This window comes from Ascaphus truei, unplaced genomic scaffold (assembly GCF_040206685.1).
Source record: "Ascaphus truei isolate aAscTru1 unplaced genomic scaffold, aAscTru1.hap1 HAP1_SCAFFOLD_418, whole genome shotgun sequence".
NCBI lineage: Eukaryota > Metazoa > Chordata > Amphibia > Anura > Ascaphidae > Ascaphus > Ascaphus truei.
This window is the reverse complement of record NW_027456749.1, coordinates 187,138-331,316: the sequence shown is the minus strand read 5'-3', so window position 1 is coordinate 331,316 and position 144,179 is coordinate 187,138. Positions and strand designations below refer to the sequence as shown.

General features: G+C 54.6%; 1 protein-coding gene across 3 annotated transcripts; it reads left to right on the top strand.

The window, feature by feature from the left end:
• Window positions 1–32,329: 32,329 nt before the first annotated feature.
• On the top strand, window positions 32,330–121,034 carry LOC142484011 (low density lipoprotein receptor adapter protein 1-like). 3 transcript variants are annotated; one of them, XR_012797530.1, is made up of 10 exons: window positions 32,330–32,510; window positions 57,718–57,860; window positions 64,338–64,450; window positions 64,813–64,927; window positions 78,324–78,396; window positions 83,360–83,389; window positions 107,451–107,584; window positions 109,038–109,075; window positions 119,983–120,174; window positions 120,717–121,034. XR_012797530.1 is itself a non-coding variant. In XM_075583971.1 (10 exons), exons 1-10 carry the CDS (start codon window positions 32,426–32,428, stop codon window positions 120,027–120,029), a joined length of 810 nt encoding a protein of 269 aa, XP_075440086.1. In that variant the 5' UTR covers window positions 32,330–32,425; the 3' UTR covers window positions 120,030–121,034. The 3 variants fall into 3 exon arrangements, 2 of the variants coding, with proteins under 2 accessions (XP_075440086.1, XP_075440087.1); XM_075583971.1 differs by adding an exon at window positions 109,569–109,600 and having other exon boundaries at window positions 119,983–121,034; XM_075583972.1 differs by having other exon boundaries at window positions 119,983–121,034.
• The last annotated feature ends 23,145 nt before the right edge of the window (window positions 121,035–144,179 follow it).

Here is a 144,179-nt window from a genome sequence, read left to right as displayed (position 1 = left end):
CGAGGTCTCATGCCTCAGATCAGTGTCTGCCTGCACCCTCTCCCGAGAACACTCACTGAGCTCCAGCCGCCCGAGGTCTCATGCCCGCCAGATCAGTGTCTGCCCGCACCCTCTCCCGAGAACACTCGCTGAGCTCCAGCCGCCCGAGGTCTCATGCCTCAGATCAGTGTCTGCCCGCACCCTCTCCCGGGAACACTCGCTGAGCTCCGCCCGAGGTCTCATGCCTCAGATCAGTGTCTGCCCGCACCCTCTCCCGGGAACACTCGCTGAGCTCCGCCCGAGGTCTCATGCCCTCCAGATCAGTGTCTGCCCGCACCCTCTCCCGGGAACACTCGCTGAGCTCCGCCCGAGGTCTCATGCCTCAGATCAGTGTCTGTCTGCACCCTCTCCCGAGAACACTCACTGAGCTCCAGCCGCCCGAGGTCTCATGCCCGCCAGATCAGTGTCTGCCCGCACCCTCTCCCGGGAACACTCGCTGAGCTCCGCCCGAGGTCTCATGCCTCAGATCAGTGTCTGCCCGCACCCTCTCCAGGGACCACTCGCTGAGCTCCGGCCGCCCGAGGTCTCATGCCTCAGATCAGTGTCTGCCCGCACCCTCTCCCGGGAACACTCACTGAGCTCCGCCCGAGGTCTCATGCCTCAGATCAGTGTCTGCCCGCACCCTCTCCCGGGAACACTCGCTGAGCTCCGGCCGCCCGAGGTCTCATGCCCGCCAGATCAGTGTCTGCCCGCACCCTCTCCCGGGAACACTCACTGAGCTCCGGCCACCCGAGGTCTCATGCCCGCCAGATCAGTGTCTGCCTGCACCCTCTCCCGGGAACACTCGCTGAGCTCCAGCCGCCCGAGGTCTCATGCCTCAGATCAGTGTCTGCCCGCACCCTCTCCCGGGAACACTCGCTGAGCTCCGGCCGCCCGAGGTCTCATGCCTCAGATCAGTGTCTGCCCGCACCCTCTCCCGGGAACACTCGCTGAGCTCCGGCCGCCCGAGGTCTCATGCCCGCCAGATCAGTGGCTGCCCGCACCCTCTCCCGGGAACACTCACTGAGCTCCGGCCGCCCGAGGTCTCATGCCTCAGATCAGTGTCTGCCCGCACCCTGTCCCGGGAACACTAACTGAGCTCCGCCCGAGGTCTCATGCCTCAGATCAGTGGCTGCCCGCACCCTCTCCCGGGAACACTCGCTGAGCTCCGGCCGCCCGAGGTCTCATGCCTCAGATCAGTGGCTGCCCGCACCCTCTCCCGGGAACACTCGCTGAGCTCCGGCTGCCCGAGGTCTCATGCCCGCCAGATCAGTGTCTGCCCGCACCCTCTCCCGGGACCACTCACTGAGCTCCGCCCGAGGTCTCATGCCTCAGATCAGTGGCTGCCCGCACCCTCTCCCGGGAACACTCGCTGAGCTCCGGCCGCCCGAGGTCTCATGCCTCAGATCAGCGTCTGCCCGCACCCTCTCCCAGGAACACTCACTGAGCTCCGGCCGCCGAGGTCTCATGCCTCAGATCAGCGTCTGCCCGCACCCTCTCCCGGGAACACTCGCTGAGCTCCGCCCGAGGTCTCATGCCCGCCAGATCAGTGTCTGCCCGCACCCTCTCCCGGGAACACTCGCTGAGCTCCGCCCGAGGTCTCATGCCTCAGATCAGTGTCTGCCCGCACCCTCTCCCGGGAACACTCACTGAGCTCCGCCCGAGGTCTCATGCCTCAGATCAGTGTCTGCCCGCACCCTCTCCCGGGAACACTCGCTGAGCTCCGGCCGCCCGAGGTCTCATGCCTCAGATCAGTGTCTGCCCGCACCCTCTCCCGGGAACACTCGCTGAGCTCCGCCCGAGGTCTCATGCCTCAGATCAGTGTCTGCCCGCACCCTCTCCCGGGAACACTCGCTGAGCTCCGCCAGAGGTCTCATGCCTCAGATCAGTTTCTGCCCGCACCCTCTCCCGGGAACACTCGCTGAGCTCCGGCCGCCCGAGGTCTCATGCCCGCCAGATCAGTGTCTGCCTGCACCCTCTCCCGGGACCACTCGCTGAGCTCCGCCCGAGGTCTCATGCCCGCCAGATCAGTGTCTGCCCGCACCCTCTCCCGGGAACACTCGCTGAGCTCCGGCCGCCCGAGGTCTCATGCCTCAGATCAGTGTCTGCCTGCACCCTCTCCCGGGAACACTCGCTGAGCTCCGCCCGAGGTCTCATGCCTCAGATCAGTGTCTGCCCGCACCCTCTCCCGGGAACACTCGCTGAGCTCCGGCCGCCCGAGGTCTCATGCCCGCCAGATCAGTGTCTGCCCGCACCCTCTCCCGAGAACACTCGCTGAGCTCCAGCCGCCCGAGGTCTCATGCCTCAGATCAGTGTCTGCCCGCACCCTCTCCCGGGAACACTCGCTGAGCTCCGCCCGAGGTCTCATGCCTCAGATCAGTGTCTGCCCGCACCCTCTCCCGGGAACACTCGCTGAGCTCCGCCCGAGGTCTCATGCCTCAGATCAGTGTCTGCCCGCACCCTCTCCCGGGAACACTCGCTGAGCTCCGCCCGAGGTCTCATGCCTCAGATCAGTGTCTGCCCGCACCCTCTCCCGGGAACACTCGCTGAGCTCCGGCCGCCCGAGGTCTCATGCCTCAGATCAGTGTCTGCCTGCACCCTCTCCCGAGAACACTCACTGAGCTCCAGCCGCCCGAGGTCTCATGCCTCAGATCAGTGTCTGCCCGCACCCTCTCCCGGGAACACTCGCTGAGCTCCGGCCGCCCGAGGTCTCATGCCCGCCAGATCAGTGTCTGCCTGCACCCTCTCCCGGGAACACTCGCTGAGCTCCAGCCGCCCGAGGTCTCATGCCTCAGATCAGTGTCTGCCCGCACCCTCTCCCGGGAACACTCGCTGAGCTCCGGCCGCCCGAGGTCTCATGCCCGCCAGATCAGTGTCTGCCCGCACCCTCTCCCGGGACCACTCGCTGAGCTCCGCCCGAGGTCTCATGCCTCAGATCAGTGTCTGCCCGCACCCTCTCCCGGGAACACTCGCTGAGCTCCGGCCGCCCGAGGTCTCATGCCCGCCAGATCAGTGGCTGCCCGCACCCTCTCCCGGGAACACTCACTGAGCTCCGGCCGCCCGAGGTCTCATGCCTCAGATCAGTGTCTGCCCGCACCCTGTCCCGGGAACACTCGCTGAGCTCCGGCTGCCCGAGGTCTCATGCCCGCCAGATCAGTGTCTGCCCGCACCCTCTCCCGGGACCACTCACTGAGCTCCGCCCGAGGTCTCATGCCTCAGATCAGTGGCTGCCCGCACCCTCTCCCGGGAACACTCGCTGAGCTCCGGCCGCCCGAGGTCTCATGCCTCAGATCAGCGTCTGCCCGCACCCTCTCCCGGGAACACTCACTGAGCTCCGGCCGCCGAGGTCTCATGCCCGCCAGATCAGCGTCTGCCCGCACCCTGTCCCGGGAACACTCGCTGAGCTCCGCCCGAGGTCTCATGCCCGCCAGATCAGTGTCTGCCCGCACCCTCTCCCGGGAACACTCGCTGAGCTCCGCCCGAGGTCTCATGCCTCAGATCAGTGTCTGCCCGCACCCTCTCCCGGGAACACTCGCTGAGCTCCGCCCGAGGTCTCATGCCTCAGATCAGTGTCTGCCCGCACCCTCTCCCGGGAACACTCGCTGAGCTCCGCCCGAGGTCTCATGCCTCAGATCAGTGTCTGCCCGCACCCTCTCCCGGGAACACTCGCTGAGCTCCGGCCGCCCGAGGTCTCATGCCTCAGATCAGTGTCTGCCCGCACCCTCTCCCGGGAACACTCGCTGAGCTCCGCCCGAGGTCTCATGCCTCAGATCAGTGTCTGCCCGCACCCTCTCCCGGGAACACTCGCTGAGCTCCGGCCGCCCGAGGTCTCATGCCCGCCAGATCAGTGTCTGCCTGCACCCTCTCCCGGGACCACTCGCTGAGCTCCGCCCGAGGTCTCATGCCCGCCAGATCAGTGTCTGCCCGCACCCTCTCCCGGGAACACTCACTGAGCTCCGGCCGCCTGAGGTCACATGCCCGCCAGATCAGTGTCTGCCCGCACCCTCTCCCGGGAACACTCGCTGAGCTCCGCCCGAGGTCTCATGCCTCAGATCAGTGTCTGCCCGCACCCTCTCCCGGGAACACTCGCTGAGCTCCGCCCGAGGTCTCATGCCCGCCAGATCAGTGTCTGCCCGCACCCTGTCCCGGGAACACTCGCTGAGCTCCGGCCACCCGAGGTCTCATGCCCGCCAGATCAGTGTCTGCCCGCACCCTCTCCCGGGAACACTCACTGAGCTCCGGCCGCCCGAGGTCTCATGCCCGCCAGATCAGTGTCTGCCCGCACCCTGTCCCGGGAACACTCACTGAGCTCCGGCCGCCCGAGGTCTCATGCCTCAGATCAGTGTCTGCCCGCACCCTCTCCCGGGAACACTCGCTGAGCTCCGCCCAAGGTCACATGCCCGCCAGATCAGTGTCTGCCCGCACCCTGTCCCGGGAACACTCACTGAGCTCCGGCCGCCCGAGGTCTCATGCCTCAGATCAGTGGCTGCCCGCACCCTCTCCCGGGAACACTCGCTGAGCTCCGGCCGCCCGAGGTCTCATGCCTCAGATCAGCGTCTGCCCGCACCCTCTCCCAGGAACACTCACTGAGCTCCGGCCGCCGAGGTCTCATGCCTCAGATCAGCGTCTGCCCGCACCCTCTCCCGGGAACACTCGCTGAGCTCCGCCCGAGGTCTCATGCCCGCCAGATCAGTGTCTGCCCGCACCCTCTCCCGGGAACACTCGCTGAGCTCCGCCCGAGGTCTCATGCCTCAGATCAGTGTCTGCCCGCACCCTCTCCCGGGAACACTCACTGAGCTCCGCCCGAGGTCTCATGCCTCAGATCAGTGTCTGCCCGCACCCTCTCCCGGGAACACTCGCTGAGCTCCGGCCGCCCGAGGTCTCATGCCTCAGATCAGTGTCTGCCCGCACCCTCTCCCGGGAACACTCGCTGAGCTCCGCCCGAGGTCTCATGCCTCAGATCAGTGTCTGCCCGCACCCTCTCCCGGGAACACTCGCTGAGCTCCGCCAGAGGTCTCATGCCTCAGATCAGTTTCTGCCCGCACCCTCTCCCGGGAACACTCGCTGAGCTCCGGCCGCCCGAGGTCTCATGCCCGCCAGATCAGTGTCTGCCTGCACCCTCTCCCGGGACCACTCGCTGAGCTCCGCCCGAGGTCTCATGCCCGCCAGATCAGTGTCTGCCCGCACCCTCTCCCGGGAACACTCGCTGAGCTCCGGCCGCCCGAGGTCTCATGCCTCAGATCAGTGTCTGCCTGCACCCTCTCCCGGGAACACTCGCTGAGCTCCGCCCGAGGTCTCATGCCTCAGATCAGTGTCTGCCCGCACCCTCTCCCGGGAACACTCGCTGAGCTCCGGCCGCCCGAGGTCTCATGCCCGCCAGATCAGTGTCTGCCCGCACCCTCTCCCGAGAACACTCGCTGAGCTCCAGCCGCCCGAGGTCTCATGCCTCAGATCAGTGTCTGCCCGCACCCTCTCCCGGGAACACTCGCTGAGCTCCGCCCGAGGTCTCATGCCTCAGATCAGTGTCTGCCCGCACCCTCTCCCGGGAACACTCGCTGAGCTCCGCCCGAGGTCTCATGCCTCAGATCAGTGTCTGCCCGCACCCTCTCCCGGGAACACTCGCTGAGCTCCGCCCGAGGTCTCATGCCTCAGATCAGTGTCTGCCCGCACCCTCTCCCGGGAACACTCGCTGAGCTCCGGCCGCCCGAGGTCTCATGCCTCAGATCAGTGTCTGCCTGCACCCTCTCCCGAGAACACTCACTGAGCTCCAGCCGCCCGAGGTCTCATGCCTCAGATCAGTGTCTGCCCGCACCCTCTCCCGGGAACACTCGCTGAGCTCCGGCCGCCCGAGGTCTCATGCCCGCCAGATCAGTGTCTGCCTGCACCCTCTCCCGGGAACACTCGCTGAGCTCCAGCCGCCCGAGGTCTCATGCCTCAGATCAGTGTCTGCCCGCACCCTCTCCCGGGAACACTCGCTGAGCTCCGGCCGCCCGAGGTCTCATGCCCGCCAGATCAGTGTCTGCCCGCACCCTCTCCCGGGACCACTCGCTGAGCTCCGCCCGAGGTCTCATGCCTCAGATCAGTGTCTGCCCGCACCCTCTCCCGGGAACACTCGCTGAGCTCCGGCCGCCCGAGGTCTCATGCCCGCCAGATCAGTGGCTGCCCGCACCCTCTCCCGGGAACACTCACTGAGCTCCGGCCGCCCGAGGTCTCATGCCTCAGATCAGTGTCTGCCCGCACCCTGTCCCGGGAACACTCGCTGAGCTCCGGCTGCCCGAGGTCTCATGCCCGCCAGATCAGTGTCTGCCCGCACCCTCTCCCGGGACCACTCACTGAGCTCCGCCCGAGGTCTCATGCCTCAGATCAGTGGCTGCCCGCACCCTCTCCCGGGAACACTCGCTGAGCTCCGGCCGCCCGAGGTCTCATGCCTCAGATCAGCGTCTGCCCGCACCCTCTCCCGGGAACACTCACTGAGCTCCGGCCGCCGAGGTCTCATGCCCGCCAGATCAGCGTCTGCCCGCACCCTGTCCCGGGAACACTCGCTGAGCTCCGCCCGAGGTCTCATGCCCGCCAGATCAGTGTCTGCCCGCACCCTCTCCCGGGAACACTCGCTGAGCTCCGCCCGAGGTCTCATGCCTCAGATCAGTGTCTGCCCGCACCCTCTCCCGGGAACACTCGCTGAGCTCCGCCCGAGGTCTCATGCCTCAGATCAGTGTCTGCCCGCACCCTCTCCCGGGAACACTCGCTGAGCTCCGCCCGAGGTCTCATGCCTCAGATCAGTGTCTGCCCGCACCCTCTCCCGGGAACACTCGCTGAGCTCCGGCCGCCCGAGGTCTCATGCCTCAGATCAGTGTCTGCCCGCACCCTCTCCCGGGAACACTCGCTGAGCTCCGCCCGAGGTCTCATGCCTCAGATCAGTGTCTGCCCGCACCCTCTCCCGGGAACACTCGCTGAGCTCCGGCCGCCCGAGGTCTCATGCCCGCCAGATCAGTGTCTGCCTGCACCCTCTCCCGGGACCACTCGCTGAGCTCCGCCCGAGGTCTCATGCCCGCCAGATCAGTGTCTGCCCGCACCCTCTCCCGGGAACACTCACTGAGCTCCGGCCGCCTGAGGTCACATGCCCGCCAGATCAGTGTCTGCCCGCACCCTCTCCCGGGAACACTCGCTGAGCTCCGCCCGAGGTCTCATGCCTCAGATCAGTGTCTGCCCGCACCCTCTCCCGGGAACACTCGCTGAGCTCCGCCCGAGGTCTCATGCCCGCCAGATCAGTGTCTGCCCGCACCCTGTCCCGGGAACACTCGCTGAGCTCCGGCCACCCGAGGTCTCATGCCCGCCAGATCAGTGTCTGCCCGCACCCTCTCCCGGGAACACTCACTGAGCTCCGGCCGCCCGAGGTCTCATGCCCGCCAGATCAGTGTCTGCCCGCACCCTGTCCCGGGAACACTCACTGAGCTCCGGCCGCCCGAGGTCTCATGCCTCAGATCAGTGTCTGCCCGCACCCTCTCCCGGGAACACTCGCTGAGCTCCGCCCAAGGTCACATGCCCGCCAGATCAGTGTCTGCCCGCACCCTCTCCCGGGAACACTCACTGAGCTCCGCCCAAGGTCACATGCCCGCCAGATCAGTGTCTGCCCGCACCCTGTCCCGGGAACACTCACTGAGCTCCGGCCGCCCGAGGTCTCATGCCCGCCAGATCAGTGTCTGCCCGCACCCTGTCCCGGGAACACTCGCTGAGCTCCGCCCGAGGTCTCATGCCCGCCAGATCAGTGTCTGCCCGCACCCTCTCCCGGGAACACTCGCTGAGCTCCGCCCGAGGTCTCATGCCTCAGATCAGTGGCTGCCCGCACCCTCTCCCGGGACCACTCACTGAGCTCCGCCCGAGGTCTCATGCCTCAGATCAGTGGCTGCCCGCACCCTCTCCCGGGAACACTCGCTGAGCTCCGGCCGCCCGAGGTCTCATGCCCGCCAGATCAGTGTCTGCCCGCACCCTCTCCCGGGAACACTCGCTGAGCTCCGGCCGAGGTCTCATGCCTCAGATCAGTGGCTGCCCGCACCCTCTCCCGGGAACACTCGCTGAGCTCCGGCCGCCCGAGGTCTCATGCCCGCCAGATCAGTGTCTGCCCGCACCCTCTCCCGGGAACACTCGCTGAGCTCCGCCCGAGGTCTCATGCCCGCCAGATCAGTGTCTGCCCGCACCCTCTCCCGGGAACACTCACTGAGCTCCGCCCGAGGTCTCATGCCCGCCAGATCAGTGTCTGCCCGCACCCTGTCCCGGGAACACTCGCTGAGCTCCGCCCGAGGTCTCATGCCTCAGATCAGTGTCTGCCCGCACCCTCTCCCGGGAACACTCGCTGAGCTCTGGCCGCCCGAGGTCTCATGCCTCAGATCAGTGTCTGCCCGCACCCTCTCCCGGGAACACTCACTGAGCTCCGCCCGAGGTCTCATGCCTCAGATCAGTGTCTGCCCGCACCCTGTCCCGGGACCACTCACTGAGCTCCGGCCGAGGTCTCATGCCTCAGATCAGTGTCTGCCCGCACCCTCTCCCGGGACCACTCACTGAGCTCCGGCCGCCCGAGGTCTCATGCCTCAGATCAGTGTCTGCCCACACCCTCTCCCGGGAACACTCACTGAGCTCCGGCCGCCCGAGGTCTCATGCCTCAGATCAGTGGCTGCCCGCACCCTCTCCCGGGAACACTCACTGAGCTCCGGCCGAGGTCTCATGCCTCAGATCAGTGTCTGCCTGCACCCTCTCCCGGGAACACTCGCTGAGCTGCGGCCGCCCGAGGTCTCATGCCTCAGATCAGTGTCTGCCCGCACCCTCTCCCGGGAACACTCACTGAGCTCCGGCCGAGGTCTCATGCCTCAGATCAGTGTCTGCCCGCACCCTCTCCCGGGAACACTCGCTGAGCTCCGCCCGCCCGAGGTCTCATGCCTCAGATCAGTGTCTGCCCGCACCCTCTCCCGAGAACACTCGCTGAGCTCCGGCCGCCCGAGGTCTCATGCCTCAGATCAGTGTCTGCCCGCACCCTCTCCCGGGAACACTCGCTGAGCTCCGCCCAAGGTCACATGCCCGCCAGATCAGTGTCTGCCCGCACCCTCTCCCGGGAACACTCACTGAGCTCCGCCCAAGGTCACATGCCCGCCAGATCAGTGTCTGCCCGCACCCTGTCCCGGGAACACTCACTGAGCTCCGGCCGCCCGAGGTCTCATGCCCGCCAGATCAGTGTCTGCCCGCACCCTGTCCCGGGAACACTCGCTGAGCTCCGCCCGAGGTCTCATGCCCGCCAGATCAGTGTCTGCCCGCACCCTCTCCCGGGAACACTCGCTGAGCTCCGCCCGAGGTCTCATGCCTCAGATCAGTGGCTGCCCGCACCCTCTCCCGGGACCACTCACTGAGCTCCGCCCGAGGTCTCATGCCTCAGATCAGTGGCTGCCCGCACCCTCTCCCGGGAACACTCGCTGAGCTCCGGCCGCCCGAGGTCTCATGCCCGCCAGATCAGTGTCTGCCCGCACCCTCTCCCGGGAACACTCGCTGAGCTCCGCCCGAGGTCTCATGCCTCAGATCAGTGGCTGCCCGCACCCTCTCCCGGGAACACTCGCTGAGCTCCGGCCGCCCGAGGTCTCATGCCCGCCAGATCAGTGTCTGCCCGCACCCTCTCCCGGGAACACTCGCTGAGCTCCGCCCGAGGTCTCATGCCCGCCAGATCAGTGTCTGCCCGCACCCTCTCCCGGGAACACTCACTGAGCTCCGCCCGAGGTCTCATGCCCGCCAGATCAGTGTCTGCCCGCACCCTGTCCCGGGAACACTCGCTGAGCTCCGCCCGAGGTCTCATGCCTCAGATCAGTGTCTGCCCGCACCCTCTCCCGGGAACACTCGCTGAGCTCTGGCCGCCCGAGGTCTCATGCCTCAGATCAGTGTCTGCCCGCACCCTCTCCCGGGAACACTCACTGAGCTCCGCCCGAGGTCTCATGCCTCAGATCAGTGTCTGCCCGCACCCTGTCCCGGGACCACTCACTGAGCTCCGGCCGAGGTCTCATGCCTCAGATCAGTGTCTGCCCGCACCCTCTCCCGGGAACACTCACTGAGCTCCGGCCGCCCGAGGTCTCATGCCTCAGATCAGTGTCTGCCCACACCCTCTCCCGGGAACACTCACTGAGCTCCGGCCGCCCGAGGTCTCATGCCTCAGATCAGTGGCTGCCCGCACCCTCTCCCGGGAACACTCACTGAGCTCCGGCCGAGGTCTCATGCCTCAGATCAGTGTCTGCCTGCACCCTCTCCCGGGAACACTCGCTGAGCTGCGGCCGCCCGAGGTCTCATGCCTCAGATCAGTGTCTGCCCGCACCCTCTCCCGGGAACACTCACTGAGCTCCGGCCGAGGTCTCATGCCTCAGATCAGTGTCTGCCCGCACCCTCTCCCGGGAACACTCGCTGAGCTCCGCCCGCCCGAGGTCTCATGCCTCAGATCAGTGTCTGCCCGCACCCTCTCCCGAGAACACTCGCTGAGCTCCGGCCGAGGTCTCATGCCTCAGATCAGTGTCTGCCCGCACCCTCTCCCGGGAACACTCACTGAGCTCCGGCCGCCCGAGGTCTCATGCCTCAGATCAGTGTCTGCCCGCACCCTCTCCCGGGAACACTCACTGAGCTCCGGCCGAGGTCTCATGCCTCAGATCAGTGTCTGCCCGCACCCTCTCCCGGGAACACTCGCTGAGCTCCGCCCGCCCGAGGTCTCATGCCTCAGATCAGTGTCTGCCCGCACCCTCTCCCGAGAACACTCACTGAGCTCCGGCCGCCCGAGGTCTCATGCCCGCCAGATCAGTGTCTGCCCGCACCCTCTCCCGGGAACACTCGCTGAGCTCCGGCCGCCCGAGGTCTCATGCCCGCCAGATCAGTGGCTGCCCGCACCCTCTCCCGAGAACACTCGCTGAGCTCCGCCCGAGGTCTCATGCCTCAGATCAGTGTCTGCCCGCACCCTGTCCCGGGAACACTCGCTGAGCTCCGCCCGAGGTCTCATGCCTCAGATCAGTGTCTGCCCGCACCCTCTCCCGGGAACACTCGCTGAGCTCCGGCCGCCCGAGGTCTCATGCCCGCCAGATCAGTGTCTGCCCGCACCCTCTCCCGGGAACACTCGCTGAGCTCCGGCCGCCCGAGGTCTCATGCCTCAGATCAGTGTCTGCCCGCACCCTCTCCCGGGAACACTAACTGAGCTCCGCCCGAGGTCTCATGCCCGCCAGATCAGTGTCTGCCCGCACCCTCTCCCAGGACCACTCACTGAGCTCCGCCCGAGGTCTCATGCCTGCCAGATCAGTGTCTGCCCGCACCCTCTCCCGGGACCACTCACTGAGCTCCGGCCGGCCGAGGTCTCATGCCTCAGATCAGTGTCTGCCCGCACCCTCTCCCGGGAACACTCACTGAGCTCCGGCCGCCCGAGGTCTCATGCCTCAGATCAGTGTCTGCCCGCACCCTCTCCCGGGACCACTCACTGAGCTCCGGCCACCCGAGGTCTCATGCCCGCCAGATCAGTGTCTGCCCGCACCCTCTCCCGGGAACACTCGCTGAGCTCCGCCCGAGGTCTCATGCCTCAGATCAGTGTCTGCCCGCACCCTCTCCCGGGAACACTCGCTGAGCTCCGCCCGAGGTCTCATGCCCGCCAGATCAGTGTCTGCCCGCACCCTCTCCCGGGAACACTCACTGAGCTCCGGCCGCCCGAGGTCTCATGCCCGCCAGATCAGTGTCTGCCCGCACCCTCTCCCGGGAACACTCGCTGAGCTCCGCCCGAGGTCTCATGCCTCAGATCAGTGTCTGCCCGCACCCTCTCCCGGGAACACTCGCTGAGCTCCGCCCGAGGTCTCATGCCTCAGATCAGTGTCTGCCCGCACCCTCTCCCGAGAACACTCACTGAGCTCCGGCCGCCCGAGGTCTCATGCCCGCCAGATCAGTGTCTGCCCGCACCCTGTCCCGGGAACACTCGCTGAGCTCCGGCCGCCCGAGGTCTCATGCCCGCCAGATCAGTGGCTGCCCGCACCCTCTCCCGAGAACACTCACTGAGCTCCGGCCGCCCGAGGTCTCATGCCTCAGATCAGTGTCTGCCCGCACCCTCTCCCGGGAACACTCGCTGAGCTCCGGCCGCCCGAGGTCTCATGCCCTCCAGATCAGTGTCTGCCCGCACCCTCTCCCGGGAACACTCGCTGAGCTCCGCCCGAGGTCTCATGCCTCAGATCAGTGTCTGCCCGCACCCTCTCCCGGGAACACTCACTGAGCTCCGGCCGCCCGAGGTCTCATGCCTCAGATCAGTGTCTGCCCGCACCCTCTCCCGGGACCACTCGCTGAGCTCCGCCCGAGGTCTCATGCCTCAGATCAGTGTCTGCCCGCACCCTCTCCCGGGAACACTCGCTGAGCTCCGCCCGAGGTCTCATGCCTCAGATCAGTGTCTGCCCGCACCCTCTCCCGGGAACACTCGCTGAGCTCCGGCCGCCCGAGGTCTCATGCCCGCCAGATCAGTGTCTGCCCGCACCCTCTCCCGGGAACACTCGCTGAGCTCCGGCCGCCCGAGGTCTCATGCCTCAGATCAGTGTCTGCCCGCATCCTCTCCCGGGAACACTAACTGAGCTCCGCCCGAGGTCTCATGCCCGCCAGATCAGTGTCTGCCCGCACCCTCTCCCAGGACCACTCACTGAGCTCCGCCCGAGGTCTCATGCCTGCCAGATCAGTGTCTGCCCGCACCCTCTCCCGGGACCACTCACTGAGCTCCGGCCGGCCGAGGTCTCATGCCTCAGATCAGTGTCTGCCCGCACCCTCTCCCGGGAACACTCACTGAGCTCCGGCCGCCCGAGGTCTCATGCCTCAGATCAGTGTCTGCCCGCACCCTCTCCCGGGACCACTCACTGAGCTCCGGCCGCCCAAGGTCTCATGCCCGCCAGATCAGTGTCTGCCCGCACCCTCTCCCGGGAACACTCGCTGAGCTCCGCCCGAGGTCTCATGCCTCAGATCAGTGTCTGCCCGCACCCTCTCCCGGGAACACTAACTGAGCTCCGCCCGAGGTCTCATGCCCGCCAGATCAGTGTCTGCCCGCACCCTCTCCCAGGACCACTCACTGAGCTCCGCCCGAGGTCTCATGCCTGCCAGATCAGTGTCTGCCCGCACCCTCTCCCGGGACCACTCACTGAGCTCCGGCCGGCCGAGGTCTCATGCCTCAGATCAGTGTCTGCCCGCACCCTCTCCCGGGAACACTCACTGAGCTCCGGCCGCCCGAGGTCTCATGCCTCAGATCAGTGTCTGCCCGCACCCTCTCCCGGGACCACTCACTGAGCTCCGGCCACCCGAGGTCTCATGCCCGCCAGATCAGTGTCTGCCCGCACCCTCTCCCGGGAACACTCGCTGAGCTCCGCCCGAGGTCTCATGCCTCAGATCAGTGTCTGCCCGCACCCTCTCCCGGGAACACTCGCTGAGCTCCGCCCGAGGTCTCATGCCCGCCAGATCAGTGTCTGCCCGCACCCTCTCCCGGGAACACTCACTGAGCTCCGGCCGCCCGAGGTCTCATGCCCGCCAGATCAGTGTCTGCCCGCACCCTCTCCCGGGAACACTCGCTGAGCTCCGCCCGAGGTCTCATGCCTCAGATCAGTGTCTGCCCGCACCCTCTCCCGGGAACACTCGCTGAGCTCCGCCCGAGGTCTCATGCCTCAGATCAGTGTCTGCCCGCACCCTCTCCCGAGAACACTCACTGAGCTCCGGCCGCCCGAGGTCTCATGCCCGCCAGATCAGTGTCTGCCCGCACCCTGTCCCGGGAACACTCGCTGAGCTCCGGCCGCCCGAGGTCTCATGCCCGCCAGATCAGTGGCTGCCCGCACCCTCTCCCGAGAACACTCACTGAGCTCCGGCCGCCCGAGGTCTCATGCCTCAGATCAGTGTCTGCCCGCACCCTCTCCCGGGAACACTCGCTGAGCTCCGGCCGCCCGAGGTCTCATGCTCTCCAGATCAGTGTCTGCCCGCACCCTCTCCCGGGAACACTCGCTGAGCTCCGCCCGAGGTCTCATGCCTCAGATCAGTGTCTGCCCGCACCCTCTCCCGGGAACACTCGCTGAGCTCCGGCCGCCCGAGGTCTCATGCCCTCCAGATCAGTGTCTGCCCGCACCCTCTCCCGGGAACACTCGCTGAGCTCCGCCCGAGGTCTCATGCCTCAGATCAGTGTCTGCCCGCACCCTCTCCCGGGAACACTCACTGAGCTCCGGCCGCCCGAGGTCTCATGCCTCAGATCAGTGTCTGCCCGCACCCTCTCCCGGGACCACTCGCTGAGCTCCGCCCGAGGTCTCATGCCTCAGATCAGTGTCTGCCCGCACCCTCTCCCGGGAACACTCGCTGAGCTCCGCCCGAGGTCTCATGCCTCAGATCAGTGTCTGCCCGCACCCTCTCCCGGGAACACTCGCTGAGCTCCGGCCGCCCGAGGTCTCATGCCCGCCAGATCAGTGTCTGCCCGCACCCTCTCCCGGGAACACTCGCTGAGCTCCGGCCGCCCGAGGTCTCATGCCTCAGATCAGTGTCTGCCCGCATCCTCTCCCGGGAACACTAACTGAGCTCCGCCCGAGGTCTCATGCCCGCCAGATCAGTGTCTGCCCGCACCCTCTCCCAGGACCACTCACTGAGCTCCGCCCGAGGTCTCATGCCTGCCAGATCAGTGTCTGCCCGCACCCTCTCCCGGGACCACTCACTGAGCTCCGGCCGGCCGAGGTCTCATGCCTCAGATCAGTGTCTGCCCGCACCCTCTCCCGGGAACACTCACTGAGCTCCGGCCGCCCGAGGTCTCATGCCTCAGATCAGTGTCTGCCCGCACCCTCTCCCGGGACCACTCACTGAGCTCCGGCCGCCCGAGGTCTCATGCCCGCCAGATCAGTGTCTGCCCGCACCCTCTCCCGGGAACACTCGCTGAGCTCCGCCCGAGGTCTCATGCCTCAGATCAGTGTCTGCCCGCACCCTCTCCCGGGAACACTAACTGAGCTCCGCCCGAGGTCTCATGCCCGCCAGATCAGTGTCTGCCCGCACCCTCTCCCAGGACCACTCACTGAGCTCCGCCCAAAGTCTCATGCCTGCCAGATCAGTGTCTGCCCGCACCCTCTCCCGGGACCACTCACTGAGCTCCGGCCGGCCGAGGTCTCATGCCTCAGATCAGTGTCTGCCCGCACCCTCTCCCGGGAACACTCACTGAGCTCCGGCCGCCCGAGGTCTCATGCCTCAGATCAGTGTCTGCCCGCACCCTCTCCCGGGACCACTCACTGAGCTCCGGCCACCCGAGGTCTCATGCCCGCCAGATCAGTGTCTGCCCGCACCCTCTCCCGGGAACACTCGCTGAGCTCCGCCCGAGGTCTCATGCCTCAGATCAGTGTCTGCCCGCACCCTCTCCCGGGAACACTCGCTGAGCTCCGCCCGAGGTCTCATGCCCGCCAGATCAGTGTCTGCCCGCACCCTCTCCCGGGAACACTCACTGAGCTCCGGCCGCCCGAGGTCTCATGCCCGCCAGATCAGTGTCTGCCCGCACCCTCTCCCGGGAACACTCGCTGAGCTCCGCCCGAGGTCTCATGCCTCAGATCAGTGTCTGCCCGCACCCTCTCCCGGGAACACTCGCTGAGCTCCGCCCGAGGTCTCATGCCTCAGATCAGTGTCTGCCCGCACCCTCTCCCGAGAACACTCACTGAGCTCCGGCCGCCCGAGGTCTCATGCCCGCCAGATCAGTGTCTGCCCGCACCCTGTCCCGGGAACACTCGCTGAGCTCCGGCCGCCCGAGGTCTCATGCCCGCCAGATCAGTGGCTGCCCGCACCCTCTCCCGAGAACACTCACTGAGCTCCGGCCGCCCGAGGTCTCATGCCTCAGATCAGTGTCTGCCCGCACCCTCTCCCGGGAACACTCGCTGAGCTCCGGCCGCCCGAGGTCTCATGCCCTCCAGATCAGTGTCTGCCCGCACCCTCTCCCGGGAACACTCGCTGAGCTCCGCCCGAGGTCTCATGCCTCAGATCAGTGTCTGCCCGCACCCTCTCCCGGGAACACTCACTGAGCTCCGGCCGCCCGAGGTCTCATGCCTCAGATCAGTGTCTGCCCGCACCCTCTCCCGGGACCACTCGCTGAGCTCCGCCCGAGGTCTCATTCCTCAGATCAGTGTCTGCCCGCACCCTCTCCCGGGAACACTCGCTGAGCTCCGCCCGAGGTCTCATGCCTCAGATCAGTGTCTGCCCGCACCCTCTCCCGGGAACACTCGCTGAGCTCCGGCCGCCCGAGGTCTCATGCCCGCCAGATCAGTGTCTGCCCGCACCCTCTCCCGGGAACACTCGCTGAGCTCCGGCCGCCCGAGGTCTCATGCCTCAGATCAGTGTCTGCCCGCATCCTCTCCCGGGAACACTAACTGAGCTCCGCCCGAGGTCTCATGCCCGCCAGATCAGTGTCTGCCCGCACCCTCTCCCAGGACCACTCACTGAGCTCCGCCCGAGGTCTCATGCCTGCCAGATCAGTGTCTGCCCGCACCCTCTCCCGGGACCACTCACTGAGCTCCGGCCGGCCGAGGTCTCATGCCTCAGATCAGTGTCTGCCCGCACCCTCTCCCGGGAACACTCACTGAGCTCCGGCCGCCCGAGGTCTCATGCCTCAGATCAGTGTCTGCCCGCACCCTCTCCCGGGACCACTCACTGAGCTCCGGCCGCCCGAGGTCTCATGCCCGCCAGATCAGTGTCTGCCCGCACCCTCTCCCGGGAACACTCGCTGAGCTCCGCCCGAGGTCTCATGCCTCAGATCAGTGTCTGCCCGCACCCTCTCCCGGGAACACTCGCTGAGCTCCGCCCGAGGTCTCATGCCCGCCAGATCAGTGTCTGCCCGCACCCTCTCCCGGGAACACTCGCTGAGCTCCGCCCGAGGTCTCATGCCTCAGATCAGTGTCTGCCCGCACCCTCTCCCGAGAACACTCACTGAGCTCCGGCCGCCCGAGGTCTCATGCCCGCCAGATCAGTGTCTGCCCCCACCCTCTCCCGGGACCACTCACTGAGCTCCGGCCGCCCGAGGTCTCATGCCCGCCAGATCAGTGGCTGCCCGCACCCTCTCCCGAGAACACTCACTGAGCTCCGGCCGCCCGAGGTCTCATGCCTCAGATCAGTGTCTGCCCGCACCCTCTCCCGGGAACACTCGCTGAGCTCCGGCCGCCCGAGGTCTCATGCCCTCCAGATCAGTGTCTGCCCGCACCCTCTCCCGGGAACACTCGCTGAGCTCCGCCCGAGGTCTCATGCCTCAGATCAGTGTCTGCCCGCACCCTCTCCCGGGAACACTCACTGAGCTCCGGCCGCCCGAGGTCTCATGCCTCAGATCAGTGTCTGCCCGCACCCTCTCCCGGGACCACTCGCTGAGCTCCGCCCGAGGTCTCATGCCTCAGATCAGTTTCTGCTCGCACCCTCTCCCGGGAACACTCGCTGAGCTCCGCCCGAGGTCTCATGCCTCAGATCAGTGTCTGCCCGCACCCTCTCCCGGGACCACTCACTGAGCTCCGGCCGCCCGAGGTCTCATGCCTCAGATCAGTGTCTGCCCGCACCCTCTCCCGGGAACACTCGCTGAGCTCTGGCCGCCCGAGGTCTCATGCCCGCCAGTTCAGTGTCTGCCCGCACACTCTCCCGGGACCACTCACTGAGCTCTGGCCGCCCGAGGTCTCATGCCCGCCAGTTCAGTGTCTGCCCGCACCCTCTCCCGGGAACACTCACTGAGCTCCGGCCGCCCGAGGTCTCATGCCTCAGATCAGTGTCTGCCCGCACCCTCTCCCGGGACCACTCGCTGAGCTCCGCCCGAGGTCTCATGCCTCAGATCAGTTTCTGCTCGCACCCTCTCCCGGGAACACTCGCTGAGCTCCGCCCGAGGTCTCATGCCTCAGATCAGTGTCTGCCCGCACCCTCTCCCGGGACCACTCACTGAGCTCCGGCCGCCCGAGGTCTCATGCCTCAGATCAGTGTCTGCCCGCACCCTCTCCCGGGAACACTCGCTGAGCTCTGGCCGCCCGAGGTCTCATGCCCGCCAGTTCAGTGTCTGCCCGCACACTCTCCCGGGACCACTCACTGAGCTCTGGCCGCCCGAGGTCTCATGCCCGCCAGTTCAGTGTCTGCCCGCACACTCTCCCGGGAACACTCGCTGAGCTCTGGCCGCCCGAGGTCTCATGCCCGCCAGATCAGTGTCTGCCCGCACCCTCTCCCGGGAACACTCGCTGAGCTCCGGCCGCCCGAGGTCTCATGCCCGCCAGTTCAGTGTCTTCCCGCACCCTCTCCCGGGACCACTCACTAAGCTCCGGCCATTCGCCCTCAGTCAGTTCGTCAGGGGAATGTCTCTTTGGCCGAACCGGACAATAACGGGTCAAGCCGCAAAACCCAGTCCCGTTCTGGTACCTTGTATCTGTGACACTGGCCTTCAAAGTTCCTGAGAAACCCATCAATTTTGTCCGTGCCATCCACGAACTTCCCGAAGCTGTGATGTCCACTTTGGGGGTTGCTTGCTCCCTGTTAACAAGGTGGGACAGCGGGGCTAATGTTTCTTGTGCGGCTGCAAGCAGCCGAACCCTTTCGTCTAGGGCCGCCCCCTCTCCCCATAAGGCAAGGAGTGCGGCGATTCCGGGGCTTATCAGAGCATGGGAATTTGCCTGCCAGCCAATCACCGATTTGCCGGTATTGTGAAGCCGGGAGGGCACCTTTTCTCAGTCTGTAAAGGGGCATGCACCAACCTGGCACCTCTGCCTCTTTGCATACTGAGCCCACCCGCTGTCCAGGCTCCACAGAGTCTGGGCTCTGGCAAATGGCGGCTGGATAGTCCTGTGTTAGCCCAGGATGGGGGGACTCAAGCAGTACCCCTCCTGTTCTAACACCCTGGCATCCCTGAGGCTTTCAAGTCCTGACTTCTCACAGACCCATAGGCACCAAGCTTGGTAGCCATCTGGTCGGCTCGGAATTCATGACTTGGAAATCCCACAGTTCATTTACAGGTTACCAGTGTGACAGTAAGGATAGCTGGCATCACAACACTGGGATGAAGCCCAGCTAGCTACCCCTAAATCTATGTAACTTGGTCACCTTTGTAAGGCTTATTTTTGCCAAATGTATTTAATATTTGGGGGAGAACAGGGAATGTTAATGCACTATGTCTGTAAGAATGTATTTCAAAGTCTGTATTTGTTATTCTGTGTAAATGCAATTCCCAAGTCTAGTTGAGCAAACAATATGAGGTCAAGTGTTTGTGATCTATGTGTAAGCACTGTGATGTGATTTGGAAGTCAGCCCTGTCAAGTGTTAATTGGATTATGTGTACATTTGTTTAGAGGCGACTCTGATTTAATCAGGGATGGGGATGGGTTCTTAGCATGATCTCTGGCTGTTGTGGCACCAACCTAATCCATGCTCTGATTGTCCAGCAGCCCCCTCCCATGCAACGGATAGCCACAGAGGGCTATATAAGGGGTGCTGCTGATCAGAGAATCAGATTTACCTTCAGAGAGCAACTGAGAGCAAGAGAAGCTAACAAAGCCAGAGAAACTCTGGGAAGGAGTGTGGAGATTCCCTCAGAGGACTATCTGAGAGACTGAGAGACATTCTGGGAAGGAGTTTGATCTTTACAGTGACCAGCTGGAAATATCTCAGAGGGCTGCTGTGTGATCAGCCCTCTGAGATCCTGGACGAGAAGTGGACAGGGCAAGTCTTCTTGAAGCGAGGCTAGAGACTACTCCTGAGGCCCCCCATTGGTATTGTATCTTGTTGTGTCTGCTGCCGTGCCAGAATAAACCCCATTTTATTCAACAACTTTGTCCTGTCTGGTGCTGGTGTGTTACGCCGGTGCTGCCCGCAGACCAGACCCATCCCGTGCTGAGGTGGGACGTAGGGATACACGCACCCGCAGCAAAGGGAGCGCGTCCGGAGTGTGGTGTTAATGTTGCCAGGCCAGGTATAGTAAGGAAGACAATACTTGCCGGTACCGGTAGTAGAGGAGGAGTAGTTATTGCCGTTGCCAAGATCAGGGATAGGAGAGTTGCGGATGATCGAAGGTATAAGCCGTGTTACAGGGATGCCAGAAGTCACGAAGTCCAAGTAGAGCCGAAGTCGAGAGCCAGAGGGTGTAGTCGTCCAATCCGCGTCTATACCTGAGGAGTCACTGAGAGAGTAGTCAAATGCTTCCATACAGAGACTATGTCGAGCGACGAGTGATGGGAAGCACAGGCATAATAAAGCTGGGCAGGCCAATGGGAAGAGGGGGCAGGCCTGGAGGACTGCAAGGAGTCTTCCCTGATAGGAGGGAGGTGTTACAGCCCAGCTGAGTGTAATCCTTGATTTGCATGGGACTGTGTGATGCTTGGGGGCGACGCCTCACTGCTGGAGCAGGGGTTAAAAGTGCTCTGTTAGGCGTGTGCTCTGTAAGCTGGGAATGCATGCACATAACGTCTGGGGCTGGCGTGCGTGTAGGTGTGCGTGCAGGAGGGCGTGGGCGCGCCCGGCGCTGAGCAGAGGAATCGCCGAGGGGAGTGATCCCGCGACGGCAGCAGGGGCGAGGAGCCGTGGAGGCTGGTAAGGCAGGATTGTTTTGTGGGTCCAGGGGCTCCCTGCGGAGAGGGGGTGCTCTGTGTGGGAAGCGAGGAGAACGCCGATTCCTGACATGGTGATCCCGGTGGTTTCGGTGTAAAAGTGCTGGTCTCCCGTGACAACCAGTACATATACCTATTAAATATAATCCTTTAATAAAATATACTGTATCCTGTCTTATGTGTAGTAAAATATATAGGTCCCTGTTCTGGTATGAGGGATGGAGTGAGTGTATATAGTACCAACCCTCACTAGCCTAATGCTTTGCACACTCATGAAAAATAACTTTTACACACACGAACCACTCTCAGCTTAATCACTTAGCTGGAGTGCCACCTTAACCCCTATACTAGGTGTAGGGTATCTGGGTATTTATCTGAGTACCACTCTTTATACTAGGGACGCCTCATTATACTGGGGATCCTGTGTATGTGGCAGTGAAAGGGTTAACCAGGTCAATAATAAAGGTCTCATACCTGGCTGGTTACCCCTAAACCTTGTTGGGAATGAAGGGGATAATTGTTGGTCATCACAATGCCCTGTTTCCCCTATACATCCCCTATAATGTCCCTGTTTCCCCTATACATCCCCTATAATGTCCCTGTTTTGCAGCTCAGAAACCAGCTGCAGTCCTATGACTGTGTAAGACTTCGGGGAACACCTCTCCTAAAGAGGGTTCCTCCCTTGCCGCTACACACCCAGCGCTCCCCGGCCCCACAGACTCACCGCCGCGAGCGGGACCCTTCTCCTGCCTCTCTGGTTTCCGCGGTTGCCTGAGGACGCGCGCATGCGCGTGCACACACAGGGACTCCTCTGCCCTCTCGCGGGATGAACTCCCGTCCCCTGCTCAGGCCGTGCGCACCTCCTTCCACCTCACTCCCGCGGTGGTGGATGAAAGCGCGCATGTGCGCGCACGAACCAGGACTGTTACGTCCTCTCACAGGAGTAGTTCACGCCCCCAGCTGAGGCCGCGCGTTCCTCTCCCGTGCGGCGCACACGCCTGATGCGCGTGCACCGCCCACAAGCCTCGCATCCAGCACAGCTGTGGCAATCTTGTCCCCACCAATCCCTATCTTCCCTGGGGCCGCTCCCTCGTCACTCCCCCTCTCCCTATTGGTCCCTCCTCCTATTTATACCTTGCTCAGCCATTCCTTCTTTGGCTGAGCATAGCTTTGTGTGACCTGTGTTACCCACGGTCGTGCCTGCCTCAGTTCCTGTCTCTTTGTCTTTTCTAGTGATCCCTTGTGTACCGTACCGGCTTGGCTGTGGACCCGCTCTGGACTTCGACCCTTGGCCTACCCTGACTTCCTGGACTCCCCGAACCCCTTTACCTCGGCTTGCAGATTCCGACCTACCTCCCGGCTCTGGCCCCCAGGCTCTCGGTACCATCTATCTTCTGGAACCTCCCTTCTCGTCTGGCGAGTATCTTACTCTATCTTATTCTCCCAGACGGTTCCAGACGCCTATTTTCCACTTTTCAGGCGTGTCCCCATAGCTGTGGGTGCAGTTGTTACCCATCTCACCTCAGTTTCGGGGTCCCTCCTTGTCCGTGGTGAGCACAGCGTGACAGAATGTATGTAGAGTGTGCAAACACAAGGGGGAGCTTCTAGCGCTGTGCCAAGCGTTAATTGAATGAGTGCGTCTGTGGTAAGCGGCTCCATTGAAGCTCTGAATCACTTCCTAAACCGCAAAACCCACTGGGGAAGTCTTAACCACAAACTCAAGTGGATAAGTGGTTTGCGGTCTAGTTGAAGTGGCAGAATGCACCAATGTATCCTGCGGTCTCGTTAGCCAGTTAAGGTCAAGTGGTGGAGTGCTTTTGCGGTTTTACCGATTCCGGCAAGCAGTGATACATTGTATGCCATAGCTTAAACCGCAAACCACAAACCACATCACAGAGCCTATACAATTAAATAGCTAACTTTGGTTAGGAAGGAGCTAGCACTCAAATTTTTGGAATACAGATAGTTGAGAATGTAACATTCACATACATGTTGTTTTTATATCACCCACATATACAGAAAGTACATCTAAAAATAAAATGTGTTTCAGGTATTTTAAAATGTAAAGGCAGGAACCCCGGAAATGAATCTATTAACATGTCAATATGTTAAGGATGAATGAGCTGAGGAATTTTTCATCTCCATACTTCAATGGGCACCCCGCTGAGTTGGTGCCCCAGTGTCTAGAGAAGTCCAGAGTTGCAAAGCCTCAGAGACCGTAGGTGTTAGGGCGGCCGGATTATTGCAAAGTACCAGATATCGGAGTGAAGTGTGGGCTATCAACATTTGGTAGCCAAACCCCAGACTTACTGTCGCTAGGTAAGGGGTTGGACATCGAGATGCTAAGCAGCTTAGGTGTCAAGTTAGCACATGCTCTTAGCAAACCAGGAAGCAACTTCTGCCCTTTTTGTGAGCTACTGGCAAGTCTTGGATAGGTGGGAAAAGTTGTTCCCACGGGAGGATTGGCTGGGTATGTTAGAGATAGGACCCTTAACCCTATAAAAATGCCTGCAGTCCAGTCCTAGTTAGATTCATCTGAGATTCACCAAGATCTGTCAGTTACAGCATCAGCGGTTCCGGAGTGTGAGGGGTTAACTACATGGTAACCAAGGATCGTGCCCCTCTTCCAGAATTCGTTTGAGCTAAGGATTCCCGAACGAATCCTATAAGGACCCAACGAAAAGATTTCCTCCAGCGGAGATACAGGGGTGGCAACTTGCACCCCTAGCCAAGGATTGTCGCAAGGCTCAAACCGTTCGCCCACTTGCATGCGTGCAGGGGCGCCCAGGGACTTTGTTTTCAAGTCATTCATTCCGTGGACATTTTATTTCGTTTCCCCATCCCAGTAAGTGTTTATTAATTGTAATTGTGAAGAATTGTGTGTTTTTCTGAAAAGGAAATAAATTACAATTTATTTTGCCCGCCTTGTTGTGCTCAATCCAGAATCCTGGTAGTAATGTGATGATAAGACTTGGTCTCCCATGACATTGTATGATTGCAGGTATACATTAACCCCTTCATGCCCCTTTACCTTGCCTGGAAGATGCTGCAGCAGGAATCCTGGCGGTGAGTCGTAAGAACGTTTCCAGAGTCGGAGTTTGGCGGAGTAATGTGCTTGGCTGCATCAGAGAATCTCACTCAATTTCCGGATCCAATTCTTGGGGTACCCCATAACTCCGGAACCCCGATACATAGCCACATTCTGTAAAGACTTTCTCCAGGAAACCCACCCTGAAACCTACAGCCTAGAAATCGCTGGGTCCCAGCACCCCAGGAAAGGAAAAACACACAAATCTTTAATGTCGCATAATTTGCACACAGTCACAGTAATGCATTTAGGACATCTGGGTCCAAGAGCTGACACTTTAGGACCTTAACACACAGATCAAGGGTAACCAAGTGGGCTGAACCTTTATTAGTGAGCCTGGTTAACCCCTTCACCGTTACAGTGTCTCTAACAACCCCCCCCCTCCCCTCCTTCTGGGTGTCTCCCCCACCCCCCCTCCCCTCCCTCTGGGTGTCATCCCCACCCCCCTCCCCTCCCTCTGGGTGTCTCCCCCACCCCCCTCCCCTCCCTCTGGGTGTCTTCCCCACCCCCTCTCCCCTCCCTATGGGTGTCTCCCCCACCCAACCACCCTCTGGGTGTCTCCCCCACCCTCCCCTCCCTCTGGGTGTCTAGCCAAACCCCCCTCCCCTCCCTCTGGGTGTCTACCCCACCCCCACCCCTCCAGTGGTCTCCCCCCCCACTCCCCCTCTGGGTGTCTCCCCCCCTCCCCTACCTCTGGTGTCTCACCCAACCCCCCCTCCCTCTGGGTGTCTCCCCCACCTCCTCCCTTCCCTCTGGGTGTCTAACCCCACCCCCCTTCCCTCCCTCTAGGTGTCTCCACACCCCCCACCCCTCCCCCTGCGTGTCTCCCCCAACCCTCCCTCTGGGTGTCTCCCCCATCCCCCTCCCTCTGGCTGTCTCCCCCACCCCCCTTCCCTCACTCTGGGTGTCTCCACCACCCCCTTCCCCTCCCTCTGGGTGTCTCCCCCACCTCCCCTCCCTCTGGGTGTCTCCCCCACCTCCCCTCCCTCTGGGTGTCTTCCCCACCCCACCTTTCCCTCTGGGTTTCTCTCCGGCCCCCCTTTCCCCCTGTGTATCTCTCCTCCCCACCCCTTCCCTCTGGGTATCTCTCCCCCCCTCTTCCCTTGGGTTACTCCCCCACCCTCTTCGTTTCTCCCCCCCCCCTCTTCCCTTTGGGTTTCTCCCCATCCCCTCTTCCCTTTGGGTTTCTCCCCATCCCCTCTTCCCTTTGGGTTTCTCCCCCCCTCTTCCCTTTGGGTTTCTCTCCCCCTCTTCCCTTTGGGTTTCTCCCCCCCTCTTCCCTTTGAGTTTCTCCCCCCTCTTCCCTTTGGGTCCCCCCCCCTCTTCCCTTTGGCGTTCTCCCCTCCTCTTCCCTCTGGGTATCTCTCCTCCCTCCTTCCCTATGGGTATCTATCCTCCACCCCTTCCATCTGGGTATCTATCCTCCCCCCCTTCCGTCTGGGTATCTCTTCTCCCCCCTTCCCTGTGGGTATCTCTCCTCCCCCCCTTTCCCTCTGGGTATCTCTCCTCCCCCCCTTCCCTCTGGGTATCTCTCCTCCCCCCTTCCATCTGGGTATCTCTTCTCCCCCCCTTCCTTCTGGATATCTCTTCTCCCCCCCCTTCCCTGTGGGTATCTCTCCTCCCCCCTTCCATCTGGGTATATCTCCCCCCCCTTCCCTCTGGGTATCTTTCCTCCCCCCTTCCCTCTGGGCATCTCCCCCCCCTTCCCTCTGGGTATCTCTCCCCCCCCTTCCCTCTGGGTATCTCTCCTCCCCCCTTCCCTCTGGGTATCTCTCCTCCCCCCCTTCCCCCTGGGTATCTCTCCTCCCCCTTCCCTCTGGGCATCTCTCCCCCCCCCTTCCCTCTGGGTATCTCTCCCCCCCCTTCCCTCTGGGTATCTTTCCTCCCCCCTTCCCTCTGGGTATATCTCTCCCCCCCCTTCCCTCTGGGTATCTCTCCTCCCCCCCTTCCCTCTGGGTATCTCTCCTCCCCCCTTCCCTCTGGGTATCTCTCCTCCCCCCCTTCCCTCTGGGTATCTCTCCTCCCCCCCTTCCCTCTGGGTATCTCTTCTCCCCCCCTTCCCTGTGGGTATCTCTCCTCCCCCCTTCCCCCTGGGTATCTCTCCTCCCCCCCTTCCCTCTGGGTATCTCTCCCCCCCTTCCCTCTGGGTATCTCTCCTCCCCCCCTTCCCTCTGGGTATCTCTCCTCCCCCCCTTCCCTGTGGGTATCTCTCCTCCCCCCTTCCCCCTGGGTATCTCTCCTCCCCCCCTTCCCTGTGGGTATCTCTCCTCCCCCCCTTCCCCCTGGGTAACTCTCCTCCCCCCCTTCCCTCTGGTTATCTCTCCCCCCCCTTCCCTCTGGGTATCTCTTCTCCCCCTTTCCCTGTGGGTATCTCTCCTCCCCCCCTTCCCTCTGGGTATCTCTTCTCCCCCCCTTCCCTGTGGGTATCTTTCCTCCTCCCCTTCCCCCTGGGTATCTCTCCCCCCCCTTCCCTCTGGGTATCTCTCCTCCCCCCTTCCCTCTCGGTATCTCTCCTCCCCCCCTTCCCTCTGGGTATCTCTCCTCACCCCATTCCCTCTGGGTATCTCTCCCCCCCTTTCCTCTGGGTATCTCTCCCCCCCTTCCCTCTGGGTATCTCTCCTCCCCCCCTTCCATCTGGGTATCTCTCCTCCCCCACTTCCCTCTGGGTATCTCTCCCCCCCTTCCCTCTGGGTATCTCTCCTCCCCCCTTCCCTCTCGGTATCTCTCCTCCCCCCATTCCCTCTGGGTATCTCTCCTCAACCCATTCCCTCTGGGTATCTCTCCCCCCCCTTCCCTCTGGGTATCTCACCTCCCCCCCTTCCCTCTGGGTATCTCTCCTCCCCCCCTTCCCTCTGGGTATCTCTCCCCCCCCTTCCCTCTGGGTATCTCTCCTCCCCCTCCTTCCCTCTGGGTATCTCTCCTCCCCCCCTTCCCTCTGGGTATCTCTCCTCTCCCCCCCTTCCCTCTGGGTATCTCTCCTCCCCCCCTTCCCTCTGGGTATCTCTCCTCCCCCCCTTCCCTCTGGGTATCTCTCCCCCCCCTTCCCTCTGGGTATCTCTCCTCCCCCCCTTCCATCTGGGTATCTCTCCCCCCCCCTTCCCTCTGGGCATCTCTCCTCCCCCCCTTCCCTCTGGGTATCTTTCCTCCCCCCCTTCCCCCTGGGTATCTCTCCTCCCCCCTTCCCTCTGGGCATCTCCCCCCCCTTCCCTCTGGGTATCTCTCCCCCCCCTTCCCTCTGGGTATCTCTCCTCCCCCCTTCCCTCTGGGTATCTCTCCTCCCCCCCTTCCCCCTGGGTATCTCTCCTCCCCCTTCCCTCTGGGCATCTCTCCCCCCCCCCTTCCCTCTGGGTATCTCTCCCCCCCTTCCCTCTGGGTATCTCTCCTCCCCTCTTCTCTCTGGGTATCTCTCCTCCCCTCTTCCCTCTGGGTATCTCTCCTCCCCCCTTCCTTCTGGGTATCTCTCCTCCCCCCCTTCCATCTGGGTATTTCTCCTCCCCCCCTTCCCTCTGGGTATCTCTCCTCCCCCCCTTCCCTCTGGGTATCTCTCCCCCCCCCTTCCCTTTGGGTATCTCTCCTCCCCCCTTCCATCTGGGTATCTCTCCTCCCCCTTCCCTCTGGGTATCTCTCCCCCCCTTCCCTCTGGGTATCTCTCCTCCCCCCCCTTCCCTCTGGGTATCTCTCCTCCCCCCCTTCCCTCTGGGTATCTCTCCTCCCCCCCCTTTCCTCTGGGTAACTCTCCTCCCCCCCTTCCCTCTGGGTATCTCTCCTCCCCCCTTCCACCTGGGTATCTCTCCTCCCCCCCTTCCCTCTGGGTATCTCTCCTCCCCCCCTTCCCTCTGGGTATCTCTCCCCCCCTTCGCTCTGGGTATCTTTCCTCCCCCCTTCCCTCTGGGTATATCTCCCCCCCCCCTTCCCTCTGGGTATCTCTCCTCCCCCCCCTTCCCTCTGGGTATCTCTCCTCCCCCCTTCCCTCTGGGTATCTCTCCTCCCCCCCTTCCCTCTGGGTATCTCTCCTCCCCCCCTTCCCTCTGGGTATCTCTTCTCCCCCCCTTCCCTCTGGGTATCTCTCCTCCCCCCTTCCCCCTGGGTATCTCTCCTCCCCCCCTTCCCTCTGGGTATCTCTCCCCCCCTTCCCTCTGGGTATCTCTCCCCCCCTTCCCTCTGGGTATCTCTCCTCCCCCCCTTCCCTGTGGGTATCTCTCCTCCCCCCTTCCCCCTGGGTATCTCTCCTCCCCCCCTTCCCTGTGGGTATCTCTCCTCCCCCCCTTCCCCCTGGGTATCTCTCCTCCCCCCCTTCCCTCTGGGTATCTCTCCCCCCCCTTCCCTCTGGGTATCTCTTCTCCCCCCTTCCCTGTGGGTATCTCTCCTCCCCCCCTTCCATCTGGGTATCTCTTCTCCCCCCCTTCCCTGTGGGTATCTCTCCTCCCCCCCTTCCCTCTGGGTATCTCTTCTCCCCCCCTTCCCTGTGGGTATCTTTCCTCCTCCCCTTCCCCCTGGGTATCTCTCCTCCCCCCTTCCCTCTGGGTATCTCTCCCCCCCCTTCCCTCTGGGTATCTCTCCTCCCCCTTCCCTCTCGGTATCTCTCCTCCCCCCCTTCCCTCTGGGTATCTCTCCTCACCCCATTCCCTCTGGGTATCTCTCCCCCCCTTTCCTCTGGGTATCTCTCCTCCCCCCTTCCCTCTGGGTATCTCTCCCCCCCTTCCCTCTGGGTATCTCTCCTCCCCCCCTTCCATCTGGGTATCTCTCCTCCCCCACTTCCCTCTGGGTATCTCTCCTCCCCCCTTCCCTCTCGGTATCTCTCCTCCCCCCCTTCCCTCTGGGTATCTCTCCTCACCCCATTCCCTCTGGGTATCTCTCCCCCCCCTTCCCTCTGGGTATCTCTCCTCCCCCCCTTCCCTCTGGGTATCTCTCCTCCCCCCCTTCCCTCTGGGTATCTCTCCCCCCCCTTCCCTCTGGGTATCTCTCCTCCCCCTCCTTCCCTCTGGGTATCTCTCCTCCCCCCCTTCCCTCTGGGTATCTCTCCTCTCCCCCCCTTCCCTCTGGGTATCTCTCCTCCCCCCCTTCCCTCTGGGTATCTCTCCTCCCCCCCTTCCCTCTGGGTATCTCTCCCCCCCTTCCCTCTGGGTATCTCTCCTCCCCCCCTTCCATCTGGGTATCTCTCCCCCCCCCCTTCCCTCTGGGCATCTCTCCTCCCCCCTTCCCTCTGGGTATCTTTCCTCCCCCCCTTCCCCCTGGGTATCTCTCCTCCCCCCTTCCCTCTGGGCATCTCCCCCCCCTTCCCTCTGGGTATCTCTCCCCCCCCCTTCCCTCTGGGTATCTCTCCTCCCCCCTTCCCTCTGGGTATCTCTCCTCCCCCCCTTCCCCCTGGGTATCTCTCCTCCCCCTTCCCTCTGGGCATCTCTCCCCCCCCTTCCCTCTGGGTATCTCTCCCCCCCCTTCCCTCTGGGTATCTCTCCTCCCCTCTTCCCTCTGGGTATCTCTCCCTCCCCTCTTCCCTCTGGGTATCTCTCCTCCCCCCTTCCTTCTGGGTATCTCTCCTCCCCCCCTTCCATCTGGGTATCTCTCCTCCCCCCTTCCCTCTGGGTATCTCTCCCCCCCTTCCCTCTGGGTATCTCTCCTCCCCCCCTTCCCTCTGGGTATCTCTCCTCCCCCCCTTCCCTCTGGGTATCTCTCCTCCCCCCCTTTCCTCTGGGTAACTCTCCTCCCCCCCTTCCCTCTGGGTATCTCTCCTCCCCCCTTCCATCTGGGTATCTCTCCTCCCCCCCTTCCCTCTGGGTATCTCTCCTCCCCCCCTTCCCCCTGGGTATCTCTCCCCCCCCTTCCCTCTGGGTATCTCTCCCCCCCTTCCCTCTGGGTATCTCTCCTCCCCTCTTCCCTCTGGGTATCTCTCCTCCCCTCTTCCCTCTGGGTATCTCTCCTCCCCCCCTTCCTTCTGGGTATCTCTCCTCCCCCCCTTCCATCTGGGTATCTCTCCTCCCCCCCTTCCCTCTGGGTATCTCTCCTCCCCCCCTTCCTCTGGGTATCTCTCCCCCCCTTCCCTTTGGGTATCTCTCCTCCCCCCTTCCATCTGGGTATCTCTCCTCCCCCTTCCCTCTGGGCATCTCTCCCCCCCCTTCCCTCTGGGTATCTCTCCTCCCCCCCTTCCCTCTGGGTATCTCTCCTCCCCCCCTTCCCTATGGGTATCTCTCCTCCCCCCCCTTCCCTCTGGGTATCTCTCCTCCCCCCCTTCCCTCTGGGTATCTCTCCTCCCCCCTTCCCTCTGGGTATCTCTCCTCCCCCCCATCCATCTGGGTATCTCTCCTCCCCCCCTTCCCTCTGGGTATCTCTCCTCCCCCTTTCCATCTGGGTATCTCTCCTCCCCCTTCCCTCTGGGTATCTCTCCCCCCCCTTCCCTCTGGGTATCTCTCCTCCCCCCCTTCCCTCTGGGTATCTCTCCCCCCCCCTTCCCTCTGGGTATCTCTCCTCCCCCCCTTCCCTCTGGGTATCTCTCCTCCCCCCCTTCCCTCTGGGTAACTCTCCTCCCCCCCTTCCCTCTGGGTATCTCTCCTCCCCCTTCCCTCTGGGTATCTCTCCCCCCCTTCCCTCTGGGTATCTCTCCTCCCCCCCCTTCCCTCTGGGTATCTCTCCTCCCCCCCTTCCCTCTGGGTATCTCTCCTCCCCCCCCTTTCCTCTGGGTAACTCTCCTCCCCCCCTTCCCTCTGGGTATCTCTCCTCCCCCCCTTCCATCTGGGTATCTCTCCTCCCCCCCTTCCTCTGGGTATCTCTCCTCCCCCCCTTCCCTCTGGGTAACTCTCCTCCCCCCCTTCCCTCTGGGTATCTCTCCTCCCCCTTCCCTCTGGGTATCTCTCCCCCCCTTCCCTCTGGGTATCTCTCCTCCCCCCCTTCCCTCTGGGTATCTCTCCTCCCCCCCTTCCCTCTGGGTATCTCTCCTCCCCCCCCTTTCCTCTGGGTAACTCTCCTCCCCCCCTTCCCTCTGGGTATCTCTCCTCCCCCCTTCCATCTGGGTATCTCTCCTCCCCCCCTTCCCTCTGGGTATCTCTCCTCCCCCCCTTCCCTATGGGTATCTCTCCTCCCCCCCCTTCCCTCTGGGTATCTCTCCTCCCCCCCTTCCCTCTGGGTATCTCTCCTCCCCCCTTCCCTCTGGGTATCTCTCCTCCCCCCCATCCATCTGGGTATCTCTCCTCCCCCCCTTCCCTCTGGGTATCTCTCCTCCCCCTTTCCATCTGGGTATCTCTCCTCCCCCTTTCCCTCTGGGTATCTCCCCCCCCCCCTTCCCTCTGGGTATCTCTCCTCCCCCCCTTCCCTCTGGGTATCTCTCCCCCCCCCCCTTCCCTCTGGGTATCTCTCTTCCCCCCCTTCCCTCTGGGTATCTCTCCTCCCCCCCTTCCCTCTGGGTATCTCTCCTCCCCCCCTTCCCTGTGGGTATCTCTCCTCCCCCCTTCCCCCTGGGTATCTCTCCTCCCCCCTTCCCTGTGGGTATCTCTCCTCCCCCCCTTCCCCCTGGGTATCTCTCCTCCCCCCCTTCCCTCTGGGTATCTCTCCCCCCCCCTTCCCTCTGGGTATCTCTTCTCCCCCCTTCCCTGTGGGTATCTCTCCTCCCCCCCTTCCATCTGGGTATCTCTTCTCCCCCCCTTCCCTGTGGGTATCTCTCCTCCCCCCCTTCCCTCTGGGTATCTCTCCTCCCCCCCATCCCTCTGGATATCTCTCCTCCCCCCCTTCCCACTGGGTATCTCTCCTCCCCCCATACCTCTGGGTATCTCTCCTCCCCCCCATCCCTCTGGGTATCTCTCCTCCCCCCCCTTCCCTCTGGGTATCTTTCCTCCCCCCCTCCATCTGGGTATCTCTCCCCCCCCCTTCCATCTGGGTATCTCTCCTCCCCCACTTCCCTCTGGGTATCTCTCCCCCCCCCCTTCCCTCTGGGCATCTCTCCCCCCCCTTCCCTCTGGGTATCTCTCCTCCCCCCTTCCAGCTGGTTATCTCTCCTCCCCCCTTCCCTCTGGGTATCTCTCCTCCCCCCCTTCCCTCTGGGTATCTTTCCTCCCCCCCCCTCCATCTGGGTATCTCTCCTCCCCCCCCTTTCCTCTGGGTATCTCTCCTCCCCCCTTCCCTCTGGGTATCTCTCGTCCCCCCTTCCATCTGGGTATCTCTCCTCCCCCCCTTCCCTCTGGGTATTTCTACCCCCCCTCCCTCTGAGTATCTCTCCCCCCCCTTCCCTCTGGGTATTTCTACCCCCCCCTCCCTCTGGGTATCTCTCCTCCCCCCCCTTCCCTCTGGGTATCTCTCCAACCCCCCCCCTCCCTCTGGGTATCTCTCCTCCCCCCCCTTCCCTCTGGGTATCTCTCCAACCCCCCCCCTTCCCTCTGGGTATCTCTCCAACCCCCCCCCCCCTTCCCTCTGGGTATCTCTCCAACCCCCCCCCCCCTTCCCTCTGGGTATCTCTCCAACCCTCCCCCCCTTCCCTCGGGGTATCTCTCCTCCCTCCCCCCCTCCCTTTGGGTAACTCTCCTCCCCCCTTCCCTCTGGTATCTCTCCCCCCCCCCCTTCCCTCTGGGTACCTCCCCTCTCTCTCCGGTGTCTGTCTCTCTCTGTCTCTCCTCCCTCTCCCCCTCCCCTCCCCCCCTCTCCCCCTCCCCTCCCCCCTCTCCCTCTCCCTCCTCCCTCTCTGTGTGTGGGTGTCTCTCTCTACCTCTCCCCTCCCTCCCCCATGATCAGCTGGTGACGGCTCCTGTCAGTATCTGTGACCCGGGATATGGACGCCCTGAAATCTGCCGGTAAAGCCATCCTGCGGAGCCCGAGCATCGCCCGGCACAGCCTGCGGGTCACCCGGCACCACAGTGAGTACCCGGAGTAACAATGCTGGGGTGTGTGGGAGTAACAATGCTGGGATGTGAGGCAGGAGGATCAGTGTGTGGGAGTAACAATGCTGGGATGTGAGAGGAGGATCAGTGTGTGGGAGTAACAATGCTGGGGTGTGTGGGAGTAACAATGCTGGGATGTGAGGCAGGAGGATCAGTGTGTGGGAGTAACAATGCTGGGATGTGAGAGGAGGATCAGTGTGTGGGAGTAACAATGCTGGGGTGTGTGGGAGTAACAATGCTGGGATGTGAGGCAGGAGGATCAGTGTGTGGGAGTAACAATGCTGGGATGTGAGGCAGGAGGATCAGTGTGTGGGAGTAACAATGCTGGGATGTGAGAGGAGGATCAGAGTGTGGGAGTAACAATGTTGGGATGTGAGATTAGGATCAGGCTGTGGGAGTAACAATGCTGGGATGTGAGAGGAGGATCAGGGGGTGGGAGTACCAATTCTGGGGTGTGAGACAGGAGGATCAGGGTGTGGGAGTAACAATGCTGAGATGTGGGACAGGAGGATCAGGGTGTGGGAGTACCAATGCTGGGATGTGGGACAGGAGGATCAGGGTGTGGGTGTAACAATGCTGGGATGTGAGACAGGAGGATCAGGGTGTGGGAGTACCAATGCTGGGATGTGGGACAGGAGGATCAGGGTGTGAGAGTACCAATGCTGGGATGTGGGACAGGATGATCAGGGTGTGGGAGTACCAATGCTGGGATGTGGGACAGGAGGATCAGGGTGTGGGAGTACCAATGCTGGTATGTGAGACAGGAGGATCAGGGTGTGGGAGTACCAATGCTGGGATGTGAGGCAGGAGGATCAGGGTGTGGGAGTAACAATGCTGGGATGTGAGACAGGAGGATCAGGGTGTGGGAGTACCAATGCTGGGATGTGGTACAGGAGGATCAGGGTGTGAGAGTACCAATGCTGGGATGTGGGACAGGAGGATCAGGGTGTGAGAGTAACAATGCTGGGGTGTGGGACAGGAGGATCAGGGAGTGAGAGTAACAATGCTGGGAAGTGGGACAGGAGGATCAGGGTGTGATAGTACCAATGCTGGGATGTGGGACAGGAGGATCAGGGTGTGGGAGTACCAATGCTGGGATGTGGGACAGGAGGATCAGGGTGTGGGAGTACCAATGCTGGGATGTGGGACAGGAGGATCAGGGTGTGAGAGTAACAATGCTGGGATGTGGGACAGGAGGATCAGGGTGTGAGAGTAACAATGCTGGGATGTGGGACAGGAGGATCAGGGTGTGAGAGTACCAATGCTGGGATGTTAGACACGAGGATCAGGGTGTGAGAGTACCAATGCTGGGATGTGGGACAGGAGGATCAGGGTGTGAGAGTAACAATGCTGGGATGTGGGACAGGAGGATCAGGGTGTGGGAGTAACAATGCTGGGATGTGGGACAGGAGGATCAGGGTGTGAGAGTACCAATGCTGGGATGTGGGACAGGAGGATCAGGGTGTGGGAGTAACAATGCTGGGGTGTGGGACAGGAGGATCAGGGTGTGAGAGTAACAATGCTGGGATGTGGGACAGGAGGATCAGGGTGTGAGAGTACCAATGCAGGGATGTTAGACACGAGGATCAGGGTGTGAGAGTACCAATGCTGGGATGTGGGACAGGAGGATCAGGGTGTGAGAGTAACAATGCTGGGATGTGGGACAGGAGGATCAGGGTGTGGGAGTAACAATGCTGGGATGTGGGACAGGAGGATCAGGGTGTGAGAGTACCAATGCTGGGATGTGGGACAGGAGGATCAGGGTGTGAGAATAACAATGCTGGGATGTGGGACAGGAGGATCAGGGTGTGGGAGTAACAATGCTGGGATGTGGGACAGGAGGATCAGGGTGTGAGAGTACCAATGCTGGGATGTGGGACAGGAGGATCAGGGTGTGGGAGTACCAATGCTGGGATGTTAGACAGGAGGATCAGGGTGTGAGAGTACCAATGCTGGGATGTGGGACAGGAGGATCAGGGTGTGGGAGTACCAATGCTGGGATGTTGGACAGGAGGATCAGGGTGTGAGAGTAACAATGCTGGGATGTGGGACAGGAGGATCAGGGTGTGGGAGTAACAATGCTGGGATGTGGGACAGGAGGATCAGGGTGTGAGAGTATCAATGCTGGGATGTGGGACAGGAGGATCAGGGTGTGAGAGTACCAATGCTGGGATGTGGGACAGGAGGATCAGGGTGTGGGAGTACCAATGCTGGGATGTGAGACGGGAGGATCAGGGTGTGGGAGTACCAATGCTGGGATGTGATCCTTCACTAATGCGCCACCTTGTCTTCCGTTGTGTGGCGCCTTCTTCACCCACCACATGTGCGCAGCACTCTGATCCGGGCACAGAACGCTGGCATGTCTGCAGATTTGCCTTTAGCCCACAGTCCATTAAGCGTTGTCAGACCAGCTCGCCATTGTGGCGATGCTCCGCGTCAGTGCGCCGGGCGAGCACACCCCGAGTATAAGGTATGCCAGCCAATATGGCCTCTATTTTACGCTGCCAAATTGCGGGTGCTGGGGCAATCCCCAAAACCATTCGGTTAAACTGAAATAGTCCTTTGCGTGTGTGTGATCGAGAGATATTTCCTGGAATCAGGGTGGACCTCCGTTTGCAGGTGTCTGCTTGAGATCGATTTTCGATAATCTTTTCTCCCCCCCGCTCGGGAAGCAAAAACGTCTTCATTTCTTGGAAGGGGAGACGGGTCCACGATCAGTTGGCTGTTCGGTGCCACTTGGAAATCTCCACATACCCCCATGCTTCCTCCCCCTCTCTGTGTGTGATAATACCCCCATGCTTCCTCCCCCTCGCTGTGTGTGATGATACCCCCATGCTTCCTCCTCCTCTCTGTGTGTGATGATACCCCCATGCTTCCTCCTCCTCTCTGTGTGTGATAATACCCCCATGCTTCCTCCTCCTCTCTGTGTGTGATGATACCCCCATGCTTCCTCCTCCTCTCTGTGTGTGATAATACCCCATGCTTCCTCCTCCTCTCTGTGTGATAATACCCCCATGCTTCCTCCTCTCTCTGTGTGTGTGATGATACCCCATGCTTCCTCCTCCTCTCTGTGTGTGTGATAATACCCCCATGCTTCCTCCTCCTCTCTGTGTGTGATGATACCCCCATGCTTCCTCCTCCTCTCTCTGTGTGTGATGATACTCCCATGCTTCCTCCTCCTCTCTGTGTGTGATAATACCCCCATGCTTCCTCCTCCTCTCTGTGTGTGATGATGATACCCCCATGCTTCCTCCTCTCTCTGTGTGTGGGATGATACCCCCATGCTTCCTCCTCCTCTCTGTGTGTGGGATGATACCCCCATGCTTCCTCCTCCTCTCTGTGTGTGATAATACCCCCATGCTTCCTCCTCCTCTCTCTGTGTGTGATGATACTCCCATGCTTCCTCCTCCTCTCTGTGTGTGATAATACCCCCATGCTTCCTCCTCCTCTCTGTGTGTGATGATGATACCCCCATGCTTCCTCCTCTCTCTGTGTGTGGGATGATACCCCCATGCTTCCTGCTCTCTCTGTGTGTGTGATAATACCCCCATGCTTCCTCCTCCTCTCTGTGTGTGTGATAATACCCCCATGCCTCCTCCTCCTCTCTGTGTGTGATGATACCCCCATGCTTCCTCCTCCTCTCTGTGTGTGATAATACCCCCATGCTTCCTCCTTCTCTGTGTGTGATAATACCCCCATGCTTCCTCCTCCTCTCTGTGTGTGTGATAATACCCCCATGCTTCCTCCTCCTCTCTGTGTGTGATAATACCCCCATGCTTCCTCCTCCTCTCTGTGTGTGTGATGATACCCCCATGCTTCCTCCTCTCTGTGTGTGTGATGATACCCCCATGCTTCCTCCTCCTCTCTGTGTGTGTGATACCCCCATGCTTCCTCCTCCTCCTCTCTGTGTGTGATAATACCCCCATGCTTCCTCCTCCTCCTCTCTGTGTGTGATAATACCCCCATGCTTCCTCCTCCTCTCTGTGTGTGATAATACCCCCATGCTTCCTCCTCCTCTCTGTGTGTGATAATACCCCCATGCTTCCTCCTCCTCTCTGTGTGTGTGATGATACCCCCATGCTTCCTCCTCTCTGTGTGTGTGATGATACCCCCATGCTTCCTCCTCTCTGTGTGTGATGATACCCCCATGCTTAATCCTCCTCTCTGTGTGTGTGATGATACCCCCATGCTTCCTCCTCTCTGTGTGTGTGATGATACCCCCATGCTTCCTCCTCTCTGTGTGTGATAATACCCCCATGCTTCCTCCCCCTCTCTGTGTGTGATAATACCCCCATGCTTCCTCCTCTCTCTGTGTGTGATGATACCCCCATGCTTCCTCCTCCTCTCTGTGTGTGTGATAATACCCCCATGCTTCCTCCTCCTCTCTGTGTGTGATGATACCCCCATGCTTCCTCCTCTCTGTGTGTGTGATGATACCCCCATGCTTCCTCCTCTCTGTGTGTGATAATACCCCCATGCTTCCTCCTCTCTGTGTGTGATAATACCCCCATGCTTCCGCTTCCTCCTCGCTGTGTGTGATAATACCCCCATGCTTCCTCCTCTCTGTGTGTGTGATGATACCCCCATGCTTCCTCCTCCTCTCTGTGTGTGATAATACCCCCATGCTTCCTCCTCCTCTCTGTGTGTGTGATGATACCCCCATGCTTCCTCCTCCTCTCTGTGTGTGATAATACCCCCATGCTTCCTCCTCTCTGTGTGTGTGATGATACCCCCATGCTTCCTCCTCCTCTCTGTGTGTGTGATAACACCCCCATGCTTCCTCCTCCTCTCTGTGTGTGATAATACCCCCATGCTTCCTCCTCTCTGTGTGTGTGATGATACCCCCATGCTTCCTCCTCCTCTCTGTGTGTGATGATACCCCCATGCTTCCTCCTCCTCTCTGTGTGTGATGATACCCCCATGCTTCCTCCTCCTCTCTGTGTGTGTGATAATACCCCCATGCTTCCTCCTCCTCTCTGTGTGTGTGATAATACCCCCATGCTTCCTCCTCTCTCTGTGTGTGATAATACCCCCATGCTTCCTCCTCCTCTCTGTGTGTGTGATACCCCCATGCTTCCTCCTCCTCTCTGTGTGTGATAATACCCCCATGCTTCCTCCCCCTCTCTGTGTGTGATAATACCCCCATGCTTCCTCCCTCTCTCTGTGTGATGATACCCCCATGCTTCCTCCTCCTCTCTGTGTGTGATGATACCCCCATGCTTCCTCCCCCTCTCTGTGTGTGATGATACCCCCATGCTTCCTCCTCTCTGTGTGTGATGATACCCCCATGCTTCCTCCTCTCTGTGTGTGTGATGATACCCCCATGCTTCCTCCCCCTCTCTCTGTGTGTGATAATACCCCCATGCTTCCTCCTCCTCTCTCTGTGTGTGATAATACCCCCATGCTTCCTCCTCCTCTCTGTGTGTGATGATACCCCCATGCTTCCTCCTCCTCTCTCTGTGTGTGATAATACCCCCATGCTTCCTCCTCCTCTCTCTGTGTGTGATGATACCCCCATGCTTCCTCCTCTCTGTGTGTGATGATACCCCCATGCTTCCTCCTCCTCTCTGTGTGTGATGATACCCCCATGCTTCCTCCCCCTCTCTGTGTGTGATAATACCCCCATGCTTCCTCCTCCTCTCTGTGTGTGATGATACCCCCATGCTTCCTCCTCCTCTCTGTGTGTGATGATACCCCCATGCTTCCTCCTCTCTGTGTGTGTGTGATAATACCCCCATGCTTCCTCCTCCTCTCTGTGTGTGATGATACCCCCATGCTTCCTCCTCTCTCTGTGTATGTGATGATACCCCCATGCTTCCTCCTCCTCTCTGTGTGTGATTATACCCCCATGCTTCCTCCTCTCTCTGTGTATGTGATGATACCCCCATGCTTCCTCCCCCTCTCTGTATGTGATGATACCCCCATGCTTCCTCCTCCTCTCTGTGTGTGATGATACCCCCATGCTTCCTCCTCTTTGTGTGTGATAATACCCCCATGCTTCCTCCTCCTCTCTGTGTGTGATAATACCCCCATGCTTCCTCCTCCTCTCTGTGTGTGTGATAATACCCCCATGCTTCCTCCTCCTCTCTCTGTGTGTGATAATACCCCCATGCTTCCTCCTCCTCTCTCTGTGTGTGATAATACCCCCATGCTTCCTCCTCCTCTCTGTGTGTGTGATACCCCCATGCTTCCTCCTCCTCTCTGTGTGTGATGATACCCCCATGCTTCCTCCTCCTCTCTGTGTGTGATAATACCCCCATGCGTCCTCCTCTCTGTGTGTGTGATAATACCCCCATGCTTCCTCCTCCTCTCTGTGTGTGATAATACCCCCATGCTTCCTCCCCCTCTCTTTGTGTGATGATACCCCCATGCTTCCTCCTCTCTGTGTGTGTGATAATACCCCCATGCTTCCTCCCCCTCTCTGTGTGTGATGATACCCCCATGCTTCCTCCTCTCTGTGTGTGTGATAATACCCCCATGCTTCATCCTCCTCTCTGTGTGTGTGATAATACCCCCATGCTTCCTCCTCCTCTCTGTGTGTGATAATACCCCCATGCTTCCTCCTCCTCTCTGTGTGTGTAATGATACCCCCATGCTTCCTCCTCCTCTCTGTGTGTGTGATAATACCCCCATGCTTCCTCCTCCTCTCTGTGTGTGATAATACCCCCATGCTTCCTCCCCCTCTCTGTGTGTGATAATACCCCCATGCTTCCTCCCCCTCTCTGTGTGATGATACCCCCATGCTTCCTCCTCCTCTCTGTGTGTGATGATACCCCCATGCTTCCTCCCCCTCTCTGTGTGTGATGATACCCCCATGCTTCCTCCTCTCTGTGTGTGATGATACCCCCATGCTTCCTCCTTTCTGTGTGTGTGATGATACCCCCATGCTTCCTCCCCCTCTCTCTGTGTGTGATAATACCCCCATGCTTCCTCCTCCTCTCTCTGTGTGTGATAATACCCCCATGCTTCCTCCTCCTCTCTGTGTGTGATGATACCCCCATGCTTCCTCCTCCTCTCTCTGTGTGTGATAATACCCCCATGCTTCCTCCTCCTCTCTGTGTGTGTGATAATACCCCCATGCTTCCTCCTCCTCTCTCTGTGTGTGATAATACCCCCATGCTTCCTCCTCCTCTCTCTGTGTGTGATAATACCCCCATGCTTCCTCCTCCTCTCTGTGTGTGTGATACCCCCATGCTTCCTCCTCCTCTCTGTGTGTGATGATACCCCCATGCTTCCTCCTCCTCTCTGTGTGTGATAATACCCCCATGCGTCCTCCTCTCTGTGTGTGTGATAATACCCCCATGCTTCCTCCTCCTCTCTGTGTGTGATAATACCCCCATGCTTCCTCCCCCTCTCTGTGTGTGATGATACCCCCATGCTTCCTCCTCTCTGTGTGTGTGATAATACCCCCATGCTTCCTCCCCCTCTCTGTGTGTGATGATACCCCCATGCTTCCTCCTCCTCTCTGTGTGTGATAATACCCCCATGCTTCCTCCCCCTCTCTGTGTGTGATAATACCCCCATGCTTCCTCCTCTCTGTGTGTGTGATAATACCCCCATGCTTCCTCCCCCTCTCTGTGTGTGATGATACCCCCATGCTTCCTCCTCTCTGTGTGTGTGATAATACCCCCATGCTTCCTCCTCCTCTCTGTGTGTGTGATAATACCCCCATGCTTCCTCCTCCTCTCTGTGTGTGATAATACCCCCATGCTTCCTCCTCCTCTCTGTGTGTGTGATGATACCCCCATGCTTCCTCCTCCTCTCTGTGTGTGTGATAATACCCCCATGCTTCCTCCTCCTCTCTGTGTGTGATAATACCCCCATGCTTCCTCCCCCTCTCTGTGTGTGATAATACCCCCATGCTTCCTCCCCCTCTCTGTGTGATGATACCCCCATGCTTCCTCCTCCTCTCTGTGTGTGATGATACCCCCATGCTTCCTCCCCCTCTCTGTGTGTGATGATACCCCCATGCTTCCTCCTCTCTGTGTGTGATGATACCCCCATGCTTCCTCCTCTCTGTGTGTGATGATACCCCCATGCTTCCTCCTCCTCTCTGTGTGTGATGATACCCCCATGCTTCCTCCCCCTCTCTGTGTGTGATAATACCCCCATGCTTCCTCCTCCTCTCTGTGTGTGATGATACCCCCATGCTTCCTCCTCCTCTCTGTGTGTGATGATACCCCCATGCTTCCTCCTCTCTCTGTGTGTGTGATAATACCCCCATGCTTCCTCCTCCTCTCTGTGTGTTATGATAGCCCCATGCTTCCTCCTCTCTCTGTGTATGTGATGATACCCCCATGCTTCCTCCTCCTCTCTGTGTGTGATGATACCCCCATGCTTCCTCCTCTCTCTGTGTATGTGATGATACCCCCATGCTTCCTCCCCCTCTCTGTATGTGATGATACCCCCATGCTTCCTCCCCCTCTCTGTGTGTGATGATACCCCCATGCTTCCTCCTCCTCTCTGTGTGTGATGATACCCCCATGCTTCCTCCTCTTTGTGTGTGATAATACCCCCATGCTTCCTCCTCCTCTCTGTGTGTGATAATACCCCCATGCTTCCTCCTCCTCTCTGTGTGTGTGATAATACCCCCATGCTTCCTCCTCCTCTCTCTGTGTGTGATAATACCCCCATGCTTCCTCCTCCTCTCTCTGTGTGTGATAATACCCCCATGCTTCCTCCTCCTCTCTGTGTGTGTGATACCCCCATGCTTCCTCCTCCTCTCTGTGTGTGATGATACCCCCATGCTTCCTCCTCCTCTCTGTGTGTGATAATACCCCCATGCGTCCTCCTCTCTGTGTGTGTGATAATACCCCCATGCTTCCTCCTCCTCTCTGTGTGTGATAATACCCCCATGCTTCCTCCCCCTCTCTGTGTGTGATGATACCCCCATGCTTCCTCCTCTCTGTGTGTGTGATAATACCCCCATGCTTCCTCCCCCTCTCTGTGTGTGATGATACCCCCATGCTTCCTCCTCTCTGTGTGTGTGATAATACCCCCATGCTTCCTCCTCCTCTCTGTGTGTGTGATAATACCCCCATGCTTCCTCCTCCTCTCTGTGTGTGATAATACCCCCATGCTTCCTCCTCCTCTCTGTGTGTGTGATGATACCCCCATGCTTCCTCCTCCTCTCTGTGTGTGTGATAATACCCCCATGCTTCCTCCTCCTCTCTGTGTGTGATAATACCCCCATGCTTCCTCCTCCTCTCTGTGTGTGATAATACCCCCATGCTTCCTCCTCTCTGTGTGTGATGATACCCCCATGCTTCCTCCTCCTCTCTGTGTGTGATGATACCCCCATGCTTCCTCCTCCTCTCTGTGTGTGATGATACCCCATGCTTCCTCCTCTCTCTGTGTGTGTGATGATACCCCCATGCTTCCTCCTCTCTGTGTGTGATGATACCCCCATGCTTCCTCCTCTCTCTGTGTATGTGATGATACCCCCATGCTTCCTCCTCCTCTCTGTGTGTGTGATAATACCCCCATGCTTCCTCCCCCTCTCTGTGTGTGATAATACCCCCATGCTTCCTCCTCCTCTCTGTGTGTGTGATAATACCCCCATGCTTCCTCCTCTCTGTGTGTGATAATACCCCCATGCTTCCTCCTCCTCTCTGTGTGTGATAATACCCCCATGCTTCCTCCCCCTCTCTGTGTGTGTGATAATACCCCCATGCTTCCTCCTCCTCTCTGTGTGTGATGATACCCCCATGCTTCCTCCCCCTCTCTGTGTGTGTGATGATACCCCCATGCTTCCTCCTCCTCTCTGTGTGTGATGATACCCCCATGCTTCCTCCTCTCTGTGTGTGATGATACCCCCATGCTTCCTCCTCTCTGTGTGTGATAATACCCCCATGCTTCCTCCTCCTCTCTGTGTGTGATGATACCCCCATGCTTCCTCCTCCTCTCTGTGTGTGTGATGATACCCCATGCTTCCTCCTCCTCTCTGTGTGTGATGATACCCCCATGCTTCCTCCTCCTCTCTGTGTGTGATAATACCCCCATGCTTCCTCCTCCTCTCTGTGTGTGATGATACCCCCATGCTTCCTCCTCTCTCTGTGTGTGTGATACCCCCATGCTTCCTCCTCCTCTCTGTGTGTGTGATAATACCCCCATGCTTCCTCCTCTCTGTGTGTGATAATACCCCCATGCTTCCTCCTCCTCTCTGTGTGTGATGATACCCCCATGCTTCCTCCTCTCTGTGTGTGATAATACCCCCATGCTTCCTCCTCCTCTCTGTGTGTGATGATACCCCCATGCTTCCTCCTCTCGGTGTGTGATGATACCCCCATGCTTCCTCCTCCTCTCTGTGTGTGATGATACCCCCATGCTTCCTCCTCCTCTCTGTGTGTGATGATACCCCCATGCTTCCTCCTCCTCTCTCTGTGTGTGATGATACCCCCATGCTTCCTCCTCCTCTCTGTGTGTGATAATACCCCCATGCTTCCTCCTCTCTGTGTGTGATAATACCCCCATGCTTCCTCCCCCTCTCTGTGTGTGTGATAATACCCCCATGCTTCCTCCTCCTCTCTGTGTGTGATAATACCCCCATGCTTCCTCCTCCTCTCTGTATATGGTGATACCCCCATGCTTCCTCCTCCTCTCTGTGTGTGTGATAATACCCCCATGCTTCCTCCTCCTCTCTCTGTGTGTGTGATAATACCCCCATGCTTCCTCCTCCTCTCTCTGTGTGTGTGATAATACCCCCATGCTTCCTCCTCCTCTCTCTGTGTGTGATAATACCCCCATGCTTCCTCCTCTCTGCGTGTGATGATACCCCCATGCTTCCTCCTCCTCTCTGTGTGTGTGATGATACCCCCATGCTTCCTCCTCCTCTCTGTGTGTGATAATACCCCCATGCTTCCTCCTCTCTGCGTGTGATGATACACCCATGCTTCCTCCTCTCTGTGTGTGTGATGATACCCCCATGCTTCCTCCTCCTCTCTGTGTGTGATGATACCCCCATGCTTCCTCCTCCTCTCTGTGTGTGATGATACCCCCATGCTTCCTCCTCCTCTCTGTGTGTGATAATACCCCCATGCTTCCTCCTCCTCTCTGTGTGTGATGATACCCCCATGCTTCCTCCTCCTCTCTGTGTGTGATGATACCCCCATGCTTCCTCCTCCTCTCTGTGTTTGATGATACCCCCATGCTTCCTCCTCTCTGTGTGTGATGATACCCCCATGCTTCCTCCTCCTCTCTGTGTGTGATGATACCCCCATGCTTCCTTCTCCTCTCTGTGTGTGTGATGATACTCCCATGCTTCCTCCCCCTCTCTGTGTGTGTGATGATACCCCCATGCTTCCTCCCCCTCTCTGTGTGTGATACCCCCATGCTTCCTCCTCCTCTCTGTGTGTGATAATACCCCCATGCTTCCTCCTCCTCTCTGTGTGTGATGATACCCCCATGCTTCCTCCTCCTCTCTGTGTGTGTGATGATACCCCCATGCTTCCTCCTCCTCTCTGTGTGTGATAATACCCCCATGCTTCCTCCTCCTCTCTGTGTGTGTGATAATACCCCCATGCTTCCTCCTCTCTGTGTGTGATAATACCCCCATGCTTCCTCCTCTCTCTGTGTGTGATAATACCCCCATGCTTCCTCCTCCTCTCTGTGTGTGTGATAATACCCCCATGCTTCCTCCTCCTCTCTGTGTGTGATGATACCCCCATGCTTCCTCCTCTCTGTGTGTGATGATACCCCCATGCTTCCTCCCCCTCGCTGTGTGTGATGATACCCCCATGCTTCCTCCTCCTCTCTGTGTGTGATGATACCCCCATGCTTCCTCCTCCTCTCTGTGTGTGTGATAATACCCCCATGCTTCCTCCTCCTCTCTGTGTGTGATGATACCCCCATGCTTCCTCCTCCTCTCTGTGTGTGATACCCCCATGCTTCCTCCTCCTCTCTGTGTGTGATACCCCCATGCTTCCTCCTCCTCTCTGTGTGATAATACCCCCATGCTTCCTCCTCTCTCTGTGTGTGGGATGATACCCCCATGCTTCCTCCCCCTCTCTGTGTGTGATGATACCCCCATGCTTCCGCCTCCTCTGTGTGTGTGTGATAATACCCCCATGCTTCCTCCCCCTCTCTGTGTGTGATGATACCCCCATGCTTCCTCCTCCTCCTCTCTGTGTGTGATGATACCCCCATGCTTCCTCCTCCTCCTCTCTGTGTGTGATGATACCCCCATGCTTCCTCCTCCTCTCTGTTTGTGATGATACCCCCATGCTACCTCCTCTCTCTGTGTGTGATGATACCCCCATGCTTCCTCCTCCTCTCTGTGTGTGATGATACCCCCATGCTTCCTCCTCCTCTCTGTGTGTGGGATGATACCCCCATGCTTCCTCCTCCTCTCTGTGTGTGATAATACCCCATGCTTCCTCCTCTCTGTGTGTGATGATACCCCCATGCTTCCTCCTCCTCTCTGTGTGTGATGATACCCCCATGCTTCCTCCTCTCTGTGTGTGATGATACCCCCATGCTTCATCCTCCTCTCTGTGTGTGATAATACCCCCATGCTTCCTCCTCCTCTCTGTGTGTGATAATACCCCCATGCTTCCTCCTCCTCTCTGTGTGTGTGATAATACCCCCATGCTTCCTCCTCCTCTCTGTGTGTGTGATGATACCCCCATGCTTCCTCCTCCTCTCTGTTTGTGATAATACCCCCATGCTTCCTCCTCCTCTCTGTGTGTGTGATGATACCCCCATGCTTCCTCCTCCTCTCTGTGTGTGATGATACCCCCATGCTTCCTCCTCTCTCTGTGTGTGTGATACCCCCATGCTTCCTCCCCCTCTCTGTGTGTGATGATACCCCCATGCTTCCTCCTCCTCTCTGTGTGTGATGATACCCCCATGCTTCCTCCTCCTCTCTGTGTGTGATGATACCCCCATGCTTCCTCCTCCTCTCTGTGTGTGTGATGATACCCCCATGCTTCCTCCTCTCTGTGTGTGTAATGATACCCCCATGCTTCCTCCTCCTCTCTGTGTGTGATGATACCCCCATGCTTCCTCCTCCTCTCTGTGTGTGTGTGATAATACCCCCATGCTTCCTCCTCCGCTCTGTGTGTGATAATACCCCCATGCTTCCTCCTCCTCTCTGTGTGTGTGATGATACCCTATGCTTCCTCCTCCTCTCTGTGTGTGTGATAATACCCCCATGCTTCCTCCTCCTCTCTGTGTGTGATGATACCCCCATGCTTCCTCCTCCTCTCTGTGTGTGATGATACCCCCCTGCTTCCTCCCCCTCTCTGTGTGTGATAATACCCCCATGCTTCCTCCTCTCTGTGTGTGTGATGATACCCCCATGCTTCCTCCCCCTCTCTGTGTGTGTGATGATACCCCCATGCTTCCTCCTCCTCTCTGTGTGTGATAATACCCCCATGCTTCCTCCTCCTCTCTGTGTGTGATAATACCCCCATGCTTCCTCCTCCTCTCTGTGTGTGATGATACCCCCATGCTTCCTCCTCTCTGTGTGTATGTGATGATACCCCCATGCTTCCTCCTCCTCTCTCTGTGTGTGATAATACCCCCATGCTTCCTCCTCTCTCTGTGTATGTGATGATACCCCCATGCTTCCTCCTCCTCTCTGTGTGTGATGATACCCCCATGCTTCCTCCCCCTCTCTGTGTGTGTGATAATACCCCCATGCTTCCTCCTCCTCTCTGTGTGTGATAATACCCCCATGCTTCCTCCTCCTCTCTGTGTGTGATAATACCCCCATGCTTCCTCCTCCTCTCTGTGTGTGATGATACCCCCATGCTTCCTCCTCTCTCTGTGTATGTGATGATACCCCCATGCTTCCTCCTCTCTCTGTGTGTGATGATACCCCCATGCTTCCTCCTCCGCTCTGTGTGTGATAATACCCCCATGCTTCCTCCTCCTCTCTGTGTGTGATAATACCCCCATGCTTCCTCCTCCTCTCTGTGTGTGATAATACCCCCATGCTTCCTCCTCCTCTCTGTGTGTGATGATACCCCCATGCTTCCTCCTCCTCTCTGTGTGTGATAATACCCCCATGCTTCCTCCTCCTCTCTGTGTGTGATGATACCCCCATGCTTCCTCCTCTCTCTGTGTATGTGATGATACCCCCATGCTTCCTCCTCTCTCTGTGTGTGATGATACCCCCATGCTTCCTCCTCTCTCTGTGTGTGGGATGATACCCCCATGCTTCCTCCTCCTCTCTCTGTGTGTGATAATACCCCCATGCTTCCTCCTCCTCTCTCTGTGTGTGATAATACCCCCATGCTTCCTCCTCCTCTCTGTGTGTGTGATAATACCCCCATGCTTCCTCCTCTCTGTGTGTGTGATAATACCCCCATGCTTCCTCCTCCTCTCTGTGTGTGATAATACCCCCATGCTTCCTCCCCCTCTCTGTGTGTGATAATACCCCCATGCTTCCTCCCCCTCTCTGTGTGTGATGATACCCCCATGCTTCCTCCTCTCTGTGTGTGTGATAATACCCCCATGCTTCCTCCCCCTCTCTGTGTGTGATGATACCCCCATGCTTCCTCCTCTCTGTGTGTGTGATAATACCCCCATGCTTCCTCCCCCTCTCTGTGTCTGATGATACCCCCATGCTTCCTCCTCTCTGTGTGTGTGATAATACCCCCATGCTTCCTCCTCCTCTCTGTGTGTGTGATGATACCCCCATGCTTCCTCCTCTCTCTGTGTGTGATGATACCCCCATGCTTCCTCCCCCTCTCTGTGTGTGATGATACCCCCATGCTTCCTCCTCTCTGTGTGTGTGATAATACCCCCATGCTTCCTCCCCCTCTCTGTGTCTGATGATACCCCCATGGTTCCTCCTCTCTGTGTGTGTGATAATACCCCCAGGCTTCCTCCTCCTCTCTGTGTGTGATGATACCCCCATGCTTCCTCCTCCTCTCTGTGTGTGATGATACCCCCATGCTTCCTCCTCCTCTCTGTGTGTGATGATACCCCCATGCTTCCTCCTCTCTGTGTGTGATGATACCCCCATGCTTCCTCCTCTCTCTGTGTATGTGATGATACCCCCATGCTTCCTCCTCCTCTCTGTGTGTGATGATACCCCCATGCTTCCTCCTCCTCTCTGTGTGTGTGATAATACCCCCATGCCTCCTCCTCCTCTCTGTGTGTGATAATACCCCCATGCTTCCTCCTCCTCCTCTCTGTGTGTGATAATACCCCCATGCTTCCTCCTCCTCTCTGTGTGTGTGTGATACCCCCATGCTTCCTCCTCCTCTCTCTGCGTGTGATGATACCCCCATGCTTCCTCCTCTCTCTGTGTGTGTGATGATACCCCCATGCTTCCTCCTCCTCTCTGTGTGTGTGATAATACCCCCATGCTTCCTCCCCCTCTCTGTGTGTGATAATACCCCCATGCTTCCTCCTCCTCTCTGTGTGTGTGATACCCCCATGCTTCCTCCTCTCTCTGTGTATGTGATGATACCCCCATGCTTCCTCCTCCTCTCTGTGTGTGATGATACCCCCATGCTTCCTCCTCCTCTCTGTGTGTGATGATACCCCCATGCTTCCTCCTCTCTCTGTGTATGTGATGATACCCCCATGCTTCCTCCTCCTCTCTGTGTGTGATGATACCCCCATGCTTCCTCCTCTCTCTGTGTATGTGATGATACCCCCATGCTTCCTCCTCCTCTCTGTGTGTGTGATAATACCCCCATGCTTCCTCCTCTCTCTGTGTGTGATGATACCCCCATGCTTCCTCCCCCTCTCTGTGTGTGATAATACCCCCATGCTTCCTCCCCCTCGCTGTGTGTGATGATACCCCCATGCTTCCTCCTCCTCTCTGTGTGTGATAATACCCCCAGGCTTCCTCCTCCTCTCTGTGTGTGATGATACCCCCATGCTTCCTCCTCCTCTCTGTGTGTGATAATACCCCCATGCTTCCTCCTCCTCTCTGTGTGTGATGATACCCCCATGCTTCCTCCTCCTCTCTGTGTGTGTGATAATACCCCCATGCTTCCTCCTCTCTGCGTGTGATGATACCCCCATGCTTCCTCCTCCTCTCTGTGTGTGTGATACCCCCATGCTTCCTCCTCCTCTCTGTGTGTGTGATAATACCCCCATGCTTCCTCCTCCTCTCTGTGTGTGATGATACCCCCATGCTTCCTCCTCCTCTCTGTGTGTGATAATACCCCCAGGCTTCCTCCTCCTCTCTGTGTGTGATGATACCCCCATGCTTCCTCCTCCTCTCTGTGTGTGATAATACCCCCATGCTTCCTCCTCCTCTCTGTGTGTGATGATACCCCCATGCTTCCTCCTCCTCTCTGTGTGTGATGATACCCCCATGCTTCCTCCCCCTCTCTGTGTGTGATGATACCCCCATGCTTCCTCCTCTCTGTGTGTGTGATGATACCCCCATGCTTCCTCCCCCTCTCTGTGTGTGTGATAATACCCCCATGCTTCCTCCTCCTCTCTGTGTGTGATGATACCCCCATGCTTCCTCCTCTCTCTGTGTATGTGATGATACCCCCATGCTTCCTCCTCCTCTCTGTGTGTGATGATACCCCCATGCTTCCTCCTCTCTCTGTGTATGTGATGATACCCCCATGCTTCCTCCTCCTCTCTGTGTGTGTGATGATACCCCCATGCTTCCTCCTCTCTGTGTGTGATGATACCCCCATGCTTCCTCCTCCTCTCTGTGTGTGATAATACCCCCATGCTTCCTCCTCTCTGTGTGTGATGATACCCCCATGCTTCCTCCTCCTCTCTGTGTGTGATAATACCCCCATGCTTCCTCCTCCTCTCTGTGTGTGATAATACCCCCATGCTTCCTCCTCCTCCTCTCTGTGTGTGATAATACCCCCATGCTTCCTCCTCCTCTCTCTGCGTGTGATGATACCCCCATGCTTCCTCCTCTCTTTGTGTGTGTGATGATACCCCCATGCTTCCTCCTCCTCTCTGTGTGTGTGATAATACCCCCATGCTTCCTCCCCCTTTCTGTGTGTGATAATACCCCCATGCTTCCTCCTCCTCTCTGTGTGTGATGATACCCCCATGCTTCCTCCTCTCTGTGTGTGATAATACCCCCATGCTTCCTCCTCCTCTCTGTGTGTGATAATACCCCCATGCTTCCTCCCCCTCTCTGTGTGTGTGATAATACCCCCATGCTTCCTCCTCCTCTCTGTGTGTGATAATACCCCCATGCTTCCTCCTCCTCTCTGTTTGTGATGATACCCCCATGCTTCCTCCTCCTCTCTGTGTGTGATGATACCCCCATGCTTCCTCCTCCTCTCTGTGTGTGTGATAATACCCCCATGCTTCCTCCTCTCTCTCTGTGTGTGATGATACCCCCATGCTTCCTCCTCCTCTCTGTGTGTGTGATGATACCCCCATGCTTCCTCCTCCTCTCTGTGTGTGATAATACCCCCATGCTTCCTCCTCCTCTCTGTATGTGATGATACCCCCATGCTTCCTCCTCCTCTCTCTGTGTGTGTGATGATACCCCCATGCTTCCTCCTCCTCCTCTCTGTGTGTGATAATACCCCCATGCTTCCTCCTCTCTGCGTGTGATGATACCCCCATGCTTCCTCCTCCTCTCTGTGTGTGATGATACCCCCATGCTTCCTCCTCCTCTCTGTGTGTGTGATAATACCCCCATGCTTCCTCCTCCTCTCTGTGTGTGATGATACCCCCATGCTTCCTCCTCCTCTCTGTGTGTGATGATACCCCCATGCTTCCTCCTCCTCTCTGTGTGTGTGATAATACCCTCATGCTTCCTCCTCCTCTCTGTGTGTGATAATACCCCCATGCTTCCTCCTCCTCTCTGTGTGTGATAATACCCCCATGCTTCCTCCTCTCTCTGTGTGTGATGATACCCCCATGCTTCCTCCCCCTCTCTGTGTGTGATAATACCCCCATGCTTCCTCCCCCTCGCTGTGTGTGATGATACCCCCATGCTTCCTCCTCCTCTCTGTGTGTGATGATACCCCCATGCTTCCTCCTCCTCCTCTCTGTGTGTGATAATACCCCCATGCTTCCTCCTCCTCCTCTCTGTGTGTGATAATACCCCCATGCTTCCTCCTCTCTGCGTGTGATGATACCCCCATGCTTCCTCCTCCTCTCTGTGTGTGATGATACCCCCATGCTTCCTCCTCCTCTCTGTGTGTGTGATAATACCCCCATGCTTCCTCCTCCTCTCTGTGTGTGATGATACCCCCATGCTTCCTCCTCCTCTCTGTGTGTGATGATACCCCCATGCTTCCTCCTCCTCTCTGTGTGTGTGATAATACCCCCATGCTTCCTCCTCCTCTCTGTGTGTGATAATACCCCCATGCTTCCTCCTCCTCTCTGTGTGTGATAATACCCCCATGCTTCCTCCTCTCTCTGTGTGTGATGATACCCCCATGCTTCCTCCCCCTCTCTGTGTGTGATAATACCCCCATGCTTCCTCCCCCTCGCTGTGTGTGATGATACCCCCATGCTTCCTCCTCCTCTCTGTGTGTGATAATACCCCCATGCTTCCTCCTCCTCTCTGTGTGTGATGATACCCCCATGCTTCCTCCTCCTCTCTGTGTGTGATAATACCCCCAGGCTTCCTCCTCCTCTCTGTGTGTGATGATACCCCCATGCTTCCTCCTCCTCTCTGTGTGTGATAATACCCCCATGCTTCCTCCTCCTCTCTGTGTGTGATGATACCCCCATGCTTCCTCCTCCTCTCTGTGTGTGTGATAATACCCCCATGCTTCCTCCTCTCTGCGTGTGATGATACCCCCATGCTTCCTCCTCCTCTCTGTGTGTGATGATACCCCCATGCTTCCTCCTCCTCTCTGTGTGTGATGATACCCCCATGCTTCCTCCCCCTCTCTGTGTGTGATGATACCCCCATGCTTCCTCCTCTCTGTGTGTGTGATGATACCCCCATGCTTCCTCCCCCTCTCTGTGTGTGATGATACCCCCATGCTTCCTCCTCTCTGTGTGTGTGATGATACCCCCATGCTTCCTCCCCCTCTCTGTGTGTGTGATAATACCCCCATGCTTCCTCCTCCTCTCTGTGTGTGTGATAATACCCCCATGCTTCCTCCTCCTCTCTGTGTGTGATGATACCCCCATGCTTCCTCCTCCTCTCTGTGTGTGATGATACCCCCATGCTTCCTCCCCCTCTCTGTGTGTGATAATACCCCCATGCTTCCTCCCCCTCGCTGTGTGTGATGATACCCCCATGCTTCCTCCTCCTCTCTGTGTGTGATAATACCCCCATGCTTCCTCCTCCTCTCTGTGTGTGATGATACCCCCATGCTTCCTCCTCCTCTCTGTGTGTGATAATACCCCCATGCTTCCTCCTCCTCTCTGTGTGTGATGATACCCCCATGCTTCCTCCTCCTCTCTGTGTGTGATAATACCCCCATGCTTCCTCCTCCTCTCTGTGTGTTATGATACCCCCATGCTTCCTCCTCCTCTCTGTGTGTGATGATACCCCCATGCTTCCTCCTCCTCCTCTCTGTGTGTGATAATACCCCCATGCTTCCTCCTCCTCTCTGTGTGTTATAATACCCCCATGCTTCCTCCTCCTCTCTGTGTGTGTGATAATACCCCCATACTTCCTCCTCCTCTCTGTGTGTTATAATACCCCCATGCTTCCTCCTCCTCTCTGTGTGTGATGATACCCCCATGCTTCCTCCTCCTCTCTGTGTGTGTGATAATACCCCCATACTTCCTCCTCCTCTCTGTGTGTTATAATACCCCCATGCTTCCTCCTCCTGTCTGTGTGTGATGATACCCCCATGCTTCCTCCTCCTCCTCTCTGTGTGTGATGATACCCCCATGCTTCCTCCTCCTCTCTGTGTGTGATGATACCCCCATGCTTCCTCCTCCTCTCTGTGTGTGATGATACCCCCATGCTTCCTCCTCCTCTCTGTGTGTGTGATAATACCCCCATGCTTCCTCCTCCTCTCTGTGTGTGTGTGATAATACCCCCATGCTACCTCCTCTGTGTGTGTGATAATACCCCCATGCTTCCTCCTCCTCTCTGTGTGTGATGATACCCCCATGCTTCCTCCTCCTCTCTGTGTTTGTGATAATACCCCCATGCTTCCTCCTCCTCTCTGTGTGTGATAATACCCCCATGCTTCCTCCTCTCTGTGTGTGATAATACCCCCATGCTTCCTCCTCCTCTCTGTGTGTGATGATACCCCCATGCTTCCTCCTCCTCTCTGTGTGTTATAATACCCCCATGCTTCCTCCTCCTCTCTGTGTGTGTGATAATACCCCCATGCTTCCTCCTCCTCTCTGTGTGTGTGATACCCCCATGCTTCTTCCTCCTCTCTGTGTGTGTGATAATACCCCCATGCTTCCTCCTCCTCTCTGTGTGTGTGATAATACCCCCATGCTTCCTCCTCCTCTCTGTGTGTGTGATGATACCCCATGCTTCCTCCTCCTCTCTGTGTGTGATGATACCCCCATGCTTCCTCCTCCTCTCTGTGTGTGATAATACCCCCATGCTTCCTCCTCCTCTCTGTGTGTGATGATACCCCCATGCTTCCTCCTCTCTCTGTGTGTGGTGATACCCCCATGCTTCCTCCTCCTCTCTGTGTGTGATAATACCCCCATGCTTCCTCCTCCTCTCTGTGTGTGTGATAATACCCCCATGCTTCCTCCTCCTCTCTGTGTGTGATAATACCCCCATGCTTCCTCCTCCTCTCTGTGTGTGATAATACCCCCATGCTTCCTCCTCTCTCTGTGTGTGATGATACCCCCATGCTTCCTCCCCCTCTCTGTGTGTGATAATACCCCCATGCTTCCTCCCCCTCGCTGTGTGTGATGATACCCCCATGCTTCCTCCTCCTCTCTGTGTGTGATAATACCCCCATGCTTCCTCCTCCTCTCTGTGTGTGATGATACCCCCATGCTTCCTCCTCCTCTCTGTGTGTGTGATAATACCCCCATGCTTCCTCCTCCTCTCTGTGTGTGATAATACCCCCATGCTTCCTCCTCCTCTCTGTGTGTGATAATACCCCCATGCTTCCTCCTCTCTCTGTGTGTGATGATACCCCCATGCTTCCTCCCCCTCTCTGTGTGTGATAATACCCCCATGCTTCCTCCCCCTCGCTGTGTGTGATGATACCCCCATGCTTCCTCCTCCTCTCTGTGTGTGATAATACCCCCATGCTTCCTCCTCCTCTCTGTGTGTGATGATACCCCCATGCTTCCTCCTCCTCTCTGTGTGTGATAATACCCCCAGGCTTCCTCCTCCTCTCTGTGTGTGATGATACCCCCATGCTTCCTCCTCCTCTCTGTGTGTGATAATACCCCCATGCTTCCTCCTCCTCTCTGTGTGTGATGATACCCCCATGCTTCCTCCTCCTCTCTGTGTGTGTGATAATACCCCCATGCTTCCTCCTCTCTGCGTGTGATGATACCCCCATGCTTCCTCCTCCTCTCTGTGTGTGATGATACCCCCATGCTTCCTCCTCCTCTCTGTGTGTGATGATACCCCCATGCTTCCTCCCCCTCTCTGTGTGTGATGATACCCCCATGCTTCCTCCTCTCTGTGTGTGTGATGATACCCCCATGCTTCCTCCCCCTCTCTGTGTGTGATGATACCCCCATGCTTCCTCCTCTCTGTGTGTGTGATGATACCCCCATGCTTCCTCCCCCTCTCTGTGTGTGTGATAATACCCCCATGCTTCCTCCTCCTCTCTGTGTGTGTGATAATACCCCCATGCTTCCTCCTCCTCTCTGTGTGTGATGATACCCCCATGCTTCCTCCTCCTCTCTGTGTGTGATGATACCCCCATGCTTCCTCCCCCTCTCTGTGTGTGATAATACCCCCATGCTTCCTCCCCCTCGCTGTGTGTGATGATACCCCCATGCTTCCTCCTCCTCTCTGTGTGTGATAATACCCCCATGCTTCCTCCTCCTCTCTGTGTGTGATGATACCCCCATGCTTCCTCCTCCTCTCTGTGTGTGATAATACCCCCATGCTTCCTCCTCCTCTCTGTGTGTGATGATACCCCCATGCTTCCTCCTCCTCTCTGTGTGTGATAATACCCCCATGCTTCCTCCTCCTCTCTGTGTGTTATGATACCCCCATGCTTCCTCCTCCTCTCTGTGTGTGATGATACCCCCATGCTTCCTCCTCCTCCTCTCTGTGTGTGATAATACCCCCATGCTTCCTCCTCCTCTCTGTGTGTTATAATACCCCCATGCTTCCTCCTCCTCTCTGTGTGTGTGATAATACCCCCATACTTCCTCCTCCTCTCTGTGTGTTATAATACCCCCATGCTTCCTCCTCCTCTCTGTGTGTGATGATACCCCCATGCTTCCTCCTCCTCTCTGTGTGTGTGATAATACCCCCATACTTCCTCCTCCTCTCTGTGTGTTATAATACCCCCATGCTTCCTCCTCCTGTCTGTGTGTGATGATACCCCCATGCTTCCTCCTCCTCCTCTCTGTGTGTGATGATACCCCCATGCTTCCTCCTCCTCTCTGTGTGTGATGATACCCCCATGCTTCCTCCTCCTCTCTGTGTGTGATGATACCCCCATGCTTCCTCCTCCTCTCTGTGTGTGTGATAATACCCCCATGCTTCCTCCTCCTCTCTGTGTGTGTGTGATAATACCCCCATGCTACCTCCTCTGTGTGTGTGATAATACCCCCATGCTTCCTCCTCCTCTCTGTGTGTGATGATACCCCCATGCTTCCTCCTCCTCTCTGTGTTTGTGATAATACCCCCATGCTTCCTCCTCCTCTCTGTGTGTGATAATACCCCCATGCTTCCTCCTCTCTGTGTGTGATAATACCCCCATGCTTCCTCCTCCTCTCTGTGTGTGATGATACCCCCATGCTTCCTCCTCCTCTCTGTGTGTTATAATACCCCCATGCTTCCTCCTCCTCTCTGTGTGTGTGATAATACCCCCATGCTTCCTCCTCCTCTCTGTGTGTGTGATACCCCCATGCTTCTTCCTCCTCTCTGTGTGTGTGATAATACCCCCATGCTTCCTCCTCCTCTCTGTGTGTGATGATACCCCCATGCTTCCTCCCCCTCTCTGTGTGTGTGTGATAATACCCCCATGCTTCCTCCTCCTCTCTGTGTGTGTGATAATACCCCCATGCTTCCTCCTCCTCTCTGTGTGTGTGATGATACCCCATGCTTCCTCCTCCTCTCTGTGTGTGATGATACCCCCATGCTTCCTCCTCCTCTCTGTGTGTGATAATACCCCCATGCTTCCTCCTCCTCTCTGTGTGTGATGATACCCCCATGCTTCCTCCTCTCTCTGTGTGTGGTGATACCCCCATGCTTCCTCCTCCTCTCTGTGTGTGATAATACCCCCATGCTTCCTCCTCCTCTCTGTGTGTGATGATACCCCCATGCTTCCTCCTCCTCTCTGTGTGTGATAATAACCCCATGCTTCCTCCTCCTCTCTGTGTGTGATGATACCCCCATGCTTCCTCCTCCTCTCTGTGTGTGATGATACCCCCATGCTTCCTCCTCCTCTCTGTGTGTGATAATAACCCCATGCTTCCTCCTCTCTGTGTGTGATGATACCCCATGCTTCCTCCTCTCTGTGTGTGTGATGATACCCCCATGCTTCCTCCCCCTCTCTGTGTGTGTGTGATAATACCCCCATGCTTCCTCCCCCTCTCTGTGTGTGTGTGATGATACCCCCATGCTTCCTCCTCCTCTCTGTGTGTGTGATGATACCCCATGCTTCCTCCTCCTCTCTGTGTGTGATAATACCCCCATGCTTCCTCCTCCTCTCTGTGTGTGATGATACCCCCATGCTTCCTCCTCCTCTCTGTGTGTGATGATACCCCCATGCTTCCTCCTCTCTGTGTGTGATAATAACCCCATGCTTCCTCCTCTCTGTGTGTGGTGATACCCCCATGCTTCCTCCCCCTCTCTGTGTGTGTGTGATAATACCCCCATGCTTCCTCCCCCTCTCTGTGTGTGTGTGATGATACCCCATGCTTCCTCCTCCTCTCTGTGTGTGATAATACCCCCATGCTTCCTCCTCCTCTCTGTGTGTGTGATGATACCCCATGCTTCCTCCTCCTCTCTGTGTGTGATGATACCCCCATGCTTCCTCCTCCTCTCTGTGTGTGATGATACCCCCATGCTTCCTCCTCTCTGTGTGTGATAATAACCCCATGCTTCCTCCTCTTTGTGTGTGATAATACCCCCATGCTTCCTCCTCCTCTCTGTGTGTGTGATGATACCCCATGCTTCCTCCTCCTCTCTGTGTGTGTGATGATACCCCCATGCTTCCTCCTCCTCTCTGTGTGTGATGATACCCCCATGCTTCCTCCTCCTCTCTGTGTGTGATGATACCCCCATGCTTCCTCCTCTCTCTGTGTGTGTGATGATACCCCCATGCTTCCTCCTCCTCTCTGTGTGTGATGATACCCCCATGCTTCCTCCTCTCTGTGTGTGATGATACCCCCATGCTTCCTCCTCCTCTCTGTGTGTGATAATACCCCCATGCTTCCTCCTCTCTGTGTGTGATGATACCCCCATGCTTCCTCCTCTCTGTGTGTGATGATACCCCCATGCTTCCTCCCCCTCTCTGTGTGTGTGATAATACCCCCATGCTTCCTCCTCTCTCTGTGTGTGATGATACCCCCATGCTTCCTCCTCCTCTCTGTGTGTGATAATACCCCCATGCTTCCTCCTCTCTGTGTGTGATGATACCCCCATGCTTCCTCCCCCTCTCTGTGTGTGTGATGATACCCCCATGCTTCCTCCTCTCTCTGTGTGTGATGATACCCCCATGCTTCCTCCTCCTCTCTGTGTGTGATGATACCCCCATGCTTCCTCCTCCTCTCTGTATGTGATGATACCCCCATGCTTCCTCCTCTCTCTGTGTGTGATGATACCCCCATGCTTCCTCCTCTCTGTGTGTGATGATACCCCCATGCTTCCTCCTCTCTGTGTGTGATGATACCCCCATGCTTCCTCCTCTCTGTGTGTGATGATACCCCCATGCTTCCTCCTCTCTCTGTGTGTGATGATACCCCCATGCTTCCTCCTCCTCTCTGTGTGTGATGATACCCCCATGCTTCCTCCTCCTCTCTGTGTGTGATGATACCCCCATGCTTCCTCCTCTCTCTGTGTGTGATGATACCCCCATGCTTCCTCCTCTCTCTGTGTGTGATAATACCCCCATGCTTCCTCCTCTCTGTGTGTGATAATACCCCCATGCTTCCTCCTCCTCTCTGTGTGTGATGATACCCCCATGCTTTCTTCCCTCAGAGCTCCCAGAGAACTGGACCGACACTAAGGAGACCCTTCTGGAGGGAATGGTCTTTCACCTCAAGTATCTGGGGATGACACTGGTGGAGAAACCTAAGGGAGAGGACATGGCGGCTTCAGCTATACGGCGAATCATCACCATGGTAAACTGCCCTCCGTAACATTGTCTTTACTAATTGGCAGTTCAGCCCAAAATGACCGACTGCCATCTTGTGGCGGGCCTATCTCTGATATTCTTGTGTTAAAGGTTGGATTCTCCTTTTCTTCAGATACCGAGACTGTGTGACCCTATCTGTGTGTGTTTCTATCTCTATCCTACTCCCATTAATTCCCACTGCTGGATGAAGCCTCCCCAGTGATCTCCAAGGTCCTGCGGTTACAGCCTCTCTTCTCCACGTCGCTCCCACACATTCCCTCATCCCGTCCTCTCCAGCCCGTGCCTCCCCACTGCTGGATGAAGCCTCCCCAGTGATCTCCCAGGTCCTGCAGTTACAGCCTCTCTTCTCCATGTCACTCCCACACATTCCCTCATCCCATCCTGCCCAGCCCGTGTCTCCCCACTGCTGGATGAAGTCTCCCCAGTGATCTCCCAGGTCTTGCGGTTACAGCCTCTCTTCTCCACGTGGCTCCCACACATTCCCTCATCTCATCACCTTCAGCCCGTGTCTCCCCACTGCTGGATGAAGCCTCCCCAGTGATCTCCCAGGTCCTGCGGTTACAGCCTCTCTTCTCCACGTCGCTCCCACACATTCCCTCATCCCGTCCTCTCCAGCCCGTGCCTCCCCACTGCTGGATGAAGCCTCCCCAGTGATCTCCCAGGTCCTGCAGTTACAGCCTCTCTTCTCCATGTCACTCCCACACATTCCCTCATCCCATCCTCCCCAGCCCGTGTCTCCCCACTGCTGGATGAAGTCTCCCCAGTGATCTCCCAGGTCTTGCGGTTACAGCCTCTCTTCTCCACGTGGCTCCCACACATTCCCTCATCTCATCACCTTCAGCCCGTGTCTCCCCACTGCTTGATGCAGTCTCCCCAGTGATCTCCCAGGTCCTGCGGTTACAGCCTCTCTTCTCCACATCGCTCCCACACATTCCCTCATCCCATCCTCTCCAGCCCGTGTCTTCCCACTGCTGGATGAAGTCTCCCCAGTGATCTCCCAGGTCCTGCGGTTACAGCCTTTCTTCTCCATGTCGCTCCCACACATTCCCTCATCCCATCCTCTTCAGCCCGTGTCTCCCCACTGCTGGATGAAGCCTCCCCAGTGATCTCCCAGGTCCTGCGGTTACAGCCTCTCTTCTCCACGTTACTCCCACACATTCCCTCATCCCATCCTCTCCAGCCTGAGTCTCCCCACTGCTGGATGAAGTCTCCCCAGTGATCTCCCAGGTCCTGCGGTTACAGCCTCTCTTCTCCACATTGCTCCCACACATTCCCTCATCCCATCCTCTCCAGCCCGTGTCTCCCCACTGCTGGATGAAGCCTCCCCAGTGATATCCCAGGTCCTGCGGTTACAGCCTCTCTTCTCCACGTCGCTCCCACACATTCCCTCATCCCATCCTCTCCAGCCTGTGTCTCTTCACTGCTGGATGCAGACACCCCAGTGATCTCCCAGGTCCTGCGGTTACAGCCTCTCTTCTCCACGTCGCTCCCATGCATTCCCTCATCCCATCCTCTCCAGCCTGTGTCTCCCCACTGCTGGATGAAGTCTCCCCAGTGATCTCCCAGGTCCTGCAGTTACAGCCTCTCTTCTCCACGTCGCTCCCACACATTCCCTCATCCCATCCTCTCCAGCCCATGTCTCCCCACTGCTGGTTGAAGCCTCCCCAGTGATCTCCCAGGTCCTGCGGTTACAGCCTCTCTTCTCCACGTCACTCCCACACATTCCCTCATCTCATCACCTTCAGCCCGTGTCTCCCCACTGCTGGATGAAGCCTCCCCAGTGATCTCCCAGGTCCTGCGGTTACAGTCTCTCTTCTCCACGTCGCTCCCACACATTCCCTCATCCCATCCTCCCCAGCCCGTGTCTCCCCACTGCTGGATGAAGCCTCCCCAGTGATCTCCCAGGTCCTGCGGTTACAGCCTCTCTTCTCCACGTCGCTCCCACACATTCCCTCATCCCATCCTCTCCAGCCCGTGTCTCCCCACTGCTGGATGAAGCCTCCCCAGTGATCTCCCAGGTCCTGCGGTTACAGCCTCTCTTCTCCACGTCGCTCCCACACATTCCCTCATCCCATCCTCTCCAGCCCGTGTCTCCCCACTACTAGATGAAGCCTCCTCAGTGATCTCCCAGGTCCTGCGGTTACAGCCTCTCTTCTCCACGTCGCTCCCACACATTCCCCCATCCCATCCTCTCCAGCCCGTGTCTCCCCACTGCTGGATGAAGCCTCCCCAGTGATCCCCCAGGTCCTGCGGTTACAGCCTCTCTTCTCCACGTCGCTCCCACACATTCCCTCATCCCATTCTCTCCAGCCCGTGTCTCCCCACTGCTTGATGCAGTCTCCCCAGTGATCTCCCAGGTCCTGCGGTTACAGCCTCTCTTCTCCACGTCGCTCCCACACATTCCCTCATCCCATCCTCCCCAGCCCGTGTCTCCCCACTGCTGGATGAAGCCTGCCCAGTGATCCCCCAGGTCCTGCGGTAACAGCCTCTCTTCTCCACGTCGCTCCCACACATTCCCTCATCCCATCCTCTCCAGCCCGTGTCTCCCCACTGCTGGATGAAGCCTCCCCAGTGATCTCCCAGGTCCTGCGGTTACAGCCTCTCTTCTCCACGTCGCTCCCACACATTCCCTCATCCCATCCTCTCCAGCCCGTGTCTCCCCACTGCTGGTCTCCCTCCCCATCTCTTACCCACTCTCCTTCCCCATCTCTCACCCACTCTCCTTCCCCATCTCTCACTCTCCCTCCTCATCTCTCACTCACTCTCCCTTCCCATCTATCACTCACTCTCCCTCCCCATCTCTCACTCACTCTCCCTCCCCATCTGCCACTCACTCTCCCTCCCCATCTCTCACTCACTCTCCCTCCCCATCTCTCACTGAGGCTGCGTCCATAGAGCCCCAGCCCGCGCTCCTCCGCGCTGAGCCTCGCCTGACCGGTCAGCAGCAATCCCATGGACTGGCTGGCGAGCCAGTGTGCGCGATCGGGAGACGGGGGGAGGTGGGCAGTGACGTTGCTGGGCCAATAACCGCGACGCACCGACGTCAATGTCGTGGCACTGATGTCATGGCGCCGTGACGTTGACGCTGCTTTGCTCTGATTGGAGATTTTCAGCCGTCAGCGCGCTGAAAAACAGTTTCGGCTGTCGGTTGCAAATCCCTGCGCCTCAGCACGCCTGCGGACGCTCGCGGGAGCCCCCTCTCAAGACATCCTCATTGAGGATGCCGGGGCTCATCGCGGAGCGTCCGCACGGTGCAGCGCTGCCTGTCCTTCCATGGACGCAGCCTCACTGTGACTGTGAGGGGGTAACCAGGCTCAATAATAAAGGTTAAGGCCACTTGGTTACCCATGATCCATGTTTTGGGGTCCTAGAGTGTCAGCTCTTGGGCCCGGGCATTGTATATGCATTACTGTGACTGTGTGCAAAATATGCGACAATTGCCATTTTTTGTGTTTGACCTTTTCCAGAGGTGCTGGGACCAGGGGGGTGTTCAGGAGGTAAGTTTCAGGGGGGGGTTGCCGGAGAAAGTCTTTACAGATTGTGGCTATGTATCGGGGTTCCCAAGTTATGAGTTACCCCAAAAGTGTATCTGGGAATCAAGTGAGATTCTCGGATACATAGAGGCCCAGCGCTCCGGGCAAACCCGTCCTGAAAACGTTCTTGCGACTCACCCCTAGGACGTCCTGCTTCAGCATAAACCAGGACAAGGTAAAATGAGGCACAGGACTCCCTAGTATAAAGGGACACTGCCCAAGTAATGCCCCGGTACCCTGAATCCAGTATAGGGGTTCAGGGGGTTACTCCAGCTCAGGATAAAGCTGAGAGTTTATTGGTGTAAGGGAAACGTTTGTCCTGTTAGAATAAAACGGTGTAAGTTAGGTTGTTACAGTAAAACAGGGATGTGCTAGTAAGGGTAGAAACAGTTAAGGGTTTCACTCCCTCTCTCACCCCTCTCTCCCCCCTCTCTCCCCCCTCTCTCACTCCTCTCTCCCCCCTCTCTCCCCCCTCTCTCACTGCCTCTCTCCCCCCTCTCTCACTCCCAGTGCAGAGAAGTGTAGGTTACTGGAATCATATCATGTGTGAAATGTATGAATTATGGTAACAATGTTTTCTGCATAAGGGGGAAGAGAAAATCCCCCACGATTTATATGTTTAAATGTATTATGCTTGGTGCCCAGTTAATGCCCAGTCACCCTGAGCCTGGTATAGGGGTTCAGGGGGCACTCCCGCTAGGTGAGAAAAGCTGCGAGGTTAAAGTGTGGGGCAGAGGGGGGGGAGGTAGATTGAATTACCAAAGTGTATTGCAACATGTGCTGGGGCATTGTCCCAAGCGGGAGCCACGCTGCCTCACGCAGACTGCAAAGGCGAGGGGTGCGAGAGCCACGTGTTCAGGGTGGCCAAGCAGTGGCCACATCCCCAGATCAAGAGACCTGATTTACATTTCAAGCAGGTCTAGCCAGGCCGGCCGGAGACCTGTCACCGCGGGTGGGAGGCAGGGGACAGAGGGCAGAAGGGGACAGAGGGCCGAAGGGCCACATGCCACCTGCCCCTGTGGACAGTCCGGGGTTATGAGACTGAGTTGTCTCTGATTGGCTCCTGGGAACCCTCTCATGCTCCTGATAGGAAGGTAGGATTCCGTGGCCGGGCTGTGAGGTTTTACAAACCCTCACCCAGCTGAGATCGGTGTCCGTGGCTGAGATCGGTGTCCGTGGCTCAGTGGGTGGCAGGATTTCCACGTTCTAAGTGATTTTAAGTTTCCAGTTCCCAGCGAGAAAGAGGCAGGACTCTGCTTCAGCACAGCCTGCCTAGAAGCTTTGCAGTTACACGTTATTGGGGGTACACGTCCAGATGTGACGTCCCTACAGCCAGGAAAGATTCGTTTTGTCTCCCAGTTCCCAAAGTCAGTGTGTCTTTCCTCTGTATTGTGTGTAATATTGTGTGTCTTTCCTCTGTATTGTGTGTAATATTGTGTGTCTTTCCTCTGTATTGTGTGTAATATTGTGTGTCTTTCCTCTGTATTGTGTGTAATATTGTGTGTCTTTCCTCTGTATTGTGTGTAATATTGTGTGTCTTTCCTCTGTATTGTGTGTAATATTGTGTGTCTTTCCTCTGTATTGTGTGTAATATTGTGTGTCTTTCCTCTGTATTGTGTGTAATATTGTGTGTCTTTCCTCTGTATTGTGTGTAATATTGTGTGTCTTTCCTCTGTATTGTGTGTAATATTGTGTGTCTTTCCTCTGTATTGTGTGTAATATTGTGTGTCTTTCCTCTGTATTGTGTGTAATATTGTGTGTCTTTCCTCTGTATTGTGTGTAATATTGTGTGTCTTTCCTCTGTATTGTGTGTAATATTGTGTGTCTTTCCTCTGTATTGTGTGTAATATTGTGTGTCTTTCCTCTGTATTGTGTGTAATATTGTGTGTCTTTCCTCTGTATTGTGTGTAATATTGTGTGTCTTTCCTCTGTATTGTGTGTAATATTGTGTGTCTTTCCTCTGTATTGTGTGTAATATTGTGTGTCTTTCCTCTGTATTGTGTGTAATATTGTGTGTCTTTCCTCTGTATTGTGTGTAATATTGTGTGTCTTTCCTCTGTATTGTGTGTAATATTGTGTGTCTTTCCTCTGTATTGTGTGTAATATTGTGTGTCTTTCCTCTGTATTGTGTGTAATATTGTGTGTCTTTCCTCTGTATTGTGTGTAATATTGTGTGTCTTTCCTCTGTATTGTGTGTAATATTGTGTGTCTTTCCTCTGTATTGTGTGTAATATTGTGTGTCTTTCCTCTGTATTGTGTGTAATATTGTGTGTCTTTCCTCTGTATTGTGTGTAATATTGTGTGTCTTTCCTCTGTATTGTGTGTAATATTGTGTGTCTTTCCTCTGTATTGTGTGTAATATTGTGTGTCTTTCCTCTGTATTGTGTGTAATATTGTGTGTCTTTCCTCTGTATTGTGTGTAATATTGTGTGTCTTTCCTCTGTATTGTGTGTAATATTGTGTGTCTTTCCTCTGTATTGTGTGTAATATTGTGTGTCTTTCCTCTGTATTGTGTGTAATATTGTGTGTCTTTCCTCTGTATTGTGTGTAATATTGTGTGTCTTTCCTCTGTATTGTGTGTAATATTGTGTGTCTTTCCTCTGTATTGTGTGTAATATTGTGTGTCTGCCAATTTAAGTGAATAAATTGCAATTTATTTCATCACTCGTTTTGCTCAATGAAATGATCCTGGTAATTAAGGTGTTAAAAGCTTGGTCTCCTGTGACACTCACCCTCCCCATTTCTCTCCCCCCCATCTCTCTCTTCCCCCCCATCTCTCTCTCCCCCCCATCTCTCACTCACCCTCCCCATCTCTCTCTTCCCCCCCATCTCTCACTCACCCTCCCCATCTCTCTCGTCCCCCCCATCTCTCACTCACCCTCCCCATCCCTCCCTCCCTCCCTCACTCTCCCTCTCCCTTCCTCCTGCAGGCCCGTGTGGGAGCGAAGAAGTTTCAGAAGGTGACGCTCACAGTGACCCCCCGCGGGATCTCCCTGCAGGACGCAGCCACAGAGCAGCTCATAGAGAATGTCTCTATATACAGGTACAGGGCCACGTCAGGTTATAGGCTGTCTTCTGTGTACTGTATCCCTCTGCCTCTCTCTCACCACGTCCCTCTCCCTCCCTCTGCCTCTCTCTCCCTCTCCCTCTCTCTCCCTCTCACCACGTCCGTCTCCCTCTCACCACGTCCGTCTCCCTCTCTCCCTCTCTCCCTCTCCCTCTCTCCCTCTCTCCCTCTCTCCCTCTCTCCCTCTCTCCCTCTCTCCCTCTCTCCCTCTCTCCCTCTCTCCCTCTCCCCATCCGTATCTCTCTCTCTCAATCTGTCCCTTGCAGCCCCTCCTCTCTCCCTCTCACCCCGATCGTCTCCCCCTCTCACCCCATTCTCTCTTTCCTTTTAACTTCCAGGATCTCGTACTGCACCACAGACAAAGTCCAGAACAAGGTGTTTGCCTACGTGGCACAGAACCAGTCCAACGAGACCCTGGAGTGTCACGCTTTCCTGTCCCCGAAGAAGAAGATGGTAAGAGGTGACAGTGACATCAGGGACACGCGCCCCTCACCTACAGTGACATCAGGGACACGCGCCCCTCATCTACAGTGACATCAGGGACACGCGCCCCTCACCTACAGTGACATCAGGGACACGCGCCTCTCACCTACAGTGACATCAGGGACACGCGCCCCTCATCTACAGTGACATCAGGGACACAGGCCCCTCCCCTACAGTCACATCAGGGACACAGGCCTCCCCTACAGTGACATCAGGGACACGCGCCTCTCACCTACAGTGACATCAGGGACACGCGCCCCTCACCTACAGTGACATCAGGGACACGCGCCCCTCACCTACAGTCACATCAGGGACACGTGCCCCTCATCTACAGTGACATTAGGGACACAGGCCTCTCACCTACAGTGACATCAGGGACACGGGCCTCTCACCTACAGTCACATCAGGGACACAGGCCCCTCACCTACAGTCACATCAGGGACACAGGCCCCTCACCTACAGTCACATCAGGGACACAGGCCCCTCCCCTACAGTGACATTAGGGACACGCGCCTCTCACCTACAGTGACATTAGGGACACGCGCCTCTCACCTACAGTGACATTAGGGACACGCGCCTCTCACCTACAGTGACATCAGGGACACAGGCCCCTCCCCTACAGTGACATCAGGGACACGCGCCTCTCACCTACAGTCACATCAGGGACACAGGCCCCTCACCTACAGTGACATCAGGGACACGCGCCTCTCACCTACAGTGACATCAGGGACACAGGCCCCTCACCTACAGTGACATCAGGGACACACGCCCCTCACCTACAGTGAGATCAGGGACACGCGCCTCTCCCCTACAGTCACATCAGGGACACGCGCCCCTCACCTACAGTCACATCAGGGACACGCGCCCCTCACCTACAGTGACATCAGGGACACAGGCCCCTCACCTACAGTGACATCAGGGACACGCGCCTCTCACCTACAGTGACATCAGGGACACGCGCCTCTCCCCTACAGTGACATCAGGGACACAGGCCCCTCACCTACAGTGACATCAGGGACACGCGCCCCTCACCTACAGTGAGATCAGGGACACGCGCCTCTCCCCTACAGTGACATCAGGGACACAGGCCCCTCACCTACAGTGACATCAGGGACACGCGCCCCTCACCTACAGTGACATCAGGGACACAGGCCCCTCACCTACAGTGACATCAGGGACACGCGCCCCTCACCTACAGTGATATCAGGGACACGCGCCCCTCACCTACAGTGACATCAGGGACACGCGCCCCTCACCTACAGTGACATCAGGGACACGCGCCCCTCACCTACAGTGACATCAGGGACACGCGCCTCTCACCTACAGTCACATCAGGGACACAGGCCCCTCCCCTACAGTGACATCAGGGACACAGGCCCCTCCCCTACAGTGACATCAGGGACACAGGCCTCCCCTACAGTGACATCAGGGACACAGGCCCCTCACCTACAGTGACATCAGGGACACGCGCTCCTCACCTACAGTGACATCAGGGACACAGGCCCCTCACCTACAGTGACATCAGGGACACGCGCCCCTCACCTACAGTGACATCAGGGACACAGGCCCCTCACCTACAGTGACATCAGGGACACGCGCCTCTCACCTACAGTCACATCAGGGACACAGGCCCCTCCCCTACAGTGACATCAGGGACACAGGCCCCTCCCCTACAGTGACATCAGGGACACGCGCCCCTCCCCTACAGTCACATCAGGGACACGCGCCTCTCACCTACAGTCACATCAGGGACACAGGCCCCTCACCTACAGTCACATCAGGGACACGCGCCTCTCACCTACAGTGACATCAGGGACACGCGCCTCTCCCCTACAGTCACATCAGGGACACGCGCCCCTCACCTACAGTGACATCAGGGACACGCGCCTCTCACCTACAGTGACATCAGGGACACGCGCCTCTCACCTACAGTCACATCAGGGACACGCGCCCCTCACCTACAGTCACATCAGGGACACGCGCCTCTCACCTACAGTCACATCAGGGACACAGGCCCCTCCCCTACAGTCACATCAGGGACACGCGCCCCTCCCCTACAGTGACATCAGGGACACGCGCCTCTCCCCTACAGTCACATCAGGGACACGCGCCTCTCACCTACAGTCACATCAGGGACACAGGTCCCTCACCTACAGTCACATCAGGGACACGCGCCCCTCACCTACAGTCACATCAGGGACACGCGCCTCTCACCTACAGTGACATCAGGGACACGCGCCTCTCCCCTACAGTCACATCAGGGACACGCGCCCCTCACCTACAGTGACATCAGGGACACGCGCCTCTCACCTACAGTGACATCAGGGACACGCGCCTCTCACCTACAGTCACATCAGGGACACGCGCCCCTCACCTACAGTCACATCAGGGACACGCGCCCCTCACCTACAGTCACATCAGGGACACGCGCCTCTCACCTACAGTCACATCAGGGACACGCGCCCCTCATCTACAGTCACATCAGGGACACGCGCCCCTCATCTACAGTCACATCAGGGACACGCGCCTCTCACCTACAGTGACATCAGGGACACGCGCCCCTCACCTACAGTGACATCAGGGACACGCGCCCCTCACCTACAGTCACATCAGGGACACGCGCCCCTCATCTACAGTCACATCAGGGACACGCGCCCCTCATCTACAGTCACATCAGGGACACGCGCCTCTCACCTACAGTGACATCAGGGACACGCGCCCCTCACCTACAGTGACATCAGGGACACGCGCCCCTCACCTACAGTCACATCAGGGACACGCGCCCCTCACCTACAGTTACATCAGGGACACGCGCCCCTCACCTACAGTGACATCAGGGACACAGGCCTCTCACCTACAGTGACATCAGGGACACGCGCCCCTCACCTACAGTGACATCAGGGACACGCGCCCCTCACCTACAGTCACATCAGGGACACGCGCCCCTCACCTACAGTCACATCAGGGACACGCGCCCCTCCCCTACAGTGACATCAGGGACACGCGCCCCTCACCTACAGTGATATCAGGGACACGCGCCCCTCACCTACAGTGACATCAGGGACACGCGCCTCTCACCTACAGTGACATCAGGGACACGCGCCTCTCACCTACAGTGACATCAGGGACACGCGCCCCTCACCTACAGTGACATCAGGGACACGCGCCCCTCACCTACAGTGACATCAGGGACACGCGCCTCTCACCTACAGTGACATCAGGGACACGCGCCTCTCACCTACAGTGATATCAGGGACACGCGCCCCTCACCTACAGTGACATCAGGGACACGCGCCCCTCACCTACAGTCACATCAGGGACACGCGCCCCTCACCTACAGTCACATCAGGGACACGCGCCTCTCATCTACAGTCACATCAGGGACACGCGCCTCTCATCTACAGTCACATCAGGGACACGCGCCCCTCACCTACAGTCACATCAGGGACACGCGCCCCTCACCTACAGTCACGTCAGGGACACGCGCCCCTCACCTACAGTCACATCAGGGACACGCGCCTCTCACCTACAGTGACATCAGGGACACGCGCCCCTCACCTACATTGATATCAGGGACACGCGCCTCTCACCTACAGTCACATCAGGGACACGCGCCCCTCACCTACAGTCACATCAGGGACACGCAACTCTCACCTACAGTCACATCAGGGACACGCGCCTCTCACCTACAGTGACATCAGGGACACGCGCCTCTCACCTACAGTGACGTCAGGGACACGCGCCTCTCACCTACAGTGACGTCAGGGACACGCGCCCCTCACCTACAGTGACATCAGGGACACGCGCCTCTCACCTACAGTGACATCAGGGACACGCGCCCCTCATCTACAGTGACATCAGGGACACAGGCCCCTCCCCTACAGTCACATCAGGGACACAGGCCTCCCCTACAGTGACATCAGGGACACGCGCCTCTCACCTACAGTGACATCAGGGACACGCGCCCCTCACCTACAGTGACATCAGGGACACGCGCCCCTCACCTACAGTCACATCAGGGACACGTGCCCCTCATCTACAGTGACATTAGGGACACAGGCCTCTCACCTACAGTGACATCAGGGACACGGGCCTCTCACCTACAGTCACATCAGGGACACAGGCCCCTCACCTACAGTCACATCAGGGACACAGGCCCCTCCCCTACAGTGACATTAGGGACACGCGCCTCTCACCTACAGTGACATTAGGGACACGCGCCTCTCACCTACAGTGACATTAGGGACACGCACCCCCCTCACCTACAGTGACATCAGGGACACAGGCCCCTCCCCTACAGTGACATCAGGGACACGCGCCTCTCACCTACAGTGATATCAGGGACACGCGCCCCTCACCTACAGTGACATCAGGGACACGCGCCTCTCACCTACAGTGACATCAGGGACACGCGCCTCTCACCTACAGTCACATCAGGGACACAGGCCCCTCACCTACAGTGACATCAGGGACACGCGCCTCTCACCTACAGTGACATCAGGGACACAGGCCCCTCACCTACAGTGACATCAGGGACACGCGCCCCTCACCTACAGTGAGATCAGGGACACGCGCCTCTCCCCTACAGTCACATCAGGGACACGCGCCCCTCACCTACAGTCACATCAGGGACACGCGCCCCTCACCTACAGTGACATCAGGGACACAGGCCCCTCACCTACAGTGACATCAGGGACACGCGCCCCTAACCTACAGTGAGATCAGGGACACGCGCCTCTCCCCTACAGTGACATCAGGGACACAGGCCCCTCACCTACAGTGACATCAGGGACACAGGCCCCTCACCTACAGTCACATCAGGGACACGCGCCCCTCACCTACAGTTACATCAGGGACACGCGCCTCTCACCTACAGTGACATCAGGGACACGCGCCTCTCACCTACAGTCACATCAGGGACACGCGCCTCTCACCTACAGTGACATCAGGGACACGCGCCTCTCACCTACAGTGACATCAGGGACACGCGCCTCTCACCTACAGTCACATCAGGGACACGCGCCCCTCACCTACAGTCACATCAGGGACACGCGCCCCTCACCTACAGTCACATCAGGGACACGCGCCTCTCACCTACAGTGACATCAGGGACACGCGCCCCTCATCTACAGTCACATCAGGGACACGCGCCCCTCACCTACAGTGATATCAGGGACACAGGCCTCTCACCTACAGTCACATCAGGGACACGCGCCTCTCCCCTACAGTCACATCAGGGACACGCGCCCCTCACCTACAGTGATATCAGGGACACAGGCCTCTCACCTACAGTCACATCAGGGACACGCGCCTCTCACCTACAGTGACATCAGGGACACGCGCCTCTCCCCTACAGTCACATCAGGGACACGCGCCCCTCACCTACAGTGACATCAGGGACACAGGCCCCTCACCTACAGTCACATCAGGGACACGCGCCTCTCACCCACAGTGACATCAGGGACACGCGCCCCTCACCTACAGTGACATCAGGGACACGCGCCCCTCACCTACAGTCACATCAGGGACACGCGCCTCTCACCTACAGTGACATCAGGGACACGCGCCCCTCACCTACAGTCACATCAGGGACACGCGCCCCTCACCTACAGTCACATCAGGGACACGCGCCCCTCACCTACAGTGACATCAGGGACACAGGCCTCTCACCTACAGTGACATCAGGGACACGCGCCTCTCACCTACAGTGACATCAGGGACACGCGCCCCTCACCTACAGTGACATCAGGGACACGCGCCCCTCACCTACAGTCACATCAGGGACACGCGCCCCTCACCTACAGTCACATCAGGGACACGCGCCCCTCACCTACAGTCACATCAGGGACACGCGCCCCTCACCTACAGTGACATCAGGGACACAGGCCTCTCACCTACAGTGACATCAGGGACACGCGCCCCTCACCTACAGTGACATCAGGGACACGCGCCCCTCACCTACAGTCACATCAGGGACACGCGCCCCTCACCTACAGTCACATCAGGGACACGCGCCCCTCACCTACAGTGATATCAGGGACACGCGCCCCTCACCTACAGTGACATCAGGGACACGCGCCTCTCACCTACAGTGACATCAGGGACACGCGCCTCTCACCTACAGTGACATCAGGGACACGCGCCCCTCACCTACAGTGACATCAGGGACACGCGCCTCTCACCTACAGTGACATCAGGGACACGCGCCTCTCACCTACAGTGACATCAGGGACACGCGCCCCTCATCTACAGTCACATCAGGGACACGCGCCCCTCACCTACAGTCACATCAGGGACACGCGCCTCTCACCTACAGTCACATCAGGGACACAGGCCCCTCACCTACAGTGACATCAGGGACACGCGCCCCTCACCTACAGTGACATCAGGGACACGCGCCCCTCATCTACAGTCACATCAGGGACACGCGCCTCTCACCTACAGTGACATCAGGGACACGCGCCTCTCACCTACAGTCACATCAGGGACACGCGCCTCTCACCTACAGTGACATCAGGGACACGCGCCTCTCACCTACAGTGACATCAGGGACACGCTCCTCTCACCTACAGTCACATCAGGGACACGCGCCTCTCACCTACAGTGACATCAGGGACACGCGCCTCTCACCTACAGTGACATCAGGGACACGCGCCTCTCACCTACAGTGATATCAGGGACACGCGCCCCTCATCTACAGTCACATCAGGGACACGCGCCCCTCACCTACAGTCACATCAGGGACACGCGCCTCTCACCTACAGTCACATCAGGGACACGGGCCTCTCATCTACAGTCACATCAGGGACACGCGCCTCTCATCTACAGTCACATCAGGGACACGCGCCCCTCACCTACAGTCACATCAGGGACACGCGCCTCTCACCTACAGTCACATCAGGGACACGCGCCCCTCACCTACAGTCACATCAGGGACACGCAACTCTCACCTACAGTCACATCAGGGACACGCGCCTCTCACCTACAGTGACATCAGGGACACGCGCCTCTCACCTACAGTGACATCAGGGACACGCGCCTCTCACCTACAGTGACATCAGGGACACGCGCCCCTCACCTACAGTGACATCAGGGACACGCGCCCCTCACCTACAGTCACATCAGGGACACGCGCCCCTCACCTACAGTGACATCAGGGACACAGGCCTCTCACCTACAGTGACATCAGGGACACGCGCCCCTCACCTACAGTCACATCAGGGACACGCGCCCCTCACCTACAGTGACATCAGGGACACGCGCCCCTCACCTACAGTGACATCAGGGACACGCGCCTCTCACCTACAGTGACATCAGGGACACGCGCCTCTCACCTACAGTGACATCAGGGACACGCGCCTCTCACCTACAGTGACATCAGGGACACAGGCCCCTCCCCTACAGTGACATCAGGGACACAGGCCCCTCCCCTACAATGACATCAGGGACACAGGCCCCTCCCCTACAGTGACATCAGGGACACGCATCTCTCACCTACAGTGACATCAGGGACACGCGCCTCTCACCTACAGTGACATCAGGGACACGCGCCCCTCACCTACAGTGACATCAGGGACACGCGCCCCTCACCTACAGTCACATCAGGGACACGCGCCCCTCACCTACAGTCACATCAGGGACACGCGCCCCTCACCTACAGTCACATCAGGGACACGCGCCCCTCACCTACAGTGACATCAGGGACACAGGCCTCTCACCTACAGTGACATCAGGGACACGCGCCCCTCACCTACAGTGACATCAGGGACACGCGCCCCTCACCTACAGTCACATCAGGGACACGCGCCCCTCACCTACAGTCACATCAGGGACACGCGCCCCTCCCCTACAGTGACATCAGGGACACGCGCCCCTCACCTACAGTGATATCAGGGACACGCGCCCCTCACCTACAGTGACATCAGGGACACGCGCCTCTCACCTACAGTGACATCAGGGACACGCGCCTCTCACCTACAGTGACATCAGGGACACGCGCCCCTCACCTACAGTGACATCAGGGACACGCGCACCTCACCTACAGTGACATCAGGGACACGCGCCTCTCACCTACAGTGACATCAGGGACACGTGCCTCTCACCTACAGTGATATCAGGGACACGCGCCCCTCATCTACAGTCACATCAGGGACACGCGCCCCTCACCTACAGTCACATCAGGGACATGCGCCTCTCACCTACAGTCACATCAGGGACACAGGCCCCTCACCTACAGTGACATCAGGGACACGCGCCCCTCACCTACAGTGACATCAGGGACACGCGCCCCTCATCTACAGTCACATCAGGGACACGCGCCTCTCACCTACAGTGACATCAGGGACACGCGCCTCTCACCTACAGTCACATCAGGGACACGCGCCCCTCACCTACAGTGACATCAGGGACACGCGCCTCTCACCTACAGTCACATCAGGGACACGCGCCTCTCACCTACAGTGACATCAGGGACACGCGCCTCTCACCTACAGTCACATCAGGGACACGCGCCTCTCACCTACAGTGACATCAGGGACACGCGCCTCTCACCTACAGTGACATCAGGGACACGCTCCTCTCACCTACAGTCACATCAGGGACACGCGCCTCTCACCTACAGTGACATCAGGGACACGCGCCTCTCACCTACAGTGACATCAGGGACACGCGCCTCTCACCTACAGTGATATCAGGGACACGCGCCCCTCATCTACAGTCACATCAGGGACACGCGCCCCTCACCTACAGTCACATCAGGGACACGCGCCTCTCACCTACAGTCACATCAGGGACACGCGCCTCTCACCTACAGTGACATCAGGGACACGCGCCTCTCACCTACAGTCACATCAGGGACACGCGCCCCTCATCTACAGTCACATCAGGGACACGCGCCTCTCATCTACAGTGACATCAGGGACACGCGCCTCTCACCTACAGTGACATCAGGGACACGCGCCCCTCATCTACAGTCACATCAGGGACACAGGCCCCTCCCCTACAGTGACATCAGGGACACAGGCCTCTCACCTACAGTGACATCAGGGACACGCGCCCCTCACCTACAGTCACATCAGGGACACGCGCCCCTCATCTACAGTCACATCAGGGACACGCGCCTCTCACCTACAGTCACATCAGGGACACGCGCCCCTCACCTACAGTGACATCAGGGACACGCGCCTCTCACCTACAGTCACATCAGGGACACGCGCCTCTCACCTACAGTCACATCAGGGACACGCGCCCCTCATCTACAGTGACATCAGGGACACGCGCCTCTCACCTACAGTGACATCAGGGACACGCGCCTCTCACCTACAGTCACATCAGGGACACGCGCCCCTCACCTACAGTGATATCAGGGACACGCGCCCCTCACCTACAGTGACATCAGGGACACGCGCCCCTCATCTACAGTCACATCAGGGACACGCGCCTCTCACCTACAGTCACATCAGGGACACGCGCCTCTCATCTACAGTCACATCAGGGACACGCGCCCCTCATCTACAGTCACATCAGGGACACGCGCCTCTCACCTACAGTGACATCAGGGACATGCGCCTCTCACCTACAGTGACATCAGGGACACGCGCCCCTCACCTACAGTCACATCAGGGACACGCGCCCCTCACCTACAGTGACATCAGGGACACAGGCCTCTCACCTACAGTGACATCAGGGACACGCGCCCCTCACCTACAGTCACATCAGGGACACGCGCCCCTCACCTACAGTGACATCAGGGACACGCGCCCCTCACCTACAGTGACATCAGGGACACGCGCCCCTCACCTACAGTGACATCAGGGACACGCGCCTCTCACCTACAGTGACATCAGGGACACGCGCCTCTCACCTACAGTCACATCAGGGACACGCGCCCCTCACCTACAGTGACATCAGGGACACGCGCCTCTCACCTACAGTCACATCAGGGACACGCGCCTCTCACCTACAGTCACATCAGGGACACGCGCCCCTCACCTACAGTCACATCAGGGACACAGGCCCCTCCCCTACAGTCACATCAGGGACACGCGCCTCTCACCTACAGTCACATCAGGGACACGCGCCCCTCACCTACAGTGACATCAGGGACATGCGCCTCTCACCTACAGTGATATCAGGGACACGCGCCCCTCACCTACAGTGACATCAGGGACACGCGCCCCTCATCTACAGTCACATCAGGGACACGCGCCTCTCACCTACAGTCACATCAGGGACACGCGCCTCTCATCTACAGTCACATCAGGGACACGCGCCCCTCATCTACAGTCACATCAGGGACACGCGCCTCTCACCTACAGTGACATCAGGGACATGCGCCTCTCACCTACAGTGACATCAGGGACACGCGCCCCTCACCTACAGTCACATCAGGGACACGCGCCCCTCACCTACAGTGACATCAGGGACACAGGCCTCTCACCTACAGTGACATCAGGGACACGCGCCCCTCACCTACAGTCACATCAGGGACACGCGCCCCTCACCTACAGTGACATCAGGGACACGCGCCCCTCACCTACAGTGACATCAGGGACACGCGCCCCTCACCTACAGTGACATCAGGGACACGCGCCTCTCACCTACAGTGACATCAGGGACACGCGCCTCTCACCTACAGTGACATCAGGGACACGCGCCTCTCACCTACAGTGACATCAGGGACACAGGCCCCTCCCCTACAGTGACATCAGGGACACAGGCCCCTCCCCTACAGTGACATCAGGGACACAGGCCCCTCCCCTACAATGACATCAGGGACACGCACCTCTCACCTACAGTGACATCAGGGACACGCGCCCCTCCCCTACAGTGACATCAGGGACACGCGCCCCTCCCCTACAGTGACATCAGGGACACGCGCCCCTCACCTACAGTGACATCAGGGACACGTGCCCCTCACCTACAGTGACATCAGGGACACGCGCCCCTCACCTACAGTGATATCAGGGACACGCGCCTCTCACCTACAGTGACATCAGGGACACAGGCCCCTCATCTACAGTGACATCAGGGACACGCGCCCCTCCCCTACAGTGACACGCGCCCCTCCCCTATAGTCACATCAGGGACACGCGCCCCTCCCCTACAGTGACATCAGTGACACGCGCCCCTCCCCTACAGTGACATCAGGGACACGCTCCTCCCCTACAGTGACATCAGGGACACGCGCCTCTCACCTACAGTGACATCAGGGACACGCGCCTCTCACCTACAGTGACATCAGGGACACGCTCCTCCCCTACAGTGACATCAGGGACACGCGCCTCTCACCTACAGTGACATCAGGGACACGCGCCCCTCCCCTACAGTGACATCAGGGACACGCGCCCCTCCCACACGGTGACATCAGGGACACGCGCCCCTCACCTACAGTGACATCAGGGACACGCGCCTCTCACCTACAGTGACATCAGGGACACGTGCCCCTCCCTTACAGTGACATCAGGGACACGCGCCCCTCCCTTACAGTGACATCAGGGACACGTGCCCCTCCCCTACAGTCACATCAGGGACACGCGCCCCTCATCTACAGTGACATCAGGGACACACCCCTCCCCTACAGTGACATCAGGGACATGCGTCCCTCACCTACAGTGACATCAGGGACACGCCCCTCCCCTACAGTGACATCAGGGATACGCGCCCCTCCCCTACAGTGACATCAGGGACATGCGTCCCTCACCTACAGTGACATCAGGGACACGCGCCTCTCACCTACAGTGACATCAGGGACACGCCCCTCCCCTACAGTGACATCAGGGACATGCGTCCCTCACCTACAGTGACATCAGGGACACGCGCCCCTCACCTACAGTGACATCAGGGATACGCGCCTCTCACCTACAGTCACATCAGGGACACGCGCCCCTCACCTACAGTGACATCAGGGACACGCGCCTCTCACCTACAGTGACATCAGGGACACGCGCCTCTCACCTACAGTGACATCAGGGACACGCGCCCCTCACCTACAGTGACATCAGGGACACGCGCCCCTCCCACACGGTGACATCAGGGACACGCGCCCCTCCCCTACAGTGACATTCTGCCAGTGTCACCCTGTGGGAGGGTGGGGGGCATATTCTGTCTGTGTCACCCTGTGGTGGGAGGGGCATTCGGTCTGTCACCCTGTGGTGGGAGGGGAATTCTGTCTGTGTCACCCTGTGGCGGGAGGGGCATTCTGTCTGTGTCACCCTGTTGTGGGAGGGGCATTCTGTCTGTGTCACCCTGTTGTGGGAGGGGCATTCTGTCTGTCACCCTGTGGTGGGAGGGGCATTCTGTCTGTCACCCTGTGGTGGGAGGGGCATTCTGTCTGTATCACCCTGTGGTGGGAGGCGCATTGTCTGTGTCACCCTGTGGTGGGAGGGATATTCTGTCTGTCTGTGTCACCCTGTGGGGGGGGGGGGGCATATTCTGTCTGTGTCACCCTGTGGTGGGAGGGGCATTCGGTCTGTCACCCTGTGGTGGGAGGGGCATTCTGTCTGTGTCACCCTGTGGGGGGGGGGGGGCATATTCTGTCTGTGTCACCCTGTGGGGGGGGGGGGCATATTCTGTCTGTGTCACCCTGTGGTGGGAGGGGCATTCTGTCTGTGTCACCCTGTGGTGGGAGGTGCATTCTGTCTGTCACCCTGTGGTGGGAGGGGCATTCTGTCTGTCACCCTGTGGTGGAAGGGGCATTCTGTCTGTCACCCTGTGGTGGGAGGGGCATTCTGTCTGTGTCACCCTGTGGTGGGAGGGGCATTCTGTCTGTGTCACCCTGTGGTGGGAGGGGCATTCTGTCTGTGTCACCCTGTGGTGGGAGGGGTGTTTTCTCTGTGTCACCCTGTGGTGGGAGGGGCATTTGGTCTGTCACCCTGTGGTGGGAGGGGCATTCTGTCTGTCACCCTGTGGTGGGAGGGGCATTCTGTCTGTGTCACCCTGTGGTGGGAGGGGCATTCTGTCTGTGTCACCCTGTGGTGGGAGGGGCATTCTGTCTGTGTCACCCTGTGGTGGGAGGGGCATTCTGTCTGTCACCCTGTGGTGGGAGGGGCGTTCTGTCTGTGTCACCCTGTGGTGGGAGGGGCGTTCTGTCTGTGTCACCCTGTGATGGGAAGGACATTCTGCCTGTCACGCTGTGGTGGGAGGGGCATTCTGTCTGTGTCACCCTGTGGTGGGAGGGGCATTCTGTCTGTGTCACCCTGTGGTTGGAGAGGGGTGTTTTCTCTGTGTCACCCTGTGGTGGGAGGGGCATTCTGTCTGTCACCCTGTGGTGGGAGGGGCATTCTGTCTGTCACCCTGTGGTGGGAGGGGCATTCTCTCTGTGTTAATGAGCTCAGACACAGTATCCCGGACCCCTCCTCTCTCGCAGGCTCAGGCTGTGACTCTCACTGTCGCTCAGGCTTTTAATGTCGCTCTGGACCTCTGGGAATCAGCCAAGGAAGGTAAGAAAGAATAGGGTCACACTGACCGTCACCTACAGGGTCATACTGACCGTCACCTACAGGGACACACTGACCGTCACCTACAGGGACACACTGACCGTCACCTACAGGGAAACACTGACCACCACCTACAGGGACACACTGACCGCCACCTACAGGGACACACTGAACGTCACCTACAGGGACACACTGACCGTCACCTACAGGGTCATACTGACCGTCACCTACAGGGACACACTGACCGTCACCTACAGGGACACACTGACCATCACCTACAGGGACACACTAACCGCCACCTACAGGGACACACTGACCGCCAGCTACAGGGTCACACTGACCGCCAGCTACAGGGACACACTGACCGTCACCTACAGGGACACACTGACCGTCACCTACAGGGTCACACTGACCATCACCTACAGGGACACACTGACCGTCACCTACAGGGACACACTGACCGTCTCCTACAGGGACACACTGACCGTCACCTTTAGGGACACACTGACCGTCACCTACAGGGACACTAGGCACACACTGACCGCCACCTATAGGGACACACTGACCGTCACCTACAGGAACACACTGACTGTCACCTACAGGGACACACTGACCGTCACCTACAGGGACACACTGACCGTCACCTACAGGGACACACTGACCGTCACCTACAGGGACATTAGGGACACACTGACCATCACCTACAGGGACACACTGACCGCCACCTACAGGGACACACTGACCGCCACCTACAGGGACACACTGACCGTCACCTACAGGGACACACTGACCGCCACCTACAGGGACACACTGACCGCCACCTACAGGGACACACTGACCATCACCTACAGGGACACTAGGGACACACTGACTGTCACCTACAGGGACACTAGGGACACACTGACCATCACCTACAGGGACACACTGACCGTCACCTACAGGGACACACTGACCGTCAGCTACAGGGACACGCTGGCCATCACCTACAGGAACACGCTGACCGCCACCTACAGGGACACACTGACCGTCACCTACAGGGACACACTGACCGCCACCTACAGTGACACACTGACTGCCACCTACAGGGACACACTGACCGCCACCTACAGGGACACACTGACCGTCACCTACAGGGACACACTGACCGCCACCTACAGGGACACACTGACCGCCACCTACAGGGACACACTGACCGCCACCTACAGGGACACTAGGGACACACTGACCGTCACCTAGAGTCACACACTGACCGTCACCTACAGGGACATACTGACCGCCACCTACAGGGACACACTGACCGCCAGCTACAGGGACATTAGGGACACACTGACCGTCACCTACAGGGTCACACTGACCGTCACCTACAGGGTCACACTGACCGTCACCTACAGGATTACACTGACCGTCACCTACAGGGACACACTGACCGTCACCTACAGGGACACACTGACCGTCACCTACAGGGTCACACTGACCGTCACCTACAGGGACATTAGGGACACACTGACCGTCACCTACAGGGACACACTGACCGTCACCTACAGGGACACACTGACCGTCACCTACAGGGACACACTGACCGTCACCTACAGGGACACACTGACCGTCACCTACAGGGACACACTGACCGTCACCTACAGGGTCACACTACCGTCACCTACAGGGACACACTGACCGCCACCTACAGGAACACACTGACCGCCACCTACAGGGACATTAGGGACACACTGACCGTCACCTACAGGGTCACACTGACCGTCACCTACAGGGTCACACTGACCGTCACCTACAGGGTCACACTGACCGTCACCTACAGGGACACACTGACCGCCACCTACAGGGACACACTGACCGCCACCTACAGGGACACACTGACCGCCACCTACAGGGACACACTGACCGCCAGCTACAGGGGCACACTGACCGCCACCTACAGGAACACACTGAGCTCCACCTACAGGGACATTAGGGACACACTGACCGTCACCTACAGGGTCACACTGACCGTCACCTACAGGGACACACTGACCGTCACCTACAGGGACACAATGACCGTCACCTACAGGGACACACCGACCGTCACCTACAGGGACACACTGACCGTCACCTACAGGGTCACACTGACCGTCACCTACAGGGACACACTGACCGCCACCTACAGGGACACACTGACCGCCACCTACAGGGACACACTGACCGCCACCTACAGGGACACACTGACCGCCACCTACAGGGACACACTGACCGCTACCTACAGGGACACACTGACCGCCACCTACAGGGACACACTGACCGTCACCTACAGGGACACACTGACCGCCACCTACAGGGATACACTGACCGCCAGCTACAGGGACACACTGACAGTCGCCTACAAGGACACACTGACCGTCACCTACAGGGTCACACTGACCGTCACCTACAGGGACACACTGAGCGCCACATACAGGGACACACTGACCGTCACCTACAGGGACACACTGACCGCCACCTACAGGGACATTAGGGACACACTGACCATCACCTACAGGGACACACTGACCGCCACCTACAGGGACACACTGACCGTCAACTACAGGGACACACTGACCGCCACCTACAGGGACACACTGACCGCCAGCTACAGGGGCACACTGACCGCCACCTACAGGAACACACTGACCGCCACCTACAGGGACATTAGGGACACACTGACCATCACCTACAGGGACACACTGACCGTCACCTACAGGGATACACTGACCGTCACCTACAGGGACACACTGACCGTCACCTACAGGGACACACTGAGCGCCACATACAGGGACACACTGACCGTCACCTACAGGGACACACTGAGCGCCACATACAGGGACACACTGACCGTCACCTACAGGGACACACTGACCGCCACCTACAGGGACATTAGGGACACACTGACCGCCACCTACAGGAACACACTGACCGCCACCTACAGGGACATTAGGGACACACTGACCGTCACCTACAGGGTCACACTGACCGTCACCTACAGGGTCACACTGACCGTCACCTACAGGGTCACACTGACCGTCACCTACAGGGACACACTGACCGCCACCTACAGGGACACACTGACCGCCACCTACAGGGACACACTGACCGCCACCTACAGGGACACACTGACCGCCACCTACAGGGACACACTGACCGCCAGCTACAGGGGCACACTGACCGCCACCTACAGGAACACACTGAGCTCCACCTACAGGGACATTAGGGACACACTGACCGTCACCTACAGGGTCACACTGACCGTCACCTACAGGGACACACTGACCGTCACCTACAGGGACACAATGACCGTCACCTACAGGGACACACCGACCGTCACCTACAGGGACACACTGACCGTCACCTACAGGGTCACACTGACCGTCACCTACAGGGACACACTGACCGCCACCTACAGGGACACACTGACCGCCACCTACAGGGACACACTGACCGCCACCTACAGGGACACACTGACCGCCACCTACAGGGACACACTGACCGCTACCTACAGGGACACACTGACCGCCACCTACAGGGACACACTGACCGTCACCTACAGGGACACACTGACCGCCACCTACAGGGATACACTGACCGCCAGCTACAGGGACACACTGACAGTCGCCTACAAGGACACACTGACCGTCACCTACAGGGTCACACTGACCGTCACCTACAGGGACACACTGAGCGCCACATACAGGGACACACTGACCGTCACCTACAGGGACACACTGACCGCCACCTACAGGGACATTAGGGACACACTGACCATCACCTACAGGGACACACTGACCGCCACCTACAGGGACACACTGACCGTCAACTACAGGGACACACTGACCGCCACCTACAGGGACACACTGACCGCCAGCTACAGGGGCACACTGACCGCCACCTACAGGAACACACTGACCGCCACCTACAGGGACATTAGGGACACACTGACCATCACCTACAGGGACACACTGACCGTCACCTACAGGGATACACTGACCGTCACCTACAGGGACACACTGACCGTCACCTACAGGGACACACTGAGCGCCACATACAGGGACACACTGACCGTCACCTACAGGGACACACTGAGCGCCACATACAGGGACACACTGACCGTCACCTACAGGGACACACTGACCGCCACCTACAGGGACATTAGGGACACACTGACCATCACCTACAGGGACACACTGACCGCCACCTACAGGGACACACTGTCCGTCACCTACAGGGACACACTGACCGTCACCTACAGGGACACACTGACCGTCACCTACAGGGACACACTGACCGTCACCTACAGGGACACACTGACCGCCACCTACAGGGACACACTGACCGTCACCTACAGGGACATTACGGTCACACTGACCATCATCTACAGGGACATTGGTGACACACTGACCGTCACCTACAGGGACATTAGAGACACACTGACCGTCACCTACAGGGACATTAGGGTCACACTGACTGTCACTTACTTGGACATTGGGGGGACACTGACCATTACCTACAGGGTCACACTGACTGTCACGTACAGGGACATTAGGGTCACACTGACCATCACCTACAGGGACATTAGGGACACATTGACCGTCACCTACAGAGACATTGGGGACACACTGACCGTCACCTACAGGGACATTAGTGACACACTGACCGTCACCTACAGGGACATTGGGGACACACTGACCGTCACCTTCAGGGACATTAGTGACACACTGACCGTCACCTACAGGGACATTGGGTCACACTGACCGTCACCTACAGAGACATTAGGGACACACTGACTGTCACCTTCAGGGACATTAGTGACACATTGACCGTCACCTACAGGGACATTGGGGGGACACTGACCATCACCTACAGGGACATTGGGTCACACTGACCATTGCTGTCACACTGACCGTTGCTGTCACTATTTCTCTTCCCTGCCACGCTCCCTCAGGACACGTTACTGGCACTGAGTCCCAAACAGGTAAATATCTTCTTTCTTTTTTATATGTAACAATGACGCCATATTTGTGTGTCCCGGCAGGAAATAATGTGACATGGATACTGTATTTCTCTGCTATTGGACAAACACGTTTATTATTATTATTATTATTATTATTATTATTATTATTATGCGTTGTATTAAAGAGAGATACAAAGAAACTGAATGTTCACTACTACCATACTCAATGCAACACATACATAATTACCTATATAATATAGGGGATGCTCCCTGGAGTCAGTAACTACACTGTAAACAGAGAGAGAGAGTAGTAGGTCCCATCTAGCAGGGCCTGCAAGGACCCCAAACACGGGGCACACAGGTAGGAGTAAAAAGTGTACATTTTATTAAACAAACAGCCTATAATAAAACACTAAAAGCATAGTGACCCGTCTTCTGAAAGCTGGGTGTCACCGCTCACCGTCTCCCACGCCACCTCCTGCTCCAGACCCCAACATTGTGACCGTAGCAGTGTGGCTGCAGTGTGGGGCGGCAGCAGGGTGTGGCGGCAGCAGGGTGTAGAGGCAGCAGGGTGTGGCAGCAGGGTGTGGCAGCAGCAGGGTGTGGCAGCAGCAGGGTGTGGCGGCAGCAGGGTGTGGAGGCAGCAGGGTGGGGCTGCAGCAGGGTGTGGCGGCAGCAGGGTGTGGCGGCAGCAGGGTGTAGAGGCAGCAGGGTGTGGCGGCAGCAGGGTGTAGAGGCAGCAGGGTGTGGCGGCAGCAGGGTGTGGCGGCAGCAGGGTGTGGTGGCAGCAGAGTGTGTGGCAGCAGCAGAGTGTGGCAGCAGCAGGGTGTGGAGGCGGCAGCAGGGTGTGGCGGCAGCAGGGTGTGGAGGCAGCAGGGTGTGGCGGCAGCAGAGGGTGTGGCAGCAGGGTGTGGAGGCAGCAGGGTGTGGAGGCAGCAGGGTGTGGCAGCGGCAGAGTGTGGCGGCGGCAGGGTGTGGAGGCGGCAGGGTGTGGAGGCAGCAGGGTGTGGCGGCAGCAGAGGGTGTGGCAGCAGGGTGTGGAGGCAGCAGGGTGTGGAGGCAGCAGGGTGTGGCGGCAGCAGAGGGTGTGGCAGCAGGGTGTGGAGGCAGCAGGGTGTGGAGGCAGCAGGGTGTGGCGGCAGCAGGGTGTGGAGGCAGCAGGGTGTGGCGGCAGCAGGGTGTGGAGGCAGCAGGGTGTGGCGGCAGCAGGGTGAGGCAGCAGGGTGTGGCGACAGCAGAGTGTGTGGCAGCAGCAGAGTGTGGCGGCAGCAGGGTGTGGCGGCAGCAGGGTGTGGCGGCAGCAGGGTGTGGAGGCAGCAGGGTGTGGAGGCAGCAGGGTGTGGCAGCAGAGTGTGTGGCGGCAGCAGAGTGTGGCGGCAGCAGAGTGTGGCGGCAGCAGGGTGTGGAGGCAGCAGGGTGTGGCAGCAGAGTGTGTGGCAGCAGCAGGGTGTGGAGGCAGCAGGGTGTGGAGGCGGCAGCAGGGTGTGGCGGCAGCAGGGTGTGGAGGCAGCAGGGTGTGGCGGCAGCAGGGTGTGGAGGCAGCAGGGTGTGGCGGCTGAGGGTGTGGCGGCAGCAGGGTGTGGCGGCAGCAGGGTGTGGCGGCAGAGTGTGTGGCAGCAGAGGGTGTGGTGGCAGCAGGGTGTGGCGGCAGCAGGGTGTGGCGGCAGAGTGTGTGGCAGCAGAGTGTGTGGCGGCAGCAGGGTGTGGCGGCAGAGTGTGTGGCAGCAGAGGGTGTAGCGGCAGCAGGGTGTGGCGGCAGCAGGGTGTGGCAGCAGCAGGGTGTGGCGAGGCAGCAGCAGGGTGTGGAGGCAGCAGGGTGTGGCGGCAGCAGGGTGTGGAGGCAGCAGAGTGTGTGAAGGCAGCAGAGTGTGTGAAGGCAGCAGAGGGTGTGGCGGCAGCAGAGTGTGGCGGCAGCAGAGTGTGGTGGCAGCAGGGTGTGGCGGCAGAGTGTGTGGCGGCAGCTGTGTGTGGCGGCAGCAGGGTGTGGCGAGGCGGCAGCAGGGTGTGGCAGCAGCAGGGTGTGGCGGCAGAGTGTGTGGTGGCAGAGTTTGTGGCAGCAGAGTGTGGGGCGGCAGCAGGGTGTGGCGGCAGAGTGTGTGGCGGCAGCAGGGTGTGGCGGCAGCAGGGTGTGGAGGCAGCAGGGTGTGGAGGCAGCAGGGTGTGGAGGCAGCAGTGTGTGGCGGCAGCAGTGTGTGGCGGCAGCAGGGTGTGGCGGCAGCAGGGTGTGGCGGCAGCAGAGTGTGGCGGCAGCAGGGTGTGGCGGCAGCAGAGTGTGGCGGCAGCAGGGTGTGGCGGCAGCAGGGTGTGGAGGCAGCAGGGTGTGGCGGCAGCAGGGTGTGGAGGCAGCAGAGTGTGTGAAGGCAGCAGAGGGTGTGGCGGCAGCAGAGTGTGGCGGCAGCAGAGTGTGGTGGCAGCAGGGTGTGGCGGCAGAGTGTGTGGCGGCAGCTGTGTGTGGCGGCAGCAGGGTGTGGCGAGGCGGCAGCAGGGTGTGGCGGCAGAGTGTGTGGTGGCAGAGTGTGTGGCAGCAGAGTGTGGGGCGGCAGCAGGGTGTGGCGGCAGCAGGGTGTGGCGGCAGCAGGGTGTGGCGGCAGAGTGTGTGGCGGCAGCAGGGTGTGGTGGCAGCAGGGTGTGGAGGCAGCAGGGTGTGGAGGCAGCAGGGTGTGGCGGCAGCAGGGTGTGGCGGCAGCAGGGTGTGGCGGCAGCAGGGTGTGGCGGCAGCAGAGTGTGGCGGCAGCAGGGTGTGGCGGCAGCAGGGTGTGGCGGCAGCAGGGTGTGGCGGCAGCAGAGTGTGGCGGCAGCAGGGTGTGGCGAGGCGGCAGCAGGGTGTGGCGGCAGAGTGTGGGAGCAGCAGGGTGTGGCAGCAGCAGGGTGTGGAGGCAGCAGGGTGTGGCGGCAGAGTGTGTGGCGGCAGAGTGTGTGGCGGCAGAGTGTGTGGCGGCAGCAGGGTGTGGCGGCAGCAGGGTGTGGCGAGGCGGCAGCAGGGTGTGGCGGCAGCAGGGTGTGGCGGCAGCAGGGTGTGGCAGCAGCAGGGTGTGGCGGCAGCAGGGTGTGGCGGCAGCAGGGTGTGGCGAGGCGGCAGCAGGGTGTGGAGGCAGCAGGGTGTGGCAGCAGCAGGGTGTGGAGGCAGCAGGGTGTGGCGGCAGCAGCAGGGTGTGGCGGCAGCAGGGTGTGGCAGCAGCAGAGTGAGGCAGCAGCAGGGTGTGGCGGCAGCAGAGTGTGGCAGCAGCAGAGTGTGGCGGCAGCAGGGTGTGGCGGCAGCAGGGTGTGGCGAGGCGGCAGCAGGGTGTGGTGGCAGCAGGGTGTGGCAGCAGCAGAGTGTGGCAGCAGCAGGGTGTGGCGGCAGAGTGTGTGGCGGCAGAGTGTGTGGCGGCAGCAGGGTGTGGCGGCAGCAGGGTGTGGCGAGGCGGCAGCAGGGTGTGGCAGCAGCAGAGTGTGGCAGCAGCAGGGTGTGGCAGCAGAGGGTGTGGCAGCAGAGGGTGTGGAGGCAGCAGGGTGTGGAGGCAGCAGGGTGTGGCGGCAGAGTGTGTGGCGGCAGCAGGGTGTGGCGGCAGCAGGGTGTGGCGGCAGCAGGGTGTGGCGAGGCGGCAGCAGGGTGTGGCGGCAGCAGGGTGTGGCAGCAGCAGGGTGTGGCGGCAGAGTGTGTGGCAGCAGCAGGGTGTGGCGGCAGAGTGTGTGGCGGCAGAGTGTGTGGCGGCAGCAGGGTGTGGCGGCAGCAGGGTGTGGAGGCAGCAGGGTGTGGCGGCAGCAGGGTGTGGAGGCATCAGGGTGTGGCGGCAGCAGGGTGTGGCGGCAGCAGAGTGTGGCGGCAGCAGGGTGTGGCGGCAGCAGGGTGTGGCGGCAGCAGGGTGTGGCGGCAGAGTGTGTGGCGGCAGAGTGTGTGGCGGCAGCAGGGTGTGGAGGCAGCAGGGTGTGGCAGCAGCAGGGTGTGGCGGCAGCAGGGTGTGGCGGCAGAGTGTGTGGCGGCAGCAGGGTGTGGAGGCAGCAGGGTGTGGCGGCAGCAGGGTGTGGCGGCAGCAGGGTGTGGCGGCAGAGTGTGTGGCGGCAGAGTGTGTGGCGGCAGAGTGTGTGGCGGCAGCAGGGTGTGGCGGCAGCAGGGTGTGGCGAGGCGGCAGCAGAGTGTGGCGAGGCGGCAGCAGGGTGTGGAGGCAGCAGGGTGTGGAGGCAGCAGGGTGTGGCGAGGCGGCAGCAGGGTGTGGAGGCAGCAGGGTGTGGAGGCAGCAGGGTGTGGTGGCAGCAGGGTGTGGAGGCAGCAGGGTGTGGCGGCAGCAGGGTGTGGCGGCAGCAGGGTGTGGAGGCAGCAGGGTGTGGCGGCAGCAGGGTGTGGAGGCAGCAGGGTGTGGCGGCAGCAGAGTGTGGCGGCAGCAGGGTGTGGCAGCAGGGTGTGTGGAGGCAGCAGGGTGTGGAGGCAGCAGAGTGTGGCGGCAGCAGGATGTGGCGGCAGCAGAGTATGTGGCTTCAGGGTGTGGCAGCAGGTAGCAGTCAGTACCGCTGCTTTTACTGTTCAGGGTAGCAGGACTCCCTGGGACTCTGCTGCGGTTACCTCCCCGGCTGGGCTCGGCTTACACCGCTGTGTTTGCTGGTTTAGAGGAGTGATATTTATATCACATTATACGGTATCTTTACTATTGCGGTACCACACATTCGCTTACTTATTTACCTGATACGTTGCAGTGGATGTCGTTGTGTTTGATGGCCTTTAGGGATCATTTATATCCTGTTTAGAGTGCTTATTGCATTGGGTTTTTCTTACCATACCTCCAGTCCTCGGCTATCCGATTGTGGCGATTGAGGGGTAAATCAGGCCATTAATAAAGGCATTATACCCGTCTAAATCGCATTGAGACTGAAGGGGTTAACTGTATGTTTTCCTCTACACCATCTTTCTTGTCCCCATTTTGCAGCTCATTTCCTAGCTGCAGTAATAGGAATGTATATAAACTGTCACTCTTGGTTTTGCGACATGAGGGAGCCTTGAGCGCTAAACCAAGCGCTGATTGAAGACGCGTGGCTGTGTATGGGTGGCCGCGTTGAAAGTATAGGTATCAATTTCTAAGCTCTCGACCGCCCAACCGCAAGGTTAAGTGAGTAAGTGGTTTGCGGTCTAGCTGAAGTGGTTTCTGTCAAAATGCATCCGCCACATTGTTAGCTTCGTAACTTGAAAGAGGAAAAGTCAATTGACGTGAGAATTGGGTTAAACCGCAAACCACATCATAGCCCGTTCAATTAAATAAGCTAACTCGCGATAGGAGTGAGCTAGCACTCTAATTTTTGTAGTGCAGTGAGGAATAAAGAAACCATACATACCCATATAAAATTTATAGTAGTAGCGGTCACGGTGGACCAGTACTTATTAACACTTTTATATTTTTGGGATTCTTAGTGTGAGATGAGTAGGCAGATTATTGGAGATAAGGAAAAAGCAGAGATATTGAAACATTAAACATTCTTTGCCTCTGTGTTTACCAGGGAAGAATAAAGTTCAGTAGTAGCGCCGCAGGAGGAAGCCACAACCTCCATATTAATAAACAATTGGTTAACAGAGGAAGAAGTTCATAAGCGACTTGAAAAAAAATTAAGTAAATAAGGCACCTGGCCCCGATGGCATACATCCAAGAGTTCTCAAGGAGTTAAGCTCAGTAATAGCCAAACCATTATATTTAATATTCAAGGACTCCATTTCCACAGGCTCAGTACCACAAGATTGGCGTAAAGCAGATATGGTGCCTATATTTAAAAAGGGAGCTAGATCACACCCAGGGAATTACAGACCTGTAAGCCTGACTTCAATAGTAGGGAAACTACTTGAAGGTTTAATACGGGATAATATTCAGGAATACCTAATGGAAAACAAAATTATAAGTAATAATCAGCATGGATTTATGAAGGATAGATCATGCCAAACTAACCTTATTTGTTTCTTTGAGGAGGTAAGTAGGAATTTAGACCAGGGTAATGCAGTTGATGTGGTCTACTTAGATTTTGCAAAGGCTTTTGATACAGTTTCAACACAAGAGGTTGGTGTACAAAATAAAGCAAATTGGACTCAGTAATAATATATGCAGCTGGATTGAAAACTGGTTAAAGCAGTGGGGCGCAACCTTTTTTCCCTGCGCCCTCCTGCCGACAGTCTCCTCACTCCCGTGCCCCACCTCACCCCCACTTACCTCCGCTCCGGCGTCATGACGTCACGTTGCCAGAGCAACGTGACGTAACAGGGAGGAAGCCGACGGAGCCAACGTAAGTAAAGGCTTACAGAGGCCCTGCAGGTCCCCCGGCACTTAATTTAAGTGCCTTCGGGAAGCGCGCGGGGTCTCTGTAAACCCTGCGTCCTCCCACAGGCAGTCTCGCGTCCCTCCAGTTTGCGCACCGCTGGGTTAAAGTAGAGACAACAGAGGGTTGTCATAAATGGAACTTTTTCAGGTTGGGCTAAAGTCGTGAGTGGAGTACCTCAGGGATCGGTACTGGGACCCCTGCTTTTTAACTTGTTTATTAATGACCTTGAGGTTGGGATCGAGAGCAAAGTCTCCATCTTTGCTGATGACACTAAATTGTGTAAGGTAATAGAATCAGAGCAGGATGTAATTTCTCTTCAGAAGGACTTGGAGAGACCGGAAACGTGGGCAGGTAAATGGCAGATGAGGTTTAATACAGATAAATGTTGGGTTATGCATTTGGGATGCAAGAATAAAAAGGCGACTTAAAAATTAAAATGGGGATAAATTGGGGGAATCCTTGATGGGGAAGGATTTAGGAGTGCTTGTAGACAGCAGGCTTAGCAATAGTGCCCAATGTCATGCAGTAGCTGCAAAGGCAAACAAGATCTTATCTTGCATCAAACGGGCAAACGTATGGAAGGGAAGTAAACATAATTATGCCCCTTTACAAAGCATTAGTAAGACCACACCTTGAATATGGAGTACAATTTTGGGCACCAATCCTAAGAAAAGACATTATGGAACTAGAGAGAGTGCAGAGAAGAGCCACCAAATCAATAAAGGGGATGGACATTCTAACGTATGAGGAGATAGTAGGTAAAGGTGCAATGTCCTCATTAGCAGTGCATCCAGAGTAAAGGAGGGTTAATGACATGAGATTGGCAGGTTCCTGCAGGAAATGCATATGAGAGCAGCACCTTGGTGAGAGTCACAATAAAGCTCCTATATGTGTGGTGGAAGCAATGAAGGATCCTATTCCGGGAGTGAAAAGTCTGTACATGAAACAGCCCTGTGTAAAGTACTGCGCGTGGACACACACCGAGAGCACAGTACACCAGCGAGGGTACCGGGCGCGTGGACACACACCGAGAGCACAGTACACCAGCGAGGGTACCGGGCGCGTGGACACACACCGAGAGCACAGTACACCAGCGAGGGTACCGGGCGCGTGGACACACACCGAGAGCACAGTACACCAGCCAGGGTACCGGGCGCGTGGACACACACCGAGAGCACAGTACACCAGCGAGGGTACCGGGCGCGTGGACACACCCCGAGAGCACAGTACACCAGCGAGGGCACCGGGCGCGTGGACACACACCCGAGAGCACAGTACACCAGCGAGGGTACCGGGCGCGTGGACACACACCCGAGAGCACAGTACACCAGCTAGGGTACCGGGCGCATGGACACACACCGAGAGCACAGTACACCAGCGAGGGTACCGGGCGCGTGGACACACACCGAGAGCACAGTACACCAGCGAGGGTACCGGGCGCGTGGACACACACCGAGAGCACAGTACACCAGCGAGGGTACCGGGCGCGTGGACACACACCGAGAGCACAGTACACCAGCGAGGGTACCGGGCGCGTGGACACACACCGAGAGCACAGTACACCAGCGAGGGTACCGGAGTGAGTGACATGTTCTGAACGGAGAAATAACCCACATGATGGTGCTGTAGCCACGTCCAGAGCCTCACCGAGGGAGATGGAGACAGCGGTGAAGATCGGTGAAGGGATGCAACAGAGCACGGCCAGGTCACAGCCTCACCGAGGGAGATGGAGACAGCGGTGAAGATCGGTGAAGGGATGCAACGGAGCACGGCCAGGTCACAGCCTCACCGAGGGAGATGGAGACGGCGGTGAAGATCGGTGAAGGGATGCAACGGAGCACGGCCAGGTCACAGCCTCACCGAGGGAGATGGAGACAGCGGTGAAGATCGGTGAAGGGATGCAACGGAGCACGGCCAGGTCACAGCCTCACCGAGGGAGATGGAGACAGCGGTGAAGATCGGTGAAGGGGTGCAACGGAGCACGGCCAGGTCACAGCCTCACCGAGGGAGATGGAGACAGCGGTGAAGATCGGTAAAGGGATGCAACGGAGCACGGCCAGCTCACAGCCTCACCGAGGGAGATGGAGACAGCGGTGAAGATCGGTGAAGGGATGCAACGGAGCACGGCCAGGTCACAGCCTCACCGAGGGAGATGGAGACAGCGGTGAAGATCGGTGAAGGGGTGCAACGGAGCACGGCCAGGTCACAGCCAAAATAGATCAAAGTGGGGGCAGCAATCAAAGATCCGATTAAAATAGATTTATTGAACCAGTAAACACACGATACAGATCAGGTGCAGAAACATCAGCTGCAAATAAGTATACATGGGAAGGTATACAGGGATATACCAAATACGTATACATGGGAAGGTATACAGGGATATACCAAATACGTATACATGGGAAGGTATACAGGGATATACCAAATAAGTATACATGGGAAGGTATACAGGGATATACCAAATAAGTATACATGGGAAGGTATACAGGGATATACCAAATAAGTATACATGGGAAGGTATACAGGGATATACCAAATAAGTATACATGGGAAGGTATACAGGGATATACCAAATACGTATACATGGGAAGGTATACAGGGATATACCAAATACGTATACATGGGAAGGTATACAGGGATATAACAAATAAGTATACATGGGATATACCAAATAAGTGTACATGGGAAGGTATACAGGGATATACCAAATAAGTATACATGGGAAGGTATACAGGGATATACCAAATAAGTATACATGGGAAGGTATACAGGGATATACCAAATAAGTATACATGGGAAGGTATACAGGGATTTACCAAATAAGTATACATGGGAAGGTATACAGGGATATACCAAATACGTATACATGGGAAGGTATACAGGGATATACCAAATACGTATACATGGGAAGGTATACAGGGATATACCAAATACGTATACATGGGAAGGTATACAGGGATATACCAAATAAGTATACATGGGAAGGTATACAGGGATATACCAAATACGTATACATGGGAAGGTATACAGGGATATACCAAATACGTATACATGGGAAGGTATACAAGGATATACCAAATACGTATACATGGGAAGGTATACAGGGATTTACCAAATAAGTATACATGGGAAGGTATACAGGGATATACCAAATAAGTATACATGGGAAGGTATACAGGGATTTACCAAATAAGTATACATGGGAAGGTATACAGGGATATACCAAATAAGTATACATGGGAAGGTATACAGGGATATACCAAATACGTATACATGGGAAGGTATACAGGGATATACCAAATAAGTATACATGGGAAGGTATACAGGGATATACCAAATACGTATACATGGGAAGGTATACAGGGATATACCAAATACGTATACATGGGAAGGTATACAGGGATATACCAAATAAGTATACATGGGAAGGTATACAGGGATATACCAAATAAGTATACATGGGAAGGTATACAGGGATATACCAAATAAGTATACATGGGAAGGTATACAGGGATTTACCAAATAAGTATACATGGGAAGGTATACAGGGATATACCAAATAAGTATACATGGGAAGGTATACATGGGCATACCAAATACGTATACATGGGAAGGTATACAGGGATATACCAAATACGTATACATGGGAAGGTATACAGGGATATACCAAATAAGTATACATGGGAAGGTATACAGGGATATACCAAATAAGTATACATGGGAAGGTATACAGGGATATACCAAATAAGTATACATGGGAAGGTATACAGGGATATACCAAATAAGTATACATGGGAAGGTATACAGGGATATACCAAATACGTATACATGGGAAGGTATACAGGGATATACCAAATACGTATACATGGGAAGGTATACAGGGATATACCAAATAAGTATACATGGGAAGGTATACAGGGATATAACAAATAAGTATACATGGGAAGGTATACAGGGATATACCAAATAAGTATACATGGGAAGGTATACAGGGATATACCAAATAAGTATACATGGGAAGGTATACAGGGATATACCAAATAAGTATACATGGGAAGGTATACAGGGATATACCAAATAAGTATACATGGGAAGGTATACAGGGATTTACCAAATAAGTATACATGGGAAGGTATACAGGGATATACCAAATAAGTATACATGGGAAGGTATACAGGGATTTACCAAATAAGTATACATGGGAAGGTATACAGGGATATACCAAATACGTATACATGGGAAGGTATACAGGGATATACCAAATACGTATACATGGGAAGGTATACAGGGATATACCAAATAAGTATACATGGGCATACCAAATAAGTATACATGGGAAGGTATACAGGGATATACCAAATACGTATACATGGGAAGGTATACAGGGATTTACCAAATAAGTATACATGGGAAGGTATACAGGGATATACCAAATAAGTATACATGGGAAGGTATACAGGGATTTACCAAATAAGTATACATGGGAAGGTATACAGGGATATACCAAATAAGTATACATGGGAAGGTATACAGGGATATACCAAATAAGTATACATGGGAAGGTATACATGGGCATACCAAATAAGTATACATGGGAAGGTATACAGGGATTTACCAAATAAGTATACATGGGAAGGTATACAGGGATATACCAAATACGTATACATGGGAAGGTATACAGGGATATACCAAATAAGTATACATGGGAAGGTATACAGGGATATACCAAATAAGTATACATGGGAAGGTATACAGGGATATACCAAATAAGTATACATGGGAAGGTATACAGGGATTTACCAAATAAGTATACATGGGAAGGTATACAGGGATATACCAAATACGTATACATGGGAAGGTATACAGGGATATACCAAATACGTATACATGGGAAGGTATACAGGGATTTACCAAATAAGTATACATGGGAAGGTATACAGGGATATACCAAATAAGTATACATGGGAAGGTATACAGGGATATACCAAATAAGTATACATGGGAAGGTATACAGGGATTTACCAAATAAGTATACATGGGAAGGTATACAGGGATATACCAAATAAGTATACATGGGAAGGTATACAGGGATATACCAAATAAGTATACATGGGAAGGTATACAGGGATATACCAAATAAGTATACATGGGAAGGTATACAGGGATATACCAAATACGTATACATGGGAAGGTATACAGGGATATACCAAATAAGTATACATGGGAAGGTATACATGGGCATACCAAATACGTATACATGGGAAGGTATACAGGGATATACCAAATACGTATACATGGGAAGGTATACAGGGATATACCAAATACGTATACATGGGAAGGTATACAGGGATATACCAAATACGTATACATGGGAAGGTATACAGGGATATACCAAATACGTATACATGGGAAGGTATACAGGGATATACCAAATAAGTATACATGGGAAGGTATACATGGGCATACCAAATACGTATACATGGGAAGGTATACAGGGATATACCAAATAAGTATACATGGGAAGGTATACAGGGATATACCAAATAAGTATACATGGGAAGGTATACAGGGATATACCAAATAAGTATACATGGGAAGGTATACAGGGATATACCAAATAAGTATACATGGGAAGGTATACAGGGATATACCAAATAAGTATACATGGGAAGGTATACAGGGATATACCAAATAAGTATACATGGGAAGGTATACAGGGATATACCAAATAAGTATACATGGGAAGGTATACAGGGATATACCAAATACGTATACATGGGAAGGTATACAGGGATATACCAAATAAGTATACATGGGAAGGTATACAGGGCATACCAAATACGTATACATGGGAAGGTATACAGGGATATACCAAATACGTATACATGGGAAGGTATACAGGGATATACCAAATAAGTATACATGGGAAGGTATACAGGGATATACCGAATACGTATACATGGGAAGGTATACAGGGATATACCAAATTAGTATACATGGGAAGGTATACAGGGATATACCAAATAAGTATACATGGGAAGGTATACAGGGATATACCAAATAAGTATACATGGGAAGGTATACAGGGATATACCAAATACGTATACATGGGAAGGTATACAGGGATATACCAAATACGTATACATGGGAAGGTATACAGGGATATACCAAATAAGTATACATGGGAAGGTATACAGGGATATACCAAATAAGTATACATGGGAAGGTATACAGGGATATACCAAATAAGTATACATGGGAAGGTATACAGGGATATACCAAATAAGTATACATGGGAAGGTATACAGGGATATACCAAATAAGTATACATGGGAAGGTATACAGGGATATACCAAATACGTATACATGGGAAGGTATACAGGGATTTACCAAATAAGTATACATGGGAAGGTATACAGGGATATACCAAATACGTATACATGGGAAGGTATACAGGGATATACCAAATACGTATACATGGGAAGGTATACAGGGATATACCAAATAAGTATACATGGGAAGGTATACAGGGATATACCAAATAAGTATACATGGGAAGGTATACAGGGATATACCAAATAAGTATACATGGGAAGGTATACAGGGATATACCAAATAAGTATACATGGGAAGGTATACAGGGATATACCAAATAAGTATACATGGGAAGGTATACAGGGATATACCAAATAAGTATACATGGGAAGGTATACAGGGATATACCAAATAAGTATACATGGGAAGGTATACATGGGCATACCAAATACGTATACATGGGAAGGTATACAGGGATATACCAAATAAGTATACATGGGAAGGTATACAGGGATATACCAAATAAGTATACATGGGAAGGTATACAGGGATATACCAAATAAGTATACATGGGAAGGTATACAGGGATATACCAAATAAGTATACATGGGAAGGTATACAGGGATATACCAAATAAGTATACATGGGAAGGTATACAGGGATTTACCAAATAAGTATACATGGGAAGGTATACAGGGATATACCAAATACGTATACATGGGAAGGTATACAGGGATATACCAAATAAGTATACATGGGAAGGTATACAGGGATATACCAAATACGTATACATGGGAAGGTATACAGGGATATACCAAATAAGTATACATGGGAAGGTATACAGGGATATACCAAATAAGTATACATGGGAAGGTATACAGGGATATACCAAATACGTATACATGGGAAGGTATACAGGGATTTACCAAATAAGTATACATGGGAAGGTATACAGGGATATACCAAATAAGTATACATGGGAAGGTATACAGGGATATACCAAATAAGTATACATGGGAAGGTATACAGGGATTTACCAAATAAGTATACATGGGAAGGTATACATGGGCATACCAAATACGTATACATGGGAAGGTATACAGGGATATACCAAATAAGTATACATGGGAAGGTATACAGGGATTTACCAAATAAGTATACATGGGAAGGTATACATGGGCATACCAAATACGTATACATGGGAAGGTATACAGGGATATACCAAATAAGTATACATGGGAAGGTATACATGGGCATACCAAATACGTATACATGGGAAGGTATACAGGGATATACCAAATACGTATACATGGGAAGGTATACAGGGATATACCAAATAAGTATACATGGGAAGGTATACAGGGATATACCAAATACGTATACATGGGAAGGTATACAGGGATTTACCAAATACGTATACATGGGAAGGTATACAGGGATATACCAAATACGTATACATGGGAAGGTATACAGGGATATACCAAATACGTATACATGGGAAGGTATACAGGGATATACCAAATAAGTATACATGGGAAGGTATACAGGGATATACCAAATACGTATACATGGGAAGGTATACAGGGATATACCAAATAAGTATACATGGGAAGGTATACAGGGATATACCAAATAAGTATACATGGGAAGGTATACAGGGATATACCAAATAAGTATACATGGGAAGGTATACAGGGATTTACCAAATAAGTATACATGGGAAGGTATACAGGGATATACCAAATAAGTATACATGGGAAGGTATACAGGGATTTACCAAATAAGTATACATGGGAAGGTATACAGGGATATACCAAATAAGTATACATGGGAAGGTATACAGGGATATACCAAATAAGTATACATGGGAAGGTATACATGGGCATACCAAATAAGTATACATGGGAAGGTATACAGGGATTTACCAAATAAGTATACATGGAAAGGTATACAGGGATATACCAAATAAGTATACATGGGAAGGTATACAGGGATATACCAAATAAGTATACATGGGAAGGTATACATGGGCATACCAAATAAGTATACATGGGAAGGTATACAGGGATTTACCAAATAAGTATACATGGGAAGGTATACAGGGATTTACCAAATAAGTATACATGGGAAGGTATACAGGGATTTACCAAATAAGTATACATGGGAAGGTATACAGGGATATACCAAATACGTATACATGGGAAGGTATACAGGGATATACCAAATACGTATACATGGGAAGGTATACAGGGATATACCAAATAAGTATACATGGGAAGGTATACAGGGATATACCAAATACGTATACATGGGAAGGTATACAGGGATATACCAAATAAGTATACATGGGAAGGTATACAGGGATATACCAAATAAGTATACATGGGAAGGTATACAGGGATTTACCAAATAAGTATACATGGGAAGGTATACAGGGATATACCAAATAAGTATACATGGGAAGGTATACAGGGATTTACCAAATAAGTATACATGGGAAGGTATACAGGGATTTACCAAATAAGTATACATGGGAAGGTATACAGGGATTTACCAAATAAGTATACATGGGAAGGTATACAGGGATATACCAAATAAGTATACATGGGAAGGTATACAGGGATTTACCAAATAAGTATACATGGGAAGGTATACAGGGATTTACCAAATAAGTATACATGGGAAGGTATACAGGGATATACCAAATAAGTGTACATGGGAAGGTATACAGGGATATACCAAATAAGTATACATGGGAAGGTATACAGGGATATACCAAATAAGTATACATGGGAAGGTATACAGGGATATACCAAATACGTATACATGGGAAGGTATACAGGGATATACCAAATACGTATACATGGGAAGGTATACAGGGATTTACCAAATAAGTATACATGGGAAGGTATACATGGGCATACCAAATAAGTATACATGGGAAGGTATACAGGGATTTACCAAATAAGTATACATGGGAAGGTATACAGGGATATACCAAATAAGTATACATGGGAAGGTATACATGGGCATACCAAATAAGTATACATGGGAAGGTATACAGGGATTTACCAAATAAGTATACATGGGAAGGTATACAGGGATTTACCAAATAAGTATACATGGGAAGGTATACAGGGATTTACCAAATAAGTATACATGGGAAGGTATACAGGGATATACCAAATAAGTATACATGGGAAGGTATACAGGGATATACCAAATAAGTATACATGGGAAGGTATACATGGGCATACCAAATAAGTATACATGGGAAGGTATACAGGGATTTACCAAATAAGTATACATGGGAAGGTATACAGGGATTTACCAAATAAGTATACATGGGAAGGTATACATGGACATACCAAATAAGTATACATGGGAAGGTATACAGGGATATACCAAATAAGTATACATGGGAAGGATGTTGATCCAGGGATTAATCCGATTGCCAATTTTTGGAGTCAGGAAGGAATTTATTTTTCCCAGAGACTTTGTTTCGTTCCAAGGACATTTGTTTTCGTCCCCCCATCCCAGTAAGTGTTTTATTGAGTGTATTTTGTGAATATTCTGTGTGTTTGTCTGAAAAGAAATAAATTACAATTTATTTTACTCAATTTGTGTGCTCAGTGCAGAATCCCGGTATTAATTTGTGCATAAGTCTTGGTCTCCCGTGAAACCGATCCCCTCTGCTCTCCGATCCCTCTGCTCTCCGATCCCTCGGCTCTCCGATCCCTCGGCTATCCGATCCCTCGGCTATCCGATCCCTTGGCTATCTTCTTCCATCCCTCGGCTCTTCCATCCCTCGGCTCTTCCATCCCTCGGCTCTTCCATCCCTCGGCTCTCCCATCCCTCGGCTCTTCCATCCCTCGGCTCTTCCATCCCTTGGCTCTTCCATCCCTCGGCTCTCCGATCCCTCGGCTCTTCCATCCCTCGGCTATCCGATCCCTCGGCTCTTCCATCCCTCGGCTCTTCCATCCCTCGGCTCTCCGATCCCTCGGCTCTTCCATCCCTCGGCTCTTCCATCCCTCGGCTCTTCCATCCCTCGGCTCTTCCATCCCTCGGCTCTCCGATCCCTCGGCTCTTCGATCCCTCGGCTCTCCGATCCCTCGGCTCTTCCATCCCTCGGCTCTTCCATCCCTCGGCTATCCGATCCCTCGGCTATCTGATCCCTCGGCTCTTCCATCCCTCGGCTATCTGATCCCTCGGCTCTTCCATCCCTCGGCTATCCGATCCCTCGGCTCTTCCATCCCTCGGCTATCCGATCCCTCGGCTCTTCCATCCCTCGGCTCTTCCATCCCTCGGCTCTTCCATCCCTCGGCTCTCCGATCCCTCGGCTCTTCCATCCCTCGGCTCTTCCATCCCTCGGCTATCCGATCCCTCAGCTCTTCCATCCCTCGGCTCTTCGATCCCTCGGCTCTTCGATCCCTCGGCTCTCCGATCCCTCGGCTCTTCGAACCCTCGGCTATCTGATCCCTCGGCTATCCGATCCCTCGGCTCTCCGACCCCTCGGCTCTTCGATCCCTCGGCTCTTCGAACCCTCGGCTCTTCGATCCCTCGGCTCTTCGATCCCTCGGCTCTTCAAACCCTCGGCTCTTCGATCCCTCGGCTATCCGATCCCTCGGCTCTCCGATCCCTCGGCTATCCGATCCCTCGGCTCTCCGATCCCTCGGCTCTCCGATCCCTCGGCTCTCCGATCCCTCGGCTATCCGATCCCTCGGCCATCCGATCCCTCGGCCCTCCGATCCCTCGGCTCTTCGATCCCTCGGCTCTTCGATCCCTCGGCCCTCCGATCCCTCGGCCATTCGATCCCTCGGCCCTCCGATCCCTCGGCCCTCCGATCCCTTGGCTCTTCGATCCCTCGGCTATCTGATACCTCGGCTCTTCCATCCCTCGGCTCTTCGAACCCTCGCCCCTCCTATCCCTCGGCTCTCCGATCCCTCGGCTCTCCGATCCCTCGGCTCTTCCATCCCTCGGCTCTTCCATCCCTCGGCTCTTCCATCCCTCGGCTATCCGATCCCTCGGCTCTTCCATCCCTCGGCTCTTCCATCCCTCGGCCCTCCGATCCCTCGGCTATCCGATCCCTCGGCTCTTCCATCCCTCGGCTCTTCCATCCCTCGGCCCTCCGATCCCTCGGCTATTCCATCCCTCGGCTCTTCCATCCCTCGGCTCTTCCATCCCTCGGCTCTTCCATCCCTCGGCTCTTCCATCCCTCGGCTCTTCCATCCCTCGGCTATCTGATCCCTCGGCTCTCCGATCCCTCAGCTATCCGATCCCTCGGCTATCTGATCCCTCGGCTCTTCGATCCCTCGGCTCTTCCATCCCTCGGCTCTTCCATCCCTCGGCTCTCCGATCCCTCGGCTATTCGATCCCTCGGCTCTCCGATCCCTCAGCTATCTGATCCCTCGGCTCTTTGATCCCTCGGCTCTCCGATCCCTCAGCTATCTGATCCCTCGGCTATCTGATCCCTCGGCTATCTGATCCCTCGGCTCTTCCATCCCTCGGCTCTTCCATCCCTCGGCTCTTCCATCCCTCGGCTCTCCGATCCCTCGGCTATCTGATCCCTCGGCTCTCCGATCCCTCAGCTATCTGATCCCTCTGCGCTTCGATCCCTCGGCTCTTCGTTGCTAGTCCAGTTACACAAACACAGTGCAAGCGCACAGATGTGTCTTATCCCTCCTCAATTCCCCAACTAAGGGCACAGAATAAATACATTAGTAACCCAGCCAAACAACATACATAACGCAGGACTCCCCTCCCAGGCATATAATGTCTGATAATTAGTGATCACAGGGATTAATAGTCCACAATTGTCAGCAATCTCTGGCACAGAGCGGTATCACTGATATTAAACATATACAGTACAGACATAAAAGTACAAATATCACATACTGAGTCTGACGACTATCACCAGGGTTACCCACAGTAACATGGCCAAACAGCAGGGAGTGTAACAGTGTGTCTGACCTGCCCCCTATATACAGTAAGGTGGTACTACAGCCTGACGTGTGCTAAAGCCCAGAATACACACACAGCCCAGAACACAAACACACACACACACACACAGCCCAGAAACACACACACACACACACACACACACACACACAGCCCAGAACACAAACAACACAGCCCAGAACACACACACACAGCCCAGAACACAAACACACACACACAGCCCAGAAACACACACAGCCCAGAACACAAACACACAAAGCCCAGAACACACACACCACCCAGAACACACACACACACAGCCCAGAAACACAAACACATACACAGCCCAGAAACACACACACACACAGCCCAGAACACAAACACACACAGCCCAGAACACACACACAGCCCAGAACACACACACAGCCCAGAACACACACAGCACCCAAAACATGCCCAGAACACAAACACACACACACAGCCCAGAACACAAACACACACACACACACACACAGCCCAGAACACACACACACACAGCCCAGAACACAAACACACACACAGCCCAGAAACACACACAGCCCAGAACACAAACACACAAAGTCCAGAACACACACAGCACCCAAAACATGCCCAGAACACAAACACACACAGCACCCAGAACACAAACACACAGCCCAGAACACAAATACACACAGCACGCAGAACACAAATACACACAGCACCCAGAACACAAACACACACAGCACCCAGAACACAAACACACACAGTACCCAGAACATGCCCAGAACACAAACACACACAGCACCCAGAACATGCCCAGAACACAAACACACACAGCACCCAAAACATGCCCAGAACACAAACACACACAACACCCAGAACATGACCAGAACACAAACACACACAGCACCCAGAACATGCCCAGAACACAAACACACACAGCACCCAGAACATGCCCAGAACACAAACACACACAGCACCCAGAACATGCCCAGAACACAAACACACACAGCACCCAGAACATGCCCAGAACACAAACACACACAGCACCCAGAATATGCCCAGAACACAAACACACACAGCACCCAGAACATGCCCAGAACACAAACACACACAGCACCCAGAACATGCCCAGAACACAAACACACACAGCACCCAGAACACAAACACACACAGCACCCAGAACACAAACACACACAGCACCCAGAACATGCCCAGAACACAAACACACACAGCACCCAGAACATGCCCAGAACATGCCCAGAACACAAACACACACAGCACCCAGAACACAAACACACACAGCACCCAGAACACAAACACACACAGCACCCAGAACACAAACACACACAGCACCCAGAACATGCCCAGATCACAAACACACACAGCACCCAGAACATGCCCAGAACACAAACACACACAGCACCCAGAACATGCCCAGAACACAAACACACACAGCACCCAGAACATGCCCAGAACATGCCCAGAACACAAACACACACAGCACCCAGAACACAAACACACACAGCACCCAGAACACAAACACACACAGCACCCAGAACACAAACACACACAGCACCCAGAACATGCCCAGATCACAAACACACACAGCACCCAGAACATGCCCAGAACACAAACACACACAGCACCCAGAACATGCCCAGAACACAAACACACACAGCACCCAGAACATGCCCAGAACACAAACACACACAGCACCCAGAACATGCCCAGAACACAAACACACACAGCCGACCACAGTGCCACTGCTTTCACATGTAATAAAAGGTGACAGTGTCACTGCTTCACGTATGGGAATTAAGGGGCCCTTTCGGTGTATATATGTTAGATCTCCTTAACAATTCTATATGTTCCATGGTGTCTGGGAAATAAATCTGAATGGAGAAGTTCCACCTATTCATTCTTTTTCTTTAACCCCCCGATTTAACGCCCGGTTTTACACGGTGGGAACCGGGCGTCGCCCTTAAGTCAAACGGCAGGATTTCCAGTTCCGAGGGCTACTCACTTCCCGCAATACTTACCATTGAAGTTACTGAGGTTAATCTCCCTCAGGGGAAACAAAATGGCTGCTAAACCAATAAGAATTGGCAACATCATCGATAGAGGCTTCCTATTGGACGGCCAAATCCCCTTTAGAAATCAGGCAGTAATACCGGTAACTTCACCACTAAGTATGGCGGGAACCGCAGGGTCCTCAGAGCTGAGAATAGTGCCGTTCAGTTCTGGAGGCCCCAGGTTCATTCCTTTGTGGCCTGTGTTCCCCGGTTTGACCCTTACCTCCGCTGCAGCTCAGGAGAAGGGGTTCCGGCGGGGGCAATCGCGCCGGCCGAGAGCATCGCCGGAGCTCCGTGGAAGCGAGCGCTCAGGGCGCTGCCATATTGGATATGCGCACGCAGGTGCAGTAGCTGCTGGGAGTTGCGGCGGCCATTATACAGTTGCGCATGCGCAAGGAGCATTGCGGCGGCCATTAGAGGTGGTGCACGCGGTGCCAATAGAAAGAGGGTTTTGCGGGGACTACAAATGCCCCATAGTGCCCAGGGCCAGGTACGCCAGGTGACACCAGGGAGCCAATTGCGCGGCAGAGATCTCCTGCAGGAGATGGATACATTTTGGCGCGCTGCGGGTTTTCTGGCAGTTGGAGCTGGCACGCACAATAGGGGAGGTTGTATAGGTGCAGGGGTCTGTGACTCCATAGGGAGGCGTTCCATCCGGCGGAGGACATCGTTGGATCGGCGGATCCCCTACTTCTCTTTGTTAGTGCGCCCGGGTGTGGACACATCCGGCAGGCACCGTTCACCAGACGTGCACCGACATCTGTACATTAAGGCGCTGGTCACGCCTAGAGGGGCGGGCATCTTTTGGGGACACTCAGTGGGTGAGGTGACCAAGGGACTCCTCTGGTGCGGTGGACACGGTGTGGGGGTACACGGTGGTGGGACAGCGCCCTGCGCGGCGAGGTATAGCTGTAAGGTATAGCTGTAACCAGTAGTGTTGCTATTGCACCTATGCTGACTATGGTTATCTGTCACAGAAAAGGTTATTGTTATAATCTGTGGGCTGTTATTATTGGTTCCTGCTCGGGTTATCTCATCCAATTGGGATCCCGTGCAGGTGGAGGCGCTGCCACTCAGTATAGTGGTTACCCCAAGCTCTCAGTAGCGGAGGCTCAGATCCCTGTGAGCTGACAGGTAACGCCAGCAATAGTAACCCCTTCACACTAGAGGGAAAAAGGGCTACATGTGTAAAGTAATAATGAAGGTTTAGGGGGGGTCTGCTTGCAGGTATGTTTGGGGGGGGGGGTCTGCTTGCAGGTATGTTTGGGGGGGTCTGCTTTCAGGTTGGTTGGGGATGAAGTTTTCTGCAGTGGGGAGAGGGTAATTTTTTCAGGGAGAAAGTACAATAACAAACCGTCTTTCAGCTGAAATATCAGAGAATTTCCCTGATTAAATAGGACAAGCTTTTCAATCAGAGCAGAGGGCCTGATAACTTTACATAAAAGAATGGTAGAACTGTTCTTCAATGAGTTCTGAAGGTCTGGAACCCAGGAGACTGGTTCTTACATTGGTTCTGAAGGTCTGGAACCCAGGAGTCTGGTTCTTACATTGGTTCTGAAGGTCTGGAACCCAGGAGACTGGTTCTTACATTGGTTCTGAAGGTCTGGAACCCAGGAGACTGGTTCTTACATTGGTTCTGAAGGTCTGGAACCCAGGAGTCTGGTTCTTACATTGGTTCTGAAGGTCTGGAACCCAGGAGACTGGTTCTTACATTGGTTCTGAAGGTTTGGAACCCAGGAGACTGATTCTTACATTGGTTCTGAAGAAATGCAAAAACAAAAATAAAAACCGGGCGCTTCTCAAACTAGGTGAATATTAAATAATTAAATAATTATACAATATACGTGACAGTGATGTTCAATTAATAATGAATACACAAATTGTGTTTAGTGACCTTCACCAATACAGTATGTGAAAAAATAGAAATATTAATGTGCAATACAACAATAAAAAAGCAGCTCTACACCCTTGAGGCGGACTGTCCAGGTCCAGATGGGTCTTGTGCAGGTTTTCAAATTTGAGCGGAGCGCTGTGTGACTCGTGAATATGAAAAAGAAAATAAATATAATAGTGCAGATGGTACAACAATGATGGTCTGAATATAAATGTTCTCTGTAATAGTTGTACTCACAGATTACAATATCAAAGATAGGCGTATCAGAGACCCTTCTCTCTCTGATGGGAGCCCTTTAATGGATACCCCTCAGAGTGGTGTCTTGATACAGGAAGCTTGTAGTGTAGATAGTCAATTATTCTCCCAGGGGTATGTGAAAGTAAAAGAGAGAGCGCACAATAGAGTAGTATAGTCTAAATTGTATTAGCAGCAATTGATTAATATATGTATAATACACTCACATTTTGAAATACAATAATGTTCGAGGGAGAGGACAGCTGTGGTTGGAGAACGCCGGTTTCTCCAGGAGCGGCGGAAAGATTCCTGAAGAAGCTACAGCGAAACGAGTAGAATCGATCCGCTGCGGGAGGTGATTGAGCTGAGGAGATCATTGGAGACAACTGCTGGCAAACCATCAGGAGACGGACACACTAGGCAGCCTCTTCCGCCCTGTCCCAAGACGACACAGGACGTGACGAGGGTATCCGTGACGTATGCGGAAGGGCTCCGCCGCTCCTGGAGAAACCGGCGTTCTCCAACCACAGCTATCCTCTCCCTCGAACATTATTGTATTTCAAAATGTGAGTGTATTATACATATATTAATCAATTGCTGCTAATACAATTTAGACTATACTACTCTATTGTGCGCTCTCTCTTTTACTTTCACATACCCCTGGGAGAATAATTGACTATCTACACTACAAGCTTCCTGTATCAAGACACCACTCTGAGGGGTATCCATTAAAGGGCTCCCATCAGAGAGAGAAGGGTCTCTGATACGCCTATATTTGATATTGTAATCTGTGAGTACAACTATTACAGAGAACATTTACATTCAGACCATCATTGTTGTACCATCTACACTATTATATTTATTTTCTTTTTCATATTCACGAGTCACACAGCGCTCCGCTCAAATTTGAAAACCATTGGTTCTGAAGGTCTGGAACCCAGGAGACTGGTTCTTACATTGGTTCTGAAGGTCTGGAACCCAGGAGACTGGTTCTTACATTGGTCCTGAAGGTCTGGAACCCAGGAGACTGGTTCTTACATTGGTTCTGAAGGTCTGGAACCCAGGAGACTGGTTCTTACATTGGTTCTGAAGGTCTGGAACCCAGGAGACTGGTTCTTACTGTAAGGGTTCCGGTCCTGGGTTTGGCTGGAAATCGTTTCCGGTTATAATGAGGAATATAAAGAGGCAGCTGGACGGGATGTTTATTGTCCGTCTTGTTTTCTCCGCCCCCGTGAGATGGTCATTATGTCACAGTGTCATTCTCCGATTCTCTTAATCATGTCTCTGCGTTTGTGCCGAACGGCGCGGCTCTAGCCGCTAGAGGATGGTCTGATATGTGAATAATACATTTCAGATTCCATGAGCAGCCGGCTCTGTGCCCCGGGGTCTGATGCACTCTCCTTACACAGCACGGCTGCTCATCATCCGCAGCGAGGAGCATCTCCTGGACACCCCACCGCTGCGTCTCCCTGCACATTGCAGCCTGGGGTATGGAGGAACCAAGAGAAGTCCAAGGGTTGGGTGTAGGATAGGGTGGTATAGGATGGGGCAGTATAGGGTGGTTATGGGAGGTGGGTATAGGATAGGACAGTATAGAGTGGTCATGAGGGGGTGGGTGTAGGATGGGGCAGGATTGAGCTGTTATGGGGAGTGGGTGTAGGATGGGGCAGTATAGGGTTGTTATGGGGAGTGGGTGTAGGATGGGGCAGTATAGGGTGGTTATGAGGTGGTGGGTGTAGGATGGGGCAATATAGGATTGTTATGGGGAGTGGGTGTAGGATGGGGCAGTATAGGGTGGTTATGGGGAGTGAGTGTAGGATGGGGCGGTATAGGGTGGTGATGAGGTGGTGGGTGTAGGATGGGGCAGTATAGGGTGGTGATGAGGTGGTGGGTGTAGGATGGGGCAGTATAGCGTGGTTATGAACGCGTGGGTGTAGGATGGAGCAGTATTGGGTGGTTATAAGGGAGTGGGTGTATAATGGGGCAGTATAGGATTATTATGAGGGGATGGATGGAGCAGTATAGGGTGGTTAAGCGAGGTGGGTATAGGATGGGGTAGTATGGGGTTGTTATGCGGGGGTGGGTGTAGGATGGGGCAGTATGGGGTTGTTATGCGGGGGTGGGTGTAGGATGGGGCAGTAAAGGGTTGTTATGAAGGGATGGGTGGAGGATGGAGCAGTATAGGGTGGTTATGCGGAGGTGGGTGTAGGATGGGGCAGTATCGGGTGGTTATGAGGGGATGGGTGTAGGATGGAGCAGTATAGGGTGGTTATGAGGGGGGTGTATGATGGGGCAGTATAGGGTGGTTATGAGGGGGTGGGTGTAGGATGGAACAGTGTATAGGGTTGTTATATATGGTTATACTATATATAGGGTGCTATGAGGAGATACAGTAGGTGTAGGATGGGGCAGTATAGGGTGGTCATGAGTGGATGGATGTAGGGTGGGGCAGTATAGATTGTGTATGAGGGATGGATGTAGAATGGGGCAGTATAGATTGTGTATGAGGGATGGATGTAGAATGGTACAGTATAGATTATGTATGAGGGATGGATGTAGGATGGGGCAGTATAGATTGTTTATGAGGGATGGGTGTAGGATGGGGCAGTATAGATTGTGTATGAGCGATGGATATAGAATGTGGCAGTATAGATTGTGTATGAGGGATGGGGCAGTATAGATTGTGTATGAGGGATGGTGTAGAATGGGGCAGTATAGATTGTGTATGAGGGGTGGTTATAGGATGGGGCAGTATAGATTAGGTAGGAGGAATGGATGTATGGTGGGGCAGTATAGATTGTGTATGAGGGATGGGTGTAGAATGGGGCAGTATAGGGTGGGTATTAGGGGTGAGGCAGAGAGTCACAGCTTGTATTAGGGGTGTTTATAGATTGTCCTGGGTTGGGTCACATTTCCTCTTCCTCATGATCTCTTTTCCCAGGAGGAGGACGACGATGACCTAGATGAAGCCTTCTCCAGGTTGGTCTCTTCTTCAGTCCTTTGTGATAATGATGCGGCGGCCAGTCCAGATAGTGATATCTGGGGACACGCGGGAATGCGGGAACGCGCGGGGACACTCAGGGGCGCGGGGGCGTGGGGACACACAGGAATGCGGGGACGCGCAGGGGCGCGGGGACACACAGGAATGCGGGGATGCGCAGGGGCGCGGGGACACTCAGGGGCGCGGGGACACGCGGGGGCGCGGGGACACTCAGGGGCACGGGGACACGCGGGGGCGTGGGGACACACAGGAATGCGGGGATGCGCAGGGGCGCGGGGACACTCGGGCGCGGGGACACGCAGGAATGCAGGGACGCGTGGGGGCGTGGGGACACACAGGAATGCGGGGACGCGCAGGGGCGCGGGGACACACAGGGGCGCGGGGTCACGCGGTGCTGTCCCTTTGAAGGGTCTCAGTGGAACTGTGCAGCTGGATGTGGGATAACTCAGGTTTTTCTCCCTCTGTTACAAGCTGCTTTGTGGATGATGCTGCAGACTCGTCAGGTAAAGTCCGTGTCTCTGCTCTCTCCCGCCGGTGTTCCTCTCTTCTCTCTCCCGCCGGTGTTCCTCTCTTCTCTCTCCCGCCGGTGTTCCTCTCTTCTCTCTCCCGCCGGTGTTCCTCTCTGCTCCCTCCCGCCGGTGTTCCTCTCTTCTCTCTCCCGCCGGTGTCCCTCTCTTCTCTCTCCCGCCGGTGTCCCTCTCTTCTCTCTCCCACCGGTGTTCCTCTCTTCTCTCTCCCGCCGGTGTTCCTCTCTTCTCTCTCCCGCCGGTGTTCCTCTCTGCTCCCTCCCGCTGGTGTTCCTCTCTGCTCCCTCCCGCCGGAGTTCCTCTCTTCTCTCTCCCGCCGGTGTTCCTCTCTACTCTCTCCCGCCGGTATTCCTCTCTGCTCCCTCCCGCTGGTGTTCCTCTCTGCTCCCTCCCGCCGGTGTCCCTCTCTTCTCTCTCCCGCCGGTGTTCTCTCTGCTCCCTCACGCTGGTGTTCCTCTCTTCTCTCTCCCGCCGGTGTTCCTCTCTTCTCTCTCCCGCTGGTGTTCCTCTCTTCTCTCTCCCACCGGTGTTCCTCTCTTCTCTCTCCCGCCGGTGTTCCTCTCTTCTCTCTCCCGCTGGTGTTCCTCTCTTCTCTCTCCCACCGGTGTTCCTCTCTGCTCCCTCCCGCCGGTGTTCCTCTCTTCTCTCTCCCGCTGGTGTTCCTCTCTTCTCCCGCTGGTGTTCCTCTCTTCTCTCTCCCGCCGGTGTCCCTCTCTTCTCTCTCCCGCCGGTGTTCCTCTCTTCTCTCTCCCGCCGGTGTTCCTCTCTTCTCTCTCCCGCCGGTGTCCCTCTCTGCTCTCTCCCGCCGGTGTTCCTCTCTTCTCTCTCCCGCCGGTGTTCCTCTCTTCTCTCTCCCGCCGGTGTTCCTCTCCTCTCTCCCGCTGGTGTTCCTCTCTTCTCTCTCCCGCTGGTGTTCCTCTCTTCTCTCTCCCGCCGGTGTTCCTCTCTTCTCTCTCCCACCGGTGTTCCTCTCTTCTCTCCCCAGCCGGTGTTCCTCTCTTCTCTCTCCCGCCGGTGTTCCTCTCTTCTCTCTCCCGCCGGTGTTCCTCTCTTCTCTCTCCCGCTGGTGTTCCTCTCTTCTCTCTCCCGCCGGTGTTCCTCTCTTCTCTCTCCCGCCGGTGTTCCTCTCTTCTCTCTCCCGCTGGTGTTCCTCTCTTCTTCCGCTGGTGTTCCTCTCTTCTCTCTCCCGCCGGTGTCCCTCTCTTCTCTCTCCCGCCGGTGTTCCTCTCTGCTCTCTCCCGCTGGTGTTCCTCTCTTCTCTCTCCCGCCGGTGTTCCTCTTTGCTCCCTCCCGCCGGTGTTCCTCCCTGCTCTCTCCCGCCGGTGTTCCTCTCTTCTCTCTCCCGCCGGTGTTCCTCTCTTCTCTCTCCCACCGGTGTTCCTCTCTGCTCCCTCCCGCTGGTGTTCCTCTCTGCTCCCTCCCGCCGGTGTTCCTCTCTTCTCTCTCCCGCCGGTGTTCCTCTCTACTCTCTCCCGCCGGTGTTCCTCTCTGCTCCCTCCCGCTGGTGTTCCTCTCTGCTCCCTCCCGCCGGTGTCCCTCTCTTCTCTCTCCCGCCGGTGTTCTCTCTGCTCCCTCACGCTGGTGTTCCTCTCTTCTCTCTCCCGCCGGTGTTCCTCTCTTCTCTCTCCCGCCGGTGTTCCTCTCTTCTCTCTCCCGCCGGTGTTCCTCTCTTCTCTCTCCCGCCGGTGTTCCTCTCTTCTCTCTCCCGCCGGTGTTCCTCCCTGCTCCCTCCCGCCGGTGTTCCTCTCTTCTCTCTCCCGCCGGTGTTCCTCCCTGCTTCCTCCCGCCGGTGTTCCTCTCTGCTCTCTCCCGCCGGTGTTCCTCTCTTCTCTCTCCCGCCGGTGTTCCTCTCTTCTCTCTCCCGCCGGTGTTCCTCTCTGCTCCCTCCCGCCGGTGTTCCTCTCTGCTCCCTCCCGCCGGTGTTCCTCTCTTCTCTCTCCCGCTGGTGTTCCTCTCTTCTCCCGCCGGTGTTCCTCTCTTCTCTCTCCCGCCGGTGTCCCTCTCTTCTCTCTCCCGCCGGTGTTCCTCTCTTCTCTCTCCCGCCGGTGTTCCTCTCTTCTCTCTCCCGCCGGTGTCCCTCTCTGCTCTCTCCCGCCAGTGTTCCTCTCTTCTCTCTCCCGCCGGTGTTCCTCTCTTCTCTCTCCCGCCGGTGTTCCTCTCTTCTCTCTCCCGCCGGTGTTCCTCTCTTCTCTCTCCCGCCGGTGTTCCTCTCTTCTCTCTCCCGCTGGTGTTCCTCTCTACTCTCTCCCGCCGGTGTTCCTCTCTTCTCTCTCCCACCGGTGTTCCTCTCTTCTCTCCCCCGCCGGTGTTCCTCTCTTCTCTCTCCCGCCGGTGTTCCTCTCTTCTCTCTCCCGCCGGTGTTCCTCTCTTCTCTCTCCCGCTGGTGTTCCTCTCTTCTCTCTCCCGCCGGTGTTCCTCTCTTCTCTCTCCCGCCGGTGTTCCTCTCTTCTCTCTCCCGCTGGTGTTCCTCTCTTCTTCCGCTGGTGTTCCTCTCTTCTCTCTCCCGCCGGTGTCCCTCTCTTCTCTCTCCCGCCGGTGTTCCTCCCTGCTCTCTCCCGCCGGTGTTCCTCTCTTCTCTCTCCCGCCGGTGTTTCTCTCTTCTCTCTCCCGCCAGTGTCCCTCTCTGCTCCCTCCCGCTGGTGTTCCTCTCTTCTCTCTCCTGCCAGTGTTCCTCTCTTGTCTCTCCCGCCGGTGTTCCTCTCTGCTCTCTCCCGCCGGTGTTCCTCTCTTCTCCATCCCGCCGATGTGCCTCCCTGCTCTCTCCCGCCGGTGTTCCTCTCTGCTCCTTCCCGGCGGTGTTCCTCTCTGCTCCCTCCCGCCGGTGTCCCTCCCTGCTCCCTCCCGCCGGTGTCCCTCCCTGCGGTGTTCCTCTCTGCTCCCTCCCGCCGGTGTTCCTCTCTTCTCTCTCCCGCCTGTGTTCCTCTCTTCTCTCTCCTGCCGGTGTTCCTCTCTGCTCCCTCCTGCCGGTGTTCCTCTCTTCTCTCTCACGCTGGTGTTCCTCTCTTCTCTCTCCCGCCGGTGTTCCTCTCTTCTCTCTCCCGCCGGTGTTCCTCTCTTCTCTCTCCTGCCGGTGTTCCGCTCTTCTCTCTCCCGGTGGTGTTCCTCTCTTCTCTCTCCCGCCGGTGTTCCTCTCTTCTCTCTCCTGCCGGTGTTCCTCTCTTCTCTCTCCTGCCGGTGTTCCTCTCTTCTCTCTCCCGGCGGTGTCCCTCCCTGCTCTCTCCCGCCGGTGTCCCTCTCTGCTCTCTCCCGGCGGTGTCCCTCCCTGCTCTCTCCCGCCGGTGTCCCTCTCTGCTCTCTCCCGCTGGTGTTCCTCTCTTCTCTCTCCCGGCGGTTTCCCTCCCTGCTCTCTCCCACCGGTGTTCCTCTCTGCTCCTTCCTGGCGGTGTCCCTCCCTCCTCTCTCCTGCCGGTGTTCCTCTCTTCTCTCTCCCGCCGGTGTTCCTCTCTTCTCTCTCCCGCTGGTGTTCCTCTCTTCTCTCTCCCGCCGGTGTTCCTCTCTGCTCCCTCCCGCCGCTGTTCCTCCCTGCTCTCTCCCGCCGGTGTTCCTCTCTTCTCTCTCCCGCCGGTGTCCCTCTCTGCTCTCTCCCGCTGGTGTTCCTCTCTTCTCTCTCCCGCCGGTGTTCCTCCCTGCTCCCTCCCGCCGGTGTTCCTCTCTTCTCTCTCCCGGCGGTTTCCCTCCCTGCTCTCTCCCACCGGTGTTCCTCTCTGCTCCTTCCTGGCGGTGTCCCTCCCTCCTCTCTCCTGCCGGTGTTCCTCTCTTCTCTCTCCCGCCGGTGTTCCTCTCTTCTCTCTCCCGCTGGTGTCCCTCCCTGCTCTCTCCCGCTGGTATCCCTCCCTACTCTCTCCCGTTGGTGTTCCTCTCTTCTCTCTCCCGGCGGTGTTCCTCTCTGCTCCCTCCCACCGGTGTTCCTCTCTGCTCCCTCCCACCGGTGTCCCTCCCTGCTCCCTCCCGGCGGTGTTCCTCTCTGCTCCCTCCCGCCGGTGTCCCTCCCTACTCCCTCCCGGCGGTGTTCCTCTCTGCTCCCTCCCGCCGGTGTCCCTCCCTGCTCCCTCCCGCCGGTGTTCCTTTCTGCTCCCTCCCGCCGGTGTTCCTCCCTGCTCCCTCCCGCCGGTGTTCCTCTCTGCTCTCTCCCGCCGGTGTTCCTCTCTTCTCTCTCCCGCCGGTGTTCCTCTCTTCTCTCTCCCGCCGGTGTTCCTCTCTTCTCTCTCCCGCCGGTGTCCCTCTCTGCTCTCTCCCGCCGGTGTTCCTCTCTTCTCTCTCCCGCCGGTGTTCCTCTCTTCTCTCTCCCGCCGGTGTTCCTCTCTTCTCTCTCCCGCCGGTGTTCCTCTCTTCTCTCTCCCGCTGGTGTTCCTCTCTTCTCTCTCCCGCCGGTGTTCCTCTCTTCTCTCTCCCGCCGGTGTTCCTCTCTTCTCTCTCCCGCCGGTGTTCCTCTCTTCTCTCCCCCGCCGGGGTTCCTCTCTTCTCTCTCCCGCCGGTGTTCCTCTCTTCTCTCTCCCGCCGGTGTTCCTCTCTTCTCTCTCCCGCTGGTGTTCCTCTCTTCTCTCTCCCGCCGGTGTTCCTCTCTTCTCTCTCCCGCCGGTGTTCCTCTCTTCTCTCTCCCGCTGGTGTTCCTCTCTTCTCCCGCTGGTGTTCCTCTCTTCTCTCTCCCGCCGGTGTCCCTCTCTTCTCTCTCCCGCCGGTGTTCCTCTCTTCTCTCTCCCGCCGGTGTTCCTCTCTTCTCTCTCCCGCTGTTGTCCCTCTCTGCTCTCTCCCGCTGGTGTTCCTCTCTTCTCTCTCCCGCTGGTGTTCCTCTCTGCTCCCTCCTGCCGGTGTTCCTCCCTGCTCTCTCCCGCCGGTGTTCCTCTCTTCTCTCTCCCACCGGTGTCCCTCTCTGCTCTCTCCCGCTGGTGTTCCTCTCTTCTCTCTCCCGCCGGTGTTCCTCTCTGCTCCTTCCCGCCGGTGTTCCTCCCTGCTCTCTCCCGCCGGTGTTCCTCTCTTCTCTCTCCCGCCGGTGTTCCTCTCTTCTCTCTCCCGCCGGTGTTCCTCCCTGCTCTCTCCCGCCGGTATCCCTCCCTGCTCTCTCCCGCCGGTGTCCCTCTCTGCTCTCTCCCGCTGGTGTTCCTCTCTTCTCTCTCCCGCCGGTGTTCCTCTCTGCTCCCTCCCGCCGGTGTTCCTCCCTGCTCTCTCCCGCCGGTGTTCCTCTCCTCTCTCTCCCGCCGGTGTTCCTCTCTTCTCTCTCCCGCCAGTGTCCCTCTCTGCTCCCTCCCGCTGGTGTTCCTCTCTTCTCTCTCCTGCCGGTGTTCCTCTCTTGTCTCTCCCGCCGGTGTTCCTCTCTGCTCTCTCCCGCCGGTGTTCCTCTCTTTTCCTTCCCGCCGATGTGCCTCCCTGCTCTCTCCCAGCGGTATTCCTCTCTTCTCTCTCCCGCCGGTGTTCCTCTCTTCTCTCTCCCGCTGGTGTTCCTCCCTGCTCTCTCCCGCCGGTGTTCCTCTCTGCTCTCTCCCACCGGTGTTGCTCTCTGCTCCTTCCCGGCGGTGTTCCTCTCTGCTCCCTCCCGCCGGTGTCCCTCCCTGCTCCCTCCCGCCGGTATCCCTCCCTGCGGTGTTCCTTTCTGCTCCCTCCCGCCGGTGTTCCTCTCTTATCTCTCCCGCTGGTGTTCCTCTCTTCTCTCTCCTGCCGGTGTTCCTCTCTGCTCCCTCCTGCCGGTGTTCCTCTCTTCTCTCTCACACTGGTGTTCCTCTCTTCTCTCTCCCGCCGGTGTTCCTCTCTTCTCTCTCCCGCCGGTGTTCCTCTCTTCTCTCTCCTGCCGGTGTTCCGCTCTTCTCTCTCCCGGCGGTGTTCCTCTCTTCTCTCTCCCGCCGGTGTTCCTCTCTTCTCTCTCCTGCCGGTGTTCCTCTCTTCTCTCTCCTGCCTGTGTTCCTCTCTTCTCTCTCCCGCCGGTGTTCCTCTCTTCTCTCTCCCGCCGGTGTTCCTCTCTTCTCTCTCCTGCCGGTGTTCCTCTCTTCTCTCTCCCGCCGGTGTTCCTCTCTTCTCTCTCCCGCCGGTGTTCTTCTCTTCTCTCTCCCGGCGGTGTCCCTCCCTGCTCTCTCCCGCCGGTGTTCCTCTCTTCTCTCTCCCGCCGGTGTTCCTCTCTTCTCTCTCCCGCCGGTGTTCCGCTCTTCTCTCTCCCGCCGGTGTTCCTCTCTTCTCTCTCCCGCCGGTGTTCTTCTCTTCTCTCTCCTGGCGGTGTCCCTCCCTGCTCTCTCCCGCCGGTGTTCCTCTCTTCTCTCTCCCGCCGGTGTTCCTCTCTCCCGCCGGTGTTCCTCTCTTCTCTCTCCCGCCGGTGTCCCTCTCTTCTCTCTCCCGCCGGTGTTCCGCTCTTCTCTTTCCCGGCGGTGTTCCTCTCTTCTCTCTCCCGCCGGTGTTCCTCTCTTCTCTCTCCCGCCGGTGTTCTTCTCTTCTCTCTCCCGGCGGTGTCCCTCCCTGCTCTCTCCCGCCGGTGTTCCTCTCTTCTCTCTCCCGCCGGTGTTCCTCTCTCCCGCCGGTGTTCCTCTCTTCTCTCTCCCGCCGGTGTCCCTCTCTTCTCTCTCCCGCCGGTGTTCCGCTCTTCTCTCTCCCGCCGGTGTTCCTCTCTTCTCTCTCCCGCCGGTGTTCCTCCCTGCTCTCTCCCGCCGGTGTTCCTCTCTTCTCTCTCCCGCCGGTGTTCCTCTCTTCTCTCTTTACCGCCGGTGTTCCTCCCTGCTCTCTCCCGCCGGTATCCCTCCCTGCTCTCTCCCGCCGGTGTCCCTCTCTGCTCTCTCCCGCTGGTGTTCCTCTCTTCTCTCTCCCGCCGGTGTTCCTCTCTGCTCCCTCCCGCCGGTGTTCCTCCCTGCTCTCTCCCGCCGGTGTTCCTCTCCTCTCTCTCCCGCCGGTGTTCCTCTCTTCTCTCTCCCGCCAGTGTCCCTCTCTGCTCCCTCCCACTGGTGTTCCTCTCTTCTCTCTCCTGCCGGTGTTCCTCTCTTGTCTCTCCCGCCGGTGTTCCTCTCTGCTCTCTCCCGCCGGTGTTCCTCTCTTTTCCTTCCCGCCGATGTGCCTCCCTGCTCTCTCCCAGCGGTGTTCCTCTCTTCTCTCTCCCGCCGGTGTTCCTCTCTTCTCTCTCCCGCTGGTGTTCCTCCCTGCTCTCTCCCGCCGGTGTTCCTCTCTGCTCTCTCCCAACGGTGTTGCTCTCTGCTCCTTCCCGGCGGTGTTCCTCTCTGCTCCCTCCCGCCGGTGTTCCTCTCTTCTCTCTCCCGGCGGTGTCCCTCCCTGCTCTCTCCCGCCGGTGTTCCTCTCTTCTCTCTCCCGCCGGTGTTCCTCTCTCCCGCCGGTGTTCCTCTCTTCTCTCTCCCGCCGGTGTCCCTCTCTTCTCTCTCCCGCCGGTGTTCCTCTCTGCTCTCTCCCGCCGGTGTTCCTCTCTCCCGCCGGTGTTCCTCTCTTCTCTCTCCCGCCGGTGTTCCTCTCTTCTCTCTCCCGCCGGTGTTCCTCTCTTCTCTCTCCCGCCGGTGTTCCTCTCTTCTCTCTCCTGCCGGTGTTCCTCTCTTCTCTCTCCCGCCGGTGTTCCTCTCTTCTCTCTCCCGCCGGTGTTCCTCTCTTCTCTCTCCTGCCGGTGTTCCTCTCTTCTCTCTCCCGCCGGTGTTCCTCTCTTCTCTCTCCCGCCGGTGTTCCTCTCTTCTCTCTCCTGCCGGTGTTCCTCTCTTCTCTCTCCCGCCGGTGTTCCTCTCTTCTCTCTCCCGCCGGTGTTCCTCTCTTCTCTCTCCCGCCGGTGTTCCTCTCTTCTCTCTCCCGCCGGTGTTCCTCTCTTCTCTCTCCCGCCGGTGTTCCTCTCTTCTCTCTCCCGCCGGTGTTCCTCTCTTCTCTCTCCCGCCGGTTTTCCTCTCTTCTCTCTCCCGGCGGTGTCCCTCCCTGCTCTCTCCCGCCAGTGTTCCTCTCTTCTCTCTCCCGCCGGTGTTCCTCTCTGCTCTCTCCCGCCGGTGTTCCTCTCTTTTCCTTCCCGCCGATGTGCCTCCCTGCTCTCTCCCAGCGGTGTTCCTCTCTTCTCTCTCCCGCCGGTGTTCCTCTCTTCTCTCTCCCGCTGGTGTTCCTCCCTGCTCTCTCCCGCCGGTGTTCCTCTCTGCTCTCTCCCACCGGTGTTGCTCTCTGCTCCTTCCCGGCGGTGTTCCTCTCTGCTCCCTCCCGCCGGTGTCCCTACCTGCTCCCTCCCACCGGTGTCCCTCCCTGCGGTGTTCCTCTCTGCTCCCTCCCGCCGGTGTTCCTCTCTTCTCTCTCCCGCCGGTGTTCCTCTCTTCTCTCTCCTGCCGGTGTTCCTCTCTGCTCCCTCCTGCCGGTGTTCCTCTCTTCTCTCTCACGCTGGTGTTCCTCTCTTCTCTCTCCCGCCGGTGTTCCTCTCTTCTCTCTCCCGCCGGTGTTCCTCTCTTCTCTCTCCTGCCGGTGTTCCTCTCTTCTCTCTCCCGCCGGTGTCCCTTTCTTCTCTCTCCCGCCGGTGTTCCGCTCTTCTCTCTCCCGCCGGTGTTCCTCTCTTCTCTCTCCCGCCGGTGTTCCTCTCTTCTCTCTCCCGCCGGTGTTCCTCTCTTCTCTCTCCCGCCGGTGTTCCTCTCTTCTCTCTCCCGCCGGTTTTCCTCTCTTCTCTCTCCCGGCGGTGTCCCTCCCTGCTCTCTCCCGCCAGTGTTCCTCTCTTCTCTCTCCCGCCGGTGTTCCTCTCTTCTCTCTCCCGCCGGTGTTCCTCTCTTCTCTCTCCCGGCGGTGTCCCTCCCTTCTCTCTCCCGCCGATGTTCCTCTCTTCTCTCTCCCGCCGGTGTTCCTCTCTTCTCTCTCCCGCCGGTGTTCCTCTCTTCTCTCTCCCGCCGGTTTTCCTCTCTTCTCTCTCCCGGCGGTGTCCCTCCCTGCTCTCTCCCGCCAGTGTTCCTCTCTTCTCTCTCCCGCCGGTGTTCCTCTCTTCTCTCTCCCGCCGGTGTTCCTCTCTTCTCTCTCCCGGCGGTGTCCCTCCCTGCTCTCTCCCGCCGGTGTTCCTCTCTTCTCTCTCCCGCCGGTGTTCCTCTCTTCTCTCTCCCGCCGGTGTTCCTCTCTTCTCTCTCCCGCCGGTGTTCCTCTCTTCTCTCTCCCGGCGGTGTCCCTCCCTGCTCTCTCCCGCCGGTGTTCCTCTCTTCTCTCTCCCGCCGGTGTTCCTCTCTTCTCTCTCCCGCCGTTGTTCCTCTCTTCTCTCTCCTGCCGGTGTTCCTCTCTCCTCTCTCCTCTCTCCCGCCGGTGTTCCTCTCTTCTCTCTCCTGCCAGTGTTCCTTCCTGCTCCCTCCCGCCGGTGTTCCTCTCTTCTCTCTCCCGGCGGTATCCCTCCCTGCTCTCTCCCACCGGTGTTTCTCTCTGCTCCTTCCTGGCGGTGTCCCTCCCTCCTCTCTCCTGCCGGTGTTCCTCTCTTCCCTCTCCCGCCGGTGTTCCTCTCTTCTCTCTCCCGCTGGTGTCCCTCCCTGCTCTCTCCCACTGGTATGCCTCCCTACTCTCTCCCGTCGGTGTTCCTCTCTTCTCTCTCCCGGCGGTGTTCCTCTCTGCTCCCTCCCACCGGTGTTCCTCTCTGCTCCCTCCCACCGGTGTTCCTCTCTGCTCCCTCCCACCGGTGTCCCTCCCTGCTCCCTCCCGGCGGTGTTCCTCTCTGCTCCCTCCCGCCGGTGCCCCTCCCTACTCCCTCCCGGCGGTGTTCCTCTCTGCTCCCTCCCGCCGGTGTCCCTCCCTGCTCCCTCCCGCCGGTGTTCCTTTCTGCTCCCTCCCGCCGGTGTTCTGCTCTGCTCCCTCCCGGCGGTGTCCCTCCCTGATCCCTCCTGGCAACGTCCATCCCTGCTCCCTCCCGGTGGTGTCCCTCTCTGCTCCCTCCCGCCGGTGTTCCGCTCTGCTCCCTCCCGCCGGTTTTCATTTTCTCTATTTTTGCTCTCTCTTTCTCCCCCCGCTCGCTCCTTTTCTCCGTCTCTCACATTCTCCCTGTCGTACCCGCCCCATGTTAAGCGATTCGCTGTGAAGCTGTTTCTCGGTGTTGGAGAAGAGATAATCTCCATGACAGAGTGATGTTCACCAGCACAGAGCAGCAGATTCCCAGAATACTGACCCTGTGCCTCTCTTCACCTCTTATCTCCTCCGATGCTGGATCCCTTCTCCTCCTTCTCTCCTCCGATGCTGGATCCCTTCTCCTCCTTCTCTCCTCCGATGCTGGATCCCTTCTCCTCCTTCTCTCCTCCGATGCTGGATCCCTTCTCCTCTTCTCTCCTCCGATGCTGGATCCCTTCTCCTCCTTCTCTCCTCCGATGCTGGATCCCTTCTCCTCCTTCTCTCCTCCGATGCTGTGTCCCTTCTCCTCTTTCTCCCCCTTTATTCTCCTCACTCATTGCTCTCTTTTCTCATTTCAGACTGGCAGAGTCCCGTACCTCTGAGCCGTGCGCCTCCGTCCCAGTGACCCCAGATCACCGAGGATGACCTCTGACACCTGCACCGTGTCCCCTGGGGAGGGAGCAGCAATCTCTTCCTCACACACAGTGCCCCGAGACGAGACACTGCAGGAGGGGGGTTACCTGCACATATTCACAGGCTGGGTCTCACTTGTAAGGTTCTGACACCTTTTAAAATCAGAAATTGTGCGGTTTTATCTATGCCTTTTTTAACTCCACTTGAGCAGGGCGTCTTCCCAAGTCTGACTGTTCTGGCGTGGCCGGCTCTTCCCGCGTGGCTGGCCCTTCCCGCGTGGCCTGCCCTTCCCGCGTGGCCTGCCCTTCCCGCGTGGCCTGCCCTTCCCACGTGGCCAGCCCTTCCCGTGTGGCCAGCCCTTCCCACATCGTCTGCCCTTCCCACGTCGTCTGCCCTTCCCACGTCGTCTGCCCTTCCCGCGTGGGCGGCCCTTCCCGCGTGGCCGGCCCTTCCCGTGTGGCCGGCCCTTCCCGCGTGGCCGGCCCTTCCCGCGTGGTCTGCCCTTCCCGCGTGGCCGGCCCTTCCCACGTGGCCGACCCTTCCCGCGTGGCCGGCCCTTCCCTCTCTCACTCCTTAGGCTGAAAATAATAATGAATCTTTATATCCGTCTTTTTCTGACGATAAAGGTGCTGCTGATGCTGCTTTTGTGACACATATAAACGTGTGTTTAACCCCGCAGCTGCCAGAGGGGCTGGTGATGCTTTGCAGAGCGCGCTAAAGGCGTATTGTGTTAATCTCCCTGAACGGAGGGAGAGGATATCTCTCGGGGAGAAAGGGATCTCCTGGACACAGAGTGAGGGGCTGAGCAGGACACCCATTCAGTGCAGGCTGCAGCTTTCGTGGACGGTGTGAGTTCTCTGCGCCATGGCAGAGCACCTGCGAACTTCTCTGTGATGAGCGCGCAACACAAATCTCCAGATATGAGAAAGTCTCTGTTTATAGAAACACTCTGCGCCACGTCAGGGATTAATAAAGAAAGAAGAGTTCTTTATGTAAACCCCAGCTGTGTAATCCCTCACCATGACATGCGTGGGCATGGATAGGAGCAATAACCCAACGCTTCTCTCCCTCAGGGTCACGGTTAGATCTCTACAGATCAGGTCATCTTCTAGGGCAAGCAAAACACAACTTCTCCCGGGAGCATCGTACGGCACGGATATGTAATTGTCTCAAATAGTATGGCAGACGGGCCCGGAGCAGTAAGAATTCAAAGGAGACTATAGTTGAATTCTCACAACTGATTTTAATGGTTCACAAAGCAGGTTTTATACATAAGGCAGGGACAAAAATACCGTTGTCATCTGTTACAAATATGGATACACATCTAAATTTACATGTAACCTTTACATAATGCCTTTTCTGTAAATCTTAAAACATTTAACTGCTGAGCAAGAGATATACAATGGTGTCTTATAAGGCAGTCCTGTCCTCTGTAGTCTTACTTTAACAGCATATGACAAGTTCAACAACAGCTGCTTTCAAAGCTATTTACAATAGTCTCTGAGAAATAGCAATGCCAGCATCTACTGTTCAACCTTATCAATCCCTGAGGGGAACAGAGATGACGGAAGACAGTTTTAACCTTACTAACTCTCCTTTTGTTCTGAAAGAACAAACCAATTGACCAATCCCATTTATTCTTCTGCACACCACTCAGGAGAGGAAAATCTCCAAGGGAGAAACCTCCAAGAGACCATGGGAATGCAGAAACCTATCTCTTTTAGGTATCTCGTTTGATAATCAGAGATGAACATATGGGTGGTTGATGAGTACCAAGACTATTGGTATTTCTCACTCTCATTGTGGGAGACATATATATAATGGTCGAGCTAGAAGCAGAAACAGCTTTCTTTGGCACAAATAGAGCTGATTACACTTTTAGCCATCTAGATTAATTCATACACACAGAGTAATAAACCTGCGATTATCCTAATTCCGTAAAGAATTTCATTCCCAATACACCTAGCCAATTTTCAAGGCAAAAGATCCAATCGAACTCTTTTGGTTCCTCTTGCATTCTAGATTGAATTTCTGCTAGAGTATCTATATCATGGTGTATGCTTTTTTGATTGGGTTTCAATATAAGAACAGCATTCTTTACCCACTAATTTACAAACCCCTCCTTGTGCTGCCATCAGATAACCCAATGCCATACAATTTTGCAAAACTACTGTCCTTATCTATTGCTGAGCCTTAAAAATAGCGTCTATTAGTATCGTGAAAAAACGGCATCTATATTGACTACTAAAAAATCTCATTTTGCATATAAATCATACATTCCTAAAAGGGTATTAGACCTCCCGCTACTCTCTTAACTGAGCTATTTTTAAAAATGCATTTCAATTTCGTACTCTTTGCTTAGGTAGGATGAACATTATTTAAATTCTATTTCTGAGCATAAGTGGGGGTTGGTGTTGGTTAATATTTCCTAGGAGCGACTGCCCAACACATACATCTTACATACTACATTTACTCAGAGTATTGGAACAGACAAAATGTCTGCCATAGTCAAAATGGCTGACTTGTGATCCTTTCCTTGTGGTTGACACACGCCCTTGGGTGACCTCCCCACCTTCCTCATATCCAATCTTCTCAGCCCCCTCTTATCCTTTAGAGACAGTCTTTTTAAAGAATGGTTAACCATATCATAGTCCTGCCGGACCAAAAAAAATAAATTAGTCCCATAGTGCATAACTTGATTCCTTTCTGGCCATTGTATTGGCCCAGTTGATTTCTTTTTTTCGGTCTCTTCTTCTGGGGGACTGCTGACATCTTCATCACCAAAAAGAGACATAGCATCGGTGGGGGGGTTGCAACGCACTTCTGGACCAAAGTTTTGCTGTTCATAACACAGAGAGTAATGAGTAGGACAGACACACATACAAAAACATCCACTAGCTTCGCTCCCAGCGAAATAATCTAACCACCAAGTCCCAACAAATCCCAACCCTCATCTCTACCTTCAAACACTGGAACCACTTTCCCAAATAACATAACCTGGTCTTGTTGCAGGATAATACTCTATCTGTCCTATCACAGAGTCAATAACTTCCCTAGGGCAAACTCATTTTTCTACTCCCTTCATAACCAATTTCTTATATATATAGTTCTACAAATATCTTATAGCATCTTGTCTTTTCCAAGGGGTTAAATATAACTCTCGTGTTCCTGGGGTGCAACTTATTGGGTATGGATAGTACATTGGGATATATTGCACATAATATGTGGGCTTTTTTTACCAGGATTCCATTATATAACAAAATATTCTTGTTACTACCCTATCGTCTTCATGTGGACACCACTTACAGTATATAAACCTAATAGAATAAACATTGTAATTAAAATAATAAAACCTGTAAAAAGAAAGGTTATTAAAAAGTTCATATGTTGAGGTCCGATTTTTCTTCTTATGAACTTTTCTCCTTTTTTTTGGTTAGTGCCGGGTTTTCTTATGAACCAAAACACCAACTGAGAACGGGTGTGTCTTTAGGCCTTCCCTCCTGTGTTGAGGTTTAATTTGAAGCGACTGTGGGTGCACTTGTGTAACATGGATCCAGGAAAAATACTCTGACGGGGTAGAATCTGGAATAGGCCTCTCAACTTTAGATGAAAAGCGCTTTTGTGTCACCTTTATCTTCATCTAATTAGAAGGACTGCACCTGGACATGAGACACTCAAACAATTGCATTAGTTTCACACAATAGATGCTGATTAAAATCGTCTGTTTAGAGCATAATCATACAACATTAAATCTACAAGGTACCTAGGGTGACCATTGGTCTTCCCATGAGAGAAAATTATATCTGATTGTCACATTAGGCCAGGCCAAATACACCTTTATATTTAAGGGATCAGTCACAAGGCAAAACAGGCAGAAGAACAAACGGTGGTTTATTCGGATAAGACCTTGAAACACACAGAAACACAAGAAACAGAGAATATATTTTGGGGGACCTTATACTTATTAGGGAAATAACTTGGGGAGATTTGGGCTTGAAATCCAGGAGTCTGGGGGACACAGTGTAACTGGTGTAATTCACACTGCGTTCCGTCAAATCATGCCTGCTTGCTGGGAAAAATTAAGTGACTACCAGCACTTTGGCCCCCCAACTCCTGCAACCAAAATAATTATATTTCCACCCAAATATCCCCCTAAAACTGACACACAAGAAATTTCACAGTTCCGCTAAGGGAATATGACATAGAAAATAACAGGGTCAGATCATTTTCAGGCACTCCATATCTGAGCTGGGGAATTGGAATGCTTCTTCACATGTCATTCACCAACCTGGGTTTAAATCACAGGACAAACACAATGCATTGCAGGTTTAGAACACATAAAACCAACATGTAGACACAAGAGCTTGCACTCCACCATTTGCACCTATCATGTGGGGTTCTAAAACCTTCTCTTCTCTAAGACACCAGCTAAGAATACCTTGCTGGCAGGCAAGACAGGTTACAATATTCCCCCCCTTTCCCCCTATTCCCCCCCTTTCCCCCTATTCCCCCCCTTTCCCCTCATGTCCCAGACGTCCCGGCCCTGCAGCTATTTCTCATAAGAGGCCACCCATACAAGGCAACCCACTTACAAGCTGACACAGGCAGCTGCAGGCCCACGAGGCAAAGGGAATACACAGAGAATGCATTAACTAGCCCACTGGGCTTACACAGTTAACCCTACATACACAGTTCCTAGCTTATACCCCTATGGGGGTAAAAAAAAAGGAAAAATTACAGGCAACGCAGTAAGGTACAATATTATACCCAAGAGCTGACAATCTCAGCCCTTGCCATATGGTTTCAGGGGCAGCCAGCAATAATAACAGCAATAACACCCTCCTTTTGTTCACTTTTATTACATGTGAACAATATCACATAAAGGATAACAGCATTTAAAGCATAACCTTAATGGAATTGCTTGACGTATAGCAAAACTAACCTAAAACCTTTGGGTATAACATTTTCATTAGAAATCTCAAAAGAACCCTACTGAATATAAATATAATCTGCTGTAGTCTTCTGACAGAAACTTTTAGAACACAATATCGCATCTGGTTTGCTGAAAGAACAACCTGTAGCATAAAAACTTATAGACACAGATTTAAAGGTGGGACACATTTGAGAGAAAAAGATGGTTAAAAATGATAAAATATTAAATATTTGATCAACTTTGCAGAAAAATAATTCCATATAGAACCCTCTAGTATACTGGCAGACCTGGCTAGGGTCCGTTTTCCTTGTCTGTTGCTTTACTGCTATTTCAGGGTCTGCACACTTATACATGGCTCAGCACTAGAGTTTTTGTGCTGATTACATTGGACTAGTGGTTACTTTATCCACCTGTTCCCACTGCAAGACACTAGTTTAGTGATTCTATGCAGTTCATCAGTGATCCAGAACTTTACATTATGTTCATACTATAGGATCTGAGTGTTTAATATTTGTTTAATCCCCATTATTTTACATGGATATGAAAGATATAAGTTTTAACCACTTCGTTACCCACCCACCAGGTGTTTAGAGTGCTCATGCTAGGTTACTGTCCTCTGTTCATTTGAACTCTATAGTAATTAATTTACAACAGTTTCCATTTCAAGCCATATAACAAGCTCAAATAACTCTCTGGGCTTCCTGCCAAAACCTTGTAACAGAAAAAAAATGGTTAATTACTGATGACTGCAATACAATTTGGGACAGCTTGAAATATGCAGCTCTTCACACAGCCCGACAATGTTACTGGTATTCAAAAATTAAAACTGGATCTTTGTTAAACAGAAAATTGTAGGCTTCAACATATACTTTTAGATAGTTTAGTTACTGGTTATACACAAAAAGAGCACAGAGCGCAGACACAAAACAAACAGAATTTTACGCTTCTTTCACACTTTCAACCAGTTTTTTACAAAAATAACAGACACATATTTTCTCACCTATTCTAATAAATAGGAAAACAAAACAGTTTGATCCTGCAGACTAAATTAATAAAGATATCCTTTTTTTTTCTTCATATCATAATTAACTTTTTTAAACTAATTTTAAAATGCTGAGCTTCTAGTTAGCTTTGTGTCTAGAATATATTTCGCCTGTTATTTTATATAACATATTCACCTGATTTTATCTGTGGAGATTTAGAGGAAAAGAATTGTAATTCTGGTTAAGGAAATAAATCGCCTGGCCAGTACGATAAACATCCTTATTATTCCAGTGACAGGACTGTTTACAAAAATAATTCATCCTTTCTTTATTCTTTTTCTCCACAGATACCCAAAACTTTCCCCTGCCCAGTGTAAATTCGTTTATATTGTAGTAGGGGTGTACACCTTTTAAAAATTAGATTTCAACATGAGCAATTAATTATATTCAGATTAGAAGCATTTGCAAGTCCCTGAATAGTAATTTTGTATACATATAATAAAAAGGTATTCTTATTATTCAATGCAAATAATACTTTCATATGCATAGAATTCACTCAGATTTTTACAAGCACACACACAGGGATTACTCAATCAATCAATCAACCTTTTTTACCATATCCATATGTAACGGGTATTCCACCACCCAATAGCAGATATAGTGTGAGTGCGGAGAACCTACAGTTACCAGGTGTGGTGCTTTACCTGTTAAGCTCACAGGAGGGCTGAGCTTCTGCCACGGGGAACCTGGGGCAAGTATATTAATAATAGGAGTAACCCTGTACTCGGTGCAGTGCCTCTACCTGCGATTGTTCCCAGGAGAGCGGGAATTGTTCCTCGCAGGACACATACAAATACTCAGCACACCATATGTATAATAACCAATACCTTTACTTGTGCATATGAAACATATAACATCACCACAACAACAGGTGTCCCTCTCTAGAGGAGACACTGACTAGGCGTCTCACAGGACGCTCCCCCCTACACCGGGTGATCCCACCCCGTGTCCAATAATCCCCACACAATGTCCCGCACTCTTACAGAGAGAGGATATGTGTGACTGCGCAGTCACTAGTGAAGCTAATAGGATCGTTGGTGCACTTGTTGATAAGGATTACCTGCCGAGCACTCCAGTGCTCGGGCCTGTAACTGGCTTCACAAAGGATCCGATGAGAGAAGAACACCGGAACCACCATCCAGGACGATCCAACGCGGAAAGCCTCTGCAGCGGCAGCGGAGGTCTGAGCCCAAACCTCTGGATGGAACCGCCACGTCCGCTGTGTCCCTAACTGACTAGGTGAACTAAGGTGATGGTCGCTGCTACTATAGGCCATCCCTACAGCACAGCAACCTTAAGTGTCTTCAGAGGAAACTCATAGGGGACTACGGGGTGCCTGTCCTATGCAGGTGGGTCACAGACCCCCTGCACCCACACTACCTCTCCCCTCACCACCCGGGTCCCCTCTGATTAAATCCTACCTACTACTCCCAACTCCTGCAGCAATGCGCTGCAACCTCTTTGGTGCCTGCAGCAAACGTGCTGCAAACACACACGATGCCCTCTTGTCATCACTCACAGCACTGACAGCCGTGATACTGACAAGACACACACACACATGAACCTAAGGGCAGGGTCCCTAACCTGGGGCCGTCCCTTATTAATTACCCACTAACCTGGTGGGGATTTGGGGCCTGTCTGGGACCTGGGGAACCTTACCTGGTGCAGGAGCTTCACTCGCTCCCTACACCCTTCCTTCCCCTTCTTGCTCCCAGCTGCAACTGCCCTTGCTCAGCGTGCGAAATGTATCTAGTTATGGCTCCAGGGCAATCCTTCAGCCCTATTAGCTCCCTGGCATCACGTGGGGCGCTGCTGAGGCTCGTGGGACTTGTAGTCCCATCCAAGAGCCTTCCCTGGTAGGCTAGGGTTTCGCGGGTTTTCCTCCCACTTTCCTCGCGCATGCGCAACTCTGCAGGGCCGTCGGGACTCACTGCGCATGCGCGATCTACAGTAAAATGGCGGTGCCCTGCTCGAGAGCCACCGGGGACCGCCGGAACGCCAAAGCGCTCCCTGCACTGGCCCCCACCCTCCAGAAGTGCCGGCGGGTCCATCGAGTGACCCGCGGCACCGGAGGAAACGAGGGAGGGGTTGCGGGGCAGCAGGCACTCAAAGGGGACCTGGCTACTGTGACGAAGGGGAGGATTTGGCCCGGGATTAAAGGGGTTACACCCCAATTGGCCACCCTCTAACCTCACCAGGGAGACAAGGGGTTAACTGGGCTGAGGCCCAGAAATGTGATTTAACCCTTGTCATAACCTGAAAATGTATATTCCACTGTTCCCCTGTTTTATTGTTATATCAGTGTCTGCATCACACACACACTGGGATCCATCCGGGAGCACAAGGGTTAATAGTTGTTTAGTGATTGTAGCCCTTTGTGTAATTTTCCCACCTTTTCAGGCACCGTTTTGCAGGCTGCCATAGGCCGCCATTGAGCTCCATGTGTTTCAATGGTGAATCTTGCTGTTTGGGTCCTGTTTCCTGAGAAGACCAGCAGATGGCGTCCGAGAGGAGGAGCGGCGGTTTCCCATTGTAAGTCAATGGGCTCATTAACTTCAATGGAAATCCTCGAAGGAGCTTTCCAGGAACGAGTTGGCTGCCGTCCAAACCGTTTAACCGCAAAGCGGATACATTTTCAATAGGAGAGCTTTGATCACTGATTAGCCAAGTTCAACGATAAGTGGCGTGGGAATAAACAGTTCTAGAGCACCTAGAAATAAAATTCTTTCTGCCCCTAGTTCCCAGACCTCCCCCCACTCGACCACAACCGGGTCCCCGTATCCTGGACCCCCGATAAGGGTCGAACCGAGAAGAGCGGGTCGCGCCATAGGTTCCAATGGCGGCGGCAGAAACAGCTCAAGAAAACGGCTAAGTGTGAAAAGCTGAAATTTGGGAATCCATAGTGTGGCGATAGGCTTTGCCGGCCTTCCTTAATAAAGGGGGAGCCCGGCTGGCTGCCCCTGAAACCATATGGTATGGGCTGAGAGTGTCAGCTCTTGTGTCCAAATGTTGGTTCTCTGTGTTTTAAAACTGCAATGTATTATGTTTGTCCTGTGATTTAAACCCAGGTTGGTGACAAAAGGCAGTCTGAATTAGCATGTGAATTACATGTGGATTAGCATTTCAATGCCCCAGCTCAGAAAGGGTTTCCAAGCCCAAATCTCCCCAATTTATTTCCCTTATAAGTATAAGGTTCCCCAGATTATATTCTGTAAGGAAGTGTACTTTATATTGTGTTTTAATGTTTACTATAAGGTTCTATACAGAAAGCACAGGCATATGATTAATATGCTGGCTAGTTTGCATAGATTCCATAGTTCAAAGAGGAGAGGAATGGCAGAGGGGGGAAACCATTTGGTGAGCAGGATGTTCAGATTGGGATGTCTTTGTCTTACTAGACACCACGGAGCCAGGGAAAAAACGGCCCGGGATATCAGAACTGATAAGCAAGGTTTCTATTGGCAAGTTTTGAAAATATCCCTCCTATCAGTGAATGCGTAATTTCAATCCCTGCTTTAATTGGCTATTACACCCCTCAATGATTTAGATAGGAATTCAGCCTATATAAGAGCGTGCTGTAAAAGCAGCTCTCTCTCTCTTTTTCCTGTTGGAGATCTGAAGACAAGCAGCTGCTGGCAGGCCTCTCTCCTTTTGCTTCTGTGAAAGAGCTATTCACACCTGGAAGCATGGGGAGGCCTAGCCAGCAGGCTGGATATCGGTCCAGGAGCCCAGAACCAAGGTCCTATCAAGGTAAGCCTTTGCTGAACAGGCGCCTTGCAACTAGGAAAGGGTAGATCTCTTCCCCAGACCCCCGTAAGTATATTCTCTGTTCTTGTATTTCTGTGAGTTTCTGTGAGTTTCCGAGGTCTTATCCGAATAAACCGCAATTTATTTTACTGCCTGTTTTGCCTTGTGACTATAAATGTGTATTTGGCCTGCCCTCCCGTGACAGGCTTATTTTCTGGTTCTGGGTCAAGTCAGTCAGGGGTGTTGCAATGGCACTATACTGGGGAACAAACTTCCTGTAGTAGCCTGCAGTGCCTAGAAACGCCATGACCTGCTTTTTGGTTTTGGGAGTGGGCCACTGCAGTACTGCCTCTACCTTAGCTGGTTCTGGCTTGAGGTGCCCTCCACCCACCCTATGCCCCAAGTATAAGACTTCAGCCATCCCTACTAAGCACTTGGTGGGTTTTAAGGTGAGACTTGCCTCCCTAATCCTGGCTAGCACCGCAGCTACATGAATTAAGTGTGATTCCCAGGAGTTACTGAACACAGCAATATCATCCAGATAAGCCCTTGCAAACCCTTGCATGCCCTCTAGCAAACGATTGACCAGGCGTTGGAAGATAGCCGGTGCATTCTTCATCCCAAATGGCATCACTAAGAACTCATAGAGGCCACTTGGGGTGATGAAAGCCGACTTCTCCCAAGCTTCCTGGGTCAAAGGGATCAGCCAGTACCCTCTACTGAGATACCTGGTGGTCAGATACCTTGCCCCCGCGAGTTCATCCAGCAACTCATCCATGCGGGGCATGGGGTAGGCATCTGAAACCGTCCCTGCATTGAGCTGCCGGTAGTCCACATAAAACCGGGTGGTCCCATCCTTCTTAGGCACTAGGACTACCAGACAAGCCCAAGGGCTCTGGGATGGTACAATTACCCCTAGGGCCAGCATCTCCTCCACCTCCCTCTCTATACTGCCCTTCACCTCTGCTGACACTCTATAAGCGTGCTTATGCAGAGGTCTCCGATCCCCTGGAAGCACTAGGGGCTCAGTGATGTGTGTCCTCCCTTGCTTGTCCGTGAAAAGAGCCCTATACTGCTCTAGCATAGCCCTGGCATCCGCTCTCTGCCTGACACTCAGCTGAGCCCCTAGTGCTTCCAGGGGATCGGAGACCTCTGCATAAGCACGCTTATAGAGTGTAAGCAGAGGTGAAGGGCAGTATAGAGAGGAAGGTGGAGGAGATGCTGGCCCTAGGGGTAATTGTACCATCCCAGAGCCCTTGGGCTTGTCCGGTAGTCCTAGTGCCTAAGAAGGATGGGACCACCAGAAAATAAGCCTGTCACGGGAGGGCAGGCCAAATACACATTTATATTTAAGGGATCAGTCACAAGGCAAAACAGGCAGTAAAATAAATTGCGGTTTATTCGGACAAGACCTCGGAAACACACAGAAATACAAGAAACAGACAATAAACACACTTACGGGGGTCTGGGGAAGAGATCTACCCTTTCCTAGTTGCAAGGTGCCTGTTCAGCAAAAGCTTACCTTGATAGGACCTTGGTTCTGGGCTCCTGGACCGAAATCCAGCCTGCTGGCTAGGCCTCCCCATGCTTCCAGGTGTGAATAGCTCTTTCACAGAAGCAAAAGGAGAGAGGCCTGCCAGCAGCTGCTTGTCTTCAGACCTCCAACAGGAAAGAGAGAGAGCTGCTTTTACTGCACGCTCTTATATAGGCTGTATTCCTATCTAAATCATTGAGGGGTGTAATAGCCAATTAAAGCAGGGATTTAAATTACGCATTCCCTGATAGGAGGGATAAATTCAAAACTTGCCAAAAGAAACCTTGCTGATCAGTTCTGACATCCAGGGCCGTTTTCTTTTTCCCTAGCTCCGTGGTGTCTAGTAAGACAAAGACATCCCAATCTGAACATCCTGCTCACCAAATGGTTTCCCCCCTCTGCCATTCCTCTCCTCTTTGAACTATGGAATCTATGCAAACTAGCCAGCATATTAACCATATGCCTGTGCTTTCTGTATAGAACCTTATAGTAAACATTAAAACACAATATAAAGTACACTTCCTTACAGAATATACTTTAGGGAACCTTATACTTATAAGGGAAATAAATTGGGGAGATTTGGGCTTGGAAACCCTTTCTGAGCTGGGGCATTGAAATGCTAATCCACATGTAATTCACATGCTAATTCAGACTGCCTTTTGTCACCAACCTGGGTTTAAATCACAGGACAAACATAATACATTGCAGTTTTAAAACACAGAGAACCAACATTTGGGCACAAGAGCTGACACTCTCAGCCCATACCATATGGTTTCAGAGGCAGCCAGCCGGGCTCCCCCTTTATTGATGAAGGCCAGCTATGCCTACCGCCACAATGGGCTATGTTACAATGCAGTGTCCCTGTGTCAGTGTTCTATGTCACAATGCAGTGTCCCTGTGTTAGTGTTCTATGTTACAATGCAGTGTCCCTGTGTCAGTGTTCTATGTTACAATGCAGTGTCAGTGTGTTAGTGTTCTATGTTACAATGCAGTGTCCCTGTGTCAGTGTTCTATGTTACAATGCAGTGTCCCTGTGTCAGTGTTCTATGTTACAATGCAGTGTCAGTGTGTTAGTGTTCTATGTTACAATGCAGTGTCCCTGTGTCAGTGTTCTATGTTACAATGCAGTGTCCCTGTGTCAGTGTTCTATGTTACAATGCAGTGTCCCTGTGTTAGTGTTCTATGTTACAATACAGTCTCAGTGTTCTATGTTACAATGCAGTGTCAGTATGTCAGTGTTCTATGTCACAATGCAGTGTCCCTGTGTCAGTGCTCTATGTTACAATGCAGTGTCCCTGTGTCTGTGTTCTATGTTACAATGCAGTGTCGGTGTTCTATGTTACAATGCAGTGTTGGTGTTCTATGTTACAATGCAGTGTCAGTGTGTCAGTGTTCTATGTCACAATGCAGTGTTGGTGTTCTATGTCACAATGCAGTGTCAGTGTGTCAGTGTTCTATGTCACAATGCAGTGTCCCTGTGTCAGTGTTCTATGTTACAATGCAGTGTCCCTGTGTCAGTGTACTATGTTACAATGTAGTGTCCCTGTGTCAGTGTACTATGTTACAATGCAGTGCCAGTGTTCTATGTCACAATGCAGTGTCCCTGTGTCAGTGTTCTATGTTACAATGCAGTGTCCCTGTGTCAGTGTTGTATGCAACAATGCAGTGTCCCTGTGTCAGTGTTCTACTGTATGTTACAATGCAGTGTAATTGTGTCAGTGTTCTATGTTACAATGCAGTGTCAGTGTTCTAGTTACAATGCAGTGTCAGTGTGTCAGTGTTCTATGTTACAATGCAGTTTCCCTGTGTCTGTGTTCTATATTACAATGCAGTGTCAGTGTTCTATGTCACAATGCAGTGTCCCCGTGTCAGTGTCAGTGTTCTATGTTACAATGCAGTGTCCCTGTGTCAGTGTTCTATGTTACAATGCAGTGTCAGTGTTCTATGTCACAATGCAGTGTCAGTGTGTCAGTGTTCTATGTCACAATGCAGTGTCCCTGTGTCAGTGTTCTATGTTACAATGCAGTGTCCCTGTGTCAGTGTACTATGTTACAATGCAGTGTCCCTGTGTCAGTGTTGTATGTTACAATGCAGTGTAATTGTGTCAGTGTTCTATGTTACAATGCAGTGTCAGTGTATCAGTGCTCTGTGTTACAATGCAGTGTCGGTGTTCTATGTTACAATGCATTGTCAGTGTATCAGGGCTCTGTGTTACAATACAGTGTCAGTGTTCTATGTTACAATTTAGAGTCCCTATGTCCCTTGTGTCAGTGTTCTATGTTACAATGCAGTGACCGTGTGCCAGTTTTCTGTGTCACAATGCAGTGTCAGTGTGTCAGTGTTCTATGTTACAATACAGTGTCAGTATGTCAGTGTTCTATGTCACAATGCAGTGTCCCTGTGTCAGTGTTCTATGTTACAATGCAGTGTCAGTGTTCTATGTTACAATGCAGTGTTGGTGTTCTATGTTACAATGCAGTGTCAGTGTGTCAGTGTTCTATGTCACAATGCAGTGTTGGTGTTCTATGTCACAATGCAGTGTCAGTGTGTCAGTGTTCTATGTCACAATGCAGTGTCCCTGTGTCAGTGTTCTATGCTACAATGCAGTGTCCCTGTGTTAGTGTTCTATGTTACAATGCAGTGTAATTGTGTCAGTGTTCTATGTTACAATGCAGTGTCAGTGTATCAGTGCTCTGTGTTACAATGCAGTGTCGGTGTTCTATGTTACAATTTAGAGTCCCTATGTCCCTTGTGTCAGTGTTCTATGTTACAATGCAGTGACCGTGTGCCAGTTTTCTGTGTCACAATGGAGTGTCAGTGTGTCAGTGTTCTATGTTACAATACAGTGTCAGTATGTCAGTGTTCTATGTCACAATGCAGTGTCCCTGTGTCAGTGTTCTATGTTACAATGCAGTGTCAGTGTTCTATGTTACAATGCAGTGTTGGTGTTCTATGTTACAATGCAGTGTCAGTGTGTCAGTGTTCTATGTCACAATGCAGTGTTGGTGTTCTATGTCACAATGCAGTGTCAGTGTGTCAGTGTTCTATGTCACAATGCAGTGTCCCTGTGTCAGTGTACTATGTTACAATGCAGTGCCAGTGTTCTATGTCACAATGCAGTGTCCCTGTGTCAGTGTTCTATGTTACAATGCCGTGTCAGTGTACTATGTTACAATGCAGTGTCCCTGTGTCAGTGTTCTATGTTACAATGCAGTGTCAGTGTTCTATGTTAAAATGCAGTGTCCCTGTGTCAGTGTTCTATGTTACAATGCAGTGTCAGTGTTCTATGTTACAATGCAGTGTCAGTGTGTCAGTGTTCTATGTTACAATGCAGTGTCCCTGCGTCAGTGTTCTATGTTACAGTGCAGTGTCCCTGTGTCAGGGTTCTATGTTACAATGCAGTGTCAGTGTTCTATGTTACAATGCAGTGTCAGTGTGTCAGTGTTATATGTTACAATACAGTGTCAGTGTTCTATGTTACAATGCAGTGTCCCTGTGTCAGTGTTCTATGTTACAATACAGTGTCAGTGTTCTATTTTACAATGCAGTGTCAGTGTTCTATGTTACAATGCAGTGTCAGTGTTCTATGTTACAATGCAGTGTCAGTGTTCTATGTTACAAATGCAGTGTCAGTGTGTCCGTGTTCTATGTTACAATGCAGTGTCCCTGTGTCAGTGTTCTATGTTACAATACAGTGTCAGTATGTCAGTGTTCTATGTTACAATGCAGTGTCAGTGTTCTATGTTACAATGCCGTGTCAGTGTGTCAGTGTTCTATGTTACAATGCAGTGTCAGTGTTCTATGTTACAATGCAGTGTCAGTGTTTGTGGCGAAAATGGGGGTAATCAGCGCATTAATAAAGGCAGTGTGCTCAGCTGGTTACCCCTATTTCGTATTGGGGATGAAGGGGTTCATTTTATATGCTGTTCCCATGTACCATTCTCCCCTCTATGCATTGTTGTCCCCTTTTTGCAGGCTTGTCCCTACCTGCAGTGCTGAATAACAGGGGCCGTTCCATTAAGACTGCTAATTTAGGAACGGAGTGAGCCAGCACCCTGATTTTTGGTGTGCAGCCTCAGTGTAACCCCACAAGAACACATATATTAAAAATATAACTTTGTCATAAGGGAAACATATATTTTTGATGAAGTGCCTTTCTGTTGCAGTTTTAAAATGTACAGGCAGGATGCTATTGTTTCTGCCTGCCTTTGTAATGCATTAAGGAACAAATGTTATGCATACATGAGCCCCCTGTTGGGGAGATGCCGATGCATCTAGGGGATGAAAGACCCCAGAGTCTTACAGTGTCACTTAATCAGGATGTTTCTGAGTAGCAGATCCTGTTACTCATCCTGGATATTCCACACCTTGGGACCAAACTCCAGACATTGCGTCCCCAGAAATGAGTTTCCCCTTTTTACTCAGCTGTGCTACTAAGCTACTTACTGAGCATGCTCAGACTTACCTGGGCTGGCTGTAGGATTTTCCCACGTGACATGGCAGGTTCTGATAGGAGGAAGATAATTCCTTGCCAATGGGATGAGGCTAATGTAACCCTCCACAGGCCCTTGTCCTTAAAAAGGCATGTAAGCCTCATTCCTGTGTTGTTGTTATTGCTGTTGTTACCTGATTTCTTCAAGCGGATAAGATCTAAGTACAGCGGCTACTATTCCAGAACGCAAGGGGTTAAAAACATCGCAACAAGGAAACTAGCCCTGCTTCAGGATTTCATTAGCCGTAGGGATTTTAGAACGAACCACGAAGAACCAAAAAAGACTTTGCACTACTTGATATAGGACTACATTTTAAAAGACAATTTTCTGGTGCTTTGCACCTTTCTGGACATTATCCCCTGTTCCTATACCCGTAAGTGTAATTATTAAGTGTATTTTGCAGTTGGTGTGTGTTTGCCTATCAAGGGAATAAATCTCAGTTTATTTTGCTCAACTTGTCTTGCTCAATTGGGATCCACAAAATATAAGTGTTATATGTTACAATACAGTGTCAGTGTTCTATGTTACAATGCAGTGTCCCTGTGTCAGTGTTATATGTTACAATACAGTGTCAGTGTTCTATGTTACAATACAGTGTCCCTGTGTCTGTGTTCTATGTTACAATGCAGTGTCAGTGTTCTATGTTACAATGCAGTGTCAGTGTTCTATGTTACAATGCTGTGTCAGTGTTCTATATTACAATGCAGTGTCAGTGTTCTATGTTACAATCCAGTGTCAGTGTTCTATGTTACAATGCAGTGTCAGTGTTCTATGTTACAAAGCAGTGTCAGTGTTCTATGTTACAATGCAGTGTCAGTGTTCTATGTTACAATGCAGTGTCAGTCTGTCAGTGTTATATGTTACAATACAGTGTCAGTGTTCTATGTTACAATGCAGTGTCCCTGTGTCAGTGTTATATGTTACAATACAGTGACAGTGTTCTATGTTACAATACAGTGTCCCTGTGTCAGTGTTCTATGTTACAATACAGTGTCAGTGTTCTATTTTACAATGCAGTGTCAGTGTTCTATGTTACAATGAAGTGTCAGTGTTGTATGTTACAATGCAGTGTCAGTGTTCTATGTTACAATGCAGTGTCAGTGTGTCAGTGTTGTATGTTACAATAAAGTGTCAGTATTCTATGTTACAATGCAGTGTCCCTGTGTCAGTGTTATATGTTACAATACAGTGTCAGTGTTCTATGTTAAAATACAGTGTCCCTGTGTCAGTGTTCTATGTTACAATGCAGTGTCAGTGTTCTATGTTACAATGCAGTGTCAGTGTGTCAGTGTGTCAGTGTTATATGTTACAATACAGTGTTAGTGTTCTGTTACAATGCAGTGTCCCTGTGTCAGTGTTCTATGTTACAATGCAGTGTCAGTGTGTCAGTGTTATATGTTACAATACAGTGTCAGTGTTCTATGTTACAACGCAGTGTCCCTGTGTCAGTGTTCTATGTTACAATGCAGTGTCAGTGTTCTATGTTACAATCTAGTGTCAGTGTGTCAGTGTTCTATGTTACAATGCAGTGTCCCTGCATCAGTGTTCTATATTACAATGCAGTGTCCCTGTGTCAGTGTTCTATGTTACAATGCAGTGTCAGTGTGTCAGTGTTCTATGTTACAATGCAGTGTCCCTGTGTCAGTGTTCTATGTTACAATACAGTGTCAGTGTTCTATGTTACAATGCAGTGTCAGTGTGTCAGTGTTCTGTTACAATGCAATGTCAGTGTGTCAGCGTTCTATGTTACAATGCAGTGTCAGTGTGTCAGTGTTCTGTGTTACAATGCAGTGTCCGTGTTCTATGTTACAATGCAGTGTCCCTGTGTCAGTGTTCTATGTTACAATACAGTGTCAGTGTTCTATGATACAATGCAGTGTCAGTGTGTCAGTGTTCTGTTACAATGCAGTGTCAGTGTGTCAGCGTTCTATGTTACAATGCAGTGTCAGTGTGTCAGTGTTCTGTGTTACAATGCAGTGTCCGTGTTCTATGTTAGAATGCAGTGTCCGTGTTCTATGTTACAATGCAGTGTCAGTGTGTCAGCGTTCTATGTTACAATGCAGTGTCAGTGTTCTATGTTACAATGCAGTGTTGGTGTTCTATGTTACAATGCAGTGTCAGTGTGTCAGTGTTATATGTTACAATACAGTGTCAGTGTTCTATGTTACAATGCAGTGTCCCTGTGTCAGTTTTCTATGTTACAATGCAGTGTCAGTGTTCTATGTTACAATGCAGTGTCAGTGTTCTATGTTACAATGCAGTGTCAATGTTCTATGTTACAATGCAGTGTCAGTGTGTCAGTGTTCTGTTACAATGCAGTGTCAGTGTGTCAGCGTTCTATGTTACAATGCAGTGTCAGTGTGTCAGTGTTCTGTGTTACAATGCAGTGTCAGTGTTCTATGTTACAATGCAGTGTCCGTGTTCTATGTTACAATGCAGTGTCCCTGTGTCAGTGTTCTATGTTACAATGCAGTGTCAGTGTTCTATGTTACAATGCAGTGTCAGTGTGTCCGTGTTCTATGTTACAATGCAGTGTTCCTGTGTCAGTGTTCTATGTTACAATACAGTGTCAGTGTATCAGTGTTCTATGTTACAATACAGTGTCAGTATGTCAGTGTTATATGTTACAATACAGTGTCAGTGTGTCCGTTTCTATGTTACAATGCAGTATCCCTGTGTCAGTGTTCTATGTTACAATGCAGTGTCAGTGTGTCAGTGTTCTATGTTACAATGCAGTGTCAGTGTGTCAGTGTTCTGTTACAATGCAGTGTCAGTGTTCTGTGTTACAATGCAGTGTCCGTGTTCTATGTTACAATGCAGTGTCCGTGTTCTATGTAAGAATGCAGTGTCCCTGTGTCAGTGTTCTATGTTACAATGCAGTGTCATTGTTCTATGTTACAATGCAGTGTTGGTGTTCTATGTTACAATGCAGTGTCAGTGTGTCAGTGTTCTATGTTACAATGCAGTGTCAGTGTTCTATGTTACAATGCAGTGTCAGTGTTCTATGTTACAATGCCGTGTCAGTGTGTCAGTGTTCTATGTTACAATGCAGTGTCAGTGTTCTATGTTACAATGCAGTATCAGTGTTTGTGGCGAAAATGGGGGTAATCAGCGCATTAATAAAGGCAGTGTGCTCAGCTGGTTACCCCTATTTCGTATTGGGGATGAGGGGTTAATTTTATATGCTGTTCCCATGTACCATTCTCCCCTCTATGCATTCTTGTCCCCTTTTTGCAGGCTTGTCCCTACCTGCAGTGCTGAATAACAGGGGCCGTTCCATTAAGACTGCTAATTTAGGAACGGAGTGAGCCAACACCCTGATTTGTGGTGTGCAGCCTCAGTGTAACCCCACAAGAACACATATATTAAAAGTATAACTTTGTCATAAGGGAAACATATATTTTTGATGAAGTGCCTTTCTGTTGCAGTTTTAAAATGTACAGGCAGGATGCTATTGTTTCTGCCTGCCTTTGTAATGCATTAAGGAACAAATGTTATGCATACATGAGCCCCCTGTTGGGGAGATGCCGATGCGTCTAGGGGATGAAAGACCCCAGATTCTTAGTGTCACTTAATCAGGATGTTTCTGAGTAGCAGATCCTGTTACTCATCCTGGATATTCCACACCTTGGGACCAAACTCCAGACATTGCGTCCCCAGAAATGAGTGGCCCCTTTTTACTCAGCTGTGCTACTAAGCTGCTTACTGAGCATGCTCAGACTTACCTGGGCTGGCTGTAGGATTTTCCCACGTGACATGGCAGGTTCTGATAGGAGGAAGATAATTCCTTGCCAATGGGATGAGGCTAATGTAACCCTCCACAGGCCCTTGTCCTTAAAAAGGCATGTAACCCTCATTCCTGTGTTGTTGTTATTGCTGTTGTTACCTGATTTCTTCAAGCGGATAAGATCTAAGTACAGCGGCTACTATTCCAGAACGCAAGGGGTTAAAAACATCGCAACAAGGAAACTAGCCCTGCTTCAGGATTTCATTAGCCCTAGGGATTTTAGAACGAACCCCAAAGAACCAAAAAAGACTTTGCACTACTTGCTATAGGACTACATTTTAAAAGACAATTTTCTGGTGCTTTGCACCTTTCTGGACATTATCCCCTGTTCCTATACCCGTAAGTGTAATTATTAAGTGTATTTTGCAGTTGTCGTGTGTTTGCCTATCAAGGGAATAAATCTCAGTTTATTTTGCTCAACTTGTCTTGCTCAATTGGGATCCACAAAATATAAATGTGTTATTAAGCGCGTCTCCCGTGTCAGTGCTCTATGTTACAATGCAGTGTCAGTGTTCTATGTTACAATGCAGTGTCCGTGTTCTATGTTACAATGCTGTGTCAGTGTTCTATGTTACAATGCTGTGTCTGTGTTCTATGTTACAATGCAGTGTCAGTGTTCTATGTTACAATGCAGTGTCAGTGTTCTATGTTACAATGCAGTGTCAGTGTTCTATGTTACAATGCAGTGTCAGTGTTCTATGTTACAATGCAATGTCAGTGTTCTATGTTACAATGCAGTGTCAGTCTGTCAGTGTTATATGTTACAATACAGTGTCAGTGTTCTATGTTACAATGCAGTGTCCCTGTGTCAGTGTTATATGTTACAATACAGTGACAGTGTTCTATGTTACAATACAGTGTCCCTGTGTCAGTGTTCTATGTTACAATACAGTGTCAGTGTTCTATTTTACAATGCAGTGTCAGTGTTCTATGTTACAATGAAGTGTCAGTGTTGTATGTTACAATGCAGTGTCAGTGTTCTATGTTACAATGCAGTGTCAGTGTGTCAGTGTTGTATGTTACAATAAAGTGTCAGTATTCTATGTTACAATGCAGTGTCCCTGTGTCAGTGTTATATGTTACAATACAGTGTCAGTGTTCTATGTTAAAATACAGTGTCCCTGTGTCAGTGTTCTATGTTACAATGCAGTGTCAGTGTTCTATGTTACAATGCAGTGTCAGTGTGTCAGTGTGTCAGTGTTATATGTTACAATACAGTGTTAGTGTTCTGTTACAATGCAGTGTCCCTGTGTCAGTGTTCTATGTTACAATGCAGTGTCAGTGTGTCAGTGTTATATGTTACAATACAGTGTCAGTGTTCTATGTTACAACGCAGTGTCCCTGTGTCAGTGTTCTATGTTACAATGCAGTGTCAGTGTTCTATGTTACAATCTAGTGTCAGTGTGTCAGTGTTCTATGTTACAATGCAGTGTCCCTGCATCAGTGTTCTATATTACAATGCAGTGTCCCTGTGTCAGTGTTCTATGTTACAATGCAGTGTCAGTGTGTCAGTGTTCTATGTTACAATGCAGTGTCCCTGTGTCAGTGTTCTATGTTACAATACAGTGTCAGTGTTCTATGTTACAATGCAGTGTCAGTGTGTCAGTGTTCTGTTACAATGCAATGTCAGTGTGTCAGCGTTCTATGTTACAATGCAGTGTCAGTGTGTCAGTGTTCTGTGTTACAATGCAGTGTCCGTGTTCTATGTTACAATGCAGTGTCCCTGTGTCAGTGTTCTATGTTACAATACAGTGTCAGTGTTCTATGATACAATGCAGTGTCAGTGTGTCAGTGTTCTGTTACAATGCAGTGTCAGTGTGTCAGCGTTCTATGTTACAATGCAGTGTCAGTGTGTCAGTGTTCTGTGTTACAATGCAGTGTCCGTGTTCTATGTTAGAATGCAGTGTCCGTGTTCTATGTTACAATGCAGTGTCAGTGTGTCAGCGTTCTATGTTACAATGCAGTGTCAGTGTTCTATGTTACAATGCAGTGTTGGTGTTCTATGTTACAATGCAGTGTCAGTGTGTCAGTGTTATATGTTACAATACAGTGTCAGTGTTCTATGTTACAATGCAGTGTCCCTGTGTCAGTTTTCTATGTTACAATGCAGTGTCAGTGTTCTATGTTACAATGCAGTGTCAGTGTTCTATGTTACAATGCAGTGTCAATGTTCTATGTTACAATGCAGTGTCAGTGTGTCAGTGTTCTGTTACAATGCAGTGTCAGTGTGTCAGCGTTCTATGTTACAATGCAGTGTCAGTGTGTCAGTGTTCTGTGTTACAATGCAGTGTCAGTGTTCTATGTTACAATGCAGTGTCCGTGTTCTATGTTACAATGCAGTGTCCCTGTGTCAGTGTTCTATGTTACAATGCAGTGTCAGTGTTCTATGTTACAATGCAGTGTCAGTGTGTCCGTGTTCTATGTTACAATGCAGTGTTCCTGTGTCAGTGTTCTATGTTACAATACAGTGTCAGTGTATCAGTGTTCTATGTTACAATACAGTGTCAGTATGTCAGTGTTATATGTTACAATACAGTGTCAGTGTGTCCGTTTCTATGTTACAATGCAGTATCCCTGTGTCAGTGTTCTATGTTACAATGCAGTGTCAGTGTGTCAGTGTTCTATGTTACAATGCAGTGTCAGTGTGTCAGTGTTCTGTTACAATGCAGTGTCAGTGTTCTGTGTTACAATGCAGTGTCCGTGTTCTATGTTACAATGCAGTGTCCGTGTTCTATGTAAGAATGCAGTGTCCCTGTGTCAGTGTTCTATGTTACAATGCAGTGTCATTGTTCTATGTTACAATGCAGTGTTGGTGTTCTATGTTACAATGCAGTGTCAGTGTGTCAGTGTTCTATGTTACAATGCAGTGTCAGTGTTCTATGTTACAATGCAGTGTCAGTGTTCTATGTTACAATGCCGTGTCAGTGTGTCAGTGTTCTATGTTACAATGCAGTGTCAGTGTTCTATGTTACAATGCAGTATCAGTGTTTGTGGCGAAAATGGGGGTAATCAGCGCATTAATAAAGGCAGTGTGCTCAGCTGGTTACCCCTATTTCGTATTGGGGATGAGGGGTTAATTTTATATGCTGTTCCCATGTACCATTCTCCCCTCTATGCATTCTTGTCCCCTTTTTGCAGGCTTGTCCCTACCTGCAGTGCTGAATAACAGGGGCCGTTCCATTAAGACTGCTAATTTAGGAACGGAGTGAGCCAACACCCTGATTTGTGGTGTGCAGCCTCAGTGTAACCCCACAAGAACACATATATTAAAAGTATAACTTTGTCATAAGGGAAACATATATTTTTGATGAAGTGCCTTTCTGTTGCAGTTTTAAAATGTACAGGCAGGATGCTATTGTTTCTGCCTGCCTTTGTAATGCATTAAGGAACAAATGTTATGCATACATGAGCCCCCTGTTGGGGAGATGCCGATGCGTCTAGGGGATGAAAGACCCCAGATTCTTAGTGTCACTTAATCAGGATGTTTCTGAGTAGCAGATCCTGTTACTCATCCTGGATATTCCACACCTTGGGACCAAACTCCAGACATTGCGTCCCCAGAAATGAGTGGCCCCTTTTTACTCAGCTGTGCTACTAAGCTGCTTACTGAGCATGCTCAGACTTACCTGGGCTGGCTGTAGGATTTTCCCACGTGACATGGCAGGTTCTGATAGGAGGAAGATAATTCCTTGCCAATGGGATGAGGCTAATGTAACCCTCCACAGGCCCTTGTCCTTAAAAAGGCATGTAACCCTCATTCCTGTGTTGTTGTTATTGCTGTTGTTACCTGATTTCTTCAAGCGGATAAGATCTAAGTACAGCGGCTACTATTCCAGAACGCAAGGGGTTAAAAACATCGCAACAAGGAAACTAGCCCTGCTTCAGGATTTCATTAGCCCTAGGGATTTTAGAACGAACCCCAAAGAACCAAAAAAGACTTTGCACTACTTGCTATAGGACTACATTTTAAAAGACAATTTTCTGGTGCTTTGCACCTTTCTGGACATTATCCCCTGTTCCTATACCCGTAAGTGTAATTATTAAGTGTATTTTGCAGTTGTCGTGTGTTTGCCTATCAAGGGAATAAATCTCAGTTTATTTTGCTCAACTTGTCTTGCTCAATTGGGATCCACAAAATATAAATGTGTTATTAAGCGCGTCTCCCGTGTCAGTGCTCTATGTTACAATGCAGTGTCAGTGTTCTATGTTACAATGCAGTGTCCGTGTTCTATGTTACAATGCTGTGTCAGTGTTCTATGTTACAATGCTGTGTCTGTGTTCTATGTTACAATGCAGTGTCAGTGTTCTATGTTACAATGCAGTGTCAGTGTTCTATGTTACAATGCAGTGTCAGTGTTCTATGTTACAATGCAGTGTCAGTGTTCTATGTTACAATGCAATGTCAGTGTTCTATGTTACAATGCAGTGTCAGTGTGTCAGTGTTATATGTTACAATACAGTGTCAGTGTTCTATGTTACAATGCAGTGTCCCTGTGTCAGTGTTATATGTTACAATACAGTGTCAGTGTTCTATGTTACAATACAGTGTCAGTGTGTCAGTGTTCTATGTTACAATGCAGTGTCAGTGTTCTATGTTACAATGCA

Coding starts and splice junctions, on each gene's coding strand:
- LOC142484011 (XM_075583971.1), top strand. CDS start 32,426: ATGGACGCCCTGAAATCTGCCGGTAAAGCCATCCTGCGGAGCCCGAGC. Junction 64,928..78,323: donor TGTCCCCGAAGAAGAAGATG/GTAAGAGGTGAC, acceptor CCTCTCTCGCAG/GCTCAGGCTGTGACTCTCAC. Junction 109,601..119,982: donor TGATGCTGCAGACTCGTCAG/GTAAAGTCCGTG, acceptor TTCTCATTTCAG/ACTGGCAGAGTCCCGTACCT.